Source organism: Hermetia illucens, chromosome 3, assembly GCF_905115235.1.
Source record: "Hermetia illucens chromosome 3, iHerIll2.2.curated.20191125, whole genome shotgun sequence".
Taxonomy (NCBI): domain Eukaryota; kingdom Metazoa; phylum Arthropoda; class Insecta; order Diptera; family Stratiomyidae; genus Hermetia; species Hermetia illucens.
In genome coordinates this window covers 103112416-103229275 of record NC_051851.1, presented here as the reverse complement: position 1 = coordinate 103229275, position 116860 = coordinate 103112416, and the positions used below count along the sequence as shown (strand labels likewise).

The following is a 116860-nucleotide window of genomic DNA, read 5'->3' as shown; positions in this document are numbered from 1 at the left end:
ATTCCTCGATGCTTTCGGCAACCATTTGTTTATGGCGCCAGAAATTTGTCAGGCGATTTTTACTACGTGGATAAATTGAACATTGTGGTTACATGAAATTTTGTATTTAAAGTTTAGGGTTCACTCTACCGATAATGCAAATATTTGAAAGGAATAAAGCACTTGGTCAAACAAGCCACCCATTCACCACTGATAACAATGACAACAGCGAACGAGTTGGGAAACCGGAAGCTGAATGTTTCAGGAACAAAAAGGTTCTGTGTTTCCCTATGTAAGGAACTTTGAGTGCGTGGCAGTTGCACTTGCTAATTTGCTGTGCAAAGTACTCTGTCGATTATAGTTAATTCCATGCAGTTCACACTACGATTTTAACATTATCAGCAAACGTGAAGAAGTTCATCAAAACAACTACCAACTAGTCGGGAAACCGGGAGCTGGACACCTCAGTTGTGAAGGATTTTGTGTATTTCTTGTATAAAAAGATTTAAGTGGGCATTTGTCCCATTAATACCTAACACGTAATATATGCATAAATTATCCACTTTCGAGGGATACTGACATTCAAAGTCTTGAATTGCACAGAAGCAACACCTTTGACCTATTATAACTTCATCAGTAATAGTGCAATTTCCTCCAAATTTTGTAAGATCATGCTTTATGTTATAGCCTACATTGCTGCAATTTCCAAGGAGGAAGGGTGTTAGCAGTCAATTACTGAAAATTGAAGTGATATACTATTATTTAATGTATTTGAACAGATATCGGTAGAGAGTGTATGCCTTAACATCTGGCGAAGAAAAAATTGCTTGGATTGTGCAATATTTCAGCAGCAACAATTTGAAGTTCTCGGGGTATAAAGTAAACAACTAAGTAGGACATAAAGTGGGGTGACCCACTGCGGAACAATTCGAAAACAATGGAAGTTCACATAAAATTCTACTCAACGTCGCCACGGCATTGGAAGATCTCGCGACATGGACGGCGGGCATTCATTTTAAGAGCACCGGCAGGGTATTGTGGGTAGCAAAGTTTCATATTCGGCTGGCCAGAAGAGGACGGTCACCTCCGAAAATGACCGAGAAAATACAAATAAAAATCTTAGACTCTTGGTATTCAGTTCTGTGGCCTGGCGGCAATTAAATTAACGATGCAAAGCGACCAGAGTGATCGGATTTATTGAAAAGAACAGAAAAAAGAAGTATACTGTAATGGGCTGTATTTTGTGTCCCACCTTAGGCATAGAACAGTCGTTTGCTTTCCAGCAGGACTACAACCGCGGGTATACTTCATCTTCACACCACAATGGTTATTGTATAATGCCCCGCGCTGATGCTATATGTTTCCCCAATCGATAAACCCTAACCAGGCCGAACATCTGTACCATTCGTTCAAAAAATTATTTCCAATGGCTCATAGTTCATATTCTTCTCCACGTATTTCCGTTCAATGTTGCTATTATGGGGGATAGCAACATCAATAATATACGGGGAGCGACCCGTCTTGTCAACTAACAGTTCGTTAGACTTGTTATGTAGAGTATGGCGATCAGTCAGAACTTGCCGGTCCCAATACATGCTGTAAGCAGAACTATCAAGTACTGCTTGCGGCTCATATCGGTAAACCGGACATGTTCCCGTGATCAGCCCATGCTTATATGCAAGGTTTTGATGGATAACCTTACATACAGCATTATGCCTGGTGATGTATTGCACCGGTGCCATAAGAGTACAGCCAGAAATGAGATGGTCCAACGTCTCTAACGCCGAACCACACATTCTGCACTGGTCGTTCTCCACCCGTTCTTTCATGATGAGCTTTTTATAAGCTCGGGTGGCGACCACGCCATCCTGAATGGCACACATAAACCCCTCCGTCTCAGCAAAGAGCTCCCCAGCACACAGCCATCTGTTCGACAGATGCAAATCGACAAATGGCTGCCAAAGACAATTCACATGTTTACCGTGCATTGCCTTCGACTTCTATTCATCGATCCGCTCTTGGTCCGACTTCACCCCACTCAGAGGATTGAAGGATCGATCCTTCAAGTTAAGTGGAGCCAGTCCACAGTCTGCCTTACAGACAGCTCATGCAAGGGACTCGCCTGCTCTTTGCTGTAAAAATAAGCGCGCAGCGAGTCGACTTGGCGATGATGTTGTGCCGCCACGTCAACCACGCCCCTACCTCCGATGTCACGAGGCAGGTTCATCCGCTCCACGGCGGACTTTGGGTGATGCATTCGGAATTTGGACATAGTTGTCCGTATCCGCCGCTGGACGTTTTCCAGATCGGTCTTCGTCCACGGCAATATTCCGAATGCATAAACCAGTGAAGGGATGGCGAATACATTCAACGCGCTTATTTTATTCTTCCCCGAGAGATGCGATTTCAGCACCAGCTTTACACGTCGCAGGAATTCGGACAGCAGAGCTTCTTTCAGATCACCAACTCGAGCCTGGGTTGCTTGCAGAATTCCTAGGTACTTGTAGAAGTCTGTCTCGGTCATAGCTTCGATGTGGAGGTCACCAATGCTATGTCCGGCATGTGGCTCGTGATGACCTTTGCGGATGGCTTGGATTCGACACTTGTCTAATCCAAACTCCATCTGAATATCACGGCTGAACATGTCTATTATTCGCAACAGACTTCTAAGATGGTCGTCAGTACCAGCATACAGCTTGATGTCATCTAAGTACATCAAGTGTGTCAGTTCGCACTTAGCACGTAGGTCATACTTTATTGCAAAACCATGCCCTCTAGCATCATTCAGTAGCCATGAAAGGGGGTTCAGTGCCATACAAAACCAAAGAGGACTCAATGAATCCCCATGGAAGATGCCCCTCCGTATACGGATAGGCTCTGAGGTATTAGCACCCTCAGATGTACGGACTGATAAGGTGGTATGCCACCCTTCCATGACTGTCGCCAAAAACTTTATTAGTTTCGGATCAATGCGATACAGATGTAGGATATCGATTAGCCAGGTATGCGGAACGCTGTCGAAAGCCTTGGCATAATCGATGTAGCAACTGAAGAGGTTTCTCTGGCCTCTAGTTGCTTGTCCTACAACTACCGAGTCGATAATGAGTTGCTCTTTGCAACCCCTTGACCCAACTCGGCAGCCCTTCTGCTCCTCGGACAGAATATTGTTGGTCTCGAGGTGCGCATTAATCCTTCCACTAATAATGGACGTGATGAATTTGTAGAGGGTTGGTAAGCAAGTGATCGGTCTTGTGTGTGCGGGGTCCTGCACCGTGTCCTTCTTAGGGATAAGGTAGGTAATCCCCGCAGTGAGGAAAGGTGGAAATTCCTCCGGCCGACTCATGACCTCATTTATACTGCGTGCCAACCGACTGTGTACGCTGGTAAATTTCTTATACCAGAAATTCTGCACCCGATCCAGACCTGGGTCCCTCCAGTTCTTCGAGCTGTTTATGGCTCGTCGAACTTCCTCTTCGGTTACATCCGCAAAATTCATGCCAGGTGTATTGGCATGGCGAGTGCCTTCGGCGGTGATCCACTCAGCATGCTCAGCATGCTGGGCAGTCCACCCCAATACTCTTTCGCTTCCGTCACCGAGACCTGTATTGTCTGGGCGCTCTGTTGGGATTCGTTGAGAGATCTGAAAAACTCCGCTGGTTCCTCGCGTATGTTGCATTCTGGGCACGTCTGGAATAACTTTCGCCATACCGCCCCGCCGACGTTCCAGACGAATTTTCCATGGTGGATCTCTTTTGTCACTCAAACCAATAACGCGAAAGCGAATCTTCTGACCGTGCAATCTAATAGCCGCAACTGCACCACAATACACAAGTGATTGTAGTTGCAGCAGCGACATATCATCATACAGTTGAGTTGAAATTGATTTGAGATAGAATTCCCGGAGTTGCTGGAAATGCATAAAGCCTGGGAATATCTGGTCTATGCAAAGGATCCACAATTTTCTTAGCGGTTTTTTGTTAATGGTTTCTGGGCATGAAAAGGCAAAAGTTGAAGTAATTTTAACAGAAATGCAGAAAATTGATATTATAGTTACTATGAGTTTAGTGCGCCAATGTGACAGAACTTCAAGAACTTGGAAGTAGTGCTGTCTTTTTAGTAGCAAAGATGCTAAATTTAATACCTTTTGTAGATCATCAGTACCTTAGTACTTTCTCTTACTTTTCAGTACTTTTTTAGTTAAATAGGTACTTTTCAGTGCTTTTCAATATATCACGATTTGGGAATGATAACATGACTGAAAAGTGGAACTGATATCGTTATGCTACCTGTCGTCACTTCGTGAAATTGGGAAATAGCCCAACATTTCCATAATATCACAAAAACATAGTAGCGGTCTCGATGAATGCAGCCCACCACGTCATAAAAGGTATCAAATACCTCATTAAGTTGAACATAAAGTGCAGCGACCCCTTGCAGTTAAAAACCAACGCGACGTGATTCACTGAAAGTCCATTCAAAAGCGCTACGATATTGAAGAAAGATGTCGTGACATCCACCGGCGGAAAGTTCACTTTGGAGCAGAGTATTACAGGTAGGGACGTTTCATAGTCGCTTGGACAAAGTAAAGTTGACAAAACCACTTGTTTTTGTGAAGGAGCGTGCTATAAAAATCTTAAACACCGTCTAGACGCTTGCCGTAAACTCCAAATCTTCAACAAATATTTACATTGATTATGCATGTCAAAATTATTATATTTGTTTCATTTTATTAAAAAGGACTTTATACCCATATTCCAATAGTGGATGGGCAGTTGTCCACACGTTTGTTGATGTTTGGCAAGTGTGGGCACGCGCCAGATCGTCAACAAGCGCTGTCAACCAAACGAAACTCCTTGTCCACACGTTTGTGCTTGAGACTTTTTGTTAAGGTTTCGCAAATATGCGTGGACGCCGTTTGATAGAGAGCAGTATGTCTATAGGCAACCCAATGCAGAGTTTAGAATTTGCGACATACATGCAATGCATGATTGATTTATTGATTGATTGATTATTTATTGACTAGGTCATGCATGAAAAGTACACTTAGATGTGCTGTGCTTCAATTTGTTGCGAAACGCCATCTTAGAACAACCGTTTGCCTTCCAGTAGAATAAAAAACCCAAGTATATTTCCTTCTCAGCAAGAGAATATTGTATAATGTTCCACGTCGACTCTATATGCCTCCACAATCGCTAAACCTTACCTTAGCTGAACATTCGTAGCATTTGCTCGAGCTCCAGTCTATAAACGGCGAATCACTTGAAAAATGATTTCTATAAGTTATATTCATTTTCTTTGCCCTTCTTTTGTGATCTGCATTACGAGTGATTTATTCCCTCCCCTATTTTGCCCCTTTCATTGTATCGTCTCATACATGTTTAGATATGCATTCTTCATGCTCCTCTCTCGAAGAACAATGTATAACAGTAGGCCAACGAGGAAAGAAACTATTTGATTTCATCAGTTCAGCGGCACCCCTACGTTCGTGGGACCGAGAAGAAGCGAAGTAATTGACCTAACAATCTGTATCTCAAAAGTGTTAGAGTTGATTACACACTGGCGGGTGCCAGACGAGGTCTCACTGTCAGATCACCGATACCTAGAATTCAATCTGACTATTTCGCGCGAATAGTCTGTAATACAAAGACGAAACCCTAGGAAAACCCTAGGATCGGACAAAGTTCAATAAACTTCTTGGCAACAAAATACAGCTCCCTAGACGACTAAGCACTCCTTTAGCTCTTGAAAATGAATTGGAAACTCTGAACTGAGTGCTTTTAGAGTGCTATGAAGAAGCTTGTCCTATTTCCCGAGGCCAAAGCGGTAAAACGGTTCCTTGATGGAACGGGGAACTGCAAAAACTCAGGATATCAACCAGGCGACGTCTGAACCGCGCTTGCAAAAGTAATAACGAAGATTGGCTAAACTTCCGGAACTCACAACGTGAATATAAGAGGCTCGTTAGGTGTTGGAAACGAGATTTCTTCAGAGCGTACTGTGAGGAACTGGAAGGCGAAACTGAGACTTCAAGGCCGTGCAGAGTCCTTAAAAAGGATGAGTCGGCCAAGTTGGATTCTCTTAGAAAACCCGACGGTACTTTCACGAGCTCCAGACTGGAATCAGTACAGACCCTCCTGGAAGTCCACCACCCGGGAGAACGGGTGAGAGAAGTGGTAAGGGGAGATTTTACGGTTCTTACAACCCCTTCAATATGCAAGTGCTGCAAGGGGAACTGGAACACTGCGAAAGCGGTTGTTACCCATGAAAAGATGAGAGCTACCATACTGTCCTTTGAATATTTCAAAGCACCCGGCATGAATGGCATCTATCTAGCAATGCTAAAGGAGGGTATGGAGCACTTAGAGCAACCTCTAAGACATATCTTTCGAGCAGTCTTGCTCCAGGCTACGTGTTTCCCTCTTGGTAAAAAGTTAAGGTAGTCTTTATACCAAAACCTGGGAAAGATGACTATTCTAATCCAAAAAACTTCAGACAGATCAACTTGACTTCATACTTGCTGAAAAGTTTGGAGTGACTGGTTGAGCGTCACATTCGAGCGTCACCAGCGTGGAAAGTCTTGTGAGTCCGCTCTTCATTCTTTGGTTACAAAGATAGAGAATGCAACTGTGAAGGGTCAGTACGCGATGGGGGTGTTCGTGAGGGGCATTTGGCTGTGCGGCTTTTTAAAAAAAATTGTAATACCGCCAGAGCGCATGTTGTTTATGATGCTATAATTAAATGTATCCAGGCTACGCTAACGCAGAGATTGATGTGTGCTGAAGTGGGTGTCGATCGCTACCTAACAGCAGAAGCAACGAAAGGCTGCCCCAAGGAGGTAGGCTGTAGCCACCTCTGTGGAGTATGCTGATCAACTCACTACTATGCGAACTGCAAAATTTGCCAATACACGCTCAAGTTTATGCTGATGGCGTGGCTGTGCTCGCTGTTGATCGGGATCTTAGAGGATGTGTAGAAATAGACAACGTGCCATTAGTCTGGACACTTGGTACCTCAGACATGGTCTTTCAATTAATCCAAATGAAACCAGAATGGTATTATTCACAAAAAGCAGAAAACTGGATGGACTTTGCCTCCCTGAGATGAGAGGTACAACTTTTCAATTCTCCGAAGCAGTGAAATATTTGGGAGTCACTCTAAATAAAAAGCTTCTTTCGAACAAACATGTAGAGGTAAAGATGAAACGAACTCTCATAGCATATAGGCTGTGCAGACAGACCTTTGCCTCGACATGGAGGCTCAGGCCTCATGTGGTAATGTGGATATACGTTGCTATCATTAGGCCAATGTTCGCTTATGCATCCGTAATATAGTGGGTTGAGATAAGGCAAAAAGGTTTTCACCATAAACTAACCGCACTGCAAAGAACTGTAGGTCAAAACGGAACACGGTTCTGGAGCCGGAAATAAAGTAGACTTTTCCTTTCGGGCCATATGCAAAGATTTTTCAATCCGCCTGAGGGCGGCAAACTGAGTGATTGACGATCGGTTGAAGGGCAGGTGCATCGCAATCTGCAGTGATAGCCAAGCTGCATTGAGAGAGTTGAGTAGCCCTTTGATCACCTCGAAAATCGTTCAGAAATGGAGAAATCGTTTGATCTCTATCTATAGATTGACTACGGTGGAACTACTGTGGGTACCTATTCACTGTGGCGTAGAGGGAAATGAAATCTCGGATGCTTTAGCGAAAGAGGGGTTAATCTCTCCCAAGCCGGGACCGGAACCAGCAATTGGAATACCAGTAGCATTTGCTGAGGCTGCTTTCAAAAACTGGGGACAAGCTTCCCACAATGACAGGTGGCACAGCCTAAATGCTGCTAGACACACCAAACTTTCCCTGCCAGAACCGAATATGCATAAAGCAAAGTTTATCCTGTCGAAAAGCAGGAGGACTTAGAGGAGTATTGTGGGCATTCTGACAGGTCATAATTCACTAGCTGGGCATATGTTCAGAATAGGAATTATTCAAGATAATACGTGTCCCCTGTGCGGAGTTGCCAAATCTCCCATCAGGCGCGTCCCTTCGTGCGGATAAGGGAATGCTCGGCGAATGTGTCATGGGCATGCACATGCACGCATCCGGAGATGTGCGTGTATGGGCATGCTTATGCGCAGGCCGGGTAGGTGGAAAGTAAACGCCCACCCGTGGATCAAAATTGGCTATGGCTATGACACCCAGAAATTGAACCAAATATGGAAGAGGAGAAAAGTAGTTTTTTTACGGTGCAGGGCTTCGGAAACCCAGTGCCGGCGGTTTTTGGGAGTGAGTAAGCGGGCTCCCGGCCGTCGATATCCAACGACCGCAGTGCCTCAGTAGTGGGAAACTTGGCTACTGTGGCATCTAATGCTACAAGAGATAGTGGTGGAGTGGAAATTAGGTCCACACCGGATCCTTTTAGGAGGAGTTCGAAGCTTGGGAGATCACCACTGAAAACAATGGTTCTTTTTGGTAGTCGAGATTCGTCGCGGGACTCTGAAAGAAGCACGAATTGTCCCTTAATCGACATCATTCCTTGTGGCGCAAGACGCGACCGCAAACGGGAACATACCAGAATGGCGTTCGTTACACTCGGGGAACGAATAAATGAATGAGTTCATCAAGGAGAGGCGGAATATCCACCAAAATATTCGAGCCTTGATAAGAGGCATTAAATTGTCTTATATCAAGGCACTCGAAGAAAAGAATTCCCAAGCGTCAGTTGGCAAGGTCACAAGGGAAACACAGGTGACGCCTCCCCATGATAAGGCAGGCGGGAAGACAGGAAAACGGGCTAGAGACGGTACCAGCGAGCCTCTTGGACCACAACAAGTCCCGAAGAGAAAAAATCCTCTTCACCAAAGAAGGCGGAGCCGGCGAGAGTACCCGCGAAAGTCGGTAATCTCACGATTGCAGCCACAACACCTACAAAAGTGGAAGAAACCAACGCCCGGAGGCCCGAACAATGGACTAAGGTGAGCAACAAGAGGCAAAAGGACAAAAAGAAGCTCCGCCCGGAAATAATAATTATTTCCAAGAAGGGAAATATGTCATATGCCGACATCCTTCGAAAGGTGAAGTCAGACCCGGAATTGAACGATTTGGGGGATAGTGTGAGCCGTATCAGGCGAACACAGAGAGGGGATCTGATGCTGGAGTTAAGTAGATCCGCCGACAAGTCGGCCGATAACTTCCGCGGGACGGTGGAAAGTGTACTAGGAGAGGAAGCTGAGGTAAGAGCTCGGAAACAGGAGATAGTGGTTGAATGCAAGGACCTAGATGAGGTCACCTCACGGGAGGACATCTGTGCTGCGCTAAAGCAACAGTTCAACCTCAGCGATATAGACCAGAGTGCCATAAAAAGGTTGAAGAAGGCATATGGTGGCACACAGACCGCTATTATTAGTTTGCCGGCAGAATCAGCTATTAAGTTAATTACCGCGGGCAAGGTAAGAATAGGTTGGGTCGTGTGCAGGCTCAGGGAGCAAATATCTCTAAAGAGATGCTTCAGATGCCTCGATTTTGGCCATTTTGCGGCGGCATGCACTAGCCAGCATGATAGGTCGAGAAGTTGCAGGAAGTGTGGGAAAGAGGGCCACCTCATCAAAGATTGCACCGGAGATCCACGGTGTATGCTATGTAGTGGGAAAGAGGGCGTGGACGACCGGCATGTTGCGGGAAGCAGCAGATGTCCGGTATATAGGAGGGAGCTGAACCGCACAGCCAAATGAGATTGATACAAATCAATCTCAATCACTGTGAGGCAACTCAAGACCTGCTCTCGCAAACCATTGGAGAGTCGAATGTCGATGTCGCGGTTATTTGCGAGCCGTACAGAAACCACGGCAGTGCGACTTGGACGGTGGATGCGTCTGGCAACGCCGCAATCTGGGCGTGCGGAAGACAGGCCATTCAGGAAGTCATGGCCCCCCCCCCGGCAGCCGGTTTTATAAGGGCGAAGGTCAACGGTGTCCATATTTACAGCTGCTATGCTCCTCCTAGTGCAACATTAGCACAATATGAGGAGATGTTAGACAGTTTGGTGTTGGACGCTAGAGACCGCAGCCCTAAAATCATTGCGGGCGATTTCAACGCGTGGGCCCTGGAGTGGGGAAGCCGATCGACGAACACCAGAGGTCAAATTCTGTTGGAGTCATTTGCGGAGCTGGACATCAAGCTGGCCAACGTTGGATGCGTGCCCACCTTTCCAGGAAGAGGGTCGGGTTCGATCGTTGACCTGACATTTGTTAGCACTTCACTGGTGAGGGGGATGGCTTGGCAAGTGAGTGAGCACTACACCCACAGTGACCATCAGGCCATCTTCCTCCGCATTGGGAACCGGGGAACCAGTCAACGACGCCCTGGAGGTGGAAAGGCTAAGGCGGTTGACTGGTCTATCGGACCTTTCGACGAGGAAACATTCCTGGCCGCATTGGAGGGAGCCCATGATCCGGATGGAACAGCGGTGGAAAGGGTCACACAGCTGTCTCAGCGTGAACCGAAGCATGCGACACTACGATGCCACGACGACGTCTGCCCCACGGTAAGAGGCCAAACTACTGGTGGAACACAGAGATCACTGCCTTGAGATCCTCTTGTCTCCGAGCGAGGAGACTTTCCCACAAGACAAGGGGAAGGCCGGAGCATCAGGAGCGTGAGGAGGAATACAGGGATCTGCGAAGCAACCTTAAGAAAACCATTCGGAGTAGCAAGCGGGAATGCTACCAGAAGCTCCACATGGAGGCTAATACGAATCCGTGGGGTACAGCCTACCAAGTTGTAATGAAGAAAATCCGCGGGCGAAAATCACCTCAAGTGACATACCCACGGCTCTTGTTGCAAATAATTACAACTCTTTTCCCGCAGCAGGAGCAGGACGAAAGAGAACCCCAACTGGCAGCTCAGCAGGACGTCTTCTCGATCCCTGATGTTACCGAAGAGGAACTTTGGGAAATCTGCAGACGTATTGGGGACAGCAAGGCTCCGGGATTGGACGGAATTCCGAACAGGGCTCTGAAGGTGGCGGTCAAGGCCAGACCAAGGTGGTTCGCAAGCAAATTCGAATCGTGCATGGCGGAAGGAGTGTTTCCCGCCCAGTGGAAGAGGCAGAAGCCGGTCTTGCTACCGAAGCCCCGAAAACCACCCGGCGTGTCCTCTTCATATCGCCCTATGTGTCTCTTATACACCATGGGGAAGATGTTGGAGAGGGTGATATACAACAGGCTGCTCCCGTTCATCGAGCTTGCGGGTGGTCTTTCAGAGCGGCAATTTGGGTTTCGGCGAGCCCGTTCTACGGTCGATGCAGTAGCAAAGGTCGTGGAATTGGCTCGAAATGCCATGGCCATGGGCAAATGCTGTGCTCTGGTGACGCTGGACGTCAAAAATGCTTTTAACTCAGCCAACTGGGGCTGCATTAAGGGCGCTTTGGCCAAACTGGGTGTTCCTAGCTACTTGACCCGGCTCATCGAAAGTTACTTTTCGGACAGACTTCTCTGGTACGAGACGGACGACGGGCCGAAGGAGTACATTGTGACAGCACCTCGAGGCACGGTTCTGTATTGGGACCGCTGCTGTGGAACATAATGTACAACGGAGTGCTTGGCCTTCGCGTGCCGGAGGAAACAACGCTGATCGGTTTTGCGGATGACCTGGCGGTAGTTGCAATTGCAAAGCATCCCGAGGACGTGGAGCTTTATGCAAATGAAACCATTCATACCATCAAGTGATGGTTACGAATGGCCAAGCTGGACCTGACGGACGAAAAGACGGAGGCGGTCCTCATTACCAACCGTAGGAAGAACAACACGGTTACCATCCAGGTTGGTAATCGTGAGGTCGTCTCAAAATCGGTTGTCAAATACCTGGGGGTGATGATCGATGCCAAGCTGAGTTTCAATGGACACTTGGATTATGCGCGAGAGAAGGCAGCAAATGCCAGCTCATCCCTTGCAAGGATGATGCCTAACGTGGGAGGGCCGAATTATAGTCGCAGGCTACTCATCGCGGGAGTGGTGAGGTCGATCCTGCTATATGCGGCCCCTGTCTGGGCGGGAGCGTTGAACCACGCTGTCAACCGGAGGAAGATAAGTTCGGCATACCGGCCAATTGCGCTAAAGCTGTGCAACACATTTAGGACGGAGTCGACAGAGGAAGTGTGCGTCATCGCAGGAATAATCCCTATAGATCTTCTTGCGGGCGAAGCACACTGGCTCTACGAAAAACGGAAGGAAAATCTAGCCGAGGTGAATGCGGATTTCCGAAAAGCCATCAGGAGAGAGTTGTGTGGCAGGTGGCAACAACGATGGGATAACTCCGACAAGGGCAGGTGGACCCATACATTGATCCCGTGTATCGAGAAATGGGTCAACCGAAAGCACGGAGAATTGAATTACCACCTGACACAGTTCCTTACGGGACACGGTGGCTATAAGAAGTACTTGCATCGCTTCGAGTTGGACGAGTCTCCCAACTGTCCTGAATGCGGTGCTACACCCGAGGACCCGGAGCACGTTATGTTCCATTGTCCCAGATTTCTGCAGCAGAAAAGGAGGTTGAACAGCATCTTAGGGGCGGGCATCGAGCCCTCGAACCTGGTGGAAGAGATGCTGAAGTCGGAGGAACACTGGATGGCGGTAAATGAGGCAGTAGCCTTGGTGCAGACAGAACTCCTGAATTTGGATCGAGCTCGGAAGGCGGCGCGACGGAGACGTGACATGGACGAGCTGGTATAGCGTACCAGAGAGCCTCCCCCGCGAAGTAATACTTTACGGTGGTCCCGAGGGAAGGGGCGGAAGAGTGGGGGTGGTTTTAGTGGGTGCGAATCCCACACACTGCTGCAACCTGGCGCAGCAGCGTCTTTCTAAGATTTCCACCTCCATCCATAAAAAAAAAAGATAATGCGTGTCCCTCCTGTAATGAGGAAGCGGCGCATTTTCTATCCAAATGCCCCGCTTATGGACGCATCAAGCAACAGATCTTTGGTGCCAGTGTTCTCCAGTTGCGACGGGTGGCATCACATCTACTAACGGAAATCCTGCGATATGTTAACGAATCCAGAATATTCCGTTAGATGGGGTGGCGAGTACTATGGGCCAACACGGCCTGAATGCTCAGAAGCTATAGCTTCTCTCCCAGCACACACACACACACACAGGCCAACGATATTGGTAGTCAATTTACGCGATATATATGGGCATGACACAAGGTAGAGGTGAAAATCTTTTTTTTTTCTTGTACCTGTGCTCAGAGGTGGCGGTGAGGAAGACGGGGCGGCAACCTTATCAGCCAAACTAAAACCAAGTGGCCGAGGAGAACCTCCATAGTGGTGGCACCGGGAGACGCTGTACTCACTTTGGTTTGCCGGCCGTGATGCAGTAGGCGAATGCTCCAAAGGCCTAATCAGGGCGAAAAGACCCGAGTCTGCACGGGCAAATTGGTCACGAAATCTCACCAGGGAAACCGAGCTAGCTCTTGGACTCTCATACTTCGGGTGAACTCCCGTTGTATGTGAGTACAGCTCAGTTTATTTGCGGTCGGCCCCCTAGTGGGAGTTTCATGGGGGTTGTTGGTTATGCTCAAGCGAGAAGAAGCCTTCGGGCATCGGCGTGGTGTTCCGTTTCAACACGGGTGCTATACTCCTTAGTTCGGTAGAGATTTAGGTAGGTCTTGCATCCACCAGTATAAATGCTAAGCCATGCACTTGGCATAGACTGGGCTAGGCGGGGCTCTGATTGTGGTCACAAAATCAATCCGTGTCTTAAGAAGACCGTAGGATTAAGTCCTCCAAACAGGTGCTCACGGTAAACCCTCAATGACTTAACTTACCTAAGCACGCTCACATAAAATTACCGTTTAGTACCTTTTTATCACATTTTTAAGGTTTTGTGTGAAACAAAACCTTATTAGAATCGATTCGATGTCTGTCTGTCCTTTTTTTTGAGGAGGTGGAAATCTTCAAAAGACACTGGTTTGGACATACCAGCGTGTGGGATTTTTACCCACTAAAACCACCCCCAACTCCCTCCCTGCCCCGCGGAACCACCATAAGGTATTACATCACGGGGCGGAGTCAGCTCACTCTAGCTTTGTCACCTTTCTTCTATACGCGGCGCACGTGACCGCGCTTTTCTCCTTTCCTCTGCCTTTCGCAGTTTATTTTGAATAGATGCGATCATGGAGTTGACCGCTTCCCAATTCTCTTCATGTGCTAACATTTTCGGCACCAGATTTTCTGGTACCAGCATCTCTCCTAGAGTCTCCTCTAGATTCCTCCTTTCTTCCACAAATCTCGGACAGTGGAAGAATACATGCTCTGGGTCCTCTGGGACTCCATCACAATTTGGGCAGTCGGGTGAGGTCTCCAATTTAAACCTGTGAAGGTATTGGAGATATCCTCCATGTCCCTTGAGAAACTGGGTGGGATTATAGTTAATTTGACCGTGTCGTGTCGTCTCTCCAACCACTCCTTGATGGCAAGAATGAGCCTGTGAGTCCACCGACCCTTTCCCGAGCGTTCCCACCGCTCTTGCCATCTATTTATGGATCTCTCCCTCTCAGCGTTCTTCGTCTGCAATAAAGGAGAGATTGACTTCGCATGGTATATATTCGTCATCTCATCTGCCAAGATGTCAATCGGCATCATTCCAGAGATGACCAATGCTGCATCATCTGAGACAGTCCTGAAGGCAGAGCATACCCTCAGAGCTGTCCTCCTATAGACTGCATTCAGTTTGCTAGTATTAACTGACATCTGCAACGCCTCGCTCCAAACTGGGGTCGCATAGAGCATGATTCACCACCCTGGCTATAAGCAATCTAGAGGTATGTCGTGGCCCTCCCACGTTCGGCATCATCCTCGCCAGGGCCATACTGGAAGTGAATGATTTATCACAAACATACTGTACGTGCTGCTTATAGCTGAGCATCTTGTCTATCACCACCCCCAAGTATTTGATGGTCGGCTTGGAAGTGATGATATGATTCCCGATTCTAACACAGGCGTAATTTCTCTTCCGGCGCTTAGTGATGAGGACTGCTTCTGTTTTTTCCTCAGCAAGCGTCAGACCAGGGCTCTCTAACCAGCATTTGACAAGACTGATTTCTTCGCTTGAGTATAATTCAGCATCTTCGAGATGCTTTGCGACAACAACCAGTGCTATGTCGTCAGCGTAACCCACCACTGTGGCTTCCTCCGGAAGGGGAAGATTAAGTACATCGTTGTACATGATGTTCCACAGTAATGGGCCCAATACGGAGCCCTGCGGAACACTCGCGGAAACAACGTACTCCTGGGGTCCGTCAGCGGTGTCATACCAGAGCCTCCTTTCAGTTAAGTAACTATCGACGATAGCAGCGAGATAGCCAGGAATACCAACCTTCGCTAGAGATTTCCGTATTAGATTCCAATTGGCCGAATTGAATGCATTTTTCACGTCCAGGGTTACTACAACAATTCGATGGCATCGATGGTTGATCTGGCTTTACGGAACCCTTACTGCCGATCTGAAAGGTCGCCTTGGCTCTCAACAACCGGGAGTAATCTATTATAGATTACCCGCTCTAACATTTTCCCCACGGTATCCAAAAGACATATGGGTCGGTATGACGATGGTTCACCTGGAGGTTTACCAGGCTTAGGCAAAAGTACCAACTTCTGTCGCTTCCATGCCGCTGGAAATATTCCCTCGGACATGCACGCTTGGAACAACTCAGCGAACATGTCCGCCCTCGATTTCACGGCAAGCTTAAGGGCCTTATTCGGTACTCCGTCCAGGCCCGGCGCTTTATTGTCTCCTATTCTACCGCAGATCTCCAGCAGCTCGTCTCTGGTGACCGGCGGAATTGCCGTCACATTCAGAGGTGGTTGGAATATGTCGGTGCTCTCCTCTTGCTGGGGCAATAACCCCTGGATGATTTTTAGCAAGAGGGTGGGGCACGTGGTCTGCGGAGATGAACGGCCTCTGAATCGTCCCATCACGATTCTGTAGGCATTCCCCCACGGGTTTATGTTCGCTTCTGAGCAGAGCTCCTTAAAGCACTCCCTCTTGCTTCGCTGGATGGCGAGCTTGAGGGTTTTGCGGGCTGCCTCGTAGGCGCACTCTTTCTGCCCTTGATCGACTCTACCTACCGCCCTCTGAGCCGCTCTTCTGGCTCGGTGGCAGGCTGATCGAAGACCGGTCAGTTCATCATTCCACCAGTAGTTTGGTTTTCTACTGGGGAATGAGCACCTCCTAGGTGCTGTGTGCATGTGCGTCACATGCTTTGGCGATGCATTGAACCAAATGGACGGCTTTCTCCGTAGAGGCGCCTGCTTTATCAGGTTGATCTAACCACACCTCTATGAAGGTCTGCTGATCCAAAGATTTTGCAGACCAGCCTGAAATCTTTTTCGGTTTCGGGCATGATAGCTCTTTGGCCTGAGGCTCGACATGTGTCTCAAAGAAGATTGCCTGGTGATCGCTGTGAGTGTAGCGTTCGCTGACGCACCAGGACATACCACGCGCCAGCGAAGGGCTGACAAAGGTCAGGTCTATAACTGAGCCTGACCCCCCTTTCTGGAAGGTATTTACAGCACCTTCGTTAGCCAAAACCATGTCCATCTGCGCGAAAGCTTCTATTAAACTGCGCCCCCTAGCATTTGATTCTCTGCTTCCCCACTCTAGGGCCCAAGCATTGAAATCACCAGCAATCACCTTTGGACTTCGTCCCCTTCCGTCGAGAACAAGATTATCAAGCATTTGCTCGAATTCAAACAGTGTCAAACTTGGTGGGGCGTAGCAGCTGTATACATATACACCACTTATTTTCGCCCACACAAAGCCACTGGAAGCCTGACCTGCAGTACATTGTATGGCCTTTCTCCCCACACCTTCTGCATCGATCGGATCGATCAATGCTGCTAGTGCACACCTTGGCGAAGTGCCCAAACATGAGCCATTTAAAGCACCTCTTTAGTGAAATCTGCTCTCTTAAACGGCAGACAACCCATCCAATCCGAACATTTCCGGTCGCCAACAACTTCTGCGCTGTCTCCGCTGGTACTCGTATTGTGGCCGTTTGAGTACCGCCATAGGCTTTTCGTAAACTCACAACAGACTCCTCGGCAAGCTCTTCCAACTTGAATTGCTCCTTCAGAGCAGTACAAATTTCTGCTTTCGATGTTATTTCATCGAGATCCTTACATTGTATGTAGATCTCATGTTTTTGGGCACGCACTGCGGCATTTTCCCCAAGTGAGTCCTTCACCCGAGTGCGAAAGTCATCAGCCTTGCCCACGCTAGATCTTTTCAGCTCAAACATGAGATCCCCTTTCTGGGTTCTTCGGATTCGATCCACATTTCCGCTCAGATCTTTTAGGTCGGGATCCGCTTTGACCTTTCTGAGTATCTCCGCGTAAGACAGATTGCCCTTACTGGAGATAACAATCGCATCTGGACGAGTTCGCACTTTTGCTTTGCCTTTCGCTTTTTTGCTCGTAACCTTAGTCCATCTATCCTTTCCGTTCGTCTTGGGCTTCGCAACGCTGGTCTACTTTTCTACATTCGCTGTACGCTTTCCTCCTTCAGTGCTGTTAATGCTGGTTTTCAGAGTTTCCTGTCCACTTATTTCGCTGGGATTCGATGGTAGTACGATTAGACGTCACTTGGGTCGCTTGTGATACTGTTGATACTGTTGGCACAGCGAGGTTCGGCGTGTCCTTATTATTCTTTTCCTCCATCTGTGATCCATTATAGAGGACTCTAATAGCCCTCACCATATTCTTTATGGCTTGGTGCACGTTGTGCTTGTCCTTGATAAACTCGGACAGCTCAACTATTTTCGCCCCAAGCTGAACAAAGGGTAATTCCTCCGGATCGGACTCCGCTCCCTATAAGCCCCGACAGGGTTACTCCTTTTATACGCTGTTTCACTTTTGGCAGTTATTGATCTTGCCTGTACTTTATCCTTCATCGTCTTTAGCATTGGTGGAGATCTCAAAGTTGATGAGCTTCTTTTGAATGGATCCTTTTCTTGTTCCTGGAGCACCTCCTGCTGTCGCGCAAGTTATAAAACGCGAAACAATTTTCTTGTGTCGTTTTATTTTTTATTGATAAAAGAAAATTTACTGTTCTTAAATTTGATCTTAGGTCTGTTCTAATTCCAAGTCGAAATACGAATGAATGAAATCTTAACTTAACTTCCTATTTCAATTTCTCCTAAACAAAGGATTAAAAGCTTAATTGCTTTTGAGTGTTTGTTTAATCCATTTCTAATGGATTTCTAATGTGTTTATAAGATCGTTTCATCATATTACTTTATTCGATCTTATGAAAGGAATTTGGTTTAAACTCATTACATAAAGATATTGTTGGATAGAGTTTATTTACGTTTGAGTTAAGAGGCGACTCTAATGAATTTGTTTCATTGATTACATTATTAGGTTGGGACTCTAATGTGTTTATGTCGTTATTAGGTTGGGTTGGATATGTAACTCCTCCCTCCTTAAGAGAAATGTTGTCCTCAACATATGTATGCATTTCAGATTCTTTAATGATTTCAGGATCTTCACAAGATGTAATTATTTTAATTTGTTTATGATTTTTACAATACACGTAAGTATACAATATTATTATTATGCAGATTCCAATAACTATGATTCCAATAATAGATCCTGTAACAAATTAGTGCTTTTTCGAAAAATATTTAATTTCCTCGATTTGTTTCAAGTTTTCAATATTTTCAAGTCTCAGATCTTCCAACTTAATTTCTTTTCCAATAACACTATTGTTTACTATGGGTTCTAATAACAATGTATGACTGAACTCTGTAATAGTATTTTTGTATGTAATGCGATTTATTTGAACTTTACATTTAGTAAATTTAACTATATAATGACCTTTCAATTCGTATTTCTTTTCGTTACAATCGTGTATTAATCTACCGTTAATATTAATTACAAGGAGTAACCCTTTTTCAATTTCTTCTACTTTAGTAATATTATTTATAGGTTTTCTGACACAAAATTGCATATTACTTCCTGTGCAATTCAATGGTTGTTTTAAATTTTTTAAAAGCTTATTATATTCAAAATATTCATTATTATAGCTTACAGCAATAGTTTCTTTTACATTTAACGTTTCATACTGCGTGTTTGGTATTAGTCTGACGTAGTAAGATAAAAGTGGTGCTGTGAATATTGGGACATTAATTATGAAAATGATACTATTTTGTTTTACGAGAACTGAAAGTGTAATTTCTTTTATTTCTTCAAAGGATATATTATTTTCTTCTATTTTTTCCATTGTTAGCAAGGACCTTGTCATCAAATTATTTTTAGCAGAGTTTAGATTATCAATTATAATTTCTATTTCATCTTTTATGCGGTCTAAGTTGTGGTTTATTTGTATATTTAAAATAATTTTATTCATTTGTTTGAGGTTATTGTTGGTCTCATTAGCTAAAATGTTAAATAAGTTATTAGTTTCTTTAATATTATTTGTTATTTTATTTAGGTTATCTTGAAATACTGTATTTATTTTAACTTGCTTATTTAATGATTCGATTAGGTTATGGTTATTAGCGTCGATAATAGTTAAATGTTCATTTATTTCTTCTAGATCATCATTGTCTAATACTCCGAACAAAAGTTTATAACCTGTCCCAATGAAATTAAAAAGACCTCTCTTCTGCCTATTACTAAACAAATTTTTAAAGAATTCTTCCGGAGTTTTAAAATCATTTTGCTGATTATTATTAATAATATTAGTATATCTAGAAATAGTATTATTTTGGTATGCTAAAGCTCTTAATTCTCTTTTTATAGTTTGTATTGTATGTTTAGCGTAAGTATTACCTGCTATATTTTTCTCAAGTTCCAATAAGGCTAATTCGTACTGTCGTAAATCGATCTTGTGATAAATTCTTTTGTAATCCCTTATTAATTTTTCGTTGCCCTTTTTAATAAGAAGTAATCCTGTGGCAGAGTGAACTTCTTCAACTTGAAGACTTGGTTGAGCTAAAGTTGATTTAATTTGAAGCAGAACGGTGATTATTCCTAGTAGGAAGAGTATTAGATTTCCTTTGTGGAAGATCTTCGTCTTTTGGCCCTAGAAAATATTTTTTCACTCTTTTTATTCTAGTCGGATGAATTTTATTAGAAAATCTGTTATTTTTAACGTGAACTATATTTCCCCCTTCATTTCTTACTCTAGCTTTTCTATATTTTGGCTCCTCTTTATATCTCTCGTTAACATAATTCTTGATATAAACTTTGTCGTGAGTTATATTCTGTTGTTGTTCTCGATTTTTGTTACAGTATGAAACCCATTTCTCTTTCTTTTTCTGCATTAATTGAGCTATTTTGCTTTTATCTACCTGACCTAGTTGAACATCTAGTGGTTTACAATTAATTGTAGAGTGAATTGTCGTATTGTAAAATTCGGTTGCTTTAAGGACTTTTTCTGAAATTGACATATCTCGTTCGGTAAGGGTTAACGTTCGTATGTGTTCTAATAAACTACTATGTGCTCTACTGATGTCAGAATTACCTGTATGTGACTTTGGCGATGTGAAATGAATTTCTATGCTTTCCTGACGTAAAAATTCTTTAACATTTACCATATTAAATTCATTATCTGCAACTAACTTTCTTGGTTTACCTAAACAGGAATTTCTTTCTCTTATATACTGAATGAATGTAATTGCGTTTTTATCCGTTAATTCCTTTGTATACATGTGTTTTGAAAATTTATCTACTCCGGTAAAAAACATTCTTTTTCCAATTAGAAAGACGTCCAGATGTACTATTTGATTAACATCGTTTGGGGTTTCTGTCAGTTTAAACTCTACTTTAACAGGGTTTCTATCATATTTCGCTAAATTACATACCTCACAGTTATTTATATACTTTGTTATAAGTTGAATTATTTTCTTGTAATAATACAAATGTTTAATTTCCTCAAAATTTTCCTGAATTCCTCGGTGATTCCCCTTTTCATGGATTTCCTTAATTTTACCATAACACTGTTCTTCATTTATTAAGTCGATTGCTTTCGACGTACACTTTATAAATTTCAGATTCCGATTATTACTATACAATTCAACTATTTGCAGTTGCACAATATTATACTCGTGATCACTTAGCTCAGAGTGTATACCTACAGTTCCCTTTTCAGGTAAATGTCTCCGAAGAATATCCGTAACGAAATAATCGTTTTCGATATCGTTTTTGTCAATATATATTTTACGTTTCCCATTTAACAACTCAAACTCTTTTACTTTCTGTTCAACAATTAAAATCTGTGTCCTATATATGTTAACAATTCCTTCTTTAATGGATATGTAATCTAATCGTTCCTCTATCCCCGAATGAATCGTTGCGACATTACTTGTATTTTCTTCTTCTTCGGTAATATAAATTTCGTTTTTCGTGTTGTCAATTCTACTAAGGAAATCGGCAACATGATTTTCTTTCCCTTTTACGTACTGTATGTCGTAGTTATAATCGTTTAATTTAATTTTCCACCTCTGAAGTTTTGAATTTGGTTCTTTAAGATTGTTTAACCAAACAAGTGGACGATGGTCGGTTTTAATGAGAAATTTCACCCCATACAAATATGGTCGAAAATATTGGGTTGACCATACAATGGATAAGAGTTCTTTTTCTATAGTAGAGTAGTGGCGTTCATGCTCATTAAGTGTCCTACTAGGGAAAGAAATTGGATGACCCTCTTGGGATAAAACTGCGCCAATAGCTTTATCACTGGCATCAGTTGTAAGAGTAAACATCTTATGGAAGTCAGGGTATCTTAATGTGGGATAATTTGTGATTAATTGCTTTAATTTTTCGAAGGCAGATATATATTTTGGGTCGTCTACGTTGATTTTATTTCCTTTTTTCAAAGCATCGGTAAGTGGGGTTGCTATTTTCGCATAATTCTGTATAAATTTTCGATAGAACCCAGTAAGTCCCAAAAATGACTTAATTTTCCTTGCGGTATCCGGTATCTTAAGTTTTCTGATACATTCAACTTTGTCTGGGTTTGGTTTAATGCCTTCTTTGCTTAGTATGTGACCTAAATATTCAGTGGACTTTGCAAAAAATTTACACTTATGTATTTGCAGTTTGAGATTATATTCTCTCAGTCTCTGAAGTACACGAAGCATGTTAACGATTATTTCTTGTAAGGATGACCCAAACACTAAAATATCGTCGTAAAACACAATACAAATTACTCCTACTAACCCGCTCAGCACTTCATTCATTAATCGCTGAAACGTTGCTGGAGCATTTTTAAGACCAAATGGCATTCTTATGTATTCATAATGACCTGACGGTGTTGAAAAGGCAGTTTTATGACGATCTTTAGGGTCAACTAAAATTTGGTAAAATCCCTTGGCGAGATCAAAAGTCGTGAAATGTGTTGCCCTACCTAATTTGTCAAAAATACCTTGTACGTTTGGTATTGGATGTTTATCATCTATTGTTTGTTCGTTTAAAGGACGATAGTCGTTTACAAGCCTCCACTTCTGTTCACCTGAAGAGTCAACTTTTTTTGGTACAACCCAAATTGGTGAATTGTAAGGAGAAGTAGAATGTTGAATTATTCCCTGTTTCAACATTTCTTTTATTTGTTTTTCAACTTCTCGTTCATGTACTTGAGGTAAGCGATAAGTTCGAGAATAAATTGGTTTATTACTTTTGGTGATAATCTGATGATACGTTTTTGTCGTACATGAGAGATTTGTACCTTCCTTGTAAAAGAGATCCTTATTTTCCTTTAGAATTTTCTTCAAGGCGGCACTTTCTTCTTGATTCAGACCCTCAAAAAGTTTTTCCCAATTATTATCTTCAACTAGTTCCTCTGAGTGATTAATTTCCTCAGGACAAGCGTAATTAAAGTACAGTTTGTTATTGTTAATTAAAAGATATCCTTCACCTAGCGCAAGAGTGATATTTAATTGCTGTAAAACGTTTTGACCGATTATTCCTCGAAACTGTCTATTTCCGAGATCTAAAACATTCCAGATTATTTTATGAGGACCCGGTAACTTAAATTCACGTGGCATACTCGATTTCAACTTGTATTTAACTGAACATTTTCCTCCTAAACTATTTAATAAAAGCGGTTCTCGAAGTTTAATTTTTGGGTTATTCTTTAAACAATTACGATCTATAGCGGACGTTGCAGCTCCCGTATCAATTAAAACAGGTATTATTTCACCGTCTATTGTTAAATTTATTATAGGTAGTGGATTTCCGAGGCTTCCATTAGAAAATTTTGCTCAACTTCCATTGGTTCAGCACGATTTTGATTTTCTTGTTCAAAACGGAAATTATTATTTTGATTTTGATTTAACCGGTTTTGTGTTGAACTACTTACTCCAAAACCTTGATGAAAATGTCGAAATTGAGGAAAATTTAATCGTCGTTGATTATAATTTTGATTTTGAGTGGAACTATTATTATGATTATAGTTGTTACGGTTATAACTCGGTCTTTGATAACTTGGATTATAATTGTTACTTTGATTTCGGTTATTATTTCGCTTTCTCTCATAAGATTGCGGATTACACATTTCAATACTCTTTAATAAATTGTAAGCTTCATTTAAACTTGCACAATTTCGCGATTCGATTAAATATGCTTTATATTCACTTATGCACCCCTTAAATCGATGCAAAACTAACTTTTCATTTCGAGCAGGGTTAAATTCTGAATTTTGATTAGGATTATCTTCCAAAGTATATTTTGTGTTCAATTTATTTAAAAGTTTGCTTAATTTGTCATAAACTATGTCAATATTTGGATTAAAACTTACCCGATGAATTTCGTTTACCAAAGCAGTGTAGGGTTCCGTGACTCCAAAATTCGCTATCAATGCAGCCCGCATTGACTCCCAATTCGGATTTATAATTCGCTGAATCACCTGTCTCGCTGGTCCTTGAATTTTCGACATAATAATATTGAATATGTACGCCCTCTGTGGTCCAGGATTTGTTACCAGGATGATGTCGTTTACTTCTATTAACCAGGGTTGTAATGCTGTCTTCTCGTTATTTCCATCGTATACGGAGATGGACCTCGCTTCCTTAATAAGGCTCTCGAATGGTAACTCGAATGGCCGTTCTACCATGATGATAATGATTCGATTTCGTTTTCACGATCTTATTGAGCAATGAGAACACTGTACTTCACTTTTGTTTTGTTAACACTTAAGTTTCTTTCAAACTCAGTTGTACTTTTATCGGTTAATGTTATAAAAAACGCGACAACAAAATATCGTTAAATCGATATTGAACAAAATTGAAACGTAGGTTTCGTCGTTGGAAAGATTCTCCTTCCCAAGACAGCGACTGCGCCAGTTATAAAACGCGAAACAATTTTCTTGTGTCGTTTTATTTTTTATTGATAAAAGAAAATTTACTGTTCTTAAATTTGATCTTAGGTCTGTTCTAATTCCAAGTCGAAATACGAATGAATGAAATCTTAACTTAACTTCCTATTTCAATTTCTCCTAAACAAAGGATTAAAAGCTTAATTGCTTTTGAGTGTTTGTTTAATCCATTTCTAATGGATTTCTAATGTGTTTATAAGATCGTTTCATCATATTACTTTATTCGATCTTATAAAAGGAATTTGGTTTAAACTCATTACATAAAGATATTGTTGGATAGAGTTTATTTACGTTTGAGTTAAGAGGCGACTCTAATGAATTTGTTTCATTGATTACATTATTAGGTTGGGACTCTAATGTGTTTATGTCGTTATTAGGTTGGGTTGGATATGTAACTCGCATCTTGAACATATGCGGTGGGTGTTGCCACAGTTTTTGTCGTCCAACGATCAGTTCATCCTTAGTTGTTCTTGCTACTGGTGTTCTCGGTAAGGTCGTACTTCGCTTGAACACTTCCTTCTCTAGATCCAAATCACTTGTAACATTATATGCCAAGGTGGCCAAGTTGTCCACCACCGAGGCACTGCGGTCGAGGGATATTGACATCTGTCGATGTCTGTCTGTCTGTCTGTCCGTCTGTCTGTCTGTCACACCCGATTTATTCGGAAACGGCTAGACCGATTGTCACGAAAATTGGTAGGAGTATGTGATCTGCCATTTCCTTTACATGCAGCAACTGGCGCCATTTTATGTTAAGTTTAAGGGGAGGCTCCCCATACAGGTGAAAGGAGGCCGCAACATTTTTTTTCACAGAATGTAGCCATGTGGGGCATCAAATGAAACGTCTCAATTAGTATTTTTCGAAACTGGTTCAATATTTGAAACTGGGTGAAACATAGCGGAGTGAGGGCTCAAAATATGACCGTCAAAAAGTGTAACAGTTCTCGTTCTCAGAACCTATCCAACCGAAAAATCCGAAAAAAATCACAGTAGTGCACCTCTATGAAATCTAGGCCTCAAAATATATCCGGTTCCGATATCTGCACAAATAAAATTAATAATAGTATATTTCCACATTTTAGAAATTTACCCGGCACCCCCCTTGTGTTCATCGCACAAGTACAAAATTTAGCATAGGTGTAACGAAGAACATGGTGCACAATTCGGTCAAGTGTGAAGAAAATCCAACTATTATTAACAAAGTTATAGGGGGTGAAACTTTACAATTTTTTGTGAATTTCGTGCACTCTACAACCTGCATGACGTCATCATCACATATCAATTCGTCAATACCACAACGAAGTAAGTTCGTATGAATTGGGTGGAAAAGGAATATTTTGTTTTAGGTTTTTAGTAGTTTAGTATATGAATATCAATTATTCCAACGAGATATGTGTGTATGTAGGTATATAGTATATGCGTGCTAATGGACTTTGCGGGTAGTGCCTAATTCAGATAGATATAAGAAGTAAATCGGAACAACGAAATTATATTGCTGAAAGCCACTGTGGATTAGACAGCTTATATAGAAACTATGAAAAGGGCCTTTTCATTGTTCCCCCTGCTATCGATCGAAATTGGTGTGAGCAGCCTGGCCATTTTCTTACAAGGATCATTTGTTGCAGTTTTTACAACTGAATGACGACCAGTTAACTTTTTTTTGTATAGGTTAAGGAGGATTCAGATATTTTAGAGACTAAGTCCCTATCATAGTCTGCAAACAGCCCACAGTACAACCGCAGTGAGAAAGTTTTGGCCTGCGGGGTGTAAACTTTTTTTTCACCAGATGTAGTTATATGGGGTATCAAATGGTCTCGATTATTACTTTCCGATGCCGGTCTTAGTTTTGGCATTTGTTGGAAAGATGGGCAGTGCAGGAGGGGGGGGGGGGCGAAATCGATCATTTCTTTAATGGACCCATTCTCAGAAACTATATATAAAGAAATCAGGGGGCTGCCACTATATGGTGCCTATACTCCGAAATATCCTTCATACCGATATCTATTCAAATAAAGGTAACACTAGTATATTGCTAAATTTATTAGTAATTGACTGCATAACCCCCTAAGTTCATCCTACCATGTACGCCAAACCAACAGAACTTTCCGCCAGACCTAATATATTGCCAAACTCCAAAATTTACATATGTACAGGGTGCGGCAGCATAACTTCCTTTTTTCAAAACTCAATAAAAACTATTGTATGCATCGGAAAATATTTATTTATTTTTTATAATGTAGGTACATGCCTAAAGTTTTCATTTACATTGTTTTGAAGATCAAATCTGTTAGGTGACGTCCCCCATTTTTCTGGCGTTTGTTATAACTCTTGTTAGCATAGCAGGTGTTATGTTGGCAATTTCTTCTTGGATGTTGGTCTTCAAATCTTGTAGGGTTCCTGGACGGTTCACATGAACACGGGATTTCAAAAAACCCCATAGAAAAAAAAAAAATCGGGTGAGCGTGCCGGCCACTCCAAATCGCATCTAATTGAGATAAGGCGCTCTGGAAAGTGTTCCCCCAAAACAGCCATCGATGCTCTTGAAGTGTGTGCTGTTGCACCGTCTTGTTGGAACCAAGTGTCCCCCAAATCCAAATTTTCTAGCCGTGGAAAAAAAAATTCTGTAGCATGTTTACATACCGGTCCGAATTCACTGTCACTGTAACCTCGTTTTCCTCAAAAAACCAGGGACCAATAATTCCAGCTGAGGAAATTGCACACCACACTGTGACTTTGGGTGAATGCAAAGGCTTTTGATGCAATTCTCGAGGGTTCGTGTCAGCCCAGTAGCGCATGTTTTGTTTGTTAACCGACCCACACAAATGAAAATGGGCTTCATCGCCAAAAAAAAACAATAGCATCAAGAAGAAGCTCACACGCGTTCATCCGAGAATTGAAGTCACGTTCTGAAAGTTCCTGCACTATCGCCATCTTATAGGGATGAAAATGAAGATCATCACGAAGAATTTTTCTCACAGAACGATCGGATAGTCCAAGGGCAGATGCCTGTTTGCGCGGAGAACGCCGTGGCAACATTGACGCTCTCACTGCTTCAATGTTCTCAGGTGATCTAACATGCCGAGGGACTCCAGTTCTTCCTTTTGTCGCACTTGAAGTTTGTCTGAATGTAATGACCCATGTAACAATTGATTTGCGGTCTGGGACGGGAGCCAACGGGGCTAAATTAAAGCGATTCCGAAATGCACGCTGTGTTGCAATAACCGAACATCCGCTTGAAAAGTAAACCTCAACGGCAAAGGCACGCTCCTCACTATTCCAACGCATGATGGCGACTGAACCGTGTCGGGATAAAACTTTACAGTATCCCCTCTTGAACGAGACCACTAGCGCTCCGCTATGACATCAATTAACTGAGTGGCGCGCATTTTAAAAACGGAAGTTATGCTGCCGCACCCCGTACATGCATATTAAAAACAAATTGGGCCTGATCCGGAACGAATAAACATTGCCTACCGTATTCTGATGCGTACACATATATGTAAATTGATCTAACGCATTTTCACCCATTCCAATTTTATTCTGCGCACAAAGGCATATATACAGTCACTCAGAAAAGTATTCGGGTAAGTAACTTACTTTACTTTTATTTGTAAATAAAAACGCCTAAATAACGGAATAACGGAATAACTAAATAAACTTTGTGTAATTCAATAGCAACACTATAAAGAACATTCTACATGAAAATTAACCAACTTTTAATCCAACGGTAACATAAAAGTTCATTTCAACTCCTCGTGCCTAAAATAATGATCAAGAAAGTATTCGGGCAACAAATTGAAAGTCATCAAAAATACTTTAATACTTGGTGAGACCTCCTTTCCTTTGATTGATTTCTCGCAATCTATTTGGAATATATTTTACAAATTTTTCGCATAGCTATTTATCTAGAACAATGAGAGAATACATTTTTCTTTTAGTTTTTCCCTAAGGACTCTTTTTATTTGAAATACGGTGTATCCTTATGCCTTCTTCTAAACAATGTTCAATTAACCTCTGGTCAATTATAAAGGGCCCAAAGTCTACAGTCCAGAGCCGTATGCTGAGGATTCTCTAGAATGTTGAGTTTAATAGATAGACATTTTTGTTTGCTATACCATCTACTAATTGTAAGTTTTCTACCCCAGCTGCCCATATACGAGGGCGGTCCGATAAGTACTTAGCCTACCAAAAAAAAAACGAAAATTTTTGAAAAGTGGCGATTTATTTCTCGACATAGTCTCCTTTTAACTCGATACACTTCTTTAACCCGTCTGAAAAATACGTTTTCTCGAGGTCTGCAAAGTGGGCTTCCGTGGCGGCTATAACCTCCTCATTCGACTCAAATTTCTGCCCGGCGAGTGACTTTTTCAAGTTAGGAAATAAATAATAGTCGCACGGGGCCAAATCTGGGGAATACGGTGGATGGGGCAGCAGTTCGTAGCCCAACTCGACCAATTTGGCCGTGGCAACGGCGGAAGTGTGAGCCGGTGCGTTATCGTGGTGGAAGAGCACTTTTTTCTTCACCAAATGCGGCCGTTTTTTCCGCAATTCGGCGTCAAATCGGCTCAATAATTCGGCATAGTACAGCCCTGTGATCGTTTTGCCCTTCTCCAGGTAGTCGATGTAGATCACACCTTGTGAATCCCAGAAAACGGCGGCCATCACCTTTCCTGCCGATTGCACAGTCTTTGCCTTCTTGGGAGCACGTTCGCCGGGTAAAGTCCACTGTTTCGACTGTTCCTTGGTCTCTGGAGTGTACCAGTGGATCCATGTTTCGTCGACGGTCACGAAACGACGAAGAAACTCCTTCGAATTGCGCTTAAACAGCGTCAAACACTGCTCTGAAGTGGTTTCACGGTTGCGCTTGTTGTCCGGAGTGAGCAAACGCGGCACCCATCTCGCCGACAGCTTTCTCATGCCCAAAATTTCGTGCGGGATATGACCCACGCGGTCTTTTGAGATGCCTACTGTCTCGGCTATCTCGCGTACCTTCAATCGGCGGTCTGCCAATACAAGGTCATGGATTTTTGTAACGTTCTTCTCCGCAGTAGCCGTTTTCGGGGCACCGGGGCGTGGCTCATCAAAAACTGACGTGCGACCACGTTGAAATTCATTAAACCAATTTTTGACGGTCGCCATCGAAGGAGAAGCGTCACCGTACACAGCATCCAAGCGTTCTTTGATTTCGCTGCGCGATTTCCCTTCCAAAAACAAGAATCGAATCACCGACCGATATTGTTCTTTTTCCATTTTTCTAAAATTCTCCCGCACGCCCGCTTCTACACGCGCTAAAAACAAAACTACAAGTCATATTCGACTAAAATTTTGACAGTAGCCGTCTACGAGAATGTTCTACACGACAGTAAATACTTCTTGCGATAGTAGCGCCATCGGGCCGAGAGGCTAAGTACTTATCGGACCGCCCTCGTACAGCGCCAAACCATTATGCTACCTCCACCATGTTTTACTTAGCCTTCCATTTTAAGACTCCCCAGCTCAGTATTCGCTTTTGGCCACATTTTAATTTTTCCGGCTGAACCAAATTTATTATATTTATTCCCATCGGAAAATAAAACACTTTTCCAAAACTTCCATGGCTTGTTATATAGCTTAGCGAAGTTTACTCATTTGATCATGTTTGCTTTGTTTATATAAGATTTCCTCCTGGCAGTTCGACCATGGTACCCATTTGCTTCTTAGAATATTTCTAACAGTTTCTGGGCTACATGATTTTTTAAGCTATTATTTGCTTCTACAGTATCTATTTTCTTTATTTCTCTTAAAATCCAACATTCTTCTCCCTCGTCTTGTATGCGCGGACGCCTTGTTCTATTCTTTCTTTCCACAGATTTGGTTTTTTTTAAGTGTAATTATGCCGTGAACAATAGATTTACTAACTTTCATAATAGAAACAATTTCGCGTTGCGTTTTCTTGTCTTTGTAATGAGTAATAATCAAATTCCTTATTTCATTATTAACTTCACATTTTTTCTGGCCCATTTTTATAAACGTTAAAGAAACTCGTAAAATATAACCACACAGGACAAGAAACTAAGAACCAAAAACCTACCCCACGCTCAGTCACATACGAATTGAATGATACTGTTGTCTTACAAGAAACTGCACTTTGCATGAATCCTTTTTTGGGAATAATTTCAAGCATGAAATGATGAAATGAATTTTTATTTTACCGTTGAGGGTTAAAAGTTAATTTCAATGTAGAATATTCTTTATAAGGCCGCTATTGAAATAACCACCTGGTCCAACTGATCCTCCAGGTTGAGGGTTGAATAGGGCTGACAACCCTACACGGAAAACCGAAGTTACGAAGCCGCAACAGGAGACTCGGACTAGACGGATAATACAACGACGAACCCGGCAACGACAAAGGAATAACGATTTGCGCATTTTCTCATGGAACGTGCGCTGCCTGTACAGAGATGAAGCTGCTAGCAGCTAGCTAGTCCCAATATAGGGCTAATGTAACAGCGTTGCAGGACATGCGTTGGACAAGGACCGGTTTCCTGGAGAAGAGTCGCTACACCACATATTATAGTGGTCATCCAGTAAACCATGTGCTCGGAGTAGGTTTCTTAGTCAGCCAAAAAATGAAACCTGCTGTTATCGGCTTTGAAAATATATGCGGAGCAAATTTAGAAAGATAAGCCTCATTAACATTCACGCCTCTATAGAGGAGACTGCAGAGTCGGAAAAGGATACCTTCTACGAGGCAGTAGAACGAACCCTCGAAGCCTGTCCCAAGTATGATATCAAAAACATACTTGGGGATTTTAACAGCTAAGTAGGGAAGGAACCCGTATTCGGGCGATACGTTGGCTCCCATTGCTTAAATCAAAATACAAATGATAACGGACTGCGGATGATTCAATTAGCAGTGTCACACGAAATGGTTGTTGTAAGTACCTGGTTTGCGCGGAAAGCAGTCCACAAACATACGTGGGCCTCTCCAAACGGGACCACTTTCAATCAAATTGACTACGTGTTGATCGTACGTCGTCACATCTCAGCCCTGATGAATGTCAGAACATATACGGGATCCCCTCTGACAATCAGGTGAGAGTCAACACTGAGGCTATCCACAACACAGCCCTCCACAACACCTATAAGAGGGAAATGGATGCCGCAGTCAACATAGATCCTGGGGATGAAGCGTCAACAAATGATCTTCACAATCACCTGAAGAACGTTATCATAAATACGGCCACAAACATACTTAGCCCCAGTTGCAAAAAGAGTCGGAACGACTGGTTTGACGATGAATGTAAGCTAGCTATGCAACGGAAGAATTCCGCATACCGAGTAATGTTGCATTCTCAAAGAACGCGGGCACGCGAAGAGACTTATCACGAACTCCGTCGACCGGAGAAGCGACTTCACAGACGAAAAAAGAAAAGCTGGAAGAACCAACAGGTCTGTGAACTGGAAAACTACAGGGAGCAACCGCACTAGGCGCGGAAGTTTTACCAACAAGTCACCAGGATGAAGCACACCTCGATGTTCATCTGCCGAGACAAAGAGGGAAATCTGATTTCCGACAGAATGGACATATTTGGGCGATGGGTTGAGTACTTTGATGAAATACTGAACAACCAGAACATCGGCGAGTTGGAGGTCCCGTCAACTGAAGACGACGGACAAATACTGCCACCACCAACTGTAGAAGAAACAGTCCGTCCAATTCATGGGCTTAAAACCCATAAGTCGCCTGGAGACGATGGAATTACAGCCGAATTGGTTAAATATGGAGGCGACCAATTACACCAAGTGGTTCATTAACTTATGGTCAAAGTATGGGACAGCAAATCAATGCCTGACGACTGGCAACAAGGCATTATGTGCCCCATTAATAAAAAGGGGGATATCCCGCCCATCTATAAGATATTCTTCTCTATCTTGCTAGGCCGGATAGCCCTATACGCCGAGAACATCCTCGGCCCATACCAAAGAGGCTTCAGTCCAGGCAAATCAGTAACAGATCAGATTTTCTCTGTGCGGCAAGCGATGGAAAAACTTTTGGAATATAGCCAGCAGTTGCACCATCTCTTCATCGGCTTTAAAGCCGCCTATGATAGCATAGCCAGGGTAAAACTGTAGACGGCCATGGGAGAATTCGGTATCCCGACAAAATTGATAAGACTGACTAGGCTGACCCTGATCAATGTGCGATGCTAGATAAAAGCAGCAGGATCACTCTCAAGCCCATTCGACATCAACAACGGTCTACGACAAGGGGAAGCCCTATCATGCGTACTCCTTAACCTTGCCCTCGAGAAAGTGATCCGTGATGCTGAGGTAAATGTAAGAGGTACGATCCTCTTTAAGTCCACCCAACTACTGGACTATGCTGACGATATCGACATTATGGGAAGAACCACCCGAGACGTACAAACAGCCTTCATCCAGATCGGGCAGGCGGCGCGGGATCTTGGGCTGCACATCAACGAATGCAAGACAAAGTATATGGTGGCAACGTCAGCACCAAAAGCCAACCAACAACATCAAACCGTACTGGTCATCTCGTACGTAAGAATAAAGATAGGAGACTACAACTTTGAGACCGTTGATAATTTCTCCTATCTAGGGTCGAAAATCACAACCGATAACAGCTTCGACGATGAAATCCGCGCACGGTTGTTGGCAGCTAACAGAAACTTGGGTTCTTGGCAAGAAAAATTGCGAACTCTTTGCCGCGTTCGAGAGAACAATCCTCCGAAGATCCTCCTACATGAGGATGGACGATTCCGTAGCCTACATAATGACCAAATCTATGAGCGATACCATGACCATCAGGTTGTGGATAAAATCCGCCTCAATAGGTTGCGGTGGGCGGGTCACTTAATCGGTGTGGACGAGGATGATCCAGCCCGGAAAGTCTATAAGGGTAATGTCTATGGTAGAAAAAGAAGACGAGGCAGACCCTGCTTAAGATGGAGCGAATTAGTGGACCTCGGCGCAAAACCGGGATGTCTGGAGTTTCTTATTAAGGCAGGCCTAGATCGGACACCGGTTGTTGCGCCGTTAATGATGATGATTGAAATAAAAAAAAATATTTAGTTATTCCGTTATTTACAAAACAAGTCGGGAAACCGGAAGCTAGACGCTTCAGGTAGGAAAGGTTTTGTGTATTTCTTTTATAAAGAGATTTGAGTGTGTATTTTTCCCATTAGTAGGTAGCACGTAATATGTGCATATATTATGTGAGAATATCCACTTTCAAATGATATTGACATTCAAAGGCTTGAATTTGCACAGAAGCGGCAACTTTCACCTATTATAACTTGGTTAGTAATGATGTGATTTTCACCAAATTTGGCAGGACCATGCTCTGAAATTTCTTGATTCTAGTGGGGGGTTTTCCAGCAAATTACTAAAAATTAGATTAGAAATTACAACATACAGTGGCAGCCTCTTAACTTTTTTCAGATTTTTCGATTAAGTAGTTTCTGCGAATGGGTCCATTAAAGAAATGATCACTTTCAACCCCCCGCACTCTCCACCTTTCCAACAAATGTCAAAATTAAGACCAGCTTCGAAAAGTACTAACCGAGACCTTTAATTTGATACCCCACATGACTATATTTGATGAAAAAAAATGTACACCCCTCTTTTGCATCTATGCAGATATCGAACAGTATGTATTTTGAGACCTAGATTTCGAATTGTTCACTTTTTTCATATTTTTCGATTGGATTGGTTCTGGGAACGAGGCCTGTTTCATTTGTTGGAGCACACATTTTGAGAAATCACTCTCTTATGTTTCACCTATTATCAGAAATTTCGGGAAGTACTAATCGAGTCCATTCATTTGATACCCCACATGAGCATGTGAAGGTGCTGCAATGTGTGAGCGGCTTGGCGGAGATTCACCCGAGCTCCGCACCAGAATAATCGCAGCCCAGCTCACCAGGGCCGGAACAACTGTATCAAGATGAGAGCCATGAGGCCGATGTAGGAATCGATCTCAGCCGTTGATCAGAGAGGGCAGTTTCTAATTTAACTCGCTGGTCCAGGAGCTGACCACTAATAATTTTAATTGATGAAAACATAAAATTCAAACGCGCTGAAGAGAAGGTCATAGATAGAATTTCCCAATTTTTTTTACTTGAAGATGATTTAGCCAATTTTCCAAATATAATTATATGCAAACCCCCCGCCCCCTCTCTTTAAATTCAACACAAAATCGTGCCGTTATACAATGGTAACAAAACCGTTCCAAGTAAATTTGGGTGCGACAGACATTGAATTGATTTCAATAAGGTTTCATTAAAAAAAACATAGTGTTCAGTTTTTTGTAACAATGACAAAAATTTATTTATTGCATACATACATACTTTTTATTGTATAATGTAGAAAAAAGAAAACGAGCGCGACAAGTAACAAATTGATTCGCTTTTGCTGTAAACAAAACTTTCCTACTGGCAATAATTCCGTCAAAGTAGGGACAAAGGAAGGACTGTACAAAAATTAATAAACAAAGAATCCAAAGTCTAAAAATTATACATTTCTATGATTTATATATCGTTATATCAAAATAATGTTTCAATTCTCGTTCTCTCATCTAAATTTTAATATCACAACGCCTTCTTAACAAACAGCTCCAGAAGTTCTATTCCCATGTTGCTCGCATAAAATAATCATACATTGCTTCATTAATAAAACGCATTTTATACAATTCAATAAAACATTATGTGTATAATAAAAGTATGAAAAATACAAAAATTCATTAAAATAATAATAAAAAATGTGCCTTACAAAGGACCCATTTACTTGACTAGCCCCTTTCGAGGGGAGGGTCACAATACGTAGGCGGGAATACCGATATTGCATAAGCGGAAGGATACAGATTGAAATATTGGTTCTCCTCACTTCACAGTGGTGTTTACTAACTTTCAATCGCTTTCAGGTGAACCAAATAGGTTCACTGACTCTCCGCATCATGTTATAAACTAACTAACTTAGATGGTTCACTAGTGGGCGTCTTAAGTTCAAGTGGATGATTATTCTGTGATGAGCAGGTTGGCATCAAGGGGAGGTTCGATACTGGAGTCAAACCAGTACCACCGTCCATCAGGCTGTCGAAGTTGAACGTACCATTGGAAGGTGTTGTTATGGGAACCCCTGCAATGTCGGTCACGTTACGGTTTAAGCCGAATGTTTGCGAAGGAGTTAAGGTGGGCGGTACGTTTAATGAGCTAGGTCTATTCGGCTTCGCTGTCGGTTGCATCGCTAATGGCGGGGCGATTGTGGTGGGAGTGTTGAGAATCGAGGTATTCGAAGCTATTGTTGCAGCTATAGTTGAGACATTTGGTAAAGGAGCCATCATAATGGGGTTGTTCGACGTAAGCATCATACGCTTCGGAGATGGTGGACCGTCTAACGAATCGATTGGATCTAGCGGTTCATCTTTAATGAGCTTTAAGTCGAAAGCACTAGATAACACATCTGGCTTGATATCAAGTGGCGATGCGCGGCCCAACATGTCTTTGTTACGACGACACTCAGAACGATGCGCTTCCAGGCACATTTGGATTTCTTCCTTCACAAATCGCAGTTCTTCGATAGTCTTTTGAAGTCCTTGTTTCTCTTGTTCAAGTTCAGCAACTTTTGACATCAACTCATTCGTCAAATCAACTCGCCGCTTCCGACATCTGGCCGCTGCTAGCTTGTTGCGCTCCCGACGAATTTTACGTTTCTCTTCTTCCTCCGGTGACAGGTTGGTGGATTTAGTAGGACGACGACCACCAAGATTTTTACGCGTTCCACTCGTTCCAGTAGCTGTTGATCCTGCTGGTATCATGGACATGCCCTTTGTTGTCGTCGGAAGCCCCGCGCTGATGTTTGTTGTCAATATTGTAGCAGTGTTCGCTGTAAATAAAAACAAATTCAAATAAAAATTTGATTGGCTAAAGAAAATCGATACGAGTTTTCTTCTTTTTCGTCTCTAATATCTATTAAGAACGACATAAGTTCAAGGTGTAAATTAAAACCACGAGTGATAAAATTCGTTGCAATTCAAAGTAAGCAAAATAGAAAGTTGGAATATCCTGAAATACGGAAGAAACAATATTTCCTATCCGACTTATTGAAAGAAGTAAGAAATGAGGGAGAATACTCCAGTCGAATTCGCATAACTTCTGTTACGTTTTGATGGTTGTACGTGGGCGATGTTTGCCGTAATGAGAAATCTTTTACTTCGTGCAAATCATTGAGCTAGCGAACGTACTTTGCAGCATAGATTACTATATTGTGTAGCACAAGTCCGTGAAGCACTAATACCCAAAAACTTTTCCATGAAAAAGGGTATGCTAGTAAGAAGACAAAAACTTCATACTGCCCACTTAGATCGCGGTTGCCTTCTGAAATTGAGAGCACATTTTCGACAAAATGTGATACAATATATCTAAATCGGAATTCGTACAACACATAAGACCTTAGTTGAGTTTTTTTTATTCCCCATATTTTTACGACATTTACCCACTAGAACCAAATATCATTCCGAAAATTTTAAATTTTATTAGGAATTTAAGGAAAAACCTTTAGTGCATGGAAACTGGACTCTTTCTTCTTCTAATCACAGGAACTGAAATTTTGAATGCCTCGAATCGATGAGCTCTATCTTAACGTAATATATGCATAGAAAACAACATGAAGCCTTGATATCTCAGAAGTTTATATAAGAAAGAGTAAAAGAATAAAGTAGAAATTTTAAATTGTTATGAAAAAATAAATACTATAAAAAAGATAACATGCTCTTAGGCCCATTCTGTTGCCGTTTTCTAGAAAATACACACGATATCAATATCTTATCAGTTATAGTTATTCATAATCTAACTGGATGGATAAGTTTGCAAACAAGCTCAAGGGCGCAATTGAAATACTTAAACAGATGGTATATTTCTTGCGTTCCTTTACCCTTTATGTAGGATGCGTATCACTTTTATTATTATATCCATCGTCTAGTCTTTGATAACAGCAGAACCTGAAACTCGGATTTAACTCCGTTGTTCTTAGCACCTTAGGTACCGCCTAGGGCTCGCCATCTATACTGAACATCCTTACGGAATCAATCAACTCTGGGAAAGAGTGTAGGAAGAATAGCAAAATATTCCGAAAGAGTATATTTTTTTTCATTTTCCTATGACATTGACTCGTTTTTGCCCCATTACTGTATATGGGCCTTTCGTGTCTCAAGCCCGTTCCCTTTATTGTGACACTCTCCATATAGAACACGCACGAAATTGGAAATTTGGCTTATTATAATTTCGTTAATGATTACAAATTTCCTTGAAGATGCCCTGCATTATCCTTTATATTTCTAGAATGAATTTAAGGCGGCCTTTTCGATAAATTTTTAAAATAAAGCAATATACCCATTATTAACTCTATTTGAGTGAATAACGGAATATGATGTATATTGAGGCCTAGATTTGATAGAGATCTGCCGTTGTCATTATTTTCAGATTTTCCAGTTCATTAGATTCTGAAAACGAAACCTATAACACTTTATTGTACCTACATTTTGGGTCTCAGTTCCCTTATCTTCTAACTGGTTCGAGATGTTAGTTCCGAAAACACTAATTTAGCTCTTTCATTTGATACCCCACATGACTATATTCTGATAAAAAAATTAACACTTCCCCCTTAAACTCACCATGCAAATATGCCGCTCAGTGAAAATAAAGGGACTCACAAACCACATGTTCTCACCTAATTTCGTAAGTTGGGTGTCACAGGTAAACAAACAGACATTGAATGGAAACTAGCAAAATTTTGTTTGGAACAAAATACTAACAATGATATTTAGGAATTGCCCACACTACTCTATAATGCTAAAATATAGTTTCATCGATATCGGCTGGACATTCCGGTTTCTAGGATAAAGTTGAGAATCTGGTGGGCAATGAAACTCCACTGTGAGATACTCTCGCAATCTTTGGGGTAATCTGAGGTTAGATTACTATAAGGACTTTTTGCAAAATATGCTCGAATAACCTATCAACTAGTTACAGATAGGATTTTAACTGCAAGTTAGCAGCGTCCAATCAACTGGTTACGTTCTAGGAATGACTTTCTAAGTGCGATATTGTGTCAATTGTGTCAACATGGGCTCCGACGACACTTCCCATGAGAATATAATGGGAAACCACAATTTTTGGAAACATTTCTAGATTTCCGCACGTTTCACTGTTTCATCATTTGTCTGTCATGAAATCAGGGGGGGAGTGATCACTCAAAATATGACCCTCATAAAGTGTAACAGGTCTCGTTCTCAGAACCTATCCAACCGAAAAATCTGAAAAAAATCACAGTGATGTATCTCTACAAAATCTAGGCCTCAAAATACATCCGGTTCCGATATCTGCACAAATAAACTTAATAACAGTATATTTCCACATTTTAGAAATTTACCCGGCGACCCCCCTTATGTCAACCCCAGAGGTACAAAATTTGGCATGGGTGTAGGGGATAGCATAGTGCACAATTTGGTCAAGTTTGAAAATGCAACTGTTATTATCAAAGTTATATTGGGTGAAACATTGCCATTTTGCGTGAATTTCGTGCATTCTACAACATGCATGGCGTCATCATCCGATCTCAATTCGTCAATACCACAACGAAGTGAATTCATATGAATGGGGTTGCAAAGAATTATTTTGTTTTAGTTTTTTAGTCATTTATATATGAATATCAATTACTCCAAACAGACATGTGTGTGTGAGTATGGGTGCTATTGAAGTTTCCGCGTAGTTTCTAATTCAGATAGCTATGCTTGCATATTAAACACTTGTACATATGTATGCTTTTGTGCACGAAGTAAATCGGAAATATGGGTACGATCAGTTTACATACGTGCAATATAAGTTCAGTTTTCGGAAATAGGCAGTTTGTTTGTTTAGGGTGAGGATAATATCTATGGCTGTAATATGTGCATATGTCTTATAGCTTGAAACAATATGAAGGAGTATGTTGGATTTGTAGCTATATACGGATAGGAAAGTGTGCGTTGAAGTTTCTTACATAAGATGAACACAAAACCTTCCGGTATTCCGACTTGTTTAAATATGAGACAGACAGACAGACAGACAGAAAAATATCTGCCATATATGTCTGTTCTAGACAAACATCTGCGCTTGTATCTCCCTCTCAGGCATTATAAAGACAAACGACTGTCTCACAAAGAAGGTAGACAAATGTCTATGACTTTTTCATATAAATATCTGTTTCAACCGAAGTTCGTGAAAAAATCATAAAAGTAGTCTTGCTACTTTTATTATTAACAGATAAATTTCAACTGTTTCAATCATTTCTAGCTTCCTGTCCCTTAACGTTTCCCAGATTTTTGGGTCTCCATTCTCCTTATACCTACAATAAATGCCTTAGGTAAATTTTTGCCCGAAAATAAATTTTTCTCATGCCTAATCTCGTTGGCTATATGCCTTTCATATTTCCTGATACATAGGCTCAACTGTTTCAAAGTAAATTTTGTGTGCCAGAGAAACATTGAATTGATTTTAATAACTTTACGCGATAAAAGGCAAGACAAGAAAATTTCATCAGTATAGATGCTACTAAAATATTTGCTACTTACAATTATCTGTTGCGGTAGTTGAATTTTCTTCATGAGATAGTGGCGTTTGCCACGAGGATTGCGATAGAGACTCCGATGATCCCATACTATTGTTGTCATGACTATCCTGGAAGTTACTTGGCACGATGGGTGGTACGAAACCAGCTAAATATGGCATTGGTGTTGGTGGATCAGTTGTTAGTTCAATGAATGTTTGTTCAATATTGCGCAAAGTGGTTGGCGTCAATGTTGATGTCGTCAGTGTTGGTACACCGCTTTGGATACCGTCCATCGATACAAGCTGAAACAGGTAAAAATAATGACAATTAAAAATGAAAAATTCGGATATTCTTTACAATTAATACTGTGCAGGGATGAAGAATATTCAATTCACAGTAAAATTTAAAACTTATGTACTCATCCCATAGTCTTCGCCAAGGCAATACTGACAACAGCGTTTTGCAAAATACAGACAATAATAAATGCCAGTCTAACAAATTTCTAAAATTACTTCAATGAACCTAAAAAATACCGATAATAGAGAACACCGTTAGGAATGCATATTGAATTCTTAAAAAAACCTTCAACAATTTCAACTGGAATTTCCGATATCCCAACGTAGAAAATTTGTGAGAGAAATATTGCAAAATTTTCTCCATTATCTATTGACTCATCTCTACTTTTACAAACAAGAAAGTAATAGACGAAGGAAACGTTTTAATGGTACGGCGTACACCGGAAATCCTTCTTTTGCGAAATTAAGATAAGGTCAAGTTTATTACTTTATTATTGCATTATCGCACAACTGATCCAGTCGATTGTCCATAAAAAGGTAGAAAGAAAAGCCTATATAGAGCGGGTTTGAGCCAATATATCATATCGTGTGAGTCATTCAATACACTAAATGATTCATCGAATTCCGCGATAGTATCGCGCACATACCTAAAACAAATATGGCTAAGTCGGGGAAAAACATTAACCAATAGGAAATAAGAGCAATGCTTTAACATTCAGAAGGTAATCCACATGTTGAATACTTGAAGAAAGAAACAACACGTATGCTCAGACATCAGACATACTCGTAACTGGGAAATAATTTGATAAAGTTGGAAATATTTTTGAATTACGTCTATCTCATCTCATATAAATCACAAAGTTAAAGATTGAAAAGCATCGAGAGTGAACTCGATGGATTGTTGATAATTCTCGTTACAAAAACATTGCCGAAATATTTGAGTAAAATATGAGGTAGCAGGGATAATGCTTTGTTTAAAGGTTTTGAGGAGTACATGGAGCAAATTGGATAATCTGCACAGTTATCGATCCATCAGGAGACGATATATTTCAAGCACGTAAGCTCTTACTGTAGCAATTCGCGAAATTACTTATTAACGGAACCATCAATAGCACAACATATGTATGTATGTAGTTCAATGAAGTCAAAGTCCAATCAGTTCGATAAGCTCAATAATTCAAGATTCCATTCAAAATTTCTTCTGGTCACATATGGATGGCCTTATAAGAAATGTCAACGCCTCCCACCATGTTGTCTGTACAAATGAAAATTCTAGTGCTCAATCTAAATTCAATTAAATACAGAGAGTGCGCATGGGTAGGAAGCTGACTTGATAGAATTATATAGTAAGACCAAATTTATGTGGGTTTACTTGTTTGTTGTTTTCAAGACTATTTCACCATGTGTTCACATCTAAATATAGGTGAATTAGAAGCAGCACAGTCAGCGGAAACAATAGTGGCTAACCAAGAGACTCATGAGATATCCCTTTGCGATCTATTGCCAAAAGCTTCCTAATGCGAAGTTTTAACATTCAATGTTTTAACTAGACCATGCCGCGATAATTGGGAAGGTAAACGTTAAAGGTGGTGATGTCTTAACTTAAAATAAAAAATTTCATTATGGATTTTCGTGAAATGTTTAGATCTTTGTGTTGAATCTTATGAACATCTTTCATTCATTTATACCTGTTGCATGAAAAGCTCATTGGCTAGAAAGTTAGCAATCTCACAGGCGTCCATCTTCCAATTTTTCGCCGGACGGCAATTTCTGGTTCGAGTCTATTTTAAAACTTTGATTTTTCTCCACGCTCTTTCCACACCTGCCCCACGTTTTCCCCACGAAGTAAAAAGCTAATATTTTTAGAAAATACTCTTGTAACCAACTCCACTGCTGCACGGCCAAACGAATGCCGTTTTTAGTCAAAATAAAATCTGGCCAAACTTTCGCGCGTTTTACAAATTATTCGGAACCTTAAATATATGCTTATTAAAATTTGTAGTGTATATCACAAGATCACAATAGTCTACAGGTTTGGAAAAGGGCTCTAAAGCTTTTCGAAAAACAATTATTTACAATATATTATTTGAGAAACATTACTGTTCCTATGTCGCTAGAAACGCGTCGAATTTAATCTCAATTTTTTATTCGTTCGTTTGTTTAGGCTTTCAGGTTTTATATTGTCTGTCCCGTAATCATCAAACTTGTCTCACATATTGTGAAAATTATAATAGTTCGCAAATATATTCGCTGTTTTGCAGCCTCTAAGTTGCTCGGTCAAATTTCAGGTGGATGAAGTCGCGAAAAGTAGAAGCGCGGCCAGTTCCCAATGTTGCTGCAACGATAACTTCTATAGAAGAAATTAGCATCTGCATCCGACAATGGTTCATCTACTTCATCACACTCCGAAATATTTTCGTTAAGTTTATTTTGATTAAGATCTCTATTATATTTATTAATTATAAATATTTCGTTGCCCAGTTTTTGATTATTTCCCTTCGTATTAACCATAATAATTCAAGAATCGAATCCCGTTTGGCAAATTGCTTTACTTCCAAAGTATGTTAATGTCCTGTTTGTGATGTTCCGAATGGTTACGATGTACGATCTTTTCTCGTCCTATCGACTTTCACTGTTATTCTATTTGACTTGTTATTTCCGCATGAAATCCAATTGATTTTTAAAAAGTACTATTACGTCATTCGATTTTCGCAAGTTGCGTTACTGAATTTTTCAATTTCTCGGAACAAGGCAATATGGCCGTCGTAGTTTTTCATCTGACTTTTCTTTTAACACTTGAAAAATTGCCGAAAATAACTGGTGTGATTAAATTGGCTTTTGTTACAATTGACTTTAATTCTATTATTATTCATTAAATCTTCTAAAATTCCCTAGTTCGTTCGTTCGAGTGCTCCTAAAATGCGGATTTCTGAGGAGCTGTTTCTATACGCCGCCGTTCGAATTCGACTGAAAGTTTTTCTTTCAACTTAGCACTGCTAGAACGCAGATAGTCTTATTTCAGCTCGATTTAACCAGTGCACATTCAAACACAACTTTTTGCTTGATTGTGCCAAGAATTTGCCTGTTGAGAATGATCATTAGGCTACACTTGTGCTGCAGCTTTTCTCAGCTATTTGCTCGTGGGTGGATTCGAAAACACTTAAGTTAAAACAATATGGAAGCATGTAGATTTGTGGATCTGTATTCGATTATTCGATACCTGAATCAGTTTATCTCTTATGATTCTCAAACTTGCAAATTTTCCTTTCTTTTAACATGTTTATCAACTTCAAAATGAACATTAATTAAATTTTTAAAGATACTGCGATTTATGCACCTGATTTCACACCTTTAGGTTGACTTTATATGATCAGTATATCATTAGTCTACCATAAGCCAATTCATCAAAAATGGATTAATGAAAACTTGGTGGACTGGCGTGTTTGGTATAAACAAGACGACAAAAAAACATTTTTGTTGCATGCTGTTCAAGGTTCGAACCATTCCGTAGTCGTATTTCGATTGTCAACCCAAAGACAACTTCACAACAGTCAATTTATTATCAGTGCAGACAGACTAACTGATTTGAAATAAATAAATAATTAATGATCAGCCTTAAGGACCTTAAATAACCTGAAATTTGTGGACATCAGAGTATTGCCGAAGTCATTTATATTGTTTTCGTTACTTCTCCATTCTTACCGAGTTATCCGGATATTTCAATTTGCACGATTATAGTACACACGCTGTACCATTGATGTCAGATATAATAACAGAAATAAATAATCAATGTAATTGGAGTAGTTCCAAGTATCTCCGCGAGATAGCAATCAAGTCACACTTAGCCTTTTTATAAACAACTTAATGTTTATCAATATTATTTAAAGAATATTTAAGATTTCTGTCGAACGAAAAACTACATGACTTTCTTAATATTGCACAATTTTGTAATCATTGTCCGGGTTGAAACTCATCGCCATTGTGATTAGGTAGGGATGAAACAACACTTGCCCCTTTGAACCTGGTTCATAGTCTCGCTTATTTATGAGCACAAAACGGAATACACTAGGCGACATAATTCATCGTACGACATTTTAAAACGTTGTAAACTGCATTTGTTTGAATTAACTCAGAATAAACAGTACAAAAAGAGAAACGTAACAAATAGACAACTCAAATAAACTTTGAATTCATTTACGGTTCCTTACAGTTTTCGCAAAAATCAAAAAAATTCTAAGCAATAAAAGTGATCGTAGGACTATTGCTGTTCTGAGATATTTGTTTATTGGTTAAATATCAATACTTGTTTAGGCATCCTGTGGCTTTCATCCGCAATGGCATAGATGACATAAGTCTCTAAGTAATATTTTGAGGTACAATATTCTATTCATACTGGTAGGGCCTTGTTTAGAGAACTCTTTAAAAGAATATGGTGTTTGTGTAATTGCTTTTCGAGGGAGTCCCACAAATGCTCCATTGGATTTACGTCTGGACTCTGCTTGGGTGAATGCAGCTGCTTTGGAACGTTATACAGTAGCAACTCAGGGATCATACAAGCTGAATGTTTGCAGTCGTTGTCTTGTTAGAAAATATAATTCGGACACAAACCCATTTTATTGACAGATTCCTGTAAATCGTTTTTGAAAATATTTAGGAATACCTGCTAGTCCATTTTGCCATCAATAAACACTAGACTACCGATTCCGGACCAACTCATATTCCCCCAAACAAGCACAATACCTCCGCCGTGTTTCACGATGCTCCATAAATTCTTTGCCTCTAAAGCAGTACCTTTTTTTCCGCCAAACTTTTGGTGCACAAATATCTTGTACTGACTTTCATCTGTAAACACAACTTGTTTCCAGAACGATATGTCCTCGTCTTTGTGCAGAAAAGCAAATTCTCTTCTTTTAAGTTTTTTAGCTCCACTGCTGACAGGCTTTTTCTTAACTATCCTAGAGGAATACCCGTGATTGTTCAGAGTTCTTTGCACCGTCCTATTGCTAAGGTCTACATTACAATTTTTTAATAGTTCCTCTTTTAGTTTTACATCACTTGTTCTTAAGTTTTTGCGTATCGCATTCACTATTACTCTTTCTTCCTTTCCAAATAACTTACAAGCACGTCTTGTCCCTTGTTTATCTTCCACTGTTATCTAGGCCGTCCCGATTTACCACATTACAAGAGATACGAAGTTTTTATCGAAAGCCAAGGGATTGCCAAAGACACGGGCCGTCCTGGACGAGCCTCCACTTCTTCAATTCATGAAAACACGTGCAAAGAGCGAAACAGTCACGTTGAAGTAAAAGTAAATCGTAAATTCGTTCCAGGGATATAGACGCTCGATAAAGAATATTTCACCACGCTTGGCAATTTACATAAGGAAATCCGCTTTTCGCCGCGGAAAATCAAGGCACATGTGTGTCATATGAGAAAAGCAACCCAATAGATGTTGCCGAAGAAAATGTAAGTAGTACATTTTATTAAACGATCGCCAGTACTTTTATGACAGAATTTAAATACGTTGTCGCTCTTTTTGCCACTGTTGTATTATTAGGCAAATAAAGACGTCATAAAAAACATCAAATCAGATATTCATTACTGCGTGTATCGCTAATTTTAAAACTTCCATGTTTACCTTAAAAACTTCTGGAATTTGCGATGTCACAATTTAAAGCTTGTAAATGAAATAAGCGACTGGATTCATCAGAAATTAAGGTATTTGTTATTTTCCTCAAAGATGCTATATAACTCGACGTGTTTTCAAACTCGCTAAAATGCTTATACCTTTATAAACTAAATTTATCCCATACTACTAAGAGAAGTCTTAGGTACTCTTATGAAATACGGCAAAAATTTAAAAACTACTTTCCATAGATGTGTCGACAAAGTGTATTATGAACCATGCTTTCATGCATATACGGCACGCCTTAATTGCCATCGACAGCGTGGCCATAAAACATCGGAAGCTTTTGTGACGCCGGTCACCACTTATGACTTGCGGCTTTGCGATTCCATAGTTTTACAAATTTTGAGCTAACTATGGTAACAGGAGTTAGCTTTTGAATCACGTTTAGTATGATCACAATACAATCACGCGCACTTACAGAATTACCTATAAACAGATACTGAGTCATCATTTGCCGCACGCTAACGTTTCTTTCTTTACATACCTTAAACATTGAAATGCAGCATCTACGACTTTTCGCTGTTAGCACTTTAGCCGTTTTCCTCCCAATTGCTAAATTCAAAATAATGCAAAATACCCTCAATGTGGGACTCTTAGCGTCATTCTCCTATTTTTACTTTTCAAATACAATACCATCACTTCGTCTGTTGCTGCGTAGTAAACGTAAAAACTGTCCATTCATGAATGTATGGAAAATATCGCAACACCTTTTCCGCCATGATGGAGATAGCGATCCATGTTCGTAGATAATGTTATATTTATCAGATGACGCAATCCCAGTATGTTTATCGCAATCTTTGTTTGCATTCGTATATTTTGTTTATTGATAAGAACAGCAACATTGCTTCATGGCCCTTGTTGGTTTCCGAAAAATTGCTCATAACTCTGACTGCGAGGTAAAAGAAGATATTTAGATGTACTTATGCACCCTAATAAATCCACATACTCAATAAACAATTATTTGCAATTTTGAAAGCGATTTATTTGATTTTTTAATCCTGTTCTTCTAATTGGAATGAAAATGAAACTTCGAAAATCAACCCCTTCAGCAACGTGTAAGGGTATTTCCCAGTGAAACAACCAATGAAAAATTCTTGGAACAAAGTAAGCGTTTCTATCTCATATCTGGCGTATGTTATCATGGAAAATAGATTGATCATGACTCATAGGCTTACCACTTGAAACTTTAACTCAGTTTTTGCGCATGGTCAACAATATTTGAGCAATGCGACTGCAGAAAGTGTATTTTTATGTGCAGAAATATGAAATTTTAGTAAAATTAAATACCAGGGAATCAGGGAGCAATTCACGAAATAAATAAAATTGATGTCAAATGCCCACTACAATACTTCTCAAATCTAAACACAACCTCCGCTAACACTACTCCGCTAACCGGGATGTATTTTACTGTATTACTGACAAGATGCTGAAAGTTTCCTTTTCCAAACTACCCCGCATAAAAAAAAACTTACAAAATCATATGATTGCTCCACAGAAAATCTTTTTTCTGAGTTCAGAGAGGCTCTATATTCGAAATGGAAAACACTTAAAAAAAACACAGGATCGCTTTAATTAGCCTCCCATGTCACCGTACCAGTTGTCTTCATTAAAGTATTATAAATATCATTTCAAATTTCTACTTTTCTGACTAAATAATCAATTCTTAGTCTAAGACGTTGATGACAATGGTGATATAGGAAGGTATTTCTTTTAAATTAATTTAGTCAGTTCATCATTATCATCATCAACGGCGCAACAACCGGTATCTGGTCTAGGCTTGCCTTAATAAGGAACGCCAGACATCCCGGTTTTCCGCCGAGGTCCACCAATTCATCAGTTGCTCTTCAAAATTAGTGCAGTCCACCAACAAGTCACATCTTCAAACAAAATATTTGTCTATGCCAAAACCCAATGGTGTCACCCCTCGTTACAATTCCTACGTACTCAAGTTGAGCTTATAAATCAATATAAATAGGAGCAAGTACCACCAGAGAGAAAAATAGATTTTTAAACGAATTTTGATAAAAATTCACCTACGCTGTCAATATGACAGCTTTGAAGCTCCTCAACTGACTCGTACCGTTAATTGTATACAAGACTTTTCCGGACGTTCTCCATAGAGTTAAAGTTAAGGGATCATGCTAGCCAACTAAGTATAGGACACTTCGTATATATTCGTATTCGTTTCTGTTGAAAGAAAGTGGTAATCACATGGCTAAAGTGGATAGTGGGACTTTTTTCCATTAAATCATGGAAACACGTCGAAAACGCTTAAGACCTGGAAAAAGGTTTCGTTTTTCGATACGAATGTAATCGCCGCAATCAATTCTAGAGTGAACCCCTAACTACGATTCAACTTTGATTCTAACGCTCCAGCTGCTATGGTTTTTAAGGTTTTGGGTAAACACAAAACCTTATTAAAATCGGTTTATTGTCTGTCTGTCTGTCCGTCACACGCATTTTTCTCGGAGACGGTTGTAGCGATTTGCACCAAATTTGGTAGAAAGGTGGGAACTGTGAACGCTCACGCATATAGTGAGTTGCATCCCTTTACGTCGAATTTAAAGGGGGGTCCCGATATATGCAAAAGGGGGTTGTAAATTTTTTTTCATCAAATATAGTCATATGGGATATCAAATTAAAGGCCTCGGTTAGTACTTTTCGAAGCCAGTCTTAGTTTTGACATTTGTTGAATAGGTGGGGAGTGCGGGGGGTTGAAAGTGATCATTTTTTTAACGAACCTATTCTCAGAAATTACCGAACCGAAAAATCTGAAAAAAATCAGGGGGCTGCCACTATATGATACCTAGCCTCCAAAATATCCTACATACCGATACCTGTTCAAATAAAGTTAATAATAGTACATTACTATAATTTTTAGTAATTGAAAGGAAAACCACCCTTAAGTTCAGCCCAGAAGCACAAAATTGCAGCAATATAGGCTGCAGCATAGAGCATGATCCTGCCAAATTTGGTGAAAATCGCACTATTACTAACAAAGGTATACTAGGTCAAAACTGTCGCTCCTCTGCAAATTCAAGACTATGAATGTCAATATCACCTAAAAGTGGATATTTTCACATAATATATGCATATTTTACGTGCGACATGCTAATGGGACAAATGCAGACTCAAATATCTTTATAAAAGAAATACACAAAACCTTTCGTACCTGAAGCGTCTAGCTTCCAGTTTCCCGACTTGTTTAGTTATTATATTATGATATTAGTAGTGTAAAAGAAGCGATTTTCGTAGAAACTAATATGCCTATGGCAACTGAAGGGTTAGAATTACTTGAGGAATCGCCTGACATAGTTTATCCGGCAGTTTTGAAACATCCTGTATAGAACGTAACCTATGTATGTCTTCCAGGCAATAAATTCATTCGAAATCGGGAACTTTGACCTATTATAGCTTTTTTCGTGCTTCTAGAATGTTTTGATAAATTTCTAAAATATAGTATGGGAATGGGATATATCTTGCGGACTAGATTTTACATAGATGCGTCTTTGAGATTGCTTTCAGATTATCTTCCAGCTGATATGAAAAGTTAGACCAGTTCTAAAAAGCACTTATTAAGAATTTTCATTTGATAACTCACAAGATCATATTCTGATAAAAGAGTGTTGATCCTCCCTTTTCACATGTAGGGGAGCCTCTTTTAAACTCAACGTAAAATCATGCTACTGACACACCAAAGTTCAAAAGAAAGGTGAATGTATTTTTTCTTGTTTAGTAAAATACAGGCATATTGCCAATAATCAAATGCAAAAAATCACGACATTGCACATAATCTTCAAATTTACACAATTAGCGTATACATCTTTCCATATTTTATGTTATGAAAATCATAAAATTAAATGCTAGTAACAGTGCATATACCTACGGCTTAAATTCAATTTTGCTGAATGGAATCGACAAAACTAATGAAAGTGACATCAATAATTAGCACTTGCAACTCAAAAAAATTATTTAAAAATTTAAAGGAAAAGTACACGGTTGCTTTTGTACCTATATAAGTTTTTTTTTAACACAACCGACATCCCTTTCGATACAGATGGTGAGACAGTGGCAAAATGTTCGATACATCCATGTGCATTTTCAAGAAAGTAAACAGACGGCAATCTTAAGGCACCAAGTCAGAAGAATGCGAAGTATGGATCAAAAGGTCTCATTCAAATTATTTCAAGAGTTGTTTCGTGGCGATGGTCATACGGGGTCTGGAATAGGCTCCCCGCGTTAGAAGATAACTATATGTTTTTTTTAGAAAAGTGGAGAATTGTTGCACGAGCGAACAATTTTTCAATTTACCTTACGTTTCGGCGGTAATGGCGACAAGCTATATAGCAAATTCTGGAAAGTACAACGCTCCGAAAAGAAAGGTGTCAAAATGGAAACTTCAATATATTGTTTACCACATATCAATTATACTAAGTTGACTAATAGTGATACAATTCAGATTGGAGTTCAAGCTTAAAAATCTTGCCGCGTAGATTGTATTGAGACTGTTTTTGGTTCAATTTCGATAAAAACATCGAGCAAAAGCATCCATTTTCCAAAACATGGTTCATCAAACGATTGTCTCATCTTCCCACATTTTATAGTGGGAACAATAAAACGCAAATCGACTATATTCTCATAAGACGTCAACATTTTACCACTGTCACTGATTGCAAAGTCGTTCCCTATGAGACCATCGCACCTCAACATCGGCCGTTGATTGCTGTCCTGCGAATTAAGCCACCGATAAAACGGCGTGAGGAATGCACTGGCCCGCCGCGCATTAAATGGTGGCGATTTGGTGAGAAGAACGAAGAAGCGGTCTCACTCATGCGATTGCCAACCATTACGAATGTGGAAGAATCATGGAACCAAATGAAAGACACGATCCACAAAGCGGCCTCTGCAACCCTCGGGGTCACCAAGCCGGGTAAGCGGTACATCAACCGAGATACTTGGCTTTGGAATGATGATGTTGAAATGAAGGTCCGTGAAAAGAAACGCCTCTACCACAAATTTCTCGACGATAAAACGCCTGCTAATTGGCAAATTTATAAGAATGCCAACCGGGAAGCAAAGAAAGCGGTCGCTGTCACCCGAGCGAACCATTTCAAAAATCTTTACGATAAACTGGACACTCGGGATGGCGAGAGAGATCTGTACCGACTTGCTAAAAGCCGTGATGAACGCACACAGGATATCGAACACTTCTGTTGTGTTAATGACAAGAACGGTACTTTGCTTACTGATCGTCGAGCCGCGACGGATAGATGGCGAGAATACTTCGAGCAGATTTCAACTGAAGAATTTGCTCATCCTCCACCGACATTTGGAGCAGTTCCACCAGTCAGCGCAACTGAAGTCGAGGAGGCAATAAAACAAATGAAATCGGGGAAAGCAACAGGACCTGACGATATCGCATCTGAGCTCTGGAAAGCAAAGAGCTGGGACCCAACATCGTGGCTGAGTGAATTCTTTAACCGGGTTATTCAGGAAGGAAGAACACCATCTGACTGGCAAGAAAGTACCACTGTTCCAATATGGAAAAAGAAAGGTAGTCGAGCAGAATGTTCAAATTACCGTCCGATCCGGTTACTTTCCCATACCATGAAGATTTTTGAACGCATTCTTGACAACCGTATTCGCGAAATCGTTGAAATAACCGTGAATCAAGCCGGATTTGTCAAGAACTGCGGAACTACTGACGCAATACACGCTGCGCGATTACTCATGGAGAAACACCGTGAGAAGCATCGCCCTCTTTACATTGCCTTTCTGGATCTAGAGAAAGCGTTTGACCGTGTACCACACGAACTCATCTGGTATGCTTTACGACAACACTTCGTGCCAGAAGAACTCGTGCGCTGGGTTCAATTGCTCTACCACGATCCGAAAAGTAAAGTTCGAAGTATGGCGGGTGTATCAAAACCGCTTCGTGTCTCTGTTGGAGTTCATCAAGGAAGTGCCCTCTCACCACTCCTCTTTGTCCTTGTTATGGACACCGTCACACGGGATATCCAACGTCCAGCGCCCTACACACTGCTTTATGCAGATGATGTTTTCCTAGCATCTGATAGCAAAAATGATCTCGAGCAACTTGTTCAAAAATGGAATGATCGCCTCATGCAACACGGTCTCAGATTGAATTTAAACAAAACTGAATTTTTGACGACCGATCCCCATGAAACAGGCACAATCACTGTCAGCGGCAGTGATCTGCCCAGATCTGAGCGATTTAAATACCTCGGGTCAACGCTATCAGCCAATGGAGAACTGCGTTATGAAATTGCTTCACGCATTAACGCAACCTGGATGAAGTGGCGTTCCACAACTGGTGTCCTTTGTGATCGACGTATCAACGAACGTCTCAAATCTAAAATTTACCGCAATGTCGTCCGTCCAGTCGCTCTCTATGGTTCTGAGTGTTGGCCGACGAAGATGCTACGTTGGACTAGTGGCGTCACACGTTTAGATCACATCCGAAATGAGGATATCCGCGATCGTTATGGGGTTGCACCGATCGTGGAAAAGTTGCGAGAGAGGCGTCTTCGATGGTATGGTCACGCAATTCGTGCAAACGAGAATTCACTTGCAAAGATTGGTCTGAACATCGAAGTCGATGGTAAACGACCAAAAGGCAGACCTAAGCAACGGTGGCTTGATACGCTGGATGGGGATTTGAAAGCCTCGAGATTGCACCCAGATCAGGCATTCGATAGAGCCAAATGGCGAAGCCGATCACGACGAGCCGACCCCGCTTGTGAACGGGACAAAGGCTAAAGAAAAAGAAGAAGAATCATATTTGAGTGTAGAGTGTGTTTGTTAGCCGATCAGTCCAGTGTTTATTTCAATTTTCAAGTTTGCACCACAAACAGAAAGGATGTTAATGAAAGAAAAAGAAGCTTATGTAGTGGTTTTCTCAAGAGGCAACTGCTTTCGGAATTTGCAATATTCTTCTCAAGTAAAACCCCTTTTGTACGAAACTGATGTAGCCATAATGCCAATATTTCACAATTTCAGCCCACACTTCAAACATGGGGTCAAAAATTCAGGTGGATTCAGAATATCCACTCCAGCTCGAAATTTCCAAGCTGTATTCATTTATAAAATTTAATTTCAGAAATTAACGGTGATTCATTTCATATAAAAAGGAGTTTACCTTTGGAACTTTTGGAGAAGAATGTGAGAATTTCTCAGCACATGCTGCTTTAGTTGCAGATTCAATTGGCTCGAGAAGTAGTACAAAGTCGTGAAGAAATTCGGCACCTATTACTGTTTTCATAGGCAGAGTTGAGGTGTTGCAATTTATAATGCTGCTTTTGATTTCCTAAAGCACCAAAAGCCTTTGCAACAAACAATGAATGGAATTCTATCTTCTGGAAACAGATTAAAGTTCTTTGAGTTCTACTGACAGCTGCTAAAGCTCATCACTTCCATCTCATCAATGTTGCTTGAAAGTCAGCTATGTTTTGTCTTAGCTCGGGGAGACATTCGATAGATATTTGAGCTAAAAGGTTAAATAGATGGGCAAAGCAATAAGTGTTCCTTTTCTTTCCGAAAACTAGTTTGAGAGCCTTTATCATAATACTCCCTCCAATTCTAACAACAACAACAATATCGCGTTTAAAGTCCCATTAAATACATATTTCTTTAAGCTTTTGTGCTCAATGAAATGTCGAGTCGAGATATCGGATCAAAAATATCGCATCCAAAACACATGTAAAAAACAGCGATATATTTGAAGAAACATCGATGCTTCCAAAACATTGATATAAATGTCGCAGTACTATTTTCAGGCATGCAGTGTAATAAAGTGACAGAGTACGCGATTTGAGAATGTGAATCGAATGTTTGGCAGAAATCAGCAACCTTGTATATCTGGATCATAGGAAAGCAGTCCTTAAATTCAACTACGTTTAACGATACCTACTTTATGCCTCTGTACAGTCGTCAAGAATCCATTGAATTAACCGGGGGAAGATAACATCTTGCATAATTGATTTTAGCATGAAAACTAAGACCATTAACAAATAAATTATTGTTTTAAAACGAAAACAAACTAGTGGAGATACTGGCACGACTGCCAAGAAACCGAGACGGGTGGATGTTAGCAAAATATGTTCGAATTTTGGCGACCAGTCAGCAAATAGTATAATATCCACATGTTAGTGGAAATCACAGTGGTGACATTGATGTTCAATCAAATGACTACACTAGTCTGCAGTCATTTGATTGAACATCAATTGAGATTTTAAAGAAACCTAGACTCAAAAATGTTGCATTTTTTGTGATATTCTGTTGAAACTTACAGAAAGATAACTTCTACTTTTGATCCACGATTAGGTGTGTCACAAATGATGTCGCTCGCATCAAATTCTGATTTTGCTGGAATTTTAAAGCAGCGGCAAACATAAAATTCCTAATATTACCTAATGCGGAAATAAAACCTTAGACATCTGCTCTCAATCAGATGCGGCTGTGATGAAATACCAAAATGCCAGGATTCTCAATGTGACATCCAGGATTTGGATTACATGTACAACCTTTTTAATATCTTTCTAAAGATAAAATGTAAGAAAATCTCCGACACATTTTGTTTCGCCACATGCATTGATATACTTCACTAACGATTAGTCTTCATTTTATGGAAGACCATTTTAACTACATGGAGACTCCCATGTCATCACATTGACAACCAGTGTATATGCATCGCACACAAACATCTGAGGGGGTTATTTCCAGTATCAATTATTTCACCATTCCAAGAAACTGGCATGCTTTGCATTATTTATTTCAAATTTTATCATACGACCTTTAACATCTGATCGATTGAGATTTCATTCATGGAAGACTACACTAGTGAGCACAGACTGAATACGAAAACAACCGAAACACATGAGAATTTCATCGTAGGCCGTGAAATCATTACTCTGCTCACAGTTGCTAAAACTCTTAATGCTAGTAGATTATTATTATTGATATATTATTTTCGTTAAATTTAACCTCTCAAAAATGCCATCATACACACCGTTCCGCACTATATCTAAAATTTTTCTGTCTCATCACTGAATCTTACCATTTTTGAAATCGGTGTCAATGGAGTGTTGGAACTGAAGGAACTCAGGAACACGTCGTTGAATATATTACCATCAAGCGTCATTGATTACGGTTTTTTAATACTGTTTCTGCCCAATAGTTTGCACAAGCAATAATTTCTTATCAAATTCCGGCGAACGAGTTTCCAAGCACAATGCCGATAACCACTACCCGACTTTTTTGTAAGCACTTGGGTACTGTCAGCATCACTTATGCATTTTTTATAAAAATGTCGCGCCCGTTTCTAGTATTGTGAAATCTTTATATAACAGGAAATAAAAAAAGTTAACATATGATATGGCAGTTTATTCCTGTGTTTTATGCACTTCTTGCTGAAATAGTTTCTGATAGGAGCAAACACTTGTTGCTTAAATGTAGTATTTTGTTGCGTAGTATCGCCGTTCGGAAATTCTTTTACAAAAAGCACCTGACCGTGCGCAGCAACTATTATTTCCACGTGAACAATCCAATATCAAGTCAGGTTATTTTTTGGTCACACTATTATTGCACTTATGTAATATGTGTTTTCCCCCGAGGTAGAATCACAATTGCACTTCCTAATAAATTTTCTATTCGGTAGAATACTGATTGAACCGAAGTTTCCCAAACTTCGAAGCACTTCTCATCACGAATCGTGTTAACAAACTGAATTATGCGTCATCGTCCCACCAATTTTATATGAAGGCTATAAGTCGCTAAGGAAAACAAGTCTCACTAAAAATCGAAAAAAGCTCCGTCGGCCACAAAGCTGCCGCAAACTTGTTTTCATTCGCTTGCAATTCGGTTTCTATGAACGGCCGCGAAAATTGTGGAATACTATTTGCCATACGGCCACGAAGCAAGTTACTTTGTTCGACCTATGGGAAGCACTCCGGCTGAAACACACATGGCGCGCACTTAAGCTTTATGAGCCCGACACTTTCTTTGCAGGCGCACGTCCCGCTTCGCATAATTCTCAGGAAAAAGATTGGAATTGTTCTCTTGTAAAGTATTTTCTTGTTCTGCCGTTTGCTCAACCTCAAAGTATTTATTAGAATCTAAAACTGATTTCAGCTAAATAGGATAACTTGGAAAAGCATCATCTTTCGAGCTCCATACAACAAATCTGTACAGCCGCTCGCCAATAAGACGAACACCCTTGGCCGTCTACATACAACTGCATTCCTTTAGATAATAGTAACAAACAAACCTCTCAAATCGCAAAACTCCCCAAAAACAACAGCTAAATGCTTCATTAGATTTAATCCATCACCTTAGACGGGTCATACACCCACAATGACGCCTATTTTCCATTGTCGACGGCTCTTGCGAAGCTCTTCATTGTTCTCTGACATCCTGCGTCAGTCAGTCACAATGTGAAAATTATGTGGAAAAATTGGACCCCGGGTGGCAATCATGCGGATCCCTTTCTTTGAAATTTCATCTTATTTCTGCTATTGGGTTAAACATGGGGGTTCTTAGAACCCATACAACAGGAAAATTTGAAAAATAAACACTATGCTGCATCTATATGAAATGTAGGCCTCAAAATGCATTCCTTTTCGATATCTGCACAAATAAATTTAACAATAGTCTACTATATTTTGGAAATTTAGACAAAAGCCCCCCTATAATAATAATAATCGTTGGCGCAACAATCCATGTTGGATCAGGGCCTTGCAGTGTGTTAGAGCACTTCATTAAAGACCGTAACGGTACACTAGGAGGCAATGTGGTCAGCATTGCGCTCGCCCGAGATTATTACCCTGATTTGACTCAGGTACTCATTCACAGCTGAGTCGACTGGCATCCGACGTCAAATCACGATACAAATTCCACTGTCACCAGTGAGATTTGAACCGCGACCTTCCGTACGACAGCCTTGCACTCTAACCACTCAGCTATCCGGGCACACATCCCCCCTAGAGATAGAAAAACATTAATATTAGGGATGATATGGGGCACAATTCTGGGATGTTTGAAGGAAATCCAACTATTATTAACAAAGCTGCAGAAGGTGAATTTATTGCACTTTAAGACGTATACGACGTCATCATCATATATCAATTCATCAATACCACAATAAAGTGAGGTCATACGACCAGCAGCTCAGTATCACTGATAGGCAGAGTTGACGTATTGAAATTTATAATCCTGCTTTTGATTTTCCGAAGCACTAAAATTCATGCGACCATACAAGAAATGGAATTCTATCTTGTGGAAACTTATTGAACTAAGGGAGCGTGTGAAGCCCGTTTTTCTTCGCTGTTTTTAGAATTTTTTTTGTGAAGAACTGGATAAAGGTACAAATGCGAACCATATGTCACCATATTTTGATTAATATCTTAAGCATGCGTGGTAGTTTTTCCAGCCCAATAGCATAGTTCATTATTGAAATACAGAGCAACTTATCCAACCATCTTCAAAAAAAGGTGTTTTTCTGCTAGCACGCTAGAGGGCGCTGTGATCATCTTAAAGAAAAAATGTAAACGGGATTTTAACGTGGAACCTAACCACAGACCGCAAATTAGGATTATTAACTTTTTTTCTGAATTTTGGCATTTTTCAAGACTTTTTTGATGAATAAAACAAGTCGGGAAACCGGAAGCTGGGCGCTTCAGGTATGAAAGGTTTTGTTTGCTTCTTCTGTGAGTATATTTGAGTGTAGAACTATCCCATTTGTACATAGCCCGTTAAGAATATGCATTTAGCATGTCAGATTTAGTACTTCGGGTTGTAAATTTTCACGGTAAACACAACTTCAAGGTACTGTAACTTTGTTGCTAATAGTATGATTTTGATCAAACTTGGAGGTAATATGCTTCATATTATGTTTTATAATACTACCAACTTTTATAACTCTGAGATAAACTTAAGGAGGGTTTTACTCAATTTTCCTAAAAATATGGTAATATACTATTATTAACTTAATTTGAACAGATATCGATATGGAGAGTATTTTGAGGCTTGGGCACCATATAGAGGCAGCTTCATGATTTTTTTCGGATTTTCCGGTTGGGTAGTTTCTGAGAATGGGTCCGTTAAGGGGGGGGGTAAGGTATTTAATTTTTTTTTTCATTTTTTTTTATTTTCGAAATTCAATCCGTAATATCTGAAGAATATTGTGTTAAATTTTCAAGTCAATTGGAGCAAAATTGACGAAGTTATGAGTATTTTTATACCTGCCGGATTTTTGTACCTATACCCGAACCAACCCCAACGCCCCGAGCTGAAGCTGAACGACAAACCAAAAAAGGCAGGATTCTTCGTAGGCAGGAGCAAAAAGATGCATTAGACATCATCGATGATAGCAACATCCTCTATGGACCTGGCATTGATGACTCAGTGTGAGGTATGTCGATAAAATTCGCTTATAAACGTTTTAACTAGATTTTTTTGTGATTAAAACTTTAAAGCGTTTTTCCCACAACTCACGTTTTCAAAGTCGGTGCCCCTGATAACTCCAAAACTACTGCACCGATCCTTTTGAAATTTTAAACACTATTTCTGTACATCATTTACGAGGTAACGCTGTCGAGTTTTTTTTTTTATTCATAATTTTGATTTTGCAATAACAAATTAACCGATTTTTTTCCACAAAATTGTGTTTTTCACTTTAAAGTGTTCGAAAAAATGAAAAAAATTTGGAAAAAAAAAACTCGACAGCGTTACCTGGAGAAAACTATTATCTAACGAATGAACTTTGATTTTTTGATTTCAAATGATCCAGCACCAAGTTATGAGGGACACCGCAATTCAACTTTTTTTCGAGACACGTCCGAACAATTGCTGCCATTGCCGTATTTTTTAATATTTCTTTGTAAAGATTTGATGAAACATTCTTCGAATGTCATACTTTAATGTACCATTAGTTGAGTAAATAAATTTTAACTGTGTCGTTAGAAAAAAAATCACAAAAACATGGCTTTTTTTGTACGATTTGACCTTACCCCCCCCTTAAAGAAATCATCATTTTGCACCCCTCCCACTCCCCGCCTTTTTTACATATCTTAAAACTAAAACCGGCTTCGAAAAGTACTAATCGAGACCTTTGATTTGATACCCCATATAACTATATGTGGTCAAAAAAATTTTTACACCCCTCCTCTTTTAGTTATTTACATTTCAGTATCAATCACTCCAGGTAGACATGTGAATGTATATGTATACGCTAATAAAGCTTGCCGGCAGCAACCAATATAATAGACATGTGTGTTTTGATTAACAGCGGTTTTTAATTTACGTGCATGCTTTTGTGCATGGAGTAATAGAAAATGTTTGTTTATTTAGCGTGAACACAGTATTTATGTCGTTGATTTGTATGTATGTATATATTTGTATCTTGGGATTTGGCAATATTTTATATTTTGTATTGTTAGCTATGTATGAATGGAAAATCATGCACAGCGAGTTTGTCACATAAGATGAACACAAAACCTTTATACCCCAAGCGTCTGGCTTCTGGTACCCCCACTTGTTTATTGTCTTAAAATGCGATAAAAGATCCTTAGATTTGCAATAAATGACGACGTTGTATAAAAACAACTTTTAAATATGTTCATAATTTCTCCTAAAAAGAAAGCCGCATTCTAGCCGCTAAACAGAGATGGGACTGAGATCGGCAAACAAATTTCGATTTCGTACACGATTAAGAAGTACATGATTCTAACGATTGATTGGAGAGAATTTTGATTCCAAGTCCTCATTTTGCGAAAAAACAAATTCCACGAAAAACCCTCAAAAAAACCTTGTCTTGTTTGTACGGCTCTAAAGCTGTCATTTTCTAAAGAATTGCTTAATTGAGAGTATATGGGTAATGGGTACTCCGGATAGCTGCGTGGTTAGAGCACTAGGCTGTCGTACGGAAGATCGCGGTTCGAATCTCATTGGTGGCAGTGGGATTTGTATCGTGATTTGACGTCGGATAGCAGTCGACTCAGTTGTGAATGAGTACCTGAGTCAAATCAGTAATCACACTTCAAGGCCCTGATCCAATATGGATTGTTGCACCAACGATTATTACTATTATTATATTGGTTATGGACTATAATTTAAAAAATGTGCTCACAGAAAAGTCTTGAAAAACCCCTTTTTGTGTAAAACAAACCTTATTAAGGGGCTATCATAGGTACTTAGGTGCTTTTTCGGGAATCTACTGAACCGAAATTACACGCCGATTGGATGTTTTGTTTTTGATTTAGGGTTGCAGAAAATTTGAAAGGTATCATTTGGAGGAAAATACATTTAAAATTTAAGTTTTTAATTTTTATGATTCTACCATTTTTATGATATCCGTCCATTATAACACTTAATCCGCTACTCCTGGCTGGTACAATTCACCCTCATTTTCTTGCTGTACGAGCCTCGTTTGAAATCGCATTGCTATGCCTGTTTGCTTGATAAATTGTGTTTATTTTTGTTCTCGGCATATAGATTGACAAATGCACCAAAAGTTACTCTCGTCCGTAACATTTCTTCTTTTAAAAATCTCACTCTCAGTTGAACAGTTGTTGCCCCCTTGTGGAGGAAAGTACCAAAGCAAACCATTATAAGTTTCATAGTCGTGTTACCTCCCATGCCTTCCTTCATTTATTAAGATGAATTAACCAAATACCTGTATTGTTTTTACTACACGAATAAACCCAATCGCTTTCACTGATGTAGTAATTATATCATATTTAGACGAGCTCTATGTCATATAAGCGATTCTCCCACCAAGCCTCTTTTTCGGGCGCGAGACATTGCTTTCTCTAACCCCCACCACTTCATAACTATTCGGAATTCGGCTTTAAAATTCTTACACACTATTTTACATAGTATCAACTATCGAAAAATTAAAATAAAATTTTTCGAAAAACTGCCTTTCACACGCACTTTATTCAGAAACGGTTACACCTGTTGATACGAAATTTTGTGAGAAAATTGGACTTGTGAATGCCCACCCGTGCAGTGAGCGACATCGTTCTACAATAATTTTTTATCGAATAGTCATGTGGGATATCATTTGATTAAATGATTAATACAATCCGCATCCGATATCAGTTTTCACAGTAGTTGTGAAAGGAGCGAATGCGAAGTTGAAAAGCGATTACTTTTTTAATGGGGCCATTCTTAAAAACTACTTAACTGAAAAATCTAAAAAAAAAATAAATAAAAAGCTACTAAAAAATGACTGATTAATACTTCTCATGGAGACTTATAGCATCATATACATCCTTCATGGCATGGATTTGACCAAACGTTGGACATATTCGGCTGAATTTTTTCTCCATTATTCCAGAAAACCTTTCATTAAATATTTTTTGCTCGGAATGGGACCTTTGCGAACCCAATCGTCGGCATGGTTCTGCAGCTTCTTAATAATATTGCAGTTCACGGATTGTTTTATGTTTGGGTCACAGTTTTGACATATCTTAAATGTTTGACAAATACCCAGTTTCTCTGCGATTGCTTGAAGATTTTTTTTTAAATATCGATCTACATATTTGCATCCATATTCCCCTCTACGAATACCACACTGCCCATGATGTCCGCCCCATACGACCATGTCCGGATTTCAATTTTGCTCACGGTATACATACTTATATAAATCAACTATCCCTAATTCTAAGCTCAAAAAATTACATTAAACAGAATGAAACATCAGAGCAGAGGTTCAATAATAATAGATTGAACTATCTTCAATTCATGATCTAAACCAATTTCATATTTTTATATATAGCCATAATTACCTAACACCATTATTTCTGGAAACGCCCTTTTGAGCCTTCACACCATGAAAAAAACCCCGACCTTTGCTTGCTAACGTAAAATGCTTGTTCGATTCTACGCAATGTCCCAGAGCTGAACGCATTTATTGTTACGTCGACAGCAATTGTGAAAATATTGCAAATTTCAATCATGCAGGACAATGCATGATTCATTAAAAATAAAAAAAAAAATCTGGGATACATATGTACATAAACTTATGATAAAATGCAAATATGTACATCACGCCATGCCTCTTATCAATCGTTTTTAAAGAAAATAAGTTACATTAGAAGATCGGAAAGTACACAAAAACCACTCCGTAGAGACTTGCAATGACCACAATGTAGCTCAACAATTTTCTCTCAATAGCGTAAAATGATTTCCCAGAATTTCTGCGATAACACGGTCAACGTCAGGGAATTCCCAGCAGTTCACCATCTCTGACACTAATCAACATACATAAATATTTTCGTCAAGTTGTTTCTCTTTCCAATGACTAGTCCCGCTACCGAGTCTCGCCGCTAAATCAAAATACATTCTTCTGCAGCCCAACTGGAGTGCTACACGAGATGACTGAGTGAATCAGTGACTCAGTCTGAATTCCTCGAATCGGAGAATATTTCTGTTTTTCCAAGAATTGCGCGACTGTGAACCGTTTTCATGATAGATGGAAGTGGTGTGGGTCGGAGAGCTTTTCCCGGAAAATCCACACGGCCACCAAAGCACACATTTCCTTGGAAAGTAGATATTTAAGTTACACTGAATGTGTGCACTCCACCTCCAGGTCTACTTAAATGTTTACGTTTCCATGTAACGCGTAGCTCCACCAAAACAACGAAAGTCAATTCAGTAGAAATAACCTACGGGGATTGAATTCATTATAGAAGACGCTGGTGTGGTTGATTTGTTTGTTTGTGGCGGTCAAAAGCTCAATATTTCCTCGCATCGGTTTCTAAACCATATCAACTTTGGATTTCTTGACCAATGTAACACGCTGGTTTATGAATTTGGCGGTGGACGCTTGCCCGTCAAGGTCGTGTTTGATGTCAGCACCTTCATTGTGTCACATGTGAGAATGGCTAGCACTGCCTCAATCTCTAAGCATAAATCTTTACTACTTAAGGGTATATATATATGCATATTACATTAAACGAGCCTGTGGACCGTAGTTTAAATGAAGAACAAAGCAATACATGAATTCTATCAACTGAAATTGGTCATATTATGAAAAGTGCGACATATACCCAAAATCGATATCTGATGAACAATCTAAGCATTTTTGCATATTTCAATAGAGAATACGTTCAAAATTAACTGTGCAAAATATTATATTAACATCTACTTGCGTTTTAATTCTATAAACATATTTTTTGGTGAGCGGGGTAGCAAAATCGAGCATGCTATGTTCCAAAGCTTGCCAAATTACCAAAATTCAAAAACTATGGTCAAATGTACGTGTCTGCACTAGGTTTTCATCAAAACTAAAGAAATATTTTTATTAAATTGATTAAGGATCACTTGAAAGATTTGTGCACTACCCCGCGGATTCGCTCTTTTCGCGTTTTCACGATGCTGCGATCAACATTTTGTTTTTAAGGTTTTGTGTAAAACAGTAGATCGGTGCAAACTCGTTCATCATCATCATCATCATCAACGGTGCAACAACCGGTATCCGGTCTAGGCTTGCCTTAATAAGGAACTCCAGACATCCCGGTTTTGCGCCGAGGTCCACCAATTCGATATCCCTAAAAGCTGTCTGGCGTCCTGGCCCACGCCATCGCTCCATCTTAGGCAGGGTCTGCCTCGTCTTCTTTTCCTACCATAGATATTGCCCTTATAGACTTTCCGGGTGGGATCATCTTCATCCATACGGATTAAGTGACCCGCCCACCGTAACCTATTCAGCCGGATTTTATCCACAACCGGACGGTCATGGTATCGCTCATAGATTTCGTCATTGTGTAGGCTACGGAATCGTCCATCCTCATGTAGGGGGCCAAAAATTCTTCGGAGGATTCTTCTCTCGAACGCGGCCAAGAGTTCGCAATTTTTCTTGCTAAGAACCCAAGTTTCCGAGGAATACATGAGGACTGGCAAGATCATAGTCTTGTACAGTAAGAGCTTTGACCCTAAGGTGAGACGTTTCGAGCGGAATAGTCTTTGTAAGCTAAAGTAGGCTCTGTTGGCTGACAACAACCGTGCGCGGATTTCATCATCGTAGTTGTTATCGGTTGTGATTTTCGACCCTAGATAGGAGAAATTGTCAACGGTCTCAAAGTTGTATTCCCCTATCCTTATTCTTGTTCGTGCTTGTGTTTGACCAGTGCGGTTTGATGTTGTTGGTTGATTCGTCTTCGGTGCTGACGTTGCCACCATGTATTTTGTCTTGCCTTCATTGATGTGCAGCCCAAGATCTCGCGCCGCCTGCTCGATCTGGATGAAGGCAGTTTGAACGTCTCGGGTGGTTCTTCCCATGATGTCGATATCGTCAGCATAGGCCAGTAGTTGGGTGGACTTGAAGAGGATCGTACCTCTTGCATTCACCTCAGCATCACGGATCACCTTCTCGAGGGCCAGGTTAAAGAGGACGCATGATAGCGCATCCCCTTGTCGTAGACCGTTGTTGATGTCGAATGGTCTTGAGAGTGATCCTGCTGCTTTTATCTGGCCTCGCACATTGGTCAGGGTCAGCCTAGTCAGTCTTATTAATTTCGTCGGGATACCGAATTCTCTCATGGCCGTGTACAGTTTTACCCTGGCTATGCTATCATAGGCGGCTTTAAAGTCGATGAACAGATGGTGCAACTGTTGTCCATATTCCAACAGTTTTTCCATCGCCTGCCGCAGAGAGAAAATCTGATCTGTTGCTGATTTGCCTGGAGTGAAGCCTCTTTAGTATGGGCCAATGATGTTCTGGGCGTATGGGGCTATCCGGCCTAGCAAGATAGTGGAGAATATCTTATAGATGGTACTCAGCAACGTGATACCTCTATAATTGCTGCACTGTGTGATATCTCCCTTTTTATGTATGAGACAGATTATGCCTCGCTGCCAATCGTCAGGCATTGATTCGCTGTCCCATACCTTGAGCACAAGTTGATGAACCACTTGGTGTAACTGGTCGCCTCCATATTTAACCAATTCGGCTGTAATTCCATCGGCTCCTGGCGACTTATGATTTTTTAGCCGATGAATTGCACGGACTGTTTCTCCTAAACTTGGTGGTGGTAGTATTTGTCCGTCGTCTTCAGTTGGCGGGACCTCCAACTCGCCGATGTTCTGGTTGTTCAGTAGCTCATCAAAGTACTCAACCCATCGCTCTAATATGCCCATTCTGTCGGAAATCAGATTTCCCTCTTTGTCTCGGCAGGATGAGCATCGAGGTGTATAAGGCTTCATCCTGCTGACTTGTTGGTAAAACTTCCGCGCCTGATGCGGTTGCTCCCTGTACTTTTCTAGTTCACGGACTTGTTGGTTCTCCCAGGCTTCCTTTTTCCGTCTGTGAAGTCGCTTCTCCGCTCGACGGAGTTCGTGATAAGTCTCTGCGCGTGCCCGCGTTCTTTGAGAATGCAACATTACTCGGTATGCGGCATTCTTCCGTTCCGTTGCTAGCTTACATTCATCGTCAAACCCGCCGTTCCGACTCCTTTTGCGGCTGGGGCCAAGTATCTTTGTGGCCGTATCCATGATAACGTTCTTCAGGTGGTTGTGAAGATCATTTTTGGATGCTTCATCTCCAGGTCCTCTATTGACTTCGGTTATTGCGGCATCCATTTCCCTCTTATAGGTGTCGCGGAGGGTTGTGTTGTGGATGGCTTCAGTGTTCACTCTCACCTGATTGTCAGAGGGGATTCTAGGTGGTATTGTTATTCGAGCTCGGAGCACCACGCCAACGAGATAGTGATCCGAGTCTATATTGGCCCCCCTATATGTTCTGACATTCATCAAGGCTGAGAGGTGGCGGCGTTCGATCAACACGTGGTCAATTTGGTTTAAAGTGGTCCCGTCTGGAGAGGCCCACGTATGTTTGTGGACCGCTTTCCGCGCAAACCAGGTACTTCCAACAACCATTTCGTGTGACCCTGCTAATTGAATAGTCCGCAGTCCGTTATCATTTGTTTTTTCGTGTAAGCTATGGGAGCCAACGTATCGCCTGAATACGGGCTCCTTCCCTACTTGGCTGTTAAAATCCCCAAGTATGATTTTGATATCATATCTGGGACAGGCTTTGAGGGTTCTTTCTACTGCCTCGTAGAAGGTATCCTTCTCCGACTCTGCAGTCTCCTCTGTAGGGGCGTGAACGTTTATGAGGCTTATATTTCTAAACTTGCCTCGCAAGCGCAGAGTGCATAGCCGTTCGCTTATACTTTCAAAGCCGATAACAGCAGGTTTCATTTTTTGGCTGACTAAGAAACCTACTCCGAACACATGGTTTACTGGATGGCCGCTATAATATATGGTGTAGTGGCTCTTCTCCAGGAAACCGGTCCCTGTCCATCGCATCTCTTGCAACGCTGTTACATCAGCCCTATATTGGGACAGGGTATCGGCTAGCTGCTTATCAGCTTCATCTCTGTACAGGGAGCGCACGTTCCATGAGAAAATGCGCAAATCGTTGTTCCTTTGTCGTTGCCGGGTCCGTCGTTTTAACATCCGTCCTATCCGAGGCTCCTGTTGTGGCTTCGTAACAGGTTGTTTTCCGTGTAGGGTTGTCAGCCCTACCCAACCCCCAACCTGGAGGACCAGTTGGTACAATTTGTCCCGTTTTTAGGCGCGGGAGGCTCGCCTTCATCCTTCTCCGTCTGCAGCTTTTCGTCAAGAAAGAGCTCCCAGCGGTCACCACGTGGAGGTGGAGATAGGGTTTGGTAGTAGAGCTGTTGGTGTTGGTTCAGCAGGCATTTCCCAGGTTTTATGCTCCATCGTGGGTACCAATCCACGTTTCGCCCCGGGACCTATACTACCCTTTGACCACTCGTTCGATCGCGGATATTCTCATTTCAGACGTAATCAAAACGTGTCACGCCACCAGTGCAATGCAACATCTTCGTCCCCATTACCGCAAGACGCCGTTCATTGACCTTTATAGTCGGCCAATACTCAGAACTATAGAAAGCGGCAGACGGACGACATTGCAGTAAATTTTATATGTGGGACCTGCGCTGATACGTCGATCACAAAGAACACCAGTTGGGAAATGCCACTTCATCCAGGTTGCGTTAATGTGTGAAATAATTTCATTACGCAATTTTCCATTGGCAGATAGCATTGACTCGAGATATTTAAATCGCTGAGTTCTGGCAATAGCAGTAACCTGTCCCTCGAGATATTTAAATCGCTGAGTTTTGGCAATGTCGGTAACCTGCCCTTCGAGTTATTTAAATCGCTCAGTTCTGGCAATGGCAGTAACCTGCCCAGAACTGAACGATTTCAATATCTCGGGTCAATGCTATAAGCCAATGGAGAACTACATTATGCTCCTCACATAGGGAAACACAAAACCTTTTATACCTGAAGCGTCAAGCTTCCGGTTTCCCGACTTGTTTATTTTTTAGAACCATTTTAATTTTAAGCTTTTATAGCTTTCCTTTTACAACAGAATAGCCCCTTAAAGAAAAATGTTCAAAACGTTTAGGGTTTTATCCTCGCCCATGAATAGCTAATCTAGTTTTATCCTCATTTGTACCAGTGATTCAAATGCAATGAACTATAAGCCCCTCTTTATAATACCATAATTGTCGCAAGGTAATTCTTGTTGTGACGATTCCACGTTCCATAAAAAAGAGCTGGTTTAATATTCAAAGCTATTTGACGATAACACCCGCTTTTACGATCTTATCATAGCTTCTGTACTAGAAGGAATTTTGAAGAATTATTGTACATTGAAGCAACATTCACTTGTTATTGGTTTCCGATTGCATATAAGCATTTCAAAGCTAAACGCAACCAGTGTAGTCCAGGAACCAATTTCTGCAAGAAGTTTTTTAATTTGTTTTCTATTTGTTGAACCCCTAGATAGCAAATATCATCTAAGTTTTATCCACAACCAAACGGTCGTGGTATCGCTCATAGATTTCGTCGTTATGTAGGCTATGGAATCGTCCATCCTCATGTAGGGGGCCAAAAATTCTTCGGAGGATTCTTCTCTCAAACGCGGCCAAGAATTTTCAGTTTTTTTTGCTAAGAACCCAAATTTCCGAAGAATACATGAGGACTGGCCAGATCATAGTCTTGTATAGTAAGAGCTTCGACCCTATAGTGAAACGTTCCGAGCGAAACAGTTTTTGTAAGCTGAAATAGGCTCTGTTGGCTGCCAACAATCGTGCGCGGATTTAGCTGTTATCGGTTGTGATTTTCGATACTAGATAGGGAGAATTTTCAACGATCTCAAAGCTGTAGTCGCCTAAATTCAGTGTTTTCGTTTCACCAGTGCGATTCGGTGTTGTTCGTTTTTTTGATTTTGGTGTTGATGTTGTCACCATGTACTTCGTATTGCCTTCATTAATTTACAGCCCAAGATCTCGCGCCGCCTGCTCGATCTGGATGAAGGTAGACAGTACATATCGGGTTGTTCTTCCCATGATGTCGATCTCGTCAGCGTAGGCCAGTAGTTGGATGAACTTGAAGAGGATGGTGTCTCGCGCATTTACATCGACATTGCGAATCACTTTCTCCAGGGCCAGGTTGAAGACGACGCATAATAGGGCATCCCTTTGTGCTAGACCGTTTTTGATGTTGAATGGTCTCGAGAATGATCCTAGTGCTTTTATCTGGCCTCGCACATTGGTCAAGGTCAGCATAGTCAGCCTTAACAATTTCGTCGCGATACAGAATTCTCTCATTTTTCCCTGACTATGGTGTCATAGGCGGTTTAAAGTCGATTAAAAGATGCTTGCCGCAGAAAAAAAATCTGATCTGTTGCTGATTTGCCTGGAGTGAAGCCTCTTTGGTATGGGCCAATGATGTGCTGGGGGTATGGGGCTATCCGGCCTAGCAAGATAGTGGAGAATATCTTATAGATGATACTCAGCAACGTGATACCTCTATAATTGCTGCACTGCGTGATATCCCCCTTTTTGTGTGAGACAGTTAATACCTCATTGCCAGTCGTCAGGCATTGATTCGCTGTTCCATACTTTGAGCATCAGTTGATGAACCACTTGGTGTAATTGGTCGCCTTCATATTTAACCAATTCGGCTGTAATTCCATTGGCTCCTGGCGACTTATAGGTTTTAAGCCGATGAATTGCACCGACTGTTTCTTCTATGCTCGGTGGTGGCAGTATTTGTCCATCGTCTTCAGTTGACGGGACCTCCAACTCGCCGAAATTTTGGTTGTTGAGCAATTCATCAAAATACTTAACCCATCGTCCCAATATGCTCTATTGGAAATCAGATTACCCTCTTTGTCTCGGCAGGATAAGATTCATGTAAGATTTCATCCTGCTGACTCGTTGGTAAAGCTTCCGCGTAGTGCGGTTGCTCCCTGTACTTTTCTAGTTCACAGACTTGTTGGTTCTCCCAGGCTTCCTTTTTCCGTCTGTGAAGTCGCTTCTCCGCTCGTTCGTGACAAGTTTCTGTGCGTACCTTAACATTACGGTGGTGTGTGGTGTGACCAAGGAAAGTATTTTTAAAGGTTTTCGAAGAACAGTCTTTTTAAGGTTTTGTTTGTAAAACAAAACCTTATTAAAATCGGTTTACTGTCTGTCCGTCACACGCATTTTTCTCGGAGAGGGTTATAGCGATTGACACCAAATTTGGTAGAAAGGTGGGAACTGTGAACGCTCACGCATATAGTGAGTTACATCCTCTTACGACGAATTTAAGGGGGGGGTCCCCATACATACAAAAGGGGGGTGTAAATTTTTTTTTCATCAAATATAGTCATGTGGGATATCAAATTAAAGGACTCGGTTAGTACTTTTCGAAGCCGGTATTAATTTTAACTTTTGCTGAAAAGGTGGGGAGTGCGGGGGGTTGAAAGTGGTCATTTTTTTAACCAACCCATTCTCAGGAACTACCCAACCGAAAAATCTGAAAAAAATTAGGAGGCTGCCACTATATGGTGCCTAGGCTCCGAAATACCCTCCATATCGATACCTGTTTAAATAGAATTAATAATAGTATATTACTATAATTTTTAGTAATTGACAGGAAAACCCCCCTTAAGTTCACCCTAGAATCACAAAATTTTGCAGCAATGTAGGCTACAGTATAGATCATGATTCTGCCAAATTTGGTGAAAATCGCACTATTACTAACAAAGTTATACTAGGTCAAATCTGCGCTCCTCTGCAAATTCAAGACTATGAATGTCAATATCACTTGAAAGTGGCTTTTTTCACATAATATATGCATATTTTACGTGCTACATGCTAATGGGACAAATGCACGCCCAAATCTCCTTATAAACGAAATACACAAAACCTTTCATACCTGAAGCATCTAGCTTCCGGTTTCCCGACTTGTTTATTCCTTTTTGGTGGAATGAGTTTCTGGTTCCACTTTTATAACCTCTACATTTATATCAAAATTTACAAAGGGATAAGACGATTTTTTTAATGCAATAAAAAAATCTAATTTTTGGTCAAATTTTAGGTCTGGTCTCCCCATAATAAACCATTGTTTAATGAGGACGAAATTTTCGAAACTAGTATCCGAGCTTGAAAAGATCGCTTAATGCATGGTAGAACATTTTACTCGAATGAACCGGTCAAACAATAAACAGAGGCTTATTTTGGGGTCCTGCATAACCCCTACTTTGCAAGATGTGTATAAATGTTGAAGCGGACAAACGATTTTAAATCTGTGGACTTTCCATTGCATGTAGTATATCAAGAAATACATTTCTTCGTCGGCCAGTGTGTCTTCGGAAGCTATTGTCTCGTAATCTGTATATGTACTCCTTAAAAAGGTTAGCCTTGTCTTCACACATTTCGTAAATAAAACAAACCAGAAGCTCGGCGCTTCAGGTATGAAAGGTTTTGTTTACTCCTTCTGTGAGTATATTTGAGTGCAGAACTACCTCATTTATACGTAGCCCGTTATGTATATGCATTTATCATGTCAGATTACTTACTTTAATGTTATATTGATATTTAGTTGCAGTAAATTTACACGGTAAAGTCAATTTTGAGCTACTGTAATTTTGTTAGTAATAGTATGACTTTGATCAAACTTGGGGATAATGTGCTTCATATTATATTTTATACCACTACCAACTTTTATAAATCTAGAATAAACTTAAGGGGGGTTCTACTCAATTTCCCCAAAAATATGATAATGTACTATTATTAACTTAATTTGAGCAGATATCGATATGGAGAGTATTTTGAGGCCTCATGACTCTTTTTAGATTTTTTGGTTGAGTATTTTCTGAGAATGGGTCCGTTAAAAAAATCATTACTTTCCACCCCTCCCACTCCCCGCCTTTCCAACAAATGTAAAAACTAAGACCGGCGCCAAAAAGTACTAATCATTTGGTACCAAACAAGACTACATTCGGGGGAAAAAATTGTATACCCACGTTTTACATGTATGGGGACCCTCCTTAATTTCAACGGAAAAAGATATCACTCGCTGCATCTCTGAGTGTTCGCAATTTCCAACTTCTCACCAAATTTCGGGTCAATCGATATAGCTGTTTCTGAGAAAAGTGCGTGTGACAGACATACGGACATTGAATCGATTTTAATAAGGTTTTGTTTTGCAAAAGTGGCAAGCCAGCATGGAGGATTTAATGTATTTATTGTGTAAGTATATCTGAATACAGAACTATTCCACTGGTACGTAACTCGTAATCCATATGCATTTAGCATGTCAGAATACACACTTTAGTGTGATGATATTTAGCGTTTCGGGTTATAGTAAATTTACACGGAAGAGAAAACTTTGAACTGCTATAACTTTGTCAGTAATAGTACAATTTCGACCAAACTAAGGGTTAATCTGCTTCATGCTATTGTCTACATTACAACAATCATTATGAGTCTACGGTAAAATTAAGGTGTGTTTAGTGAATTTCCCGAAAACACTGTAATATACTTGTCAAGCCCTGACACCGAAAGTACAACCCTGCCGTGAAGTCAGTCGAGTGAGAGGAACGAGAGCGATAAGTTCGAATAAAGCGTGTCCGTTTATTTAAATTCTCGTGTTGTGATTTATTATACCAAAAATCCCATGTCCACACATCCTTGACAGATCAGAAGTGGGATCTTTTGGTTAAATACACAATCGCCGTAATATCGTAATCGTAAAATTGAAAAGTAACAAAAAGTAACATTTTCGTTTTCGACGTGATCAACCGCCGCCGCCGCCATTGTTTAGTCATCGATAACATTCGCTCAGCCACCGACTATCTTTGCCGTTTGTCGTTCTATTCACCGAAACAAACTTGGCGATTCGAATATCGTCACAATCCACCGTACGCCGACGCCGCTGCTTAGCAAACGACAGATATTGCTAAGCCGTTGTATATTCGTTTAGCTTCCGAAACAACCATCGCGAAACCGCCGTGTGTCTCTTCGTCGTACTCACGGAAACAAACGAAGTGCCGCCTTGTTCGCTTGTGTTTTAAAAACCCTTTTTTTTTATTGTGCCGTTCATCATTCTAAACAGAATGCCTTTGATAAAAGCGGAATCTCTGAAAGTAGGAACATTGAGAGAACTGCTACGGGAGAGAGATTTATCGACAAAAGGAACAAAAGCCGAGTTAGTAACACGACTTATTGAAGGCGCTGGCACCGACGAATTCGATATCGAAGACGAAAGCAATGAGCTCAAATTGCTCCGAGATGTCGTGAGCTCGCTTGCAGCCACAGTCGAGAGCCTTTCAAAGAAAATTGATAGCAAATCGGAGAAGCACAACTCGGATATCCCTAAGAAAATCGTCTCCGACGATCATTTCAATCATTCTCATTCAATCAGAGATATCGTTGAACTTCTTCCTGATTTTGAACCGACAAAAACTTCTTCATTAACCGCCAAAGCGTTTATTCAACGAGTCCGACAGCTAGCCACAGCATACAACTGGAACGAAGCCGCTGTGGTATTTGCAGTACAAACGAAACTCAACGGTCCGGCGAAATTGTGGTTCGACTCTTGTGGATTAATATTCGAAAACTTAAAAGATTTTGCCGAAGCATTAGAGAGCGAATTTCCCCATGTGGAGAACGAAGCCGACATTCATTTTCGTATGAGTTCGTATATACGAAAACCGACAGAACCAGTCATCGACTTTTTCTACCGAGTTTACGCCGAGGGAAGAAAAGGACAAACATCGGATGCCACTATCATCCAGTATATCCGACGTGGGCTGAATCATGGCCCTCTTCAAAATGCCATCGCTCCATTAAATTTTCAAACAACGAACGAATTGTTAGACGCGGTAAACCGATTTTTAGCGAACCGTCAAAGATTGCCAGAGGCATCGCAACGAAAACCGGAAAACGACGGACATTTCGAACCGATTAAAAAACTGACAGCTACCCCAGTGAAAAACGCGAACCGTGTTTGTTATAATTGTTTTAAGCCGGGACATATTTCTGTGAATTGCCCTCAGCCGCAGCGACTTGAACGATGTGCAAAGTGTTCAAAGACAGGACATACAACTGAATTTTGTAAAAGTGTCTTGCCCGCGAGTCGCAATATTAATCAAGTGGTATCGGACGGAGTGCCAGATCAAGTGTCTCGGGAAACCGGTCGCATCACGAAAAACATTCTATTAGACGATATGGTCGTCGATGCCTTTATTGACCCGGGCAGTGACAGAACTCTAGTGCGCGAATCAGTTGCAAGAAACTCAATACCGTGTGACCCCATCATTCTTAAGGGATTTGCTGGTGGTTCGTTCGTTTGTGATAAAAAAATAAATCCGGTGATTACCATAGACGAGTGCGTTGTCAACGCTGTTATTTACGTTGTGAATGACAATCTAATTCCTAACGCGCTACTACTAGGTTCTGACGTATTACTGAGTAAAAACCGTCGAATGATTATCGATTCCGATGGATGCCGTTTCGAAACTATTAAGCCGTTAAATATTAAACCTGAAACAGAATTGTCAAGCAACGAAAAACGACAGTTTAACGAAATGATTACGGAATTTCGACAGTGCTTTGCCGAAACAATACCTGAAATGGGAAGGTGTCAAACGAAGCAGATGGATATTCAACTGATACACGATAAACCAATCCAAAGCCGCGCATACCGTATCCCGTTAGCGAAACGTCAAGTGGTGGACCGTATCGTACAGGAGCTTCTAGATAATGAAATTATTCGTTACAGCAACTCGACTTACTCTTCACCCATCGTATTGGTGAAAAAACAGAATGGTGAAGACAGATTGTGCGTCGACTATCGAGCGATTAATGAAGCAACAAGAAAACGCCCGTATCCTATGCCAACTGTCGATGAGATCATGTCTCAAATTGCTGACAGTACCTACTTCATAACATTGGATCTATTTTCTGGCTACTATCAAATAGAACTCACTGAAAGCTCAAAGCAATATACAGCTTTCATAACTCATAACGGCCAATATGAGTTTAATGTTATGCCGTTCGGTTTGGTTAATGCTCCAATGGAGTTTCAGAGTGTTATAAGCGGAATCATCAGACAAATGAAATCGAAACGTGTGATCAACTACATCGACGAGGTTATAATTGGTTGCCGAGATATTGCTGAAGGAATGGATCTTCTGAGAGAATTATTGACTATCCTGAAAAACGAAGGCTTAACCCTACGACCATCGAAGTGTACATTCTTCGCTCGAAAAATAGAATTTTTAGGACATACCGTCTCCGAAAATGGTATCATGCCCGGTACTTCGACGCGAAACACAAATCACCTACGACGTACGAAGAAGGAGATCTTGTGGTTGTGGAAAACGTTCCGACCGCAACAGGCGAATCGCACAAGTTGGAGCCAAAATATAAAGGTCCCTATATAATTTCGAAGGTTTTACGACACGACCGGTACGTAATAGAGGACCTTGCCGATATTCGAGGTCGACGACGCTATAGTTCTGTCTACACGAGTGACAAGCTCAAGCCGTGGTGTTACTTGAGTCCGGAGATTGACTGCTACGAGGAGTCCGATGAAAACGATGAACCTGAAATCGGGTCGATTTCAATGTCAGGAGAGGCCGAGCTGTCAAGCCCTGACACCGAAAGTACAACCCTGCCGTGAAGTCAGTCGAGTGAGAGGAACGAGAGCGATAAGTTCGAATAAAGCGTGTCCGTTTATTTAAATTCTCGTGTTGTGATTTATTATACCAAAAATCCCATGTCCACACATCCTTGACATACTATTATTAACTTAATTTAAGTAGATATCGGTATGGGAATGTATTCGTTTGACGTGATGTTTGGAAACCGTATAGAGCCAGCTAGGTGTTTTTTTCTGATTTTCCGGTTGGTTTTTCTGTGAATGAATCCGTGAAAGAAATGTATTTTCCAGCCCTCCCCTTTCCAACAAGTGTCCAAACCAGGACCCGTTTCAGAAAGCACTTAACGAGATTTTTCATTTGATCAGTGGTTAGAGCACTAGGAAGGTCAGGATTCAAATGTTACTGGTCGTAGTCGCAGTCGACTCAACTGTGAATGAGTACCTGAGTCAAATCAGGGTAATAATCACGGGCGAGCGCAATGCTGACCACATTGTCCCCTACAGAGTACTGTAATCCTCTAGGGTATATTATCTTGAATAAAGTGCTCTAACACACTTCAAGGCCTTAATCCATTTGGATTGTCACACCAACGATTATTATTTCCTTTGATACCCCTCGACTACATTTGGTGAAAAAAATTATACACCCCCTTTTGCCACATTAACGGATTAGTTAGGAAGAAATTGGTTTTCAGATACCCTACTAAAAGAATCACAGAGAAAGACATGTCACAGTTTGGAAAGCAATGTCTAGGCATGGCCATGGCTCTATCGTTCAGGTCGAAAAACAAAGTGGATGTTTGAAAAATCCCAGGCGCATAGCCAAAGGCAAGGCAAATGACAACCTGGAAAACCTCGTAACAAATGGAAGGACCTAGGGCGCAATGCCAGTTACACGTTGCTCGTTTATCGAAATTGCTCGCTCGACTGAAAACAGTGGGGACAAAGCTTTGAGAAGCCAAGGACATACATCGGCCGTATACAAAAAATGATACTAAACTGTTAGCAAAAGTTTGACTACAGTCAATAAATGGAATGGTGCTCAACATAACAGACTTTTACTGCGTGGGACATTTGTGGTGCATTTTAGAGGAGTCTCATAGGTATAAAAGTGAATTGTGGAAACAAGTGCAGATGCGGTCCCATGCATCCTTTATAACTGCGGTAAACCTGTCGACTCCATGTCTAGGAGATCCTTAGAATTGCTAAAACGAATGGAGCTGCGACTTCATCAGAAATAAGGCTGTTAAGTCCGGACCTATATTAACCAACCGCGCCAACAACTTGTCACATTCCGGAAAACTCAATTTAGTGTGCACCGTGACAAAGCAGAAACTACTACAAATAGCAATGATTTCAGAAGTGTATCACGAAGGAACTTCCTTGTGATCGCAAAACTTTCGATGGTCCTTTAAGGGACATTAACAGCAGACTCCTATCCACGATGACGAACAGTTGAAGGGGGTTTTAACAGTATTACAGTGAAGTTCCATTCCTGTGGATGAAATATGTATGGGGACTGCTCCCCCCAAACAGAAGAGAAATCAGCTTGGCTATCAATGCACTCAACTGGAGTGAAACCGCCAGGCTTGACGATCTCCCCGCAGAGTAATTCACCTTAGCATCTGTAATTTCTACAAATCTGTACTGGTACGGAAAAGCCAAGACCTTTCACATTGTGAAAAATCGTTAGGATTCAAAAGAAAGGCACAGGACATGAATGCGACATTTGGAGGAATATTTGCGTGCTCACTACCGTTGCAAAGATAATAGTTAAAATAATCGTGCAACCCAGCAAGGGACATTTAGAAACTTTGAACGACTGAGAGCAGGCTGTTTTATCGCGCTGGATACTTCTGCATTGACCATATCAATACCGTGCAGGTGATTTAGGAGCAGTAACTGGAATTTAGATATCCGCTTCATCTGCCTTTTATTGATTACGAGAAGACTTCAATAGTGGGGGAGAAACAAGCAGCCATTATCAAAGCGACATGGAGGCGCAAAATATGACGTGCTGCATAGAGGTGTCTGAGAAGAATCTCAGGTCGGAAACGCAACCTGCCAGGGTCACCGATATTATTTCTTCTTCAGTGACGTTTAGCATGGTGTGAAGGACTTCAATGGTCCATGATATCTTCCCTCAAATACCTCGACTAAGTTGATAACATTTGTTTGCTCTCTGGATTTGGAAAGAGGAGCAAATAGAGTCAGACTGAAGAAAACACAAACAAAATCAAAATTCTCAGTCGCGGGCCATCGCACGTTCCCTATCGCAGTACATCGAAGGCGTTGATCCATTTGTATATCTTGGAAAGTCTTTCGCTCGTTCCGAGTTCGCTGCTTTGTCTAAAATCTAGAAGTGCAGTTGTCTCAACGCCAAAATCAAGTTGAGACTGTTGCATGCTAATGCTCTTTTTGTTTCGCTATATGATAGCAGCACCACGAAATTAAAGTTTTAATCAACCAAAAATTGAACACATTGTTTCAATACTCGAACTTTTAATCATGTTTGCTATAATGTAATATTTTATTTCTGAATAACTATATTTGTAAAATCCACTGAATAATGATTAATTTGCTGAAGATCTAAACAATTACTTCCAATTTCGTTAGGAATTTTCAGAAAATTAAAGCAGCAGCATAAATTGAGATGCAATACAGTCGTTGCGGTTAACAGGCTATGCAAGACTACCAACTAAGTCTACAAAGTCATAAATTGTCTAAAGTATTAAAGAATCATCTAAATTAAATAAGTCAATTCCTAAGGAAAAGTTATTTGTTAATTCAATCTGCGAGTCCAAAGTGTACACCCCCTTTAAGATTATGGACAATGTGCGGGAAAGAACACCAGACCACTTCGCCATAAACTTTCCTCCAGTTGACAGTTGTAGCCATGAAATGTCAAGACTGTCGTGTTTGGCTAGCATTGATACATTCTCGTCAAATCTCACTTTTTCTATTAAACTCTGGGATCCAGGATGACATGTAAGCGGAAGTGAACCAAAGAAAAGTATGGAAAAATCGCACTTACAATGATGTTCCTACTGGGAGCGCTTGCAGCGATCACATCCGATGAATTCTGACTATTTTCGCTATTGTACGACGCGTCCGAAACGTTGTCTGATAATTCGACTTTCATTTCTCGCGTCAAATGCCTTTATTGGTTCGAAGAAGTCACGAGAATATTGCACAATGAATTTCAGAAAGTGTCTTTTGTCCGCAATTGATCCGACCGCGACTATGACGTTTAAATTTATGGCAGCCCGTCAGTAGTGACGTCGCCGCTCGGCAAGGTACTCACGCACACGATCAAACCACACCCAGGGCCAACCGAACTTTCGCGAATTTATTGTTTGCACATTGGCGCCGGAGCACGGAAGAGTCGTTTTTTCAGCACAACTTTGATGAACAGCGAGCTCTGCCCAAGAAAATTAGCAACCGCGCAAAATTTTTCATGTAAACTCACTATTTTGACAGCACCTCGGCGTACAAAGAACTCCCTCGGCCAGGCGACTACACAGCAAATGTCAGAGGGAACCGCACACATGCGCAGATCGCCAATGCACGTTAGACACCGCGCGATGAAACAAAGCCCAATCTTCCAGCAATGACTCATCGGATTTTACGGCTGCGAAAACGGTGTTGCCGAGCTATCCAATCTATTGTATCTACTTCATAGCAAACAAATTTTAAATACCACACAAAAATATGTACTTGGAACTGATTTGAAGCATCTTATTACACAGTATATAACGTTACATATGTTGTAGCATATATAGCAATATAGTCGAAATATATAGACCTCTAGAAGGAAAATTGTGGATATTTCTCAATGAATACATGAACGTGGCGGAAATGTATATAGAATTTATGCACTATTAAATTAAAAAACAAAATTGTTGACAGATGAAATGTTCACGTTAATAATCTGGGTTACGTTTTTTTAAAATTCCGTGCCAGTTCGAAATAAAAATGAAAAATTGAAAAACATCCACGCTTGAGAGCCTTATAGGTGACCTAGTTATGGATATCCCAACAACAAATGTACTAAAAAATCAAAGTCACCTTAATGACGTTGGTCACGTATACGAAATTCTGTACTCCTATTCATGGAAAACACAGGCAAATAGCGTCAGCATTTTAAAATTGTAAAGTGGTTAAATCTCCATTACATATGGCCCAGTCTTTTGTATAACTCGTTTGCAAATTGATCGTTCAGTTTACGTGTGCGAATAAAATTGGTTTTGAAGTAAAAACACACAAGTGCTTCTTTAATCTTTTATTTCTTTTCCCGTTCGCTCGCGACGCAACCATCACTGCCTAGTATGGTGGAATTAGTTCCCACTATCACCTGGGTGCAGATTTCGAAGATCCCTGCGGACCACTGGTTACGCTTAACCAGATGGCGAAGGCGGCTATAGTTTATCAATGGTCTCGCTTAGTAAGCATACAATTTCAGTCCCTTCAAGACCGTCCCTCTTGTCGAGGACCATGTCGCCGGGGAGTCGTAGGTTCTCCCGGTAGATTAGATCAGCATGACTGGTAACGAACTCCTCGTGAGTGTAGAGGTTGTACGGAGGCCAAGATCGTGCACGGAGCCAAATACTTTCATATGGAAAGCCGTCGGAATACATGGCCCAGATCTCATTTCAGAGATCCCAGCTAATAAAAGAAAGTGAGCCGACGATAGGGAACTCCTCGAATGTGTATTTGGAGTCCGACTGCAGGTTCTGAAGAACTGCGTCAGCTTTCCGGGTCGCGCGCTGGAAAATCGACTGCAGCTACCATGTTTATCCCTAAAATAAGCAACAAAACATCGTCAACTTTGGTTGACCTTCTAGTGAAGAACAGCGCCCAATGCGATGTCCAAGGCATCGAAGAACACGGGTAGGGGTGCATCCTGTTGAGGGTTTTCCAAAAACGTAGCGTCTACCAGCTGCTGGTAGGTAGTCCCAAACGACTGGACGGCTTCTGAAGACCACCCAACATCCCGCGACTCCTTTGTTTTACACCCAGGCAGGAAGGCATTGAAGTTCAAATTTCGTAGTAAAAAATTGATAAACCTCTGGAAATTGGAACTTGATGTTGGCTCACGTCCCAATACCCAAACCCTCCCAACTCAAACTCCCACAGGTTCAGAAAGTTTCTCACGGTAAAATTGACCGCACGGTTCGCGCATAAACTGAAGTGTTTCAGGAGATATGTATATGACGAATTCGAACCAATACGCTTCTTCAATTTTCGTAACATCTTCTCTTCCCCGTACGAAATCTTGCAAAATAGCTGCTGCAAGGAAGCCTTATAGCGACTATTTAGAAAAAGATATTCTCCACATTACTCGTTCCTTATGAACTCGATAGCTAAATTCGTGACTAATCACGTCCAAAACACAAACACAACCACAAGCAAATATTTCCGCGGTTTGGCAAAATTGTGAACCGTAATGATAAACTTCCCGAAAACATATCCCCTAAAGCCACTACTCCACTTTCCACATGATCGACCAAAGCTTTGAAGCTCCTTCGATCATCACTGTCCTACTTTCAAACAATCCGTCAAATGGGACTGTTCCGACAAAAAAGATGGAATAGTGTGAAAAAGCTTGACCCTCCCAACAAAATTTCAATTTTCCACACCTTCAATCATTTAAATCCAGATTTGATAAGATTGTCGGAAAGTACATAAAATTTCTTACAAATGGATACTTTTTCACTTGCAAATTTCATCATGGCTTCATATGTATAAATTTTCAAAGTTAAAAGAAATTTAAGAATTAAAATTTCAATTATTATAACGGTACTTTAAAATTGCAAACCTGCAAAGTTGCTCATTGTGTTAATTTTCAATTAACATGTAAAAATGATGGGCGTAATTATGAAAAATTTACGAATATTCCGAATTAAATGGGGAAAAACGTGGTCTTGATATGGAGCTAATTGACTTAAATATGGTAGTTCCAGTGTTTCGTAATTAATCGTAGGATACCTACAGGCGGTTAAAGGTTAGTATAGGTCCGAGGCGAAACGGATTGGCACCCACGATCGAGCATAAAACCTGGGAAACGCCTGCTGAACCAACACCAACAGCTCTTCTACCAAACCCTATCTCCACCTCCACGTGGTGATCGCTGGGAGTTCTTTCTTCATGAAAAACTGCAGGCGGAGAAGGATGATGGCGAGTCTTCCGCGCCTAAAAACGGGATAAAATGTACAAACTCGTCCTCCAGGTTGGGGGTTGAGTAGGGTTGACAATCCTACACGGAAAACCGATGTTATGAAGCCACGGAAGGAGCTTCGGACAGGATGAATTTTACAACGGCGAACCCGGCCATGACAACGGATAAACGATTTGCGCATTTTCTCATGGAACGTGCGCTCCCTGTACAGAGCGAATGCTGCTGAGCAGCTAGCCGATACCCTGTCCCAATATAAGGCTGATGTAACAGCGTTGCAAGAGATGCGATGGACGATGACCGGTTTCCTGGAGAAGAGCCGCTACACCATATATTATAGCGGACCACAGTATGCGGGGGGGGCTCGTCCGAATTTATTTCTAGACGATCTCAATCAATACTCCACCAAATGGAAACTAGTCCTCAACCCGGAAAAATGCCAAACAATCGTTCTTTAAGAAAAATTAAAACGGCACCAAAATGGTTTCTGATAACAAAAACTTGTTGTTAAGAAACCAAACATCTCCCATCCCCACAATGAACTTAATTATGTCAATATAAACTCAAACCTATCCAACATCCTTCAAACCATTAAGGATTTAAATCGTGCAAACGGCGCCCTCATATCACTGTACCCCTTGTTCCGTTTTAATAAGCCAACTCCGGTAAAGGTCAAGACTTTCTGTTATAAGCGATAAGTTTATCTTCTTCTTCAGCCTTTGTTTCGTTCTGAAGCAGAGTCGTCTTGATCAGTTTTGCCGTTTCGCTTTGTCAAAGGTCTGATCAGAATGCAGTCGCCAGGCTTTCAAACCACCATGCAGAGTCTCAAGTCAATGTTGTTCGGCCGGCCTTTTGATCATTTTCCATCGACTTCGATATTCAGACGGTGGTACACGGTTAAATGCCTTCTTTAGATCGAGAATCCAAAGAGGGCGACGCTTTCCACCGTGTTTCTCCATGAGTAACCGTATTGCGTCAGTAGTTTCCCAGTTTTTTGCAAACCCGGCTTGATTCATGATTATTTGAACGATGTTTCTTTTCTTCTGTATCTTTTCCCACGTTAGAATGGCCGCGCTTTCTTGCCAGTAAGACGGTATTCTACCTACCTCAATAGCCCGGTTGAAGAACTCACCGAGTAACAGTGTTGGGACCCCAGAGCTCAGATTCGATGTCGTTGGGTCCTCTTGCTTCCTCCGATTTCATTCGTTTGATTGGTTCGTCGTCTCCAAACGTCGGCAGTGCTTGTGAAAGTGAGATATGAACAAATTCTTCTATTGAAATCTACTCGAAATATTCGCACCATCTATTTGTTGCGGCTCGTCCGTCGATAAGCAGAGTACCGTTCTTGTTACGCAATAGAAGTGGTCGATATTCTGTCGATACAAACCTTTTCGCCTTCCAGAGTGTCCAGTTTATAGTAAAGATCTTTGTAATGGGTCGTTTGGGTAATAGCGATCGCTTTCTTGGCTTCCCAATTAGTATTCTTCTAAGTTTGTCAATTGGCTAGGATTATATCGTCGAGAGACTGATGGTAGAGGGGTTTCTTTTCACGGACCTTCATTTAGACATCGTCATTTCAAAGTTAAGTATCTCGGTGGATGAACCACTTATCTAGCTTGAGGTATAAACTTGGTTGTACGATTCTTCAACATTCGTAATGGTTGGTAATCGCGTAAGTGAGCTCACGTTGGCGGCGGGCCAATACATTCCTCACGCCGTTTGATCGGTGACTTGATTCACAAGACAGCAACCAACGACTGATATTGAGGTACAATGGTTTCATATGGAACGGCTTGATAAAATGTCAGCGTCTTATGAGGATATAGTCGATTTGCGTTTTACTGTTCCCACTATCAAATGTTACAAGATGAAACAATCGTTTGATAGACCATGTACTCATAAGTACAAGGCCGTGAAGTCCATAATATCGCTCGCCGTCCTCATTGCCTGCATTAGACCCTTTTCGCTCACATGGTTATTAAGGTCACCCGCAATGACGATATAGTTATTAACAGGCACGTTACAAGTCTTTCTCTGCATCAAGTCGATCAGTCTGTGGTGTGCGAAATCGCGTGATCAGCTGAAATAATAGTGACCTTCATCAGCCGGTCATCAAGTCGTTCGATTTCTTTAATGGTATCACAGAAACCATCAGAGATGACAATCCCAACACCATATTGAGAAAATAGAGAAGGCTATAGTCATTTTTACCGCGCTGGTGTTCTATGTCACAGCTCTTAACACCACACTATCGAGTTAGAGCGCAAATATCAATGCAGCTTTTCCGAAGGGCTTATGCGAATTCTGCTGTTTTTCTAGTAAGGGTACCAATATTTAGCGTTCAAACATGTATTTGTCTTGCTCGGACTAATTTACTTGCGTCCTGACGCCGTCCATGAGTCAAGAACCCCTGCCCATTTCTCGACAGGACTGGTAACGTCCTGCCGCGTCGACGGTGATTAACGACGAAGCATTGTTTCGAGGTCTTTTGAGCGCGTTGTCAAAAAATAAAATATAATATTTATTTATTTTTATATTTATTTATTTATTTATTATTTAAATAATAATAAATATTTATTTATTTTTTATAATGTAGGTACATGTCTAAAGTTTTCATTTACATTGTTTTGAAGATCAAATCTGTTAGGTGACGTCCCCCATTCTCCATACATTGCGTAAACCGATTTCTAGCGTTTGTCATGACTCTTGTTAGCATAGCAGGTGTTATGTTGGCAATTTCTTCTTGGATGTTGGTCTTCAAATCTTGTAGGGTTCTTGGATGGCTCACATAAACACGGGATTTCAAAAAACCCCATAGAAAAAAATCACAAGGGGAGAGATCGGGAGAGCGTGCCGGCCATTCCAAATCGCCTCTAATTGAGATAAGGCGCTCTGGAAAGTGTTCCCTCAAAACAGCCATCGATGCTCTTGAAGTGTATGCTGTTGCACCGTCTTGTTGGAACCAAGTGTCCCCCAAATCCAAATTTTCTAGCCGTGGGTAAAAAAAAATTCTGTAGCATGTTTACATACCGGTCCGAATTCACTGTCACTGTAATCTCATTTTCCTCAAAAAACCAGGGACCAATAATTCCAGCTGAGGAAATTGCACACCACACTGTGACTTTGGGTGAATGCAAAGGCTTTTGATGCAATTCTCGAGAGTTGGTGTCAGCCCAATAGCGCATGTTTTGTTTGTTAACCGACCCACACAAATGAAAATGGGCTTCATCGCCAAAAAAAAACAATAGCACCCTCGGGAACGACATCAAGAAGAAGCTCACACGCGTTCATCCGAGAATTGAAGTCACGTTCTGAAAGTTCCTGCACTATCGCCATCTTATAGGGATGAAAATGAAGATCATCACGAAGAATTCTTCTCACAGAACGATCGGATAGTCCAAGGGCAGATGCGAGTTTGCGCGCAGAACGCCGTGGAGATCGCAACATTGACGCTCTCACTGCTTCAATGTTCTCAGGTGATCTAACGGGCCGAGGGACTCCAGTTCTTCCTTTTGTCGCACTTGCAGTTTGTCTGAATGTAGTGACCCATGTAACAATTGATTTGCGGTCTGGGACGGGAGCCAACGGGGCTAAATTAAAGCGATTCCGAAATGCACGCTGTGTTGCAATAACCGAACATCCGCTTGAAAAGTAAACCTCAACGGCAAAGGCACGCTCCTCACTATTCCAACGCATGATGGCGACTGAACCATGTCGGGACAAAACTTTACAGTATCCCCTCTTGAACGAGACCACTAGCGCTCCGCTATGACATCAACTAACTGAGTGGCGCGCATTTTAAAAAAGAAAGTTATGCTGCCGCACCCTGTAGAATGTCGCCCAATATGTTCCTGCACCCAAACAAAACGGCTCATATCGTTCATATTCCACTTCCCTTCTGTCCCCTTTCTCATTCTTATCTTCACCTTCCCTGTCATTCGTTTCGACGTTGTACATTTCTACACGGGAATATTCCCATGCTATATTATTTTCGCCCAGAACTTTGTGCGGCTAATTGTTTTGTAGGCATTTCATTCTGGGGCTCGTGGAAAGCCTTTTCACCATCTTGAAGATTTTGAGAAAATATGTGTTTTTAAGGTTTTGTGTAAAACAAAACCTTATTGAAATCGATTCAATGTCTGTCTGTCTGTCACACGTATTTTTCTCCAAAACGGCTAAACCAATCTGAACGAAATTTGGTGGACAGATGGGAGGTATGAAATCCCACGCATACAGCGAGTGGCATCAATTTACGCTCCCATACATGCAAAGGGGGGATTCAAAAATTTTTTTCACCGGATATAGTTGTGTAGGGTATCAAACGAAAGGTCTCGATTTGTACTTTCCGAAACTGACATTAGTTTTGGCATCAATTGTAAAGTGTAGTTAAAATGTACGCACTTGAAGTGAGACAGGACTCATTTTCGGAAACTACCAAACCTAAAAATCCGAAAAAAATTAGGGTGGTGCGCCTACATGCAATCTAGGCCTCAAAATATGTCCCATTCCGATATCTGCTCAAATAAACTTACTAATAGTATATTACAACTTTGTAGAAATTCACTGAAAAACTGAAAAACTTTCGAATTTTGTACCAGCATAGAGGACAATATTTCGTATCCACGTGCTAAATTTCGTCGAAATCTGGTAATTAACGCCAAGGTTATAGCAGTTCAAACTTAGCATTTTCGCGCCAATTTACTGCTTCCAAAGCCATGCAAATCAGATGCTGACGTCATAATTAACGAGAATAATTGAAATTCGAGTGAAATATTAAAATTCCATTCAAGAAGAATCTAATTCTCCCTAGCCCTTTTTTATATTTGATGTTGGTTAAGTTGTTGACATTTTCTAATAATATTAAACTCAGGGTGTGAGGCGTATGAGGTTGACCATTATCAACACAGGGCTTTCCATCAAATGATTTATTTAAATCGCTTTCTAGAAAATAGAGGGCAATGGAATTTTTAGCTATATTACACAGAGCTGTCGTGCACTCGTCGCTCCTCACATCTTTTTCTTTTTTATCAGCCTTCAGTTCACAAGCGGGGTCGGCTAGTGGTGATCGGTTTCGTCATTTTATTTTATCAAATGCCTGATCAGGATGTAATCGCGAGACGTTTAAATCTCTATCCAGTGTATCAAGCCATCATTGTTTCGGCCGCCTGTTTGGTTGCTTACCATTACTTTCGATGTTCTGACCAATACTGGTTGTTGAATTCTCGTTAACGTGAATTACGTGACCACACCATCGAAAACGCCTCTCTTGCAGTTTTTCCTGGATCGGTGCAAACCCATATCGATCGCGGATATTCTCATTTCAGACGTAAGCAAAATGTGTCACGCCACTAGTGCAATGCAACATCTTCGTCCCCATAACCGCAAGATGCCGTTCATTGTCCTGTATAGTCGGCCAACACTCAGAACTATAGAGAGTGGCAGACAGACGACATTGCAGTAAATTTCATATGTGGGACCTGCGCTGATACGTCGATCACAAAGAACACCAGTTGGGGAATGCCACTTCATCCAGGTTGCATTAATGCGTGAAACAATTTCATTACGCAATTCTCCATTGGCTGATAGCATTGACTCGAGATATTTAAATTGCTGAGTTCTGGCAATGACAATAATCTGCGCTTCGAGATATTTTAAATCGCTCAGTTCTGGCAATGGTAGTAACCTGCCCAGAACTGAGCGATTTCAACATCTCAGGTCAATGCTATGAGCCAATGGAGAACGTTATGCTCCTCACATAGAGAAACACAAAACCTTTTATACCTGAAGCGTCAAACTTCCGGTTTCCCGACTTGTTTATAAAATTAGTAGACCATTAGCTTAATCCCAACTACAATTTTATTTTATTATGTATATATATATTTCGGGAGCAACTTACTCCCTTCATCAGTACAAAGCTAACGACTTGTTTATGTTTTAATGTTAAGAAACCACGAAGGTGTAAAGCAATTATAAATTCTTCTCATCATGGTGAGTTTCCGGAGAAGAAGCTTGTTTAATCAATTCTTGAAAAATGTGATAAATTTCTTGTATTGAAGTTACAATGGTTTATCCTCCACCTGAAGCAGATGCTGAATTGTGTTTTTAATTATCTACGATATAAGCTGACAGTGAGTTATGCAGTCAGACTTATTAAATATATTTTAGTCCAATCATTAAAGCTGAAAAACGATTGCGGCCTCCGGTGATATAAGAAGTGTGGTACCCCCTCCGAGGTGGGAATTTTTTTCGAAATAACCACAGAAATCGATTTGATGGTCGATTCTAAGCAAAAAATGTTTCGTAAAAATTTTCCTAGAAGTAGTAGTTTTCCATTTGAAATAAAAAAAAAACTTGTTGCTTCTTTTTCGTTGGTGTAGATATTTATTCTGCCAAATACCGATATTTCGGGAACCACTTGTTCCCTTTATTAGTCCGTGTGCGGGTTATCTACACCAGCGAAAAAGAAACAACAAGCTTTTTATCATTTCAAATAATTAATCGTTGGAAACACCGCATAATTACACTCAGGTAGTTTTCGAGTTATTAATGTTCAAATATGTCGTTTTTTCATCGAAAAAATGTTTTTTTAGGGGTTTTCGCAAATAACTCGAAAACCATGTATTTCATATTGCAATGATATTAAGCAGAAACAAAGCATATTAAATAACAAAAAGAATGGATCTTTCCATTTTTTGTAGGTACAATATGGCTCGTCAAATGGGAATTCGTAATGTCTGGACATTTTTTTTATTTTCTAAAGGAAAAAATCATTTTTTCAAAAACATCTCAAACATAAAAATGATAGTGAAAAACCGCTAACTTAGTATTCAAGCCAGAGAAAGACCACATTTTTATACTTCAATATTTTTTCACTATCAGCAACTTCGATCAAAAAACGACATGTTTGAACATGAATAACTCGAAAACTACTACTTCTAAGAAAAATTTTACTAAACATTTTTTGCTTAGAATCGACCATCAAATCGAATTCTGTGCTTGTTTCGAAAAAAAATTTCCCCACCCTAAAATTTCAAGTCGTCACTGAATGAATTCGGAGGTCGCACTGGATTGTCGAACTTAATGACTGGACTATTTGTTGTGACACATATTCCTTGTTTTGTTGGCATTTATTTCCTTTTACTATTTTTGTTTTTCACTCTCATATATAATTCATATATGATTATGTATACATATTGTATCCTTCTTTTTTCTGCTTTTTAGTTTTCCTTTCACATCTCCATTCTTCCCTGTCCTGCAGCTTCTAATATAAACATTTCTATGAAGCACACAAAGGGGTAGTATAGGTCCCAGGGCGAAACGATGAAGCATAAAACCTTCTGAACCAACACCAATAGCTCTACTACCAAACCCTATCTCCACCTCCACGTGGTGATCGCTGGGAGTTCTTTCTGCATGAAAAACTGCGGATGGAGAAGGTATGTAAATATGCCAACTGGTCCTCGAAGTTGGGGGTTGGGTAGGGCTGACAACCCTACACGGAAAACTGATTTTACGAAGCCACAGAAGGAGCCTTCGACAGGATGGATTTTGATTAACGATTTGCGCATTTTCTCATGGAACGTACGCTCCCTGTTCACGCCACTACAGAGGACTGCAGAGTAAGAGAAGGATACCTTCTACGAGGCAGTTGAGCGGACCCCTGAGGTCTGTCCCAAGTATGATATCAAAATCATACTTGGAGATTACAACAGTCAAGTAGGCAATACGCAATACGTCGGCTCCCATAGCTTACAAAGGGATACCAATGATAACGGACTGCGGAGTTCAGTTAGCAGTATCGCACGAAATGGTTGTTGGAAGTACCTGGTTTGCGCGGAAAACGGTCAGCCTCTCCAGACAGACCAATTTCAACCAAATTGACCACGTCCTGATTGAACGCCGCCACCTCTCAGCCTTGATGAATGTCAGAATATATCCGATGGAATTACAGCCGAATTAGCTAAATATGAAGGCGACCAGTTACACCAAGTGGTTCATCAACTTGTGCTCAAGGCACGGGACAACGAATCAATGCCTCACGACTGACTACGAGGCATTATCACTCTCATACATAACAAGTCGGGAAACCGGAAGCTGGGCGCTTCAGGTATGAAAGGTTTTGTTTGTTTCTTGGGTGAGTATATTTGAGTGTAGAACTATCCCATTTGTACGTAGCCCGTTAAGAATATGCATTTAGCATATCAGATTTAGTACTTCGGGTTGTAAATTTACACGATAAAGACAACTTTGAGCCACTGTAACTTTGTTACTAATAGCATGATTTCGATCAAACTTGGAGATAATATGCTTCATATTATATTTTATACTACTGCCAACTTTTATAACTCTGACGTAAACTTAAGGAGACCTACTAATCGAGACCTTTCATTTGATATCCCACATGAGAATATTTTTGGTGAAAAAAATTTTTACACCCCCCTTTTACACACCCCCTTTTGTTTTACAAACGAAACCTTAAAAAGGGGAATATCACGCAGTGCAGCAATTTTAAAGGTATCACATTGCTGAGTACCATCTATAACATATTCTCCAGAACATCATTGACCCATTATAAACTTTTGGAATATGGACATCAGTTGCACCAGTTATTCATCGAATTTAAAGCCGCCTATGAAAGCATAGACAGGTCAAAATTGTACACGGCCATGAGAGAATTCGTAATCCCCACGAAATTGATAAGGCTGACTAGGCTGACCCTGACCAATGTGCGAGGCCAGATAAAGGCAGCAGGGTCACTCTCGAGACCATTCAACATCAACAACGGTCTAAGACAAGGGGAAGTCCTATCATGCGTCCTCTTTAACCTGGCCCTGGAGAAAGTGATTCGCGATGCCTAGATCTTGGGCTGCACATTAATGAAGGCATGACGAATCACATGGTGGCAACGTCAACGCTGAAACCAAAAGAACGAACAACATCGAATCGCACTGGTCAAAGGAAAACAATCAAGATAGGAAGCTACAACTCTGTGCCGGTTGAAAATTTCTCCTATCTAGGGTCGAAAATCGCAACCGATAACAGCTGACAATGAAATCCGCGCACGGTTGTTGGCTGCGAAAAGAGCCTATTTCAGCTTACAAAAACTGTTTCGCTCGAAACATCTCAACATATGGTCAAAGCTCTTATTGTATAAAACTATGCGAACTCTTGGCCGCGTTCGACAGAAGAATCTTCCGAAGAAGTTTTGGCCGCCTAAATGAGGATGGACGATTCTATTGCCTAAATAACGACGAAATCTATGAGCGATACTATGACTGTCAAGTTGGAGATAAAATCCGGCTCAAAAGGTTGCGGTACGCGGGTCACTTAATCCGGATGGATGAAGATGATATATCAGTATATGGGGAATAAAAAGTCATTATTCGGAATTTAAAAAATAAAATTTGCCTTTTTTTTTCCATTAGATAGTAAGCCGAAAAAACGACATACATAAATGAAGAAGTAGCAAAATTATTGTATCGAAATATCTGGCGTCCAAATGTACAATATCGGAACATGCTTGCGTCGAAACGTTTGCATCAAGCCGATATGGGCAAGAAAACTGTTAATCTGTAACAGAGTCCTAGTTGTCAAGCGTTGAACTCACTAGAATCTCCGAGAAATGCATGAAGACTGTCAAGATCAGATGTTGAAACGTTTCGAGCAAAACAATTACTTCGGTATTGAATTTTCTTCTAAGTGAACCAAGTCCCTTCAAGTAAGATTTATGCCATGGTAAAGTGGGTTTTGTTTGTTTAAAAACTAATTTTTTCAAAAAAAAAATTTACGATTTTTGTACTTTCTAAGATTTTGTTTAATGAAACCTTATTGAAATCGGATCTATCTGCCACACACGATTTTTTGGCAAACGGTTACACATATTGGCACAAAATTTGATGTGAAACTTGGAACTCTGCTTCCTCATACATGGGTGCGGGGGGAAGGTTCCGCATGCATGCAAAAATGGAGGTGTAAAACAGTTTTCCTCAAATACGTGAAGAATCAAATGAAAGATCTCAATTAGTGCTTTCCATACTTTTTTTTTTGTATCTGCGTGTCCCTTTACATGCAGCAAGTGACACCATTTTGTGTTGCGAAAGGAGGGTGTAAATTTTCTTTTCACAGAACATGTTCATGTGGGGCATCAAATAAAAGGGCTCAATTAGTTCTTTTCGAAAATGATTTTTTTTCTGATATTGGGTGAAACATTGGAGAGATAGGATACAAAAAGTGAAACAGGTTTCGTTCTCAGAGGTGGGGAGTTGGGAAGGTTACCCAACCGAAAAATCTGACAAAAAAACACAGTGATGTAACTATATGAAATCTAGACCTCCAAATACAAAATACATACAATAAAGTTAATAATAGTATATTACCGTGTTTTGTAAATTTACCAGAAAGTAGTAGTAATTTGACATTAGCATAGACGATAATACAGGACATAACACTGTAAAGTTTGAAGGCAATTCGATTATTATTAACAAAGTTATAGATGGTCAAAGTTCCGCATTTCAGGTAAATTTCTGGCACCCAAGACATGTATGACATCATCATCATGTAAAATGAATTTATATGAACGGCGGGGTCGATGAGAACGTTTTAATTTTCCTTTTTTGACTTTTGCATGCATTTCAGTGTCAATTATTCCAGATAGACATGTATGTATATGTATATACTAATAAAGAGTTTAGATTTGCCTGTGACAACAAGATTTGTTCAACAAACTTTGTCCAACGATGAACACATACACGGGTGTTCATAATTAAAAATTCCATTCCCTCTATTTTTTAGAAAACGATTTAAAAAAATCATTTGATGGAAAGTACTGTGTTGATAATAGTCAACCTCACACGGGTTATACTCGGACTTTAGTTTATTTCACGCGAAAATCAATTATTCTCGTTAATTATGACGTTAGCATCTTATTTGCATGACTTTAGAAGCAGTAAACTGGCGCGAAATTGCTAAGTTTGAACTACTATAAATTTGGTGTTGATGATTTCCCATTTTCTATGAAATTTGGCGTGTGTATGCAAGATATTGTCCTCTATGCTGCTGCATAATTTGATATTCCTAGGATGAACTTAAGGGGGATTTTTCAATCAATTTCTAAAAGTTGGTAATATACTATTAGTAAATTTATTTGAGCAGGTATCGAAATGGCACATATTTTGGGTCCTAGATTTCGTCTAAATGGCCCACCCTGATTTTTTTCGGACTTTTGGGTTGTATAGTTTCCGAAAATGAGTCCTATCCCACTTTAGGTGGGAGAGGACTCAGGGTTACTCGCACAATTTACAATTCACGTCAAAACTGATATCAGTTTCGAAAAGTGCTAAGCGCGACTTATCATGTGATACCCCACACGACTATATCCAGTGAAAAAATTGTTTAAATCCCTCCTTTGCATGTATAGGGAGCCCCCCTTTAAACTCCACCACTCCACAAATGTAAGTTTTGGGACACCGAATGACAATCCGTCATTTTTAGTGTTGAGAAGAAGTTCAACTTGGATGGCCCAGATGGTTCGCAGAAGTATTGGAGGGACGTCCGCTAGGAGCGTGAAAGGCGATACATACCGGAAGTTCAAAGAAGTGTCATTAATGGTATGGGCTGCTTTTGGATATCGGGGAAGTCTCCAATTTCCCTTGTGATCCATAAAATGGACTCCAATTACTACTGCGACTTATTGGAAAATGTGCTGATCGATTTTAGTGATGATATATGGGATTCAGACTGGACATTCCAACAGGACAATGCAGCAATCCACGTTTCAAAATTAAACTAAAAATTTTCTGGCGTCGACAAATATCGTTATGTTGGAATGACCAGTTGTAAGTCCTGATCTAAACCCCATAGAGAATATGTGGGGGATTTTATCCAACCGCATCTATTCTGCAGGACGCCAATATGATACACTTTTGGAGCTGAAAGTTGCCATTCAAGAAGAGTGGAAGAAAATCGACATTACTCTTCCCAAGGCTCTTGTAAATTCAATGAGAAGACGTCTAATGGAAATTATTATAAAAAGGGGTGGAAAAACAAACTTGTAAAATTAAAACTTTTTAATTAAACCGGTTTTTCGGCAATTTGTACACTTGGTCCAGTATATTTCTTTCGTTTGACTTGTTTGTTTATTAGTATTTTTTGTTGTTGTATATTATTATTTTTATGAAATAAGTATTTGTTATTTAATAGCTTTATGTCCTCATTGAGTAAGCATTAATCAAAAGGAACAATGAATTAAATAAATTTGTTATAAATAGAATTTTATACTGATTGAAAACCCCACTTAAATTCATCTTGGAATCATAATGCGGCAATATAAACTATAGTACAGAGCGTGATAGTTTGGTAAAAATTCCACTGTTATTAACGAAGAACAGGTGTGTACTCAAATATTCTCAGGTACGCAATACACAACACCTTTCATACCTGAAACGTCTAGTTTTCAGTTTTCAACTGGTTTCAGTTTACTCAGTGCAGAAATACAGATATGACAACAGATAGAGCGAGATCTCTATGTGTTGTATAGACAAACCTTTGCCTCGAAATGAGGACTTAGGACTCATCTAGTAATATGGGTATACGCTGTTATCAAAGAGCTGATGTTCATTTATTCATCCGTAGTGTGTTGGATCAAGGTGAGACAAAAGAGTTTTTACTGTAAACTAGTCTCACTGCAAAGAGCTGTATGTCTGGCAATCATCGGTGCAATGAGCACATCATCCGGCCCACAGAAAATCTAATAAGTAGTACCCACAATCAATGGACCGGACTTGCGAATGTATTGGGGAAGCTTATCCATACATATGATAGGCACTAAACCAACTGTATATACTGCTAGATGTTAGAGCCTATGATGTATACAGATAAGCTTGGCTAATACATTCGCAAGTCCGGGAGCATTGAGTGTGGGTACTGTCTATTGGATATACTATGATCCGGCTTAGCTCCGAAGGTCCTACTGAATTTGTAGCACTTGGATATGTACATTCAGAGTAATGCAATTAGAGCAGCTCATAAACTAATTCAATTAGGCACAACGCATTGAAAGAGACATTAAGAGAAATCAATTCACGTGGAATTCACGGTACATTTCCCATGTAAATTCCCCACTTATGGGCGCATCCTAGATTAGATTTTTGGTGTTGATGTACTTCAGCTCTACCGGTTAGCATCACATCTACTAACAAAAATCTTCTGATATATAAACGAATCCGTTAGATGGGGAGGGATTTCGAGTACAATGCATTAAAACGATCTGAGTCCTCAAAAATTACACCCTCTCTTTCATAGTACACACAACATCATTCCCGCCATTTGGAAATCAAATTAGCAAAGCGCTTATAAAGTAGAGTAAAAAGTCTGAAATTTCAAATATATGCAAGAATATACCTCAAAATACAATGAGTTCACAAATTTTTTTCTCTAAAAAAACTCGAGTCAAATAGGTTTTGAATCTTCTCAGTGCGGACACCCCTTTGATTTACAATAGTAAAAACTCTACTAAGATACTGGCCAGCTTTTTAGTTAAGGTTTAGAATTCACTCAAATGTCCTTTGATTTTCGTAACTAGTGACTAGTACGGTAGTAACCTATACATTTTGGAACTGTTTGAATATTAATAGAAGGGCATCCATGCTTCAGATAAAGACCGGACTTTAAATAACGATTTTTTAGCCTGAAATAAGGACGAAACTCGGACTTTATCAAACTCCTCTTTGTAGTTTTTGCAGAACTCTAAGGGAATGAAGGGAGGAAAGATTGTGCGATACCTAGGTATTCTTGGTGTTCTCCCTACTGTTACAAAAAAAAAGCTATAATAACCTTGGAATGAACCTTTTTTGAAAACGACTACCACGATTCAATCAAAATTTGATGAATATAACTGTCAAATTAATTTTCTTAACAAAATATAGTCGTGTGGGGTTCAAAATAAATTAATACTTTGCACATGTAACAATTAGTACTTTTTAAGGTTTTGTTTGGAAAACAGGGAGGGGGGGGGGGGTCCCATACATGTGAATTTTTTTTTCGTCGAATATAGTCATGTGGGGTATCAAATGAAAGGTCTCGATTAGTACTTCTCGAAGCCGGTTTTAGTTTTGAGATTTGGCGGGGAGTGGGAGGGAAGGAACGTGAGGATTTTTTTGACAGACCCATTCTCAGAAACTACCCAACCGAAAAATCTGAAAAAAATCATAAAGCTGCCTCTATATGGTGCCCAGGCCTCAAAGTTCTCTCCATATTGATATCCGTTCAAATTAAGTTAATAATAGTATATTACCATATTTTTGGGGAAATTGAATAAAACCCAACTTAAGTTTATCTCGGAGTTAAAAAAATTTGTAGTAGTATAAAATATAATATGGAGCATATTATCCCCCCATATTATCCGCAATCAACGTCATACCATTAGTAACAAAGTTACAGTAGCTCAAAGTTGACTTTACCGTATAAATTTATTGCAACTAAATATCAATATTACACTAAAGTGGGTAGTCAGACATGCTAAAAGCATATACATAACGGGCTACGTACAAATGGGATAGTTCTACACTCAAATGTACTCACAGAAGAAGCAAACAAAACCTTTCATACCTGAAGCGCGCAGCTTCCGGTTTCCCGACTTGTTTAAACTAACCTATCTATCAGCTTGAAGATAATGGAATTAGGGCCCAAAATATACCTACTATAAAGTTCCTCGCGAGCTATCCAAACAAAAAATTAAAAAAAATTAAAACGATGCAGTTATAGCAGGCGAAAGTTTTCTATTTCCTTTCCTTCTATGTTTGTTTCTTTAAGGTCTACGTATATCTTGGAGTTAGGAAATACATCGAGAAAAAATTTAAATTTTTAGCTATGTACGAATAGAAAAACGTTCTTCACATAAGAAAAACACAAAACCTGTCATACCCAAAGCATCCGGCGTTTGGTATCCCGATATATATAGCTGAGACGTTAAGGCAAAACTACAATTTTGCATATTTCTAGTTTTGACGTTCTCCCGACGATATGTCTAATGAAGTACTTATCAGAATCATGATTAAAACTGGGTATCACAAAATGCAGTATTGCATATGCAGACTACTGCGAAGAGTATGGCGAATAACGAAATTGTTGTATTAAAACAGTCACTTTCTTAATATTGTCGTCCCCACTGATTTAATTCAAATAGGAGTTCTTATCTTCACATCGCGCAGGGTGTGCTTTAGTGGAAAATACGAGCATTACGTCTCAAATAGTTATTCACCAAGCTATGAGTCTACTATCTATAACTACGTCACTGATAACATCTTTTGTGGTTGTTCTTAATATGTAATTCAAGCGAAAAGCTCTGGTTTGGATATAAGTGTATACCGCGAGTCATTTTACTTCCTCTATTGATATAAATTTACGTAAATATTATTCTAAATTTAAAATATGACTAAAGTATGATGAAATCATTCATAAGCCTAATCGAGCTACTACTCATCATTGGAAGAGTTGCATTTGGAATCACGAGACATCAAGAACATGTGGAATTTTGTAGAGTATCTACCTGAAAAAAGGGTAAGGGAGTTCGCAGTCTTTCAATCAGAATCATCATTAATTTATTAACGATATATGTATAGAGTAGCTGTGACATCGGTCTAGAAATGGAATCAGGGAACATCATCCGATGGTCGCTTGCGCGTTGCATCCGCGGCCTCTCGCGCTCTTCCAGAGCTTCGACCCCTAAGTTCAACACCTTCTGTTTACATGAAAAAGTTATTGTCCGATGCTAGGAGAACTATCCTGCTGACCTATTTGTATATTTATATAATGTAGTTTCTTCTGGCTGTCACAACAAACATTTGTTTTGTCCAAAATCTGACAATACGACTACATCAAATGGAGACTGCGTTGGCGCACAGACTGGATACCCGTTGAAGTTATAATCAGAAGGCAAAAGTGGCGATGAATAATAATAATAATCGTTGGCACAACAATCCATATTGGATCAGGGCCTTGAAGTGTGTTAGAGCACTTCATTCAAGACCGTAACGGTACACTACAGTAGACTGTAGGAGACAATGTGGTCAGCATTGCGCTCGCCCGAGATTATTACCCTGATTTGACTCAGGTACTCATTCACAGCTGAGTCGACTGGTATCCGACGTTAAATCACGATACAAATCCCTCTGCCACCAGCGAGATTTGAACCGCGACCTTCCGTACGACAGCCTTGTGCTCTAACCACTCAGCTATCCGGACACTATTCGCGATGAATAGGTCCACATTAAGAAAGAGCAACAATTTCATTGCTGACTATGCCGTGTAATTAAATCTATTATCTAAGAGTAGTGTACGAATGGGTGGAAAAAGAGTAGAAGCTTCGTGAGGATTTCCGGAGGGACACTTGTAAGCAAGCTGTCAACGATGGCGATAGGCGTGGCTGACGCCCTATGTCCGGTTAGAGGTAATTATATTGCTTTCAACATATATTAAAGGTACAATTAATGTCCTTCTCGTGAACAAGCAAATATTGCCGAAATATATCAAAACTGAGACCTGTTCCACAAACTTAAGTATGGGTTGTCCCCAACGCTCAACGGATGAGTATATAATTTTATATGTATATGCATAGGTATTAAAAGATCCAACATTCCAAATTTCGTGTTAATCGGTAAAATTATACTAATAATCTTTGTTGGCACAAAAATCCTATTCGATCTGGCCAAAACACAATATTTCGTGAGAATCTGTTGTTTAAGAATAAAATACATAAAAGTGTGAACTTTTTCTTCTTACAGTGTAGGGATGAGGTCCAAATAAAAGGGTTCAATTAACATATTCAGAACTGGCATAACTTTCAATATAAATCCAATCAAAATATCTAAAAGAACAAGTCATGATGATTCCCTTCTACATCCAATAACAGTGGATGATAATATTATATATCTCGATTTTCACCCAGGTCTATCAATTCGATATCCCTAAAAGCTGTCTGGCGTCCTGGTCTACTGAATCGCTCCATCTGAGACAGGGTCTAGCACATTTTCTTTTTCTACCGTAGCTATTACCCTTGTAGACTTTCCAGGCTAGATCATCCTTATCCATACGGACTGAATGACTCGCCCACCGAAACCTATTGAGCCGGATTTTGCCCACAACCAGACGGTCGTGGTATCACTTATAAATTTCCTTATTATAGAGGCTACGGAATCGTCCATCCTCATGTAGGGGGCCACAAATTCTTCGGAGGATTTTTCTCTCGAACGAGGTCAAGAGTTCGCACCTTCCCTTGCTAAGAACACAGGTCTCTGAAGAATACATGAAGACTGGCAAAATCATTGTCTTGTACAGTAAGCGTTTTTATCCTATGGTGGGACGTTTCGCGCAGACCATTTTTCAGTTGAAATAGGCTCTGTTGGCAAACAACCGTGCGCGGATTTCATCGTCATAGCTGTTATCGCTTATGATTTTTAATCCTAGATAGGAGAAATATTTTACGGTCTCAAAGTTGTAAATTCCTATCTTTATTGTTCTTGGTTTTTGGTTCTTTGCTGACGTTTCCACCATGTATTTCGTGTTGCCTTCATTGGTGTGCGGCCCAAGATATCTCGTGCCACCTGCTTGATCTGTATGAAGGTAAACTGTACACCTCGGGTTACTCTTCCCATAATGCCAATATTGTCAGCATAGGTCAGTAGTTGTGTTGACTTGAAAAGGATGGTCCCTGTCGCATTAACATCTGCATCGCAGGTCACTTTTTCTAAGGCCAGGCTAAAAAGGATTCATGATAGGGCGTCTTAGACCGTTGTTGATGTTTTATGGTCTCTAGAGTGATCCTGCAGCGGCCTCGCAGATTGATTAGGGTCGGCCTGGTCAGTCTTGTCAATTTCGTCGAAAGACCGAATTTTCTCATGGCCATTTAAAGTTATACCCTGGCTATGCTATCATAGGCGGCTTTGGAGTTAATGAAAAAATGGTGCAACTGATGGCCATATTCTAACAGCTTTTCGATCTTTGGTAGTGCCCAATAATGTTTTAGGCGTATGGGGCTATCCGTCCTAGCAAGATAGCGGAGAATATCTTATGGCATAGTGCTCAGCAACGTAATACCTCTATAATTGCTACACTGCGTGATATCCCCCTTTTCAAGTGTGTGGTAGATAATCCCTCATTGCTAGTCGTCAGGTATTGAGTCACTGTCCCACACCTTGAGAGTCAGTTGACCAATTGATACTGATTTACAAACAACTAAAAAAACTAAAAAAGGAAAATTAAAGTGTTCTCGTGGGTGTTCACTTTGATGTTAATGAGGTTATACATGTCTCAGAGTGCAATAAATTCAGATTAAATACGAAATTTTGACCTCCCATAAATTTATTAATAATAGTTGGATTTCTTTCAAACTTTCAAGAATTATGCCATACATTGTCCCTTATACTGATGTAAATTTTGTACTTCTAGGATGAAGTTGAAGGGGTCTTTTGAGGTAAATTTCTGAAATATGGTTTTGAGAACGAGACCTGTGTCATTGCCTGGAGACCTGGCTTAAAATGTGAACTCTCCTAAGTTTCACTCTGTATCAGAAATAATATCAATTTCGAAAAGTTCTAATCGAGTATGAAAAAAAATGTTCCAACCCCTTTCGCATGTATGAAGAGCTCCCTCTTAAATTCAGGACAATAAGTTCAACCGTCTCCGAGTAAAGCGCGTGTATCAGGTAGACAGACGTACATCCAAAAGAAAGCTAAAAGAAAGAAAGTAAAGAAAGATAGTCCAGTAATTTTAATCAAATTATCGTCCGATCCGGATATTATTTCTTACCATAGCGATTTTTCAACGCATTTTTGACACTGTCATACAAAGTCCAGCACCAAGGCACTGCTCTATGCAGATGATTTTTCATTAGCGTCTGATAACATGTCTGTCTAGGTATCTCAAATTAATGTATCAGCCAAAGGTGAACGGTCTTATGAAATTGCTTCGCGCGTCTGTGCAACTTGGATGAAGTGACGTTCCACAACTGGTGTCCTTTGTGCGCGACGCATCAACGAACGACTCTCTGTGCGCCTCGCGGTAATGGAGACAAAGATTATGCGTTGTATAAGTGGCGTAGCACACTACGATCATATCGCAAATGAGGACATCCACTATCCATATGGGGTAACACCGATCGCGGAAAAATTGCGAGAGAGGCGTCTTCGATAATACGTAATTCGAGCTGACAGAACTCAGATTGTCTGAGGACCGAAATCGGTGGGGAACGACCAAGAAGTCGAATCAAACAACGATGGCCTATATAGTAGATGGTAGTTTGAGAGCCTCGCCATCATTTCAAATTAGGCCTATGAGTAAGCAAAATGACGTAATCGATCAAGGTGAGCCGACCCCACTTCTGAGCGGGACAAAAAAAGAGAAGCCATACTACTGATGTAGTGGGTCAAAATTCTCTATCTTTTGTGAATTTTCTGTAGCATAATATATGAAATTGTCTCACACGCAAGATATTTCTCTCTAAGTGATATAGTTGGTCAACAAGCTTTTTCTAATGTGTTTTCCAGTTTTAATATCCAAACTGCGAAGTGAAGACCGCACAGCCCCACAGTTATAGTTTGCATTACCTATTAAACAGCCAGAATAGGGTTTTCAATTTCAAAATGATTTTCAGCTTGCTTATCTCAATGTATTTTCTCCAGATTAACTTTCCGTCAAAGTAAATTCTAAGATATTTGATTGCAGTCTACTCCGGGACGAACATGCCATTGAATTGGATGTTTCTTCGCTTGTTTATTGGAAACGCATCATTCCATTGTTGTTCAATGCTTTCTAGCCACTTTTGAAGGTTCTACGATGACACTTGCGACACTTAGTATACAACCGTGCAGGGTTTGCTTTGATACTAGATGTTGTCATACCAGATGTATTTGTCTGGCATACGGTCTAACGGTTTCTAGTTCTAAAAAGGGAGTGTAGAAAATTCGATAGCTTTCACGGTCTTCTTCATGAATAATTAGGTAGCGTGGACAGTGTCAATTGTTCCGCAATTTTTGACAAACCCGAGTTGGTTCACGGTATTTTGAACGTTTCGCGAATATGGTTTTCAAGAAAGCATAAAAAATATGCATGCGATAACCGAATTTGATGATAATCTGAACAGTCTGCTGAACCCTTTCTTTTCCCATATTGAAACGATAATGCTGTCTTGCCATTCATATGCTGTTCTATCCTTCTCAATAACGCGATTAAATAACACTTGCCTCTCTTCTAAGGTACAGGTGCAGTGGCCCAAAATGTCGTTGTTGTGGTTTTGTGTTTTGTGGGGAGGGAACTAAGGGGCTCATAAAAGAGTTATCTAAATTAAAGGGCCATTCACAGAAACTACTTACGAGAAAAATCATGGTCTAGGCCCCTCCACACCCATATCTGCTCAAATAAAGTTAATAATAACACATTAATATATTTTTAAAATTTATTGCAATCCACTTAAGTTTATCTTAGATCCGTAACAATATAGCTTAATATGGATAAGCCCATTGGAAAGTTTTGTAGAAATCCTACGATTATTAACAAAGTTAAAGTAGGTGAAAGTTGCCTATTTTGCGTCAAATTGTTACTCCCTAAGAGATAAAACGTCAATACCACATCGAATTGAATATTGGGTACGTTTAACGTATATACACTACGAGTTATATATAAATGAAACCAATATGTACCTGAATATTATTACATGAAAGATCAACAAAACCTTTCATACCAGTAGCGCCGAGGTTCCGGTTTCCCGGGGCGATTTTTAAAAATTCCATTTTTCGGCCGAACCCGTTAGTTCTAATTCGGGCCATAACTACATGTGTTCTAAATAAAACTCCATTTATAATTTCTACGTCGAGTTTGGACAAAAAAGCAGGCGAAGTTGGATCAAGTCTCAAAAAACTACTACTAATTGCGTTCTGAATATGAAATGTGCCCTTAACGCACAAACTCACACCCAAACGGATATGTTCACAAAAAGCTTGGCATTATATAATATGTTAATAACTATTTCATCAACTTCTCAGATACAAAAACAAGTGCCTTATAATTTATTAAAGCCAGAACTATCCCAGTCCGTGCGAATGAAAAAATTAACATGTGTCAGCGCTAATTGAAAATTATTTTGTGACATTTCTCTCATGCTCAACTATTGAAGCTTAGCTTGGCACTAAGAAGAAGGAAAAAACTAAAACTAAAAAAAATGGCTTCCTACCGGCCTTGTGGCCGCCCGCTCACTTCCGGCGTCGGCATGCCCGACGGGCGCTAAATATCGTTCCGCCATAAGTTCATGATGCGACAGCATCCCTTTAAGGTCCCCCTTTCTATCCCCGGTAAACACTTGTAGCGGTTGCAGTGCCTATTAATGATAATGCCATCGCCATTCAACGGGGATAATTATTATAATTATTCTACGCTGTAAGAAAGGGACCTTCTTCCTCGTACGTACCCTCTTTAACCCCTCCTTTTTCGGGGGTGGTGCTAGCAAATCAAACTATACCGTGATGATATCAAAATACCTCCCATTTGAAGCACCATATTTTTTTAAGGGAGTGTAACTGTCACAATTTTTCAACAGGGTTTGAAAGAAAGAACATGGATGAGGTCAAAAATTAAACCGTACCGTTGTGATAAGAATATAGCCCCACTTTTGAGGCGCCATGAGTGGAAAGTTCAAACTTTGCCATGATAATTTGTATCAAAAAAGCCAATTTGAAGGGTCATAACTTTTGAAGAGTGGATGACTGCCATGAGCCTTAATAGGGATTGAAGAAAGGGACCTCATCCCTCGTCCGGCATAAACTCCTGCCCGAGTCCTTGATGAGGTTGAAATTCCGAACTTTACATTCTTCTTTAACGATTCTTAGTGAAATTAATAAGCGAAAAGTGATTTCAAAGGGGTAGTTCAGTTTGTCAAAGACTATGTCGTTTGTCATTGTGCGCGCATCGGCAATCAACCCATTCGGCGATTTTGGTTTGATGAACGAGAAATTGCACGAGAAGAGCACCTCATGCTCTACAAACATAAGAATCAGGAGAGGCAACACGTCAAACGCTTCGGTTGGCACTGAGAGTTCGCACAGATCAGCAACGAAATAATATTCGATCTACAAGAAGTGCTCCCAGTGTTGATTTTAATCGAGCACACTTTTAATACGATACATATACAATTGGTTACAACTCGCAACCTTTTCTTCGAATTTGTCCAATGGAGGTTATGTGGGATCATTGTGGTGCATTGAAGTTGGCCGGAGAAAAGTCTAGATTCTGTTGCCTCAATAGCAAAGTAGAATCGCCATTAATACCTCCGCCAACTAAGCCATTGCATTCAATGCTTCGTGGCGAAACATCAGAATCACCACGTTCTCTATCAAATGCTCGAGCAAATATTATTAAACGCCGGTTCGTGGACGAATGTATTAGCTTCTTCATTACAATGATACTCAGGTAACCTATCACCAACATAAAAATCATTTCGCTCAATCGACCTAGTTTAAACAGCACCTTATAGCAATTCTATGCCAATTGGCTGGATATAGTATTAGTATCTATTACTGTTAACATCGGATGAGTGCTGAAACCGACTTTACAACAGATAACAACTATTCTCAATATAATGGCACAGAATCCACGTGGAATACGTTCGCTATATTTCCGAGAACGGCACCCAACTCTATTCTAGGATTTGCCGAAAATACCCCTGAGTCAAACCCAAATTCATGACTGACTCACCGGTCAAAATTACTTCCTTCAATTCCCAAAAATGTGTGTTTCGTCTTGTCTCTCAGCGATTATGACGGAATCTATCCTTCCTTTCATTTTCCAAGGTTTTCATAATAGAAGGTATATTCAGGATAGTTGACACCCAAACTTACGATATATTATATTTCCAGATTTATCAACTGTTTTTCTAATAACGGAAATTCGAAGGAATGTCATAGGCACTCATTTTTTTATATCTGAAATTTACATATTTTCGTTCACATTCCTCTTCTTAAATGTGAATAGCTAAGACCAGACCATATTGGAGGCGTTCTGCGACCTCAGTTGTGGAAAATTCGACCTTATGGGTTAATAAAAACAATCCATTTATATTATGGGGTTCTTGTGGAGACCATTCAAATAAATCTCACGTTTACGGATGGGGAATAAAGTTTAGAAATTTGATGGAAATGGAATTGATTCTAGTGAAATTTTCTACTCGTCGCTACCGGAATACCATGAAAAGGATGCTCAAATGACGTCAGTTTATGTGACGCAAATACCCCTTTGGTGGATTGACCCAGTTAACGGATGGGCTGTTGTTCGCAGTTCCGGGGAAAGCAATAATTCAACTATTTGTTAATGACTCATAAGTTCACTAGGTATTGACGTCACTCATTCCCAGCAAAAAGGGGTGGAAATTGAACTTACTATTGATGCTAACAGGAAAACTCACCGAAGGATCCTGATTCCGTTGATGAACATGGTGGTAATTATGAAGTACAGGCTGGTGTGATTGGTGAGGATAACTATAAGGCTGGCGGGCGTGATAGTTGCGCTGATCGCGTTCCTGTTGGATATATTCGCCGTTAACGTAATACCCAGGACTCTGCTTCCAATTGTCTGCCTCGAGCTGCCGCTGGTACCCGTACAGCTGGCTATGATGTGGATTATGACTCATCTTCGCGAAGAAAAACCCAATCTCCACCAATTTATTCACTACTCACCGCGTCGCGTTATTTCACACTATTCCATACACACTGCCCGCCGAGGTACCAAAGTTTAGAATCTGCCGATCAAAACACGTAAATCGCGATCAGCAAGCCACGGTCATTATCCAGGCGATTATCCGCACCGCGAGCGAAGAGGACTCGACGCTAAGCACGAGCAAAAAGACACTTGACACACTTCTTGTGACGCGACAAGCACTGCCGCTCCTTGCAAGAGGCTGAGATCCACGGCGGCGTGCGCACAGTAGGTGGGTGACTGCACGAGGTACCGATCCCTTTTATGGACTCCGTTATCAGCTGGACGCGAAAGTGCACTTAGCTGCTATCACCGCGAGCCCAGGCGGAACCAAGAACGGACGAGATTTGAGTGAAACCAGGCGACCCGAATTTTTGTCATCCACAGGGCGCCTTGCGGGTTGCTTTTGTGACGAGCGACTCGAGCTGATTGTGTTTCGGCGGCTTCGGGTTGTTGTTTGGCCGCGGCGCGCGTATCCGGAAATCATTCGAATTCCATATATTTTCCAGTGCAGGCCGCGCGATGCCGTGTCGACGTAGTTGTTGTAAAGCGCGATCATGAGTCATCCTTGGGGCAATCAGACGGGCCCGTCTGCTGGCTGGGGCCGGCGCGAGTTCGCGATGTCGTCCAACTTTCATGTGTCGCCAATGGCGCAGAGCACCTCGATCCGCTACACGTGTTCGCGCGACGGTCTCGCAATCGCGATATGCGCTGGCTACTGGTCGGCTGGCCGCGCGATGTGTTCTCTTCATCTCAAGTCTCCGCCGCAGATTTCGCGGACTGAATTTGCCGCGTAAAGAGCAGGATGCTAATTAAAGTACTTGTACCGTGGTACAGGTGATACGAGAGTAAGACGCAGAAGATTGAGATATTCAGATCAGGATCATTTTGAGATGATTAGATCGGGTACTTACGTACTTGAGTGCGAACAATCATATCGGCGAGGTACAAACAAAACGAAAGATTTACGAATGATAGTTGAGGAAGTGGATAAGACCTGAAATATTTGTTTAATGGGTAAAAATCACACCAACACTCTTGTAAATGCTGCAATTTTATATGAAAACATCATATTACTGAAAATTTATTTCACACTTTATGCGAACTATTCAAAAAATGATATGTTGGCAGCTTTGTTGGCAATCAACTTGCTAGTCCGTGGACAGCTTTAGAAAGAGGGTATAGTCAATTAAATCTTAATTCCCCTGGGATCTTTCCAATATTAAATAAACAACAAGTGGTAGGGGCGGAATGTGGGAACTTTGAACGTCCAAGCAAATTACGTTCCCAGAAATCCCGCACTGCGTAAAACCGTAAAAAAGACCGTTTTTGAAAAAAAATACTGTACTGTACTGTAATTATCAGCATTTTAAATTTCAACCAAATTCAAACGCACTGAAAAGCCCGCGCCATTGTGTGTGACGTCATAAATCGTGTCAAGAAACTTCAGTAGACCGCAACTGGCAGTCGCTCATTAAAAACCTCAAAATCTCAAGAAAGACGGTGAAATATTGTTTCGTGCCTTACTGCTGAAATCTGTTTTTGCTGTCCGAAAAGGAAGCACTCGAAAGAATTGGATCGCCATCGCTCGACTGAATCCAGTTTCTTTGGAATCGGATTTAAATTTTGAGGACCATTTCGATGTAAGTTAACATTTCTTTAAAATTCAACTCCAATATTAATTTATATTAATTTATACATGACTGCGTTAGAATTTTGTATCACTATTATTCAAATTCAAATCAAGTCACAAGAGAAGAAATACCACAAAATATTCAATCGGCCCAAAGCTAGAATCCCGCTCAGTGCAATTCAGTTCTTGGCACCTTGCGAATCTTCCAGAAACGTACGTTTCATCGACACCCAGGTAAAGATGCGAGTGAAGTTTCTTATGCACCTGTCTTCGGGCATTATTTCCGCCAAAGCCGTGTAAACATTGTCCTTGCGCATTAACTACACTCCCCCCACTGCACTGTCTTTGGCACATGTAAATCAATTATGTAACAATATGGGGAAGATTCGCATTAATTTAATTTCTCCCACTTGTAAAATGGAAAATGTGTTTGAAGTATTCGATGGACACAGATATTAATCGACATTACAATATTATTATTCTACTTAGTATATTTAATATGCGGTAAGCAACGTATTGAACTTTCCGTTTTGATAACTTTTTATTTTTGGAACGCTGAACTTTCTATTATATATAGCTTCTTACTGCCGAAACGTAAGTTAATTGAAAAATTGTCCTCTCACGCAATAATTTCCCACTTTTCTGCTAAAAATTGATTGACTACTTGAAAAATTACTAGTAATAAACATTCCACGTAGATAAAATTCAAATTCCTCGCTTCATGACGTCACATGAAGTGTCAGCCAATCACCGCATTTTTTCCGCCTTATGAGGATTCAATTTTTAAACCATTATAATTAATAAATGAGCGTTCCGAATTGTTTTTTTCCTCAAGGGATATGGATATGGACATCAACAACGGTCTACGACAAGAGGATGCCCTATAATGCATCCTCTTTAACTTGGTCTTCGAGAAAGTGATCCGTGATGCTGATGTAAATGCAAGAGGTACGGTCCTCTTTAAGTCCATCCAACTACTGGCCTATGCTGACGATATCGACATCATGGGAAGAACCACCCGAGACGTACAAACTGCCTTCATCCAGATCGAGCAGGCGGCGCGAGATCTTGGGCTGCACATCAATGAAGGCAAGACAAGATATATGGTGGCAACGTCAGCATCGAAGACGAACCAACCAACAACATCAAACCGCACTAATCAAACAGGAAGAATTAGGATAGGAGAATACAACTTTGAGACTGTTGACAATTTCTCCTATCTAGGGTCGAAAATCACAACCGCTAATAGCTACGATGATGAAATCCGCGCACGGTTGTTGTCAGCAAACAGAGCCTATTTCAGCTTTCAAAAACTGTTCCGCTCGAAACGTCTCACTATAGGGTCAAAGCTTTACTGTACAAGACAATGATCTTGCCTGTCCTCACGTATTCCTCGGAGACTTGGGTTCTTAGCAAGAAGAATTGCGAACTCTTGGCCACGTTCAAAAGAAGAATCCTCCGAAGAATTTTTGGCACTCTACATGAGGATGAACGATTCCGTAGCCTACACAATGACGAAATCTATGAGCAAGTGGATAAAATCCGGCTCAATAGGTTACGGTGGGCGGGTCACTTAATCCGTATAGATGAGGATGATCCCACCCGGAAAGTCTATAAGGGCAATATCTATGGTAGAAAATGAAGATGAGGCAGGCCCTGCCGAAAATGGAGTGATGGCGTAGGTCAGGACGCCAGACAGCTTTTGGGAATATAGAATTGGTGGACCTCGACGAAAAACCGGGATGTCTGGAGTTCCTTATTAAGGCAGGCCTAGACTGGCCTATAACTTCACTCGCATGCAGTGAAATATATCGCTCTACATTGAATTTAGGGCGATTCCCAATATATGCAAAGGGGTGGTGTAAAATTGTTTTTTCTCCGAATATAGGCATGTGTGGTATTAAATGAAATTTATTGGAAAGATGGGGAGAGCGGCGACTAGAAAGTTATCATTTCTTTCACGAATCCATGGTCGGAAACTATGCAACTGAAAAATCTGAAAAAAATAATGAAACTGCCACGATACGCTATGTCCGGGCCTCAAAATTCCCTCTATACCAATCTTAAAATGTATACATTGAACAACTTTCAGTGATTTTTTTATTGAAAAACATTATACAATTATGTTACAACTGGCCGCAAAGAAATGTATTTTTATTTTTACGTTTTGGAATGACCAAAATTGTGGCGAACTGGATCATCTGAACCAAAAAATGTCATTGGAATTAGTTAAATAATAGTAAAAACTAATGTTTGAGCGAAGGATTTAAAAAACATGCATTTTTTCACAAAATGGCGAATAGTCAAAGTTAATAGTTCGATAGTAATGATCGTTGGCGCAACGATCCATATTGGATCAAGGCCTTGAAGTGTATTAGAGCACTTCATTCAAGACCGAAACGGTACACTACAGTACACTGTAGAAGGCAATGTGGGTCAGCATTGCGCTCGCCCAAGATTATTACCCTGATTTGACTCAGGTACTCATTCACAGCGGTTGTTTTTGGGCTACAACACGCCCATTTTTTAGACTAACAGTTTTATTCAGGGCAATGGCAACTCAACCTCTGTCCTGGGAGCAGCATGGTCGGACTGGCTACAGGGTGGTACTGCTCACGACATGTGTATAAATTACATTCAGGACAAAAATTTAGGCCTGAGGGAGTCTTAACCCGTCATCAAGTGGATGGAGGACCAGTTGGGAAGCAACTTACTTCCATGGTTGTGAAACCCCTTAGTCTTGGGCAAGCACTCAAGTTGCAAAAGTGGGCGCAGAAGTAAATTGCTTCCCAACTGGCCCGGCCATCAAGTGGAAGGGGGACTTAGGACTCCCCCAATTGCTAAACGAAATTTGGCCATTTTTTATCGAAAAAATCAATCAAACGAATAAAACACTACATTTTTATATATTCAATAGGCCTGCCAAGTTTCAAAAACATCGGTTCGGTAGTTTTCGAATAATTTTGGCCACCGATTTCAAACATGCCATCATCATATATCAGTCAATTTTATTCCGATCGACTTGAAATTGTAAAAACGTGTTCTCAAATAGTTATACTTAAAAAAACGTTGTTTTTTAAGTTACATGCGCGGTTAATGCCTTAAATTTTGGGCAAATATTCCATTCATTACAATGCCTTCAAGTGGAAATTAAAGGATCGATTTAGCAGGGCAAATTACAAATCTTTCTACATTCATGTATGTAGGTGTATATTCACAAACAAACAATGAAAAAATAGTGTTCCTCCCAGAAGTCTTACTCATTTTCACCTCAGGTCGGTTTTCGGAGTACGTTGTGTGCAATTTATGCATGGAGAGGTTCAGAATACCTTCATACATGGCCCTAATTTAAATTTTTCGGTTTTTAGAAACTTTGGTACTTTTTCCAAAAAATATACCCGATTGAGAAGTGGGCTGAAAAAAAACTATTATTAAATTGCAAATTCCCCTTAAGTAAGGGGATAGGTTTGAACATACTAGTATTAGTGGAAGTGTTAAAAGGAACACAGCATGCAAATATCAAAGGGTTAGTAAAGATGTTTTCCAATGGTTCAGTTTATGGGTGACAGTAATCACCTCCCACACGAACCAGTATTGAAAGAAAAGGCCCTAGAATTCGCATAAAGCTTGAATCGTCCCACTTTCAGAGCCCGCGACGGTTAGTCATGAAATCTATGAAAAAATTAAATCTAGAAAAAGTGCAGCGATCAAGCAGCGGTAGATGACTAGCTTAAGGGACTTCCTTTAATATTGTCCTATAATTCGGCTGCTGAAGATATAAGCGAAAACAGTCTGTTTTGCAAGCGCTTACCAAGTGACACTTTAGTGCTTAAAAGAGATAAATGTTTCGACAGAAAGCATAGCAAGGAAAGCTGATTAGAGGCTAATGGCTAGGTCAAACAAGTTGAAGTCTTCAATAATAGGGGTAAGCAACAAATCTCATTATTCTCGATAAATAAACTATCTCCCCTTCGATTATATGGCAAACAAGCGATCATGGATGGCAGAGCATATTTTTACAAGTTGGTTGATGAGGCATATGATGGGTAAAATTCAATCAAAGCGTCATGGAAATCATCAGAACTCCTAAATGCCAGAAATGTAAGTTGAAGAAAGCTCTGTAACTTTTGGAAAATAAAAAAAACAAAAAAACAAAAATTTCAGTCCATACCCAATACGTCACACTAACCATAACTACAAATTATTTCAAAATTTTCGAGAAAGAAATGATAGAGAAATAATCAATCAATCAAACGGTAATTTGCAAATAATTTTGTCAGCGCCTTATATCGAGAAGAAAATTTGTTTGAGCAGACAGAAACAAGCAGCTCAGATAAAAATAATAGATAACCTTAAAAATTTAGAGATTATATATACATATATATATGAAGCAAGTACATATAGTTGTGATTTTGAATTAAGGGGTTGTTCTAGTGTGAAATGCATAAAACATGGTGTAATTCTAAAAATGTTAACAAAAAAGAAACTCTACAAGCTACCGATCTAGACGCTTCTATGTTGAATACTTAATGAATACTTGAAAACTTAAAATGAAAATTTCATGGTTACCAAAAAATAAGTCGGGAAACCGGTAGCTTTACGCTTCAGGTATAAAAAGTTTTGCGTTTTCCTATGTGAGGAGCATAACGCAGATCTCCATTTACTGATTGCATTGACTCGAGATATTTAAGAGGGTCATCCCGTGTGAAGGCCGCTTTTTCGCTTTTTTTTAGAATATTTTTGTGAAGAACTGGATAAAGATACAAATACGAATTGTTCACCATAGATTTATTAATATCTTGACCATGCGTAATACTTTTTTCAGCCCAATAGCATAGCTCATTATTGAAATGCAGAGCAATTTATACACCCATTTCCAAAAAAGGTGTTTTTCGCTGCCACGCTAGAGGGCGCTGCGATAATCTTAAAGTAAAAAGTAAATGGCATTTTGACGTGCGGACTTAACTGCAATCCATAAACTAGGATTATTAAAAAATATTAAAAACTAAATTTTTGCTAAAAATTATAATATTGGCTTGACGGTTTCGATCGCAGGGCAGAGGCGATCTCATCAGACGCTGCCTCAGCGCCTCTACCCTGCGGAGCAGCGTGACCGAAAGCGGCGACGGGTGGCATTTAGCTCGTTTTTATTGAATTCAAAACCCGCCAAGGGTATGAATTATAATGATCGAAATCGCCTGGTTAGAACCTAAACTGGTTTAAGCTAATAAAACGAAAATGTTTGTTTGGGATGGGTCGTCATGAGCCCGATCGAAACCGTCAAGCCAATATTATAATTTTTAAAAGTACTGGACGCTCGCTCACGAACAGAGTAGTCCGCATACTGAATAGCAGAAGTAAGTTGCTTCTCAAATATGTGCAGCTCGCCATCAAGTAGATGGTGGGCTCAGGACAACTCATCCCAAACAAAAATTTTCGTTAAATTTTTGATGCCGTGTTAAACTTTTTTTGTAAATGTTGGTGTTTTTTTAAGACTTCTTTAAAAAGAAAACTTCTGAATGAATCACAATTATCCTAGTTTGCCGACCGTAGAAATATGTTCTGAATAAGTACCGAACATTTCAAAGAATTTCGTTTGATAGATTTTGGGCTACGGTGACATCAGATTTTCAATATGCAGTTTCGAGAAAAACGCATTTAAAAAGTAGAATGCGATTTTTAGTCATAAAATCATTACTGACCATTAATCTGCTATATCTAATTCATAAACCTTAGGTTTCTTCAAGAAACACATGTCCTTTTAGCAAAGTTATTTGAACGTCATTCGGACCGATAAATACGCGCTTTATTACGGCGATCGGCATAACAATATAATTTCCGAACGACTTCGAATATCAAAAAATCACTTTCCCCATATATTCTACACCCTACTTAGATATAATTGATGCCAAACAAAATTCGATTCCCTGGATCCGACGCACGGGATGACCCCTTTAAATCGCCCAGTTCTGTCAATGGTAGTATCCTGCTCAGAACTGAGAGATTTAAATTTCTCGGGTCAATGCTTAATAGGCTGGATGGGAATTTCAAGGCCTCGCAATTACATCTAGATCAAGCATTTGATAAAATAAAATGACGAAACCGGTCACGGTGAGCCGACCCCGCTTGTGAACGGGACAAAGGTTGAAAAAAAAAATGTGTGAAACGGCAAGTGCATGACAGCTCGGTACCACAAAGCTAAAAATTCCATTTCCCTCTATTTTTTAGAAAGCGATTTAAATAAATCATTTGACGGAAAGCCCTGTATTGATAATAGTCAACCTCATACACTTCACACTCTGAGTTTGCTATTATTAGCAAATACGAAGTATTTAACCAACATCTTTGTGATCGACGTATCAACGAACGTCTCAAATCTAAAATTTACCGCAATGTCGTCCGTCCTGTCGCCCTCTATGGTTCTAAGTGTTGGCCAACTATAAAAGATAATGAACGGCGTCTTGCGGTAATGGAGATGAAGATGTTACGTTGGACTAGTGACGTCACACGTTTTGATCACATTCGAAATGAGGATATCCGCGATCGTTATGGGGTTGCACCGATCGTGGAAAAACTTCAAGAGAGGCGTCTTCGATGGTATGGTCATGTAGTTGGCGGTAACAAGAATTCACTTGCCAAGATCCGCCTGAATATCGAAGTTAATGGTAAACGACCAAAAGCCAGGCCGAAACAACGGTTTCTTGATACTCTGGATGGGGATTTAAAAGCCTCGAGATTGCACCCAGATCAGGCATTCGATAGAGCCAAATGGCAAAGCCGATCACGACGAGCCGACCCCGCTTGTGAACGGGACAAAGGCTGAAGAAAAAGAAGAAGATCAGATATAAAAAAGGGCTGGGGAGGAGTAAATTCTTCATGAATGGAATTTGGACACCCTATTCTCTCTCTATTCTCATTAATTATGAAGTCAGCATCTTGTTTGTATGGCTTAGAATGCTGTTACTTCGCATGAAATTGATAAGTTTGAACTGCTATAACTTTGACACTAATAGTTGGATTCATGAAACTTGTCATGCATATGCATACTGCCACACAAAACCTTAAAAAGGTAAAAAAAAATTGGAGGAACAATTTTTTAACATCGGAATAGCCCGAAATCTTGTTTCAAGCAGTGCACTGCAGAATAGGCTGACGTGGACCATAGCTCCCTGAGGCCAACTTATCTCTCTCTGAGGATTAGCTGCCTCTCCTCTAGGGTGATGTGTGGCTGTTCAGGGGCCAAGCCTCTCGTCTACAAAGACCATTAGTGAGTGGTGATAGCCACACCCTCTACGAGTTAACCCTACTATCAACAAAATGCTGCAGATCTAGGCTGAGGCGTCGAAAAACACCTCCCCCAATCCAGAATGTCATGCGAACCGTGCCCATTAGATAGTTTGCAGTCTGGGGTAACTGACTGTATTCGAAGGTGGTCGTCTCAGTGAATAAGTTAGACCTTACCATTGCTACGGGGGACTATAGCACGGCTGACCTCCTAACCCCCATACCCGTGGGAATCAAATGCAGTCAAGCAGTGGATCTAAGGTTAACATTGCTATAATGCGTGGACAATAACCAACAAACGCCACTGTTCAAAAAGCAGGGACCAGCAAAAGCGTGTCTGAGGTAAATATATCAGACGTCAGGAAGGAGACAGGTCTCAGTGGCGCAGGTGCTAAATGGTACCTGCGCTATCTGAAGGAAGGCCTGAAACCAGAAGAGGCCCTTAAGAAGGATAGACCCAAGCCATCTCTACCGGAGCCGAGAAAGCGGGGAGCAGCTGAGATTAGCCCGCATGAAGGGTATGTTCCCAAAAAATCCAAACCTGAACACAAGGGGGGGGGGGGGAAACCCGGGCAGGTCAGAGGTAAAGGCAGGACTCAAGGAGCTCACCATTAGCCATATTGCCAAAATGTTTCCCGAGCAAACACTCACTCGTGAGGAGCAAGAAACCATCGAAGACCTTGTCTTCAGGCAGATGTGCAAGAGATGGGCTTCGAAACTTGTGTTCACCGGAATACGCTTTCGACCAGGTCTTATCGTGGTGGACTGCGCGACGGAAGACACTGCAGCGTGGATTAGAACCATAGTTCCTAAATTGCCAGGCTGGGAAAGGGCAGAACTGTCAACATGTGCTGGGGATGATATACCAGCAGCATATATGGTAACAGTTCTCTTATCGGCCTCCCAATTGCTCAGAATGAGGATCTCCATACGCGACTATAGAGAGTCTTCAGAAGCAAGGTGGACTCCTCAGGATCGGGATAGATGACCGATTCCTGGAGGCAATCAAACATCGGAGTTGCCATATCAACTACCGATTTGGCAACATACTCGTGCATGTGCATAGGGAAAATCCGAGGAAAGATACCTCGGAGGAGACACCGGTTGAAAAGCATACCGAGGTCGCCAAAGAAGTCTCGAAAGCCATAGAGGCGAAAAGGACTGGATCAACCAGGGAAGTAGATCTGTTGCCCAGTGAAAGGCAGAAGCTGGACGACCTAGACCTAGGACTTCTCCGGCTCAGGGTGGACAGCGACGCGCCATGTCGGAGAAGGAGGACGATACTCCGACAGTTGAGAACAATAACGGAGCCAATGGCCAGCACTAAGATAGCCCAGATAAACCTCTACCATGCGAAAGCTGCATCTGCGGTAATTGCAAGGGCAAGTTCCAAGGAGAATATTGGAATAGTGCTGACTCAGGAACCCTGGGTGTACCGGGGGCAGATTCGCGGTTTGCAAGGAGGAAGCATGCAGGTAATTTGGGATTTCTCTTGTGAAAAACGAAGAGCTTGTATAATTCTTAAACGTAATTTAAAATACATATGTTTTCTGAGTTCCTGACCGGGGAACTTGCGGCTATCCAAGTCTCATTGGAAGCCGGAAGTGGCATTCAAGAAGCAGTCGTGGCATCTGGATACTTCCCAGCAGACGAAATCCGAGCTCCACTGGAACAAGTCGCAAAACTGGTGAAGTATTGTGAGAAGAGGGCGTTACCACTTCTCCTCGGCTGCGATTCCAACGCCCACCACGAAGTCTGGGGAAGCAGCGACACCAATGGAAAGGTGAGTACGTTCTTGAATTTATTCTTAGCAATAGGTTAGAAAAGGGAACACTCCAACATTTGTTGCCAATACTAGACAGGAGGCACTAAACATAACTCTAGGAAATACTCTTATGAACGGAATGGTCAGGAATTGGAGGATGTCGGATGAACCCTCTATGAAGAATAATCAGATAATCAGAATAATCAGATTCGAAATTGAGGGTAACTCCAAAAAAAAGAATAATAAGGAGTCCCAGGAGAACGGATTGGAAATCCTATGCAACGCACTTGAGCAACAACATTGCCCACCTTCAAGGGGGCGGTGACATTAGGAACGAACTGGAACTAGAAACAGTAGTGGAAAACCTCAAGACAAGTCGTCACTGACGCTTATGAGGCCAGCTGTTCAGCTAAGACAGTTAAGTCATCAAGGGATGTACCATGGTGGAATAGGAACCTGGCCAGAATGAGCACAGAGGCACGAAAACTCTTCAATCGGGTAAAACAAACCGGGGGCTGACAGAGGTACAAAAATGCACTGACTGTGTATAGCAACGCGATCAGGGAAGCAAAACGGAGCAGCTTCAGGGAATTCTGTGAAGAGATCGAACAGATCGCAGAAGCAACGTGGCTTTACAAGGCTGTAGCCAAAGACGGGGGCAATATCCTCTGTCTGTTTGAAGAAGGAAAATGGGACATTTAGCGAGAATGAGGAAGATAGGGCACACCTGCTTCTCAAAACTCATTTCCCGGAATCCTACCCCACGGTGGCAGACGACAACATTCTGCCTGACAACAACGAATAAAAGGGGAAGAAAGGAGAACTGGAAACTAGCAAAAGAGGTTTGCTCAGAAGCTAAGTTGAGGTGCGCATTGGGAACAATTAAACCACTAAAATCACTGTTAAGGGGGAGCATAGCACTGGGATATACACCAAGGGCATGGAGACGGACAAAAGTGGTCTTTATTCCAAAAGCTGGTAAAACGGATCCTTTTCACCCTACATCTTTCAGACCGATTTGCCTAACATTGTTCGTACTCAAAACGGTGGAGAAGATCATAGACAACTATATTAGAACTAACGTTCTAAAACGTAATCCCTTACATCACTGTCAACAAGCTTACCGGGCAGGACGGTCAACTGAAATTGCTCTGTATCAGCTGACAAATGTATTACGAGATGCAATAGAAACAAAAGAAAAAGCACTGCGTGTGTTTTTGGATATCGAAGGAGCATTCGACAACACATCGCACACAGAGATATAAGATGCTCTGAGCTGCAAGGGCATTCTGGATGGGCAAAATGCTAGAGAGTAGGCAAATAGAAATACCGACAGGTCCAAATTCTGTTGGAATGAACAC

General features: G+C 40.6%; 2 protein-coding genes across 5 annotated transcripts; both read right to left on the bottom strand.

Annotated features, from left to right (window-relative positions):
- Positions 1-18632: 18632 nt before the first annotated feature.
- On the bottom strand, positions 18633-24086 carry LOC119652083. The gene is made up of 2 exons (XM_038056020.1): positions 23772-24086; positions 18633-20057 (listed from the first exon to the last, which is right to left on the bottom strand). Exons 1-2 carry the CDS (start codon positions 24084-24086, stop codon positions 18633-18635), a joined length of 1740 nt encoding a protein of 579 aa, XP_037911948.1.
- A 10562-nt stretch (positions 24087-34648) lies between these two features.
- LOC119651926 (transcription factor kayak) lies at positions 34649-105202 on the bottom strand. 4 transcript variants are annotated; one of them, XM_038055756.1, is made up of 3 exons: positions 104528-105202; positions 39958-40237; positions 34649-36233 (listed from the first exon to the last, which is right to left on the bottom strand). In XM_038055756.1, exons 1-3 carry the CDS (start codon positions 104750-104752, stop codon positions 35308-35310), a joined length of 1431 nt encoding a protein of 476 aa, XP_037911684.1. In that variant the 5' UTR covers positions 104753-105202; the 3' UTR covers positions 34649-35307. The 4 variants fall into 4 exon arrangements, with proteins under 4 accessions (XP_037911684.1, XP_037911685.1, XP_037911686.1 ...); XM_038055757.1 differs by lacking the exon at positions 104528-105202 and adding an exon at positions 77944-78444; XM_038055758.1 differs by lacking the exon at positions 104528-105202 and adding an exon at positions 54997-55680.
- Between the last annotated feature and the right edge of the window lie 11658 nt (positions 105203-116860).

Excerpts from the sequence above, each read along its gene's own strand:
- LOC119652083 (XM_038056020.1), bottom strand. The coding sequence starts at position 24,086 with ATGGTAGAACGGCCATTCGAGTTACCATTCGAGAGCCTTATTAAGGAA. Across the intron at positions 20,058-23,771 it reads TGGTAAACGAAATTCATCGG|GGCCAAAAGACGAAGATCTT; the intron begins GTAAGTTTTAAT and ends AATATTTTCTAG.
- LOC119651926 (XM_038055756.1), bottom strand. The coding sequence starts at position 104,752 with ATGAGTCATAATCCACATCATAGCCAGCTGTACGGGTACCAGCGGCAG. Across the intron at positions 40,238-104,527 it reads AACGGAATCAGGATCCTTCG|CTTGTATCGATGGACGGTAT; the intron begins GTGAGTTTTCCT and ends TACCTGTTTCAG. Across the intron at positions 36,234-39,957 it reads AACTACCGCAACAGATAATT|CGAACACTGCTACAATATTG; the intron begins GTAAGTAGCAAA and ends TTTTATTTACAG.